The sequence below is a fragment of the Pipistrellus hanaki genome, assembly GCF_964339955.1.
Source record: "Pipistrellus hanaki genome assembly, chromosome: 2".
Taxonomy (NCBI): Eukaryota; Metazoa; Chordata; class Mammalia; order Chiroptera; family Vespertilionidae; genus Pipistrellus; species Pipistrellus hanaki.
Window position 1 is genome coordinate 101,036,418 of NC_140504.1, and position 144,179 is coordinate 101,180,596.

Genomic DNA, 144,179 nt, shown 5'->3' on the forward strand with positions numbered 1-144,179 from the left:
CATATTGAATCACCACTTGTCTCTCCCTTATCCCACATCCTGCTTACTTTGGGAGAAGTTTTAGCAACAGATTTGGCCACACATTTTTTCATGCTTAATAGATAAAGACAGATCTCAATTTATCTCAATTTTTTTTAAGTAATAACTAGCACCCAATTTAGCCAAGATCAGAATTTCCCTGCTAATTTTTTATAATTTTTAAAGAAAACTTTAAGTAATCTCATTGCAGGAGAGCAGATAGCCTTGCCCTCTCCTGCCACCTTTGAATTTCTCCACACCAGAGGCTCTTTCAGGAGTGGAGTTTCATTTCTTATTACAGATTTTAAATTCTAAATACAAACTAAGATTTTAATTTGAACAAGAAACCACATTCTTTAGCATACAAACCAGGAAAAATACCATATAGGGATATTCTTTGTTCGAATCCAATGGCAATTCAAATTCAAACTGTACATTCTCTGCACCTCTCCGAGGAGTAAGTAATGATATTCCTCTAACTTTGGTGCAAGCCAGAAACCTCTATTTAATTTTCACACACAAAGGAGCAACTCCATGGTGTGGTTCCAGGCACAAGGTCCTCATTAGTCTGGCTAGTTTCTCTCTTGGGTCCCTGTTGCAGTTTAATATTTCTAGCAGGAATCCACACAGGTTTGGAAAAATTTTCTGGGAATATACAAGCATATCTTCTTCCAAAGGTTAATAATGGATCAGGTCCCTTCCATAAACCAGATTCGGGATCCTTCCATTTAACTAGACCATTTTCTTTTGTTTTATTCTGATGCCAATGTATTTCCTTCATCATCACAAGTGAAAAAATTTGAAGTAATTAAGGCTTGGTGCAGCCTACCCACAGGTGATTTCTCCATCATCCCACCTTTTTGCTTTTCAAGTTGGGATTTTAGCTGCTGCTGCTGTCGTTCAATAATGGCCTGTCCTTGTGAATTATATGGTATTTCTGTAATATGCTGAATTTCCCACCTTTTACAAAATTCCTGGAATTGACAGCTTGTGTAAGCAGGCCCATTATCAGTTTTAATAATTTTTGGAATTCCCATGACAGCAAAAGCAGCTAGGCAAAGATTAATGACCTGTTTTGCCATTTCTCCTGTAGATGCAGTAGCCCATAGGACTTTTGAAAAGGTATCTACGGAGACATGTAATGCCCCAAAGAGTCCAAAGGAATTATAATGCGTTACATCCATTTGCCAGATATGGTCTTTTAGCAAACCTCTGGGGTTGACTCCTGTGTTAGACCCTTGAGGTAGATGTAACATGCAAGTTGGACATTCCTTAATAATCTGTTTTGCCTGTTGTTGAGTGATTGGGAAAACATGACCAAGGTCTGTTCTTCCCGTGGGCTTGCTAAGAGCAAGTCATCCATGTAATAATAATGTAACATTGGGAATATTTGTCCCTTAAAGGCTGAACAGCTTGAGCCACATATTTTTGACACAAAGTAGGGCTATTGGCCATTTCTTGAGGTAAAATCTTCCATTGATATCTTTTCATAGGCTCTATATTATTAATAGATGGCACTGAAAATGCAAATCTCTTTTTATCTTGAGGTGCCAAGGGAATGGTGAAAAAACAATCCTTAAGATCTACTACTATGAGGAACCAATTTAAAGGGATTTGTGAAAGTGCTGGAAGTCCAGGTTGTAAAGCTCCCATGGTATGCATAGTAGCATTAACTGCTCTAAGATCATGTAACAATCGCCATTTTCCTGTGGTCTTTTTAGGGATTGTAAAATTAGGCGTATTCCAGGGACTATTGGAAGGTTCTATGTGGCCAGCCTCTATTTTCTCTTGTATTAATTCATGAATATGACTTAATTTCTCCTTGGTTAATGGCCACTGATCCACCCATACAGGTTTATCATCTTTCCATTGTATAAGATCAGCATGAAGGTGTGGAGACTGAGCAGTAGCCACTCCTAAGAAAGGTTGATATCCTATCTGAGTTGTTAACTGCTTTCCTTTGCCGGTAACAATAGTGCCTGTAAACCTTCTAAAACATCCCGGCCCCATAAGTTGACTGTAATTCCAGAGATGACATAGGGCTGAAACCATCCTGTCTGTCCTTCCTCATCTTGCCACCTTAACACTGCAGCAGTACGTTGTGTATTATCAGGAACTCCTACCCCTTTAACTGAGCCTATAGCTTCTACCATGGACCAATTTGGAGGCCAGAATTCTTTATTTATAACACTAACATCCACTCCAGTGTCCACTAGACCCCTAAATTGTTTTTTCTCTATTCTTAAATTAATCATGGGATGGGTTTTGCTAATTTCATGTATCCAATAGATGTCTGAGCTTCCAAATCTTTGCATCCTTCTTTTTCTATTTATAGCCTCATCTTGCTGAACATAAGGTAGAAGTAGTATCTGAGCAATTCTTTGTCCTGGAGTAATTTGCATACGGTAATATGATTACATTCTAGTATAACTTTAACTTCTCCTTCATAGTCTGAATCGATGACTCCAGGCAGAACAGTTAATCCTTTTAGAGTGTTTCCACTCCTCCCTAAGATTAATCCTAAAGTTCCTAGTGGCACAGGTCCCCAAATTCCTGTAGGAATAGCTTGCCAAGCCATATCGGGGGTCAAGGTGACTGCTATAGTGCTGTTAAGATTCAGGCCCGCACTTCCTGGAGTTTCTCGGATGAGAGAATCCACTGTGGGCCTTGGAGGGCAGATTTCCCCTATTGATGACGGGGCTGGGGGGTACCCCTTTGGCCGTTTCCGGGCAACTGACCATGCCATCTATCTGGATCTAGCAGCTGCCCATTTCTATGAAATTTTGATTTACAAGAACTGGCCCGGTGGTTCCCTTTCTGATATCTAGGACATCGAGAAATGCTTAAATCTTGAGGCGGAGTGTTCATGCCTCTTCCTAGAGCGTTACCTTGTGTCCTTCTCGGTTGCCTACATTCCTTTTGGAAATGTCCTATTTTTCCACACTTATAACACCTCTTATTTCTACCTGTTACTGCAGCAGTGAGTAAATTTGCTTGAAAAGTCCCTGATCCCACATTTTGACATGCTTGAATCATCTCTGTAATGGTACTATTTCTTCTCAGAGGCGTCAGGCATATTTTACAATCAGCATTGGCATTCTCATAAGCTAATTGCTGAATTAAAATATCTTCTGCTACCTCATGTTGAATCTGTCGTCTCACTGCTCAAGTGAGATGAGCCACAAAATCAGAAAATGACTCTGTAGGTCCCTGCATACATTTACTAAAAGCTCCCTGAGGGTCCCCTTTTGTTGGTAAAGCATACCAGGCTTTCCTTCCACAGTCTTATTTGCTCATATGCCTGTTGCACATATGTAATTGATTTTTTACATCCATATACTGTCCCAGTCCTGCCAGCATTTCATAAGTTATTTGAGCATTTGGCCCTCGGTTTGTGTGGGCTTGCTCTTGACATTTCTCCAAGTATTCTCCTTTCCAAAGTAAATAATCTCCTCCATCCAGAGTTGCATGAGCCAGAGTATACCAATCAGAAGGAGTTAAGAATGCATCAGAAATATTATTCATGATTTCTCCTGTAAAAGGAGCCGTTGGACCATTTTGAAAAACACTTTCTTGTAAAGCTTTTATCATTTTAAAATCAATTTTTTCATGTCTTCTTATTATCTGATTTGGGTTCTGTGGGTCAGCTACTTGTATAATAAGAAAAGCAAGCCTTTCTTCCACCGACATGTCCTTTATTCCTTCTCTGATGACTTTTTGTAGAGAGGATTCTCTTGGTGAATTAAATGTTTCAGGATTAGGACATGGAGATGGAGGGGGCCATAAAGGCCATTCCTTCAATTTTTCTTCCTGCTCCTCTCTGGGAGGAGTGGAGGGAACCAGGGGAGGAAGCTCCTCCTCAGCCTCTTTAAAAGGCTCTAGCAAACTCACTATTATGTTCCCCATGGTGAAACAGTTTTTTTTGTTTTTACCAACTTTTTGCCAAATACTCAAGATCTAAAACCAACGGTTATGTTAAACAAAAATTATAAAAGAATACTTTCTGAAAATTCTAATAATAAAATTTACTTTATATTTATAACCTAATTCTTCCCCATTAGCCTGGCTAAAAAAGACGTTCCCACCCTACTACAGTTCGAGATTTTGCAGCTGGCCATGGGCTTTGAATGCGATCAATTTCTCTCACCTTTTTCCGGTGAATTTCCTTCACCTTTTTCCAGTAAATTTTCCACACCTTTTCTTGGTGTAATTTTTTTTTTCTTCTTTTCTTCGCTCTTAGGCGAAAAATACCTTCTCCTCCAGAAGTCCCAAGTTGAAGGCGCCAGATGTGGGAACCCTTAACACAACCTGCATGATTAGGGCCCACTCAGGGTCCAGTTTCTGGAGGAGGCCACACACTAAAATGAAGAGACTAGGAAAGAGTTAATTTGGGACAAATGGGGGGCCAAGGGGGAATCAACCCCTAGTGGGAAGACTCTCTAGGCTCTGGCCTTGCTATCCCTTTTATTGAGGCTGCTATGGGATACACACATTACCCTTAAGCAGCTTTGGGAAACACCCATAGCCCTTAGGCAGGTAATAAGTGGATTATCATATCAGTAAGAATTTACATGATTACAAGATGGGGAAGTTGCCTCAGTTACTATTGTCTCAATTAAATAGGGTGTGGTTGGCTCTGACCTTTCAGAGCTTCAAGGTTGACCACCCTCTTTCTATTAGTGAGACAGTGATTGGTTTCCGGCAGAGCACCTCTTTTTTTCATCTTTTATTTATTTATTGCATTTTTTTCTTCTACTCTTTTTTTTTTCTCTCCCATTTTTCTCCTTCTTCATTCTCCTTTTTAGTTCTTCTCTTTCCTTTCATTTTTCCCACTTATTAAAAAATTGATTTTCATCATCTATCTACTTTATTGATTTGTTATAATTCTAGTCTCTGTTGGTTTATTCTTATATCTAATTTCCTCTTCCTTGCTTTTACTCAATTATCCATTCTCTTTTCTTTTTCTTCACTACACAATTTTTTTTTCACTTTTATCCTGCTGTTTTCTTTTTCTGATTTTTTAACTTGATTCATTTGGTAAATTTAGGCCTATCTGCTCTCTCCTCTATACTTTTTGAGAAAAAATTTTTGTCTTCTAATTTCTTTTCTTTTCTTTTTTTAATATACTTTATTGATTTTTTTTTTTTTTTTTTTTTTTTTTTTTTTTTTTTTACATAGAGGAAGAGAGAGGGATAGAGAGCTAGAAACACTGATGAGAGAGAAACATTGATCAGCTGCCTCCTGCACATCCCCCAGTGGGGACATGCCCTCAACCAAGGTACATGCCCCTGACCAGAATCAAACCTGGAACCCTTGAGTCTGCAGGCCAACGCTCTATCCACTGAACCAAACTGATTTCGGCATTGTCTTCTGATTTATTTTCTCTGACCTCTATTCTAAATTGTGGCCCTTCCTATTCCTCCAATTCCTTAACCTTATTTTATCTAAGCTCTATATTAACATACTCTGCTACGCCCCCTTTCTAGGTGTTTTTTATTTGTGCTTTTAGGTTCATTTGTTTTTTTGTTATGTTTTCTCCCCATATTTTTTCCTTCTTTTTTTTTTTTTCTATAATTCATAATCTTGTTTCTCTTTCCTAATTCTCTTTCCTCTGGTGGTCACTTTTGTTGGGGTTGTAAGGGTCTTGTGTATATTTGTGTTCTGTTCTTTCTGTGTCAGGTCTTATTGAATTTTGTGCTGTTCTGTCAAGACCTCCACAATAGCTGGCACAACATGGTAGAGAGCAAGCCACATAATCAGAAACCCTGAGAGGAGACTCCATCCACAAATGGGACAATAATATTCAAGACCCAACTACATCAGGAGAATCCAAATATCTCAAGAAGGGGGCTTCCCTATAACACCCAGCCCAGGAGACCTGAGAGACTGAACCTTTTATCTATACCAATAAAAGGGTAATTTACTAATTAGACCAGATAGAACACACATCTTCTGGATGTCCTACCTGACAAAGCTGGTGGTGTGACTGGCCTGAAAACCACATGAAGCTCCTAGTTCAGGCCAACCTCACCCCCCAGAGGAAACCCCAAACACGATCAGAGGTGGGGCCAACCTGCAAACCCCAAGTGGCCCCTTACCCAGGCTGGCCTCCTGTGGGAACCCCCACCATGATCAGGGGCATGGCCAGCCTGCAAACCTTCAGTGGCCCCTCACCCAGGCCAGCCCCACTCCTCTAGCAAGTACCACCACCCAGATGGGGGTATGGCCAACCTGAAAATCCCTGGTGGCCCCTTCCCAGGCTGGACCCACCCCCAACAGGGACCCCCATCTCGATTGGGGGCAGGGATGACCTGAAAACTGCCAGAAGCCCCTCACCCAGGCCAGCCCCATCCCCAACGAGGATCCCCACACTGATCAGGGTGGGGACAGCCTGCAAATCCCATGGCCCCTTGCCCCTGCAGGTCCTTCCCTCCAGTGGGGACCTCTTCCCCAATCCTGGGCCCCCTTTAGGGCAGTCCAATTGGCCCCCACCCATGCACCAGGCCTATATTCTATATAATAAAAGGGTAATATGCAAATTGACCCTAACAGTAGAACAACCACTGGACCCATCACTATGAGGCACAGTGACCACCTTTTTGGTGCCTTTCCTTGGCCAGCAAGCTCCGATCGCCTGATGGCCACCTGCAATGGGGATGGGGCCAGTGAGCGGGCGGGAACAGCCAACCTCTCAGTCCTTTCCCCCAGCCATCAGGCACTGATCACCCGATGGCAAAAAGGGAAACTGGAGGTGGGTGGTGGCAGGAGGCAGGGCCAACTGCGGGCAGCCGGGGAAGATGGCTCTGATTGCAGGCCAGGCCTAGGAACCATACCCATACATGAATTTCATGTGTTGGGCCTCTAGTCCATTACATAAGATCAACCCAAAAAATCTGGGTGGCATAGCAGTTTGATCTGATACACAGAAACAAATGCAAAGAAACAACAAAAATGGTGAGACAAAGAAATAACCCCAAATGAAAGAACAGAAAGAATCACCAGAAAACTAACTAAATGAAATGGAGGAAAGTAATTTGTCAGAGAAAGAATTCAGAATAATGGATATAAGGATGCTCAAATGTCTGGATGACAAATACATGCAATGCAACGAGATTTCTAAGGAGCTAAATGAAAAATACAGCATTAGTAAAAATCAACAGGAAATGAAGAATTACATAAATACAATAAAGAACACAAAGTAAGGTTTCAACAGTACACTAGAAGAAGCTGAGGACCTAATCAGTGAATTAGAAAATAATATAGAAAAAAACACTCAAGCAGAAAAGCAACTTGGGGGAAAAAATTTAAAAAATAGAACAGTCTGAGGGAATATTGGGACAACATGAAATGAAACAACATCCCATAATAAGGGTGCTAGAAAGAGTAGAAGCTGAGCAAGAAATAGAAAACCTGTTTGAAGAAATAATGACAGAAATCTTCCCTAACTTGAGGAAGAAAAAAGTCACACAAGCCCAAGAAGCCAAGAGTCCCAATCAAGATGAACTCAAAAAGACCTACACCAACACACATTATAATTAAATAGGCAAATGTAAAAGACAAAGAATCTTAAAGGCTGCAAAAGAGTGACAGAAAGTTATCTACACGTGATCTCTCATTAGATAATCAACTGATTTCTCAACAGAAACACATCAGGCCAGAAGAGAATGGGATGAAGGATACAAAGTGATGTAAAGCAAGGGACTGAATTCAAGAATACTCTACCCAGCAAGGCTACCATTTAAAATTGAAGGTGAAATCAGGAGCTTTGCAGACAGAAAAAAAAAGGGGGGGGGGGGCTAAAGGAGTTTATTACCACCAAATCAGCAATGCAAGAAATACTAATAGGTCTGTTGTAAAGAAGAAGAAGAAGGAGAAGGAGAAGGAGAAGGAGAAGGAGAAGGAGAAGGAGAAGGAGAAGGAGAAGGAGAAGGAGAAGGAGAAGGAGAAGGAGAAGGAGAAGGAGAAGGAGAAGGAGAAGGAGAAGGAGAAGGAGAAGGAGAAGGAGAAGGAGAAGGAGAAGGAGAAGGAGAAGGAGAAGGAGAAGAAGAAGAAGAAGAAGAAGAAGAAGAAGAAGAAGAAGAAGAAAAGAAAAGAAAAGAAAGAAAAGAAAGAAAGAAAGAAAGAAAGAAAAAAGAAAAGAAAAGAAAAGAAAAGAAAAGAAAAGAAAAGAAAAGAAAAGAAATAGACAGTGAAGAAGGAACACAGATATAAAGAATAAAAATGGCGACAAACAAGTACCTATTGATAATCTCAAACATAAATGGATTAAATGCTCCTAGCAAAAGACATATGGTAGCTGAATGGATAAGAAAACATGACCCATATATATGCTATCCACAAGACAACAACCTCAGAACAAAGAATTCACACAGACCAAAAGTAAAGGGATAGAAAGAAAAATGTTGAAGCAAATGGCAATGAAAAAAAAAAAAAAACTGGGGGAGCAATACTTAAATCTGACAAAATAGACCAGACAAGTGATAAGAAAGGCCACTTCATAATCTAAAGGGATCAATAAAACAAAAAGGTATAACTCTGGTAACATATATGCACCCAATGCAAGTGCACCTAAATACATTTTTTAAAAATTCTGGAAGATATCAAGGGAGAAATAAAAAGCAATACAATCATTGTAGGGGAATTTAATACCTCACTAACATCACTGAATAAATCTTCTAGATAAAAAATCAACAAGGAAAGAGTAATTCTAAATGAAACTCTAGATTAGATTAAAATAATTGACATCTTCAGAACATTTTACCCTAAACCACAGAATATACATTCTACTCCAGTGCACATGGGAATTTTCAAAGATAGACCACATGTTAGGACATTTAGGGAGCGACTATAGTATTACACCTCAAACTGACCTTTTGGGAAAGCCACAAAAAAGTCCCAGCTTAGAGGGTACAGACCTCTTAGCATAATTAAGCTTGAACTTATGACACTTCCTAGATCTTATCTGGGTAACTAATGGGCTGTGGGAGATACAGCAAGTGATGCCAAAACAAGTGAAACTCACAAGAACATTGTAAATATGGTGACCACTGCCTTGTTTACCTCTGGCTACAAAATAAAGGCTTAGCTAGTCATCTGGATTTTTTCTCTGTGGCCTTAGCTCGGGCACAGTAGATCCAACTAGACACAGCTTATTCTATTTGTCTGTCTTTTCATCAGTCTGTTGTTGCCCCCCTCCCTCAGGCTCACCGAACCCTTGGCTGTGCTGGCATGGATTAAGGACAGAAGCTAAGTTTCTATGAATTCATGAAGATTGAAATCATATCAAGCATCTTCTCAGACCACAATGGCATGAAATTAGAAATCAGCTACAATAAAAATGCTTAAAAACACTTAAATATATGGAGGTTAAATAAAATGCTATTAAACAATGAATAGGTTGCCTAAGAGATAAAAGAAGAAATTAAATTAAAAAAAAACATCCTGGAAACAAATGAAAATGAACACACAATAATCCAAAAATCTATGGGACACAGTGAAAGTCCTGAGAGACACATTCATAGCACTGCAGGCCTACCTAAAAAATAAAATAAATAAAAACCAAAAACCTGGTAATAAATTACCCAAAGCTACAAATTAAAGAATTAGAAAGAGAACAACAAGAAAATCCCAGAACAAGTAGAAGGTAGAAAATAATAAAAATGTCAGAGAGGAAAAAATGACATAGAAACCCCCCCAAAATACAAAAGGTTAATAAAACCAAGAGTTGGTTCTTCAAAATTATAATAAAATTGATGAACCTTTAGCCAGACTCATCAGGAAACAAAGAGAGAGGACTCAAATAAACAACATTAGAAACAAAAGAGGTGAAGTAACAACTGACGCCACAGAAAAACAAAGGATCATAAAAAATACTATGAATGACTTCACTCCAACAAACTGGACAATCTGGATGAAATTGATATATTTCTAGACAATACAATCTTCCAATACAATCAAGGGGAATCAGAAAACCTGAGTAGGAAAATAACTGATAAAATAGAAGGGGTACTTAAAAAAAAAAAAAAAAAAAAAAAAAAAAAACTCCCAGCAAACAAGAGCCCTTGTCCAGATGGATTCACGGGGGAGTTTTACTAAATATTCAAAAAAGAACTAAGAGATATTCTCCTCAAACTATTCCAAAAAGATTAAGAGGAATAAAAACTTCCAGACTCTTACTATGAGGCCAGCATTACCACAATTCCAAACCAGATAAAGACACAACAAAGAAAGAGAACTATAGGCCAGGATCCGTGATGAACATAAACACTAAAATATTCAACAAAATTTTAGCAAATCAGATTCAACAATATATTAAAAAGAACATACATCATAACCAAGTGGGATTTATTCCAGGGATGCAAGGATGGTATATTTGCAAATCAATAAATGTGGTACAGCTACGGGCTCAGAGGGAAAATTACTCCGTATTTTAAGGAAAAGTGGATCTTATCTGAGGACTGAAAAATCCACAACTATGGAGACCACCAAACAGCTGTGAGGCCCCAATCAGTGCAAACACACAAATTCAAGGGAGCTCTTCACTCCACCATGGAAAGGTCAGATTTTGCCCGGAATAACGTGAGGTATCTGGGTCCTGGCAGTGGCGGCTGCAGTGGCCGGGGCAGTTGCAGGAGCTGTGGCGGAAGAGAGAAAAGCCCATGCTGCAAGACCCTGAGGACTGGGGAAATCTGTGCCCACAAAAGTTCCCCGCTGTTGGGTCTGGTGTGATTTGTGAATGTAGAAGAGGGTTCTCAAGGTTACTAACAGAGGGGATCTCTAAAACACAGCCCATTCTGATCGGACATGGAAGGAGAGCATAAGAATCTGAAAGGTGTGCAGTCTGCTTGAACTTGCTCACAGATCCATCGTTCACACACTTGGGCTTTTTCCCTTTATTCCCTTGCTTCTGACTGCTAAGGAAAGACCACCCAGTTTGGCATACCCTGGGATATTTCAGGAGGAAATCGCTTTTCTGGAAACGGGATCAGAGCAGAAAGAGACCATCTGGGAGCCAGCTCCGAGGCAGCCCACCTCCACAAACGGATATTGAGTACCATAGAGAAAGAAGGTTAGAGCAGCCAAAAAGATGGGGAAGTCAATCCAAAAACACTGCCACCTAGGGGCTGAATTACAAACTGACTTTTTTATTATTAGTTTTATTTCATCAAAACTAAATGAACACAAGAAATTAAGTAACCGCATACATAAAATAAGGTCTAGCTTACAACACTGAAATGCAGTGGAATGCAGGGAACTGCAATACTGTCTCGACTGAGAAACAGGCATGCCAAACAGAATAACAGAGGAAGTGAATGACCTTCACTACTGCACTTTTTATGCTAATTTTTATTTATTTATTTTATTTTCATTTTTTGCATCTTTTACTGAAGAAACGATTTTTTTCCTTTTTTCCTCACTTGATTTTACCTTTTTAATTATTACATTTTTAGATTCAATCAGCATTATTACTACTGCTATTTTACCTTTTTTGTTTCCTTTTTTCTTTTTTTAAGAGCAAATTTATTTTACATTGGAATTACTGTTCTTCATTCTATTTTCATTTCTTCTTTAGCGTCATTTAACCCTATCTCAACACAATCTTTATGCCATCACTCTCATCCTAACCTTTCCCATTTTGGTGTCCTGTTTATCTTAACCCTTTCCTTCTTTAGATTTTCCATATTCTTTCTGTCTACACATTGCTAAAATTTTCACCCTACTTACATATCTAATTTCCAATCCTCTGCTCCAAGTACACTCTCTTCGCTGTCTTAACTATCAAAAAAAAGTTTTTCCTCTCTGTCCTTTTATTGTTCTTTGCGTGAATGTTGATTATATTGAATTTTTATGCTTTTTAGTGAGATTGTTTTGCTTATTCTTTTCTTGTTGTTGCTTGGTATTTTTTATTTGCTTTGTTTTTATTTGTTTTTTACTTCTGTTTTCCCTTACCAGGATTGATATTAGTGGGTATTGTAGTTTGTATTAATCTCCAAGTACTGTTGCTGGCATTTCTAGGATTAGTGGTTGTTCTACTGCCATTTTCTCCCCATATAAATATATAGTTTGTTCCACTTTTCTCTCTTAATTTCATCCTAGTCTCTCTTACTTTTTTTCCTATTTCCCAATTTCATTTTGACACTCATGTTTTTTCATTTCTTTTTACTCTTCTTTCTCTCCTATCCCCTAATTTGCCTTTCTCTAGTGGTCATCTTTATTGGAGGTTATTAATATCACAAATACATTTTTGTTCAGTTCCTTGTGTGTTCCATCTGGTTGTGTTGTATTTTGTGCCTTTAAATCAATGCAAGAGAGAGATAACTACATAACTAGAAATCCTTAAAAGAAAGACAAAGGGGAGACAAAGAAACAACCCACATATGAAAGAAAAGCAGGCATCAACAGAAAAGGAAGTAAATGAATTAGAAACAGGCAATTTATGAGAGAAATGATCATAATATGGCTACAAAGAAGACAAGTTCAACAATATAAGTAAGAACCAAGAGAAAATGAAGAAGAACCGAGAAAAAAATGAAAAAATGACATCGCTACTGTAAAGGTCTCAATAGAAAGCATCAAGAGTAGACTAGAAGAAGCAAATGACCGCATCAGTGAGCTAGAAGACAAGATGGAAAAAAATACCCAATTAGAGCAGTCTCTAGAAAACCAAAAATTAAAAACCAGGAGTAGAACATAGGGGAACTTTGGGACAATACAAAACAAAACAATATTCCAGAAGGAAAGGAAACTGAGCAAGGAATAGAAAACCTGTTTGAAGAAAGAATGACAGAAAAATTTCCTGATATAGGGAAGAAAAAACCCACACAAATACATGAAGCTCACAGAGTCCAAAGCAAAATAATTCCCAAAAGACCAATGCCAAGGCACATTATAATTAAATTGGCAAACACCAACGACAAAGTAAGAATCTTAAAAGCAGCCAGAGACAGAAAGTTACATATAAAGGAACCCCCATCAGACTAGCAACAGATTTCTCAACAGAAACTCATCAGGCCAGAAGGGAATGGAATGAAATATACAAAGTCATACAAAGGTAGGGTCTGAATCGAAGAATACTATACCCAGAAAGGCTATCAATCAAAATTGAAGGTGAAATTAGATTAAAAAAAGACTAAAGGAATTTATCACCACCAAACCAACAGTGCAGGAAATACTAAAGGGTCTGCTGTAAAAATAAAAAAAGAAATAGGAAGCAAAGAAGGAACACAAGGGTATAGAATAAAAATGGTGACAAGTGAGTACCTATCAATAATAACTTTAAATGTAAATGGATTAAATGCCCTAATCAAAAGACCTAGGGTAACGGATTAGATAAGAAAACAAGACCCATATATCCGCTATCTACAAGAAACCCATTTCAAAAAAAAAAAAAAAATGCACAGAGCCTAAGGGTAGAGGGATGAAAAAGGTTTTCCAGGCAATGAAAAAAAGGTGGCCTATCAATACTTACATCTGACATATTAGATCTCAAAGTAAAGAACATAATGAGATAAGGAAGACCACTTCATAATACTAAAGGGAGCATTCCAAGAAAAATAAATTATTCTGGTAAACATATATACACCCAATACGGGAGCACCCAAATACATTTAAAAAATAATAATAAATAAAATAAAATAAATAAAAATAAACTCCAAAAGAACTTCACTGAAAAAGCTTTTTCACAGCAAAGGAAACTATCACTAAAACAACAAGAAATCCCACTGTATAGGAGAACATATTTGCAAATGTTATCACTGATAAAGGTTTAATCTCCAACATCTACAGGCAGCTTATACAACTTAATAAAAGGAAGATAAAAGATCCAATAATGAAATGGGCAACGGGCCTAAATAGAATCTTTTCAAAAGAAGACAGAAGGAAGGCCAAGAGACACATTAAAACATGCTCAAAGTCACTAATTACCCTAGAGATGCAATCAAAATGACAACGTGGTACCATCTCACACTGGCCAGAATGGCTATCATCAGCAAATCAACAAACAACAAGTGTTGGCGAGGATGCGGTGAAAAAGGAACCCTCATGCACTGCTGGTGGGAATGCAGACTGGTGCAACCACTGTGAAGAACAGTATGGAGTTTCCTCAAAAAACTGAAAATGGAACTGCCATTTGACCCAATGATCCCACTCCTAAAAATATATCCTAAGAAACTAGAAACCCCAATCAAAAAGGAGATATGCACCCCTATGTTTATAGCAGCACAATTTACAACAGCTAGGATTTGGAAACAGCCTAGGTGCCCATCAGCAGATGATTGGATCAAAAAACTATGGTACATCTATACAATGGAATACTATGCTGCCATAAAAAAAAAGGAATTCTCACCATTTGCAGGAACCTGGATGGAATTGGAGAACATTATGCTGAGTGACATAAGCCATCCAATAAAATAGAAACACCACATGATTTCACTCATTTATGGATAATAAAGAATATTATAAACTGATGAACAAAAAGATAAATACAGAGACAATAAAGCAACAAACAGACTGTCAAATTACAGCGGGGAGCATAGGGAGAGTTGTGGGAGATAAGAGATCAATTGAAGGACTTGTATGCATGCATATAAGCATAACAAATGGAAGCAAAACTCTGGGGAGGGAGGGCATGTATGAGAGTGGGGGGGGGGGGCAATGGTAAAATATGTACACATATAATACCTTAATAAAAAAGGGAAAAAATGAAAAAACAATAAATAGATAGATAGATAGATAGATAGATAAAAAAAATGTGGTACAGCACAAAAAGATATTGCAAGACAAAAATATTACATTATCATATTAATTGATGCAGAAAAAGCATTTGACAAAATCCACATCCTTTTTGATAATAACTCTCAGCAAAGTGGGAATAGAGACATCAATACCTCAACATAACTAATGCCATATATATGACAAACCTATAACCAACATCATATTCAATGGCCAAAAATTAAAATCATTTCCCCTAAGAACAGGAACAAGATAGGGATGCCCTCCTTCACCACTCTTGTTCAACATAGTACTGGAAGTCCTGGACATCACTATGAGAGAAGAAGAAATAAAAGGCTCTAATTTGGACAGGAAAAAGTAAAACACTCATTATTCGCAGGTGACATGATACTGTACCTAGAAAACCCTAAAGACTCCATAAAAAGTTACTAGATTTAATAAATTAATTTGGAAATGTAGTAGAATACAAAATTAACACCCAAAACACATAGTATTTTTATATACCAATAGTGAACTCTAGGAAAGATAAACTAAATATATATATATATATATATATATATATATATATATATATATATATATATATATATATAAAACTTACCATTGCAACAAAAAAATTAAGATACCTAGGAACAAACTTTACCAATGAGGTAAAAGACTGATACTCTGAAAACTACAGGATGTTGAAAAAAAAAAGATAGAGGAAAATATACTATGTTCAGGATTGTAGAATCAACATCAATAAAATGTCCTTATTATCCACAGCAATCTACTGATTAAATGCAATCCCTATTAAAATGCCAATGGCATATTTCACAGACCCAGAACAAACACTCCAAAAACTTATATGGAACTGAAAAAGATTCCAAATAGTGACAGCAATCTTGAGAATGTAGAACAAAGTTGGGTGAATCACAATACAAGATTTCAAGTTATACTAAAGCCACTGTGCTCAGAGCAGCCTGGTACCACATGCTGGAAAACAAATCAGTTTCACTAAAAAGAGATGTTAAGAGGAAGCCAGGAAGGCTGGTCAACAACCTTAATTGCTCTAACCACTCACACTTTAGTTGAGAAATTGTTAGCTGAAGCAGCCTCCACCTTGTTTGTCCCGTGTAAGTTTGTTATTTCCTGCCTAGGGGCTACATGTAAATTTCTGTTTATGTTGCCTAAGATGTTTTCCACAAAGCCTCAATAAAAGGGATGGCAGGGCCAGAGCAGGAGTGGTTCTCCCACTAAAGTTGGACTACTGCCTGGCCCCCATATCACCAAGTTGAATTTCTTCAAGTCTTAAGTCTTTTCATTTGTGTGTGGCCCTTCTCCAGAACCCAAACCCTGAACTGGAACTCTTTTCACGTGGTTCGTGAAAGAGATTCCTACATCTGGTGCCCAACGTATATCTGGCGCCTTCAAAGCAGGGCTTCTGGAAGAGAAGGTATTTTTCGCCTAAGAGCGAAGGAAGGAAAAAAAAATTACACCGAGAAAAGGTATGGAAAATTAACTGGAAAAAGGTGAGGGAAATTCACCGCACTCAAAGCCCACAGCTAGGTGCAGAGTCGTGAACTGTAAGTAGGGTGGGAACGTCTTTTTCAGCCAGGTTAATGGGGAAGAATTGGGTTATAATATAAAGTAAACTTTATTATAGAATTTTGGTTTGTATGCTTAAAGAATGTGGTTTCTTGTTCAAATTAAAATCTTAGTTTGTATTTGGAATTTAAAATCTGTAATAAGAAGTGAAACACCACTGCTGAAACCACCTCTGTTGTGGAGAAACTCAAAGGTGGCAGGAAAGGGCAAGGCTATCTGCTCTCCTGCAATGTGATTATTTAAAGTTTTCTTTAAAAATTATAAAAGAATTTGCAGGGAAATGCTGATATTGGCCAAATTGGGTGCTAGTTATTACTTCAGAGAGCAAAAAAGAAAAAAAATGTTTGAGATCTGTCTTTATCTATTAAGCATGAAAAAAATGTGTCGCCAGATCTGTTGCTGAAACTTCCAAAAGTAAGCAGAATGTGGGGAAGGGAGAGACACGTGGCAATCCAATATGAAAGATCACTCTCCCAGTAAGCTAAGGAATGTGGTAATTTGCATTTGAATGGCTACAAACTTCCTCCAAACTCCTGTTTTTTGGAAATTTGCTTAATTATATAAATAAAAAAGTAAAGTTTAAATTTGTCTCAAAAAAAAAAAAAAAAATCCAGAGGACAGAATTGAAGCTCTTAATTGATTAGGTCTTGTATTTTTCTTAGAAATGTAAAGTGTTATTAATCTAGGACCTGCAAAATATATTTGACTTGCCAGTTTTAAAAGTTCAAAGTGCAAATTAAATGGAGATAAATTATATATTAAAATGTATTTTCTCTAATAATTAGGAATTCAAAATAAGTTGTTTATTATTGGTCTAATTAAAAAAGAGGATTAATTCTGTGATCTCAACCAAAATTTTCTATGCAAAAACTAGTCTAAATCTAATTTATATCTTAATAACAAAAGGTATTATAATAAACCATATGTGGATATAGATATTTGTTTGATGGTTTTTTCCATGTTAAAATTTCAAGGCCTTAACTGAGATGATTCTTGGAAAGCTCCAAGGGCCTGGAGTAATACAAGAAATTTATTCTCTCTTCTTAAAAAAAATCTTAAAACAGATCTAATATACTTGAAATTGCATGGAAAGCCTTATCAAATAAAAATTAATAAATATACTTTAAATATTTTAGAAGGTTTACAGTCATGTATTATTACTGACAAAGGAAAACAGTTAATAACTCAAATAGAATATCAACCTTTTTAGGAGTGGCCTGCTCAGTCTCCTCACCCTCATGCTGATTCTATACAATGGAAAGATGATAAACCTATTTGGGTGGATCAGTGTCCATTAACCAAGGAGAAATAAAGTCATATTCATGAATTAATACAAGAGCAAATAGAGGCTGGCCACATAGAACCTTCCCAAACCAGTGTGGATTCCTGCTAGAAATATTAAACTGCAACAGGGATCCAAGAGAGAAACTAGCTAGACTAATGAGGACCTTGCACCTGAAGCCACACCATGCAGCTGCAGACAATCAACTACCTCAGCCAAAGAAGCAGTGACTCCAATGAGTCCATTGAAGATGATAAGCAAGAGGAGGATGAGCCAGACAACAAACAGCCGGGAAGTCTCGTGGCGCATGGTAAAGAAGAAGACAGTACAGACATCTGACACCCAAGAATGTCTTTCTTGACATGCTAACAGTAATCATCTGTACAGTAATATTACCTGGGGAAAATGTGGAAGTATTTCATACATATGCTCCTGACCCTTCATGGGTAAGAACCCTTACATGGGCTGATCCCCCACCTAATGTAGTATCCAGGAGAAACATGGATGGGGCAAAGAAGTAGGGGACTATCATTACTTTCTCTTGGGAGAGGTGCAGAAAATGTAACTAAGACCTTATCTATTTGAAAAGAAATTGACAGCCAGTTTAAAATTGAATTTCCATGGCCTTGAGTAAAGAATATTCTTACATGATATTATTCTAAAATGTCATTATAATTTTGATATTTTATACCAGCATATACTAAACAAACTTACAAACTAATTTTTTGAATGTTTTGCAGAAATTTTAAAAGCACATGAAAGGATTTAATCCCTTCCACTGTGTGGAAGGCCCCTGGGAAGGCACTTGAGCATTCTATATTGGCCCTTCTTGCTCAAGGATATGAAAAAGGACCAACTAGAAAATAAGCATACTCTGACTAAAATAAAGAATAATATACAGAGATCAAACAGCAGACTAGAGGATTTCAAGAATCAAGTCAAAGATTTGAAATACAAAGAAGCAAAAAAACACCCAACTAGAAAAGAAAAAAGAATCCAAAAATATGAAGATAGTATAAGAAGCCTCTGGGACAACTTCAAGTGTACCAACATCAGAATTATGGGGGTGCCAGAAGAAGAGAGAGTGCAAGACACTGAAAACCTATTTGAAGAAATAATGCCTGAAAACTTCCCCCACCTGGTGAAAGAAATAGACTTACAAGTACAGGAAGCACAGAGAACCCCAAACAAGAGGAATCCAAAGAGGAACACACCAAGACACATCATAATTAAAATAACAATAGCAAAAGACAAAGAGAGAATATTAAAAGCAGCAATAGAAAAACAGTTAGTTGGCTACAAGGGAACACCCATACGACTGTCAGCTGATTTCTCAACAGAAACTATTTAGGCCAGAAGGAAGTGGCAAAAAATATTCAAAGTGATGAATAGCAAGAACCTACAACCAAGATTACTCTACCCAGCAAAGCTATCATTCAGAATTGAAGGGCAGGTAAAGAGCTTCACAGATAAGAAAAAGCTAAAGGAGTTCATCACCACCAAACCAGTATTATATGAAATGCCGAAAGATATTCTTTAAGAAGCAGAAGAAGAAAAAGAAGATAAAAATTATGCACAACAAATATATATATATATCAACAAGTGAACCTAAAAATCGAGTGAATAAAAAAAATCTGATGAACACAATAAGCTGGTGAATATAATAGAAGCAAGGGTATAGAAAGGGAATGGACTGACAATTCTTGGGGGCAAAGGGGTGTGGGGATTGCGGGAAGAGAATGGACAAAAATCGTACACCTATGGACAGTGGACAGGGGGTGGGCAATGTAAGGGCATGGGGTGAGGTGGGAACCTGGTGGAGGGAAGCTATGGGGGGAAAAAGAGGAACAATTGCAGCCAAAACCGGTTTGGCTCAGTGGATAAAGTGTTGGCCTGCAGACTGAAAGGTCCCGGGTTCGATTCTGGTCAAGGGCGTGTGCCTTGGTTGCGGGCACATCCCCAATGGAGGTAGTGCAGGAGGCAGCTGATCGATGTCTCTCTCTCATCGATGTTTCCAACTGTCTGTCCCTCTCTCTTCCTCTCTGTGAAAAATCAATGAAATATTTTTTTTTAAAAAAAAAAAAAAAGAGGAACAATTATAATAATCTGAAGAATAAAGATTTGTTAAAGTAAAAAAAAAAATTAGAAAAGAAAAATAAATAAAATGAAAGCAGTTTATGGTGGGTAGTCATGTCCTAGGCCAGCATCTTTCCTGACAATGGTCAATATTTACCATAACTGAACCTGTTTATTGTTTTTGTATCTACAATAATTTATCTTTGGAATGTCAAAGTAATTTCCCTTTTTCCAAACCCCTCAAAGCACAGGTATCACTTTGCAGAGACCACCCCTTATTGCTATTGAATTAATTGTTGATTATTAACTATCCTTGTTAACATTAAACACACACACACACACACACACACACACACACACACACACACATTGAAACAAAGAATTTTTATGAGTTTAATTGAGCCAAACTGTCAATATATGCCGGGAAGCATAACCTCAACAAATTGAGATAATGCTCTGGAGATTGGTGGATTACATCTGTACTTATATATTGCAAGCAAAGGAAAGGACATAGGTGGGTTACCGGAAACCCATTGGTGATAGATTAGAGAGATGGGAAAAAGCAAAGCAGGGAAACCCCTGGGGTTTCTCCTCCACCTTTAATTTTGAATGATAGCCTTATGGGGTATAGTATTCCTGGTTTCAGTCCCTTGTTTTGCATCACTTTGTATATTTCATTCCATTTTTTTTTTGACCTGGTGTGTTTCTGTTGAAAAATAAGTTGATATTCTAATGGAGATCCCTTGTAGGTAACTTTCTGTCTCTCTCTGGCAGCCTTTAAGATTCTTACTTTGTCTCTGATGTTTGCCAATTTAATCATGATGTGTCTGGGTGTTGGTCTTTCTGGGTTCAACTCATTTGGGATTCTATGTGCTTCTTGAACTTGCGTAGTTTTTTAGTGCCAATATCAGGGAAGTTTTCTGCCATTATTTCTTCAAACAGGTTTTCTATTTATTGCTCTGCTTCCTCTTCTTCTGGTACCATATTATGCAGATGTTGTTTCATTTTTGTGTTGTACCAAAACTCCCTTAGGTTCTCCTCCTGCTTTTTAAGTTTTCTTTCCAGTTGCTGCTGTGTTTGCGTATTTTTTCCTGCCTTGTCTTCTAATTAGCCTCTTCTAGTCTTCTGTTTAAGCCTTCCATTGTGTTATTTATTGCAGCTATGTCATTCTTCTTTTCCTCTTGGTTCCTTTTCATATTGGTGACATTCTCATTCAGCTCCTTATAATTCTCATTGAGTTGTGTGCATTTGTCCTCCAGCCGTTTAAACATCCTTATAACCATTACTCTGAATTCTTTCTCTGAGAATGTTACTTGCCTCCATTTCATTTAACTCCTTTTCTGGTGATTCCTCTTTTTCTTTGGGAATTGCTTTTTGTTTTGCTGTAATGTTTTCATTGTCTCTGTGTCCTAGATTCAACTGCTTTGCTACCCAGGTTCTTTTGGGGTGAGGCTACTGGTGTGATCTCTCAGTTCTCCTGGGCTTGGTAATTTAGCAGAGCTCACTATTTGAACTATTTGGGTTCTTTTGATGTAGTTGGGTCTTAAATGTTAGTTTCTTATTTGTGGATGAAGTCTCTTCTCTGGTTAGCAATGTGACTCACTCCAAGCTTTGTGGTGATTGTGGTCCTGCTCTTATGGAAGAGGTTGTCTTAGGTCTCACTGGTACGTGCTCACTGTGAGTTCCCAGAATCCACGGCCTGGGAGGAAGGAGACTTGAGGTCTGAGGCCAGTGTGGTGTGACTCTTGCTGGATTAGCATCACTCTGAAACTCACTATGAGAGGCCAGGAGCCTGTGACAGTGGGTGGTGGGTGTCTTGTAGTCTGTGGTTGAGGCAGTGGGACTCTGGCCAAAGTGATTTCCCTTTCTAAATCACAAAGGGGTTCAGAATCCAGCAACAGGGTGTCCAGAGGTAGGTATCCAGGAGGGAGGTGTCATGGATCCTACTGGGGGAGCCATGAGCCTTTAGTTGGAGAGGCACACGTCCAGTGGCAGCACAAAGTGGGGCCCAGGAAATGTTTGCAAGGAGTACACACAGTGGATCAGAGTGATTGTATTGTGCCACTGGTTCCATGGAGGGAGAAGTCCCAGTTTCTGCTTTGGAGAATGTGCAGCCTTTCATAAATATGGACGTCCAATGGCTGCTTACAGAGGTGCCCAGGAGCCATATCCAATGACGCTACTGGGGGGACTGGATGCCAGTGGTCAGGATTGTACCTTGCAGTGGCTCAGAGAAGCACCCAGGGGCTGCCTGCCGTGGCAGCAGACTCAGGGGGCTTGCACACTGGATCGGTGCAACTGCAGTGACCAGATGTTGGCAGCTGAGGAGAAGGAAGTCCGAGTTTCTGTTGCCAGGGCCTTTAGCCCTTGGTTGGATATGATTGTGCCTTGTGGCAGCTCACAGAGCCGCCTGGGAGTCACCTGCTGGGGTGGTGGCTTCAGGGGGCCTATATGCTGAAGTCACACAACCATGGTGTCTATGGGTAAGCAGCTGGAAAGGGGGAAGTCCAAATTTTTACTGCTGGGGCTGTGTATGTCTAGCAGGGGATCAAGGGGTCTTATTGGGTAGTGGGCTCAATAGGTTTGCATGCTGGAAAGGCACAACTGTGGTGTCCAGAAATCAGCAGCTGAAGAGGGGTATGTCCCAATTTTTACTACCTTGAGCCCTTGATTGAAATCACATGGGTCCAGTGGGGGCTCACAGAGTCACCTAGGAGCTGTCTGTCAGGGTGGTGGGGCTCATGAGGCCTGCGCTCTGGAAAGGCGTGACTGTGGTATCCAGAGCTCTGCAGCTGTGGGTTGGGAAGGCTCAGTTTTTGTTGCTGCTTCCATGGTTGAATACAAGTGCGCCCAGTGGCAGCTCACAGGGGAATCCAAGATGCATTTGCCAATGCAGTGCACTGACACACTCTGAGGGGCCCTGGCACTGAAGCCACGTGACTGAGGTGTCTGTGGGTCAGTATCTAGGAAGAGGAATTCAGAATTCCTACTGCTGGGGCAGTGTGCCTTGTTTGTATAAAAGCATGCCCAGCGTTGGCTCACAGCAACATCTAAGAGTGGCCTGTGGAACGTTGGTCTTGGAGGCCTGGGGGTGTCTGGAGGTCTGCCATTGGAGAGGTGGGAAATCACACTTACTGCTGTGGGAATAGTGGGATAAAAAGTAAAATGATAGACACATACTTAGGTGGGTGCAGGAACAATTAACATAACAATGAAGGAATCTGTGGTATCTGTTATGGTGCCCAGCACATTAGGTTGTGCCCCAAGGGGTCCAGTAAAAGGGAAGTTATTGTAGATGCAAAAAAGACAGATAGGCTCTGTTAAAGTAAAGGTTGACTGTTAGTGAAGATACCAGAGGCTCCTTACACTATCTTCAACTTTCTGAATTTTCTTCTCTTCTAGTCTGCTGTTGGGTCTGTGTATATTATTTTTTATTTCAGTTAGTTTATGTTTAATTTCTACTTGGGTCTCAATAAATTTATCGGCCTTTTCTAGGAAATTCTTAAAACCTTATAACCGTGGTTTTGAACGCTGTATCCAGCCTTTTGTTCTCCTCCATCTCTTTCGTTTGAAATCTATTTCCTTGTCTCTGCATTTTCACTGCTTCCTAGAGTTAGTAGGATGGCTTTGTGTGATTGGTGTCTTATATGGTGGGTCAGCCTCCTCAGTTACCTGAGGTAGACACTCTTGGTGCTCCCCTTTGTGGACTGTGTGTACAGCCTTGTTGTAGTTAAGTCTTGATTGTTGTTGGTATACCTGGGAGGAATTGACCTTCAGGCCAATTGGATGTGAGTATCAGCTGTGTCTACTCTGGGATACCTTCTGTATTGGAGATAGTCGTATAGGATCAGACTTGCAAAATTGCAAAAGCCTCTGTGCTCAGCTTGGATGGGGCGGAGTCTCAGGGTTGAGCTGACAGTCTTGGCTTCCCGTCAGCCCTGCCCTTATGCACTCGCCTGAGTTTCCGTCTGAACTCTGCCTTCTGTGGCTCCCTGAGTTTCTGCCTAACCGACCCAAATTCCCCGTGCAAGAGCGTGGGTGCCCCAGGGGCTTGCCCGGAATTGAGTTGGATCTCTGTAGTCTAAAGCTTCTGCTATGGAGAGGCTGCGGCAACCTCCGCGGTCAGACCTGTACACACTCACTCGCACTCAACTGTAGACCCTGCCCTCTGTGGCTCCCGGCTCCCCTGGTCTCCCAGTCTCTGAGTCTCTGGGTGCCTTTCTCTACAGTCCAGACTCCACCTGTATGAGCCTGGGTTCAAGGGGTTTCGGCTGGGCTTGGGGTTCAGTACAGTCGGAAAGGGTTCAGTGCACTCGGGACTTCCTTTCCCGCCTGCCAGTCAGGCATTCGACTGCACTTCCTCTCTGCATGCGAGCGTCTCCCGACTTCAGCGCTTTTTGGCTCCCAGGAGGGGGAAGTTTTCTGTCATTATTTCTTCAAATACGTTTTCAGTATCTTGCACTCTCTCTTCTTCTGGCACCCCCATAATTCTGATGTTGGTACACTTGAAGTTGTCCCAGAGGCTCCTTACACTATCTTCAACTTTCTGAATTTTCTTCTCTTCTTGCTTCTGCAGAAGAGTGCCCCTTTTCTTTTTGTATTCCAGCTTTTTGACTTGTTTCTTGTGTTCTAGTCTGCTGTTGGGTCTGTGTATAATCCGATCCATGAGCCTCTCTCCTACTTTCTAGTTGTAGATTTTCCACTCCGCCAGCTTTCCTGTGTTTCTGGATGAAGTTAGTTCTGATTTTAGTTGTTTTTGAAATTGTTGTGCGAGGCAGCAGCTTAGGTGCTTACCTAGGCTGCCATCTTGGTTCTCTCTCATTTTATATTTCATTGTTTGACTCTTTTACTGCTTTGAATTTTGTAAAAATTGTTATTTTAAAGATTTTGGTCTTTTTCCTGGTGTACATGTGCACAAATTCTCTAGCCAATATAACCTATGGGTAGAGACATTTTGAAGTTTCCTAAATGATACAAAAACCTGTTTCTAAGGTAGCAATTATTTATGATCCTGAGCAGCAGTGAAGGAGAGTTCCCATCCTCACCAGCAAATTTAGTACTGCTAAATTATTTGTGTGAGCAATTTGGTGGAGTATAGCAACATCTCATTGTGATTTTCAATTGTATCTCCCTAATTATTAATGAGATTGAGCACATTTTTGTAAATTGGCAATTTCAACTTATTCCTTTGTGAAGGGCCCATTCAAATTTTTTTGTTGTTGTTGTTGCAGTTTTCCCTATTAGGTTACCTGTCTTTTTCTTGCCTTTTCCTTACTAATTTGTGGGAGTTTTTTGTGTAATATGGATAGCAGTCATTTGTAACTGACATGTGATGCAATATCTTCTCCCATTCTACGAAATATATTTCCTTTTTATTTGTTATTTTTTATTTTGATGAACAGAAGCTCTTTTTTTGTTTTTTTAAAGATTTTTAGAGAGAGCAGAAAGGAGAGGGAAAGACACACACATATCAATGTGAAAGTGAAACATAGATTGGATGCCTCTTTCACACCACCACCAGGAATATAGCCCTCAAACCAGGCATGTGCCCTGAATGGGAATCAAACCAGCATCCCTCTGTGCACAAGAGGATGCCCAATAAGTTGAGCCACACCAGTCAGGGCAAAATTTTCTTATTTTTAATGTAGTTAAGTACATATATTTTTTTCTTTATCTAGTGCTTTTGTATAAATGTTTAAAAATTTCTTTCCTATTGAGATTATTAAGCTATTCTTATTCTTCTTTATTACTTTCTAAAGTGTTTTATCTTTCACATTCAGGTTTGGAATTTAGTTGGAATTGACGTTTACTAGTATATGTAAACTTGTTACAACTCAGTTTCCATCATGCTTGAGTCTGTGATAGAGCTACTTGACCTCTTCTAATCCATGGTCCATGTTTCTGTTGCTGTACCATTATCACATTGTATTAAACATGAGAATTTTATACCAAGTTTTCGTATCTGCAGGTGTTCCTTCTTGTTCTTTTTGAGGTTCTCTTAGCCCTCTACATTATATATTCACAAACTTTTATAGTTAGTGGGTGTGTTGATCCAAATAACCACGCTTGCCATTATTTGAAGTGTTACCTTCTAAGTAAAGCATTTTTAAGAATTTGGATATATAACAGCAATTGGTACCCTGGAAAAAGTGATACCAGTGTGTACTCTCACAGCAGGTCAAAAGCAAATTTGTAATAGAAGACAACTATACTATATATGTTTTGTGGTTTTAATTTGGTTGATGATATATTATTGACCTCATGACTCTAGTAGCTGCTTAAAAATTATGAGCTTAACTAGAGGCCCAGTACATGAAATTTGTGCATGGGGGTGGGGGGGTCCCTCAGTCCAGTCTGCACCCTCTCTAATCTGGGATCCCTCTCATAATCCAGGACTTCTGGCTCCCAACTTCTCACCTGCCTGCCTTCCTGATTATCTCTAACCACTTTTGCCTATCATCCTGATCACCCCTAACCACTCGCATGCCAGCCTGATTGATGTATAACTGCTCCCCTGCCATCCCGTTTGCCCCCAACTTCTCTCCTCTGCTGGCCTGATCACTCCCTAACTGCCCTCCCCTGCAGGGTTGATCACCCCTAACTGCCCTCCCTTGAGGCCTGGTCCCTCCCAACTGCCTTCCCCTGCTGGCCATCTTGTGGTGGCCATCTTGTGTTCACATGGGGGCAGCCATCTTGATCTTGTGTGTTGTAGTGATGGTCAATAGGCATATTACTCTTTTATTAGATAGGATAGAGGTCAGTTCACTGGTGGGGGCCAGCTGGTTTTCCCTGAAGGGTGTCCCGGATCACAGTGTGGATTCCCTTGGGGTGTGGGCATCCTGGGCAAGGGGCCTGTGGTTGTTTGCAGGACAACTATGCCCCACAATGACCCAAGAGGAGGCCCTGGTATCTGGAATTTATTTACCTTCTACAACTGAAACTTTGTAGCCTGGAGTGGAGTCAAGCCTTCTGCTTGCTTTGTGGCTGCCGCCATTTCTGTTTGGATTCGTTTGCCTTCTATAATTGAAACTTTGTAGCCTTGAGTGGAGGTTTAAGCCAGCTAGGGCAGGCAGAAAGCTTAGCTCTTTGTGGCCAAGGCATCTTGGTTGGGACTAATTTGCATACTCTCTCTGATTGGCTGGTGGGTGTGGCTGGTGAGTATAGCAGAGGTATGGTCAATTTGCATATTACTCTTTTATTACATAAGATATATGAATCTTTGGATAAATAGGAAAGCCAAGTGCAGTGGCAAGCAGAATGTACTTTCCCTTATCTTTGTAACTGCCCTGAAGTTTTAAAATAACTAATTAAATAATACTAGAGGCCCAACGCACGAATATTAGTGCAAAAATGGGCCTTTCTTTCTCTGACTGCTAGCACCACCTTTGCTCTGACCTGACCTGCTTTTACCCTCCGGCCTGGAGCTGCCTTTCTTCCTTCCCATGCTGCCCAGAGGTCCAGAGCGGCTGGGGTGGGGCAAAAGGACTGCATCGTCACCATGGTGATGATGCAAACCTCCCGTCCTGCCCCTGGCTTCTTGGTACCTGTGTATGCAAATTAACCCACCATCTTTGTTGGGTTAATTTGCATACTCACTCCTGATCGGCTGGTGGGCATTGTAAAGGTACAGTCAATTGGCATGTTACTTTTTTAAAAATTTTATTTATTGACAAAGGTATCACATATTTGTCCCCATCCCTCGATTCCCATTCCAAACCACTCCCCATGTATGCCCCCACCTCTCTGTTGTTCATGACCACTGGTTAGGCTTATATGCATGCATACAAGTCCTTCAGTTGATCTCTCCTTGTTTCCCCCACCCTCCCCTATCTTCTCTCTGAGGTTCTACGGTCTGATCAATGCTTCCCTGTCTCCGGGTCTGTTTTTGTTCATCATTTTATGTTGTCCATTATTTCCCCTAGATGAATGAGATCATGTGATATAAGGAATACACTTATAAGAACCAAAAATGAGACAAAGCAATCATAGTTATGCTGGGAGGCAAATGAATCAGTCTGTAGTGAGTTTCATTCTGGGCCAACAGTTCTTTTGAGTCCCAATTTCAATGTCAAACAGTTCCTTATGTGTACATGTCAGCAATGATATTTCAGTTTTGAATGGTGGACAAATGGTGGTGATGCAAGTCCAACCCTCTGTGGTTTGGTCCTCGGTAACCTGCAGTGATGCACAGCTGCTGACTGCTAGTATGGCAAGGCTTTGTCAGCATCTTTCTTTCTTTCTTTTTTTTTTCTTTTTTTTTTCTTTTATTGATTTTTTTTTTTTTTTTTCAGAGAGGAAGGGAGAGGAATAGAGAGCTAGAAACATCAATGAAAGTGAAACATCAACCAGATGCCTCCTGCACACCCCCACTGGGAATGTGCCCACAGCCAATGTACCAATATACATGCCCTTGACCAGAATCAAGCCTGGGATCTTTCAGTCCGCAGGCCGACACTCTATCCACTGAGCCAAACCGGTTTTGGCAGCATCTTTCATCTCTGGACTGTTTCTCTTCTGTCTTCATGGCTGGAACAGTCCTGCCAATTCCTCTCTATTGCAGGAATCCACATGGTCTTGGAGTTGTTTTCTGAAAACATACAAACCTATTCTCAACCAAAAGTTAATAAAGGAATATTGTCTATAAATTTGATTTGGGATCTTTTTTCATTTTTTGCCCAAACAGTTTTCCTTTGGCTTGATTTGACACCATGTGTGTTTTTCATGGGCGTCTTGCTATTAGCATTATAAATGAAAGTTAACTTTCTCAAGTAAAAATTTTCTAGATGTAATTTACTTACAGGATATTTTCCTTAAATGATATTCTTCTATTATCTCCCCTTTTTAATTTAAATATTAAGAAGCTTTTGTAAATTTTACAATGTAGTCTTGATAGCTTTTAAATTTTAATTTTTTGCACTAAAATATGACTGCTTTAGGTTCGTTACATGTTACGCAGTTTTAACATGAGATGAACTACCAATAAAAATTTTAGTTTAGTCCAGTACAATTAATTTTTCAAGAATATTTTCTTATTTCAATTAGCCAATTTAAATTAGTCTAAAAACTTGACTACTATTTTACTGTCAAATTTAATACTCTAACAACAATCTTATTTTACCCTGTAAATATTAGTGGAAAAAATTATTTGCCTTTTTGAGTAGGCCCTGAGCAATCCTGGTACTCAGGATTTAGATATCAAAAAACCACTTCTCCACACCATGGGTTCAAGAAAATCTAAGCTGGATTTAGATATCAAAAAACCACTTCTCCACACCATGGGTTCAAGAAAACTCAAACAAGTCTTGTTGCAGTGAGAGGGCAGCTGCTGTCAGCCAAGTTTCTGTCTGTTACTTTTTTTTATTTTTTTATTTTTTAGCATATTTAAAGATCTTCCTTTCTTTTCTATTTTAAATATATTTCATTGATTTTTTTACAGAGAGGAAGGGAGAGAGAGTTAGAAACATCAATGAAAGAGAAACATCAATTTAGCTGCATCCTGCACACTCCTTACTGGGGTGTGCCTGCCACCAAGGTACATGCCCTTGACCGGAATTGAACCTAGGACCTTTCAGTTCAAAGACCAATGTTCTATGTACTGAGCCAAACTGGTCAGGGCAGATGGCCCAATAACTCTTAATGATCCTAAGTGTTAAGCCTACCCTTGGTCTTGCTGGCTTAGTCTTTTCACTATCAACTATTTAACACATTAAGTGTCATGTCAATCACCGGTGACTGACACTATACTTTCCATCTGAAAGACAAAACCGGTTGGGTGCTTAATGTGTTAAAATGTCCGAATACCTGCACAGTTAAATTTATCTCAAGGGATGCCTTGGATAACACCCCTCCTTTCTCAGACACGTAAGTTTGGGAAATACAATAAGTCATCTCCTACCTGGGAGTACCGGTACCCAGTACAAATTCAAGGTTCTGAGATGGGTTACTGCAAAGAAGCCTGTTTCCAAACTTGATGACACAATTTTTTTTAAGCAGCACCTATTATTACCCTGCAGTGCAGTAAGTAGACAAGCAGTGGGTACTAAAGACAGGAAAGAGTGCTCTGTAGTTGTTTATAATATCCTCAGACATCAGCCTAGGAGCCACAGGGTGCTGTGACCTGATCTGATTAGATGTTTAAGAATGAAGTGAATGTCGAAACTCGTTTGGCTCAGTGGATAGAGGACTGAAAGGTCCCAGATGCTATTCCGGTCAATGGCATGTACCTTGGTTATAGGTACATCCCCAGTGGGGGGTTTGCAGGAGGCAGCTGATCAATGTTTCTCTCTTATCAATGTTTCTAAGTCTCTATAGCTCTCTCTTCCTCCCAGTAAAAAAATCAATAAAATATATTTTTAAAAAGAAAAAGAATTGGGGGGAAGGGAGGAGAAAATGGCGGCAGAATAGACAGACGTGTTCTGAGCCTTGTCCCGGGTAGAGAGAAAGAGCAGCTGAGGGACACATGGGGAGTGTTTGTTGACAAACTAAGGGATAGCAAAACTCTAGGTGAAGGTGTCCCTTAGCTTGCCAACTGCTAGACGAGGTCCTCTGACCGGGCAGCCCACACTTCAGCTGGGTCCTCTCCTACAGCCACAGGCTCAGACAGAAACCTGCACCATCTTGTAAGGGAAAGTGAATCTTATCAGAAGTCTGAAAACCCACAACTGTGGTGACCAGTGAACAGCTGTGAGCCTCAGAACATCAGTCCCCAATCGGCACAAACAATTGGAATCAAGGGAGCTCTCCACAAAACCACAAGAAGGTCAGATTTTGCCAGGAATAAGCTGAGGTATCTGGGTCCTGGCAGTGGGAGAGAGAAACATGTGTGCTGCGGGACCTAGAGGTCCAGGGAAGTCTGTGCCTAGAAAAGTCTGTGGCTGGTGGGTCTGGTATGATCCGTGAATGTGGAAGGGGATCCTGAAAGCTGCTAACAGAAGGGATCTCTAAAAAACAACCCATTCCAATCTGACACGGAAGGAGAGCATAAGAATTTTAAAGGTGTGCAGGCTGCTTAAACTTGCACGCAGACCCATCATTCGCACACTTGGGATTTTTCCTCTTCGTTCCCTTGCTTCTGATTACTAAGCAAGGATCACCCAGTTTGGCATACCTTGGGAGACTGCAGGGGGAAGTTGCTTTTCTGGAAACTGGTTCAGAGTGGGGAGAGACCATCGGAGAGCCAGCTCTGAGGCAGCCCAACTCCACAAACCTATATTGAGTACCACAGAAAAAGAATGCTAGAGCAACCAAAGAGACTGGGAAGTCAATCGAGAAATACTGCCCCCTAGGGGCTGAATCACAAACTGACTTTATTATTATTTTTATTTAAACAAAAATAAAGGAATACAAGAAATTAAGAAACTGCCTACTTAAAATCAGGACTGGCTTACAACACTGAGAAGTAGAAGGCAGGCAACTGCAATATTGCCTGGACTGAGAAACAGGCATGCCAAACAGAAAAACAGAGGAAGTGAATGACCTTCACTACTGCACATTTTTTTATTTTAATTTTTTATTATTTTATTTTATTTTCATTTTTTAATATATTTTATTGATTTTGTACAGAGAGGAAGGGAGAGAGATAGAAACATCGATGAGAGAGTCATGAATCAGCTGCCTCTTGCACACCCCCTACTGGGGATATGCCTGCAACCAAGGTACATGCCCTTGACCGGAATCGAACCTGGGACCTTTCAGTCCCCAAGCTGACGCTCTATCCATTGATCCAAACCAGTTTTGGCTTATTTTCATTTTTTGCATCTTTTACTGAAGAAACGAATTTTTTTCTTTTTTCCTCACTTGATTTTACCTTTTTAATTACTATATTTTTATTTCCAATCAGCATTATTACTATTGCTATTTTACCTTTTTTTTTTCTTTTTGTTTTTAAGTATCATTTTTTCTTTTTATTTTACTTTGGGATTAATGTTCTACATTCTATTTTCATTTTTCCTTTAGTATCATTTTACCCTATCTCAACACGACCTTTATGCTATCACTCTCTTCTTAACCTTTCCCTTTTGGTGCCCTGTTTATCTTAATCCTTTCCTGCTTTAGATTTTCCCTATTCTTTCTGCCTACCCCCTGCTAAAATTTCACCCTACTTATATATCTAATTTCCAATCCCCTGCTTCAAGTGCAAACACACCACTCTTTTCAATCACTTAACTATCAAAAAATTGTTTTTCTCTCTGTCCTTTAGTTGTTGTTTGCTTGAATGTTGATTATATTGAATTTTTATGCTTTTTTGTGAGATTGTTTTGCTTGTCCTTTTTTTGGTATTTTTTATTTGCTTTGTTTTTGTGTTTTACTTGTGTTTTCTCTTGCCTTGCTTGATATTAGTGGGTGTTGTAGTTTGTATTAATCTCCAGGTACTTGTTGCTGGCATTTGCTGGGATTAGTGGTTGTTCTATTGGAATTTTCTCCATATATATATATATCTATATAGTTTGTTCCCCTTTTCTTAGTCTCATTCTAGTCTCTCTTACTTTTTTTTCCCGTTTCCCAATTTCATTTTGACACTCCTTTTTTTCATTTCTTTTTACCCTTCTTCTTTCTTTCCTTTCCCATAATTTGCCTTTCTTTGGTGGTCACCTTTATTGGAGGTTATTAATATCAAGAATACATTTTTGTTCAGTTCCTTGTGTGTTTTACCTGGTTGTGTTGTATTTTGTGCCTTTAAATCAATGCCGGAGAGAGAGAACTACATAACCAGAGGTACTGAGAAGAGAGGCCAGGGGGAGACAAAGAAACAGCCCACATATGAAAGAAAAGCAGGTGTCACCAAAGAAGGAAGTAAACGAATTAGAGGCAAGCAACCTATCAAAGCAATAATTCAGAGAAATGGTTATAAGGTGGCTTAAAAGAATAAAAGAAAAATTCAACAATATGAGTAAGAACCAAGGGAAATGAAGAACCAAGAAGAATTGAAAAATAACATCAATACTGTAAAGAACTCAATAGGAAACATAAATAGTAGACTAGAAAGAGCAGAGGACTGCATCAGTGAACTAGAAGACAAGATAGGAAAAAATAACCAAGTAGAGCAGCTTCTAGGGAAAAAAAAAAAAAAAAATGAAAACAAGGAGAGCCTAAGGGAACTTTGGGACAACACAAAACAAAACAATATTCTCATAATAGGGCTTCCAGAAGGAAAGGAAACTGAGCAAGGAATAGAAAACCTGTTTGAAGAAATAATGACAGAAAACTTTCCTGATATAGAGAAGAAAAACCCCACACAAATAGAACTCCGCAGAGTCCCAAGCCAAATGAACCCCAAAAGACCGACACCAAGGCACATTATAATTAAATTGGCAAACACCAATGACAAAGTAAGAATCTTAAAAGCAGCCAGAGAGACAGAAAGTTACATACAAAGGAACCCCCATCAGACTAGCAACTGATTTCTCCACAGAAACTCATCAGGCCAGATGGTAATGGGATAAAATATACAAAGTCATGCAAAGGAAGGGTATGAATCCAAGAATGCTGTACCAGCAAGGCTATCAATCAAAATTGAAGGTGAAATCAGAAGCTTCACAGACAAAAAAGGACTAAGGGAATTTATCACCACCAAACCAGCAATGCAAGAAATGCTAAAGGGTGGGCTGTAAAAAAAAAAAAAGAAAAAAGAAAAAAGAAAGAAAGAAAGAAAGAAAGAAAGAAAGAAAGAAAGAAAGAAAGAAGAAAGGAAGGAAGGAAGAGGAAGCAAAGAAGGAACACAGGGGTATAGAATAAAAATAGCAACAAATAAGTACCTATCAATAATAACATTAAATGTAAATGGATTAAATGACCCAATCAAAATACATAGGATAACAGATTGGGTAAGAAAACAGGACCTATATATCTGCTGTCTACAAGAAACCTACCTCAGAAAAAAAGATGCACACAGACTGAGGGTGAAGGGATGGAAAAAGGTTTTCCAGGCGGATGGAAATGAAAAAAAAAAAAAAAAGGTGGCCTAGCAATACTTATATCTGACAAATTAGATCTCAAAATTAAGGACATAACAAGAGATGAGGAAGGCCACTTCATAATACCAAAGGGAGCAATTCAACAAGAAGAAATAACTCTGGTAAGCATATCTTTTGGGTAAGCATATGCTGCACCCAATACAGCAACAACAACACCCAAATACACACACACACACACACACACACACACACACACACTCCTGGAAGATATCAAGGGAGAGATTAACAACAATACAATCATAGTAGGAGACTTTAATAACCCGCTATCACCATTGGACAAATCCTCTAAACAAAATATTCAACAAAGAAACATCAATCCTATGTGACTCACTAGACCAGATGGAATTAATTGACATCTTCAGAACATTTCACCCCAAAGCCACAGAATATACATTCTTCTCAAGTGCACATGGGTCATTTTCAAAGATAGACCACATGTTGAGACATAGGCAAAGTCTCTTCAAATTCAAGAAGATAGGAATTATATCAAGCATCTTCTCAGATCATAGTGGCATAAAACTGGAAATCAACTACAATAAAAACAATCCAAAGAAATCAAACATATGGATACTAAACAGCATGCCATGACTTGGTAACCAGAGAGATCAAGGAAGAAATAAAAAAATATCATGGCAACAAATTTCAATGAAAACAAAACAATTCAAAATCTATGGGACACAGTGAAAGCAGTTTGAGAGGGAAGTTCATAGCTCTACAAGTCTACTGCAAAAAACAAAAACAAACAAAAACAAAAACAAAAAACAAGAAACAATGGTAATAAATTACCTAACCCTACACCTCAAGGAGTTAGAAAGAGAGCAACAAGAAAATCCTAGTGTAAGCAGAAGGAATGAAAAAATAAAAATCAGAGCAGAGATAAACGACATAGAGACCAAAGAAACAATACAAAAGATCAACAAAATCAAGAGCTAGTTCTTTGAAAGGATAAATAAAATTGATGAACCTCTATCCAGGCTCACCAAAAATCAAAGAGAGAGGACCCAAATAAACAAAATCAGAAATGAAAGAGGTGAAATAAGAACAGACCCTGCCAAAATACAAAGGATTGTTACAAAATACTACAAAAAACGCTATTCCAACAAACTGAACAACCTTGAGGAAATGGACATATTCCTAGCAAAATATAACCTTCCAAAACTCAATCAGGAAGAATCTAAACAGTTCAATAGGCCAGGAGCTATGGAAGTAATTGTAGCAGTCATCAAAAAGCTTCTGGCAAACAAAAGCCTGAGGCCAGAAGGCTTCACAGGAGAGTTTTACCAAGCATTCAAGGAAGGACTAAAACCTATACTCCTCAGACTATTCCAATAAATTAAAGAGGAAGGAACACTTCACCCTAATACCAAAACCCAACAAAGACAACACAGTGAAAGAGAATTACAGGCCAATATCACTCATAAACATAGATGCCAAAATCCTCAACAAATTTCTAGCAAATCGAATCCAGCACTACATCAGAAAGATCATACACCATGACTAAGTAGAATTTATCCTAGGAATGCAAGGCTGGTACAATATCCACAAATCAATAAATGTGATACATCATATAAACAAATTGAGAGACAAAAATCACAGTCATATCAATTGATGCAGAAAAAGAATTTGACAAAATCCAACACTCTTTCCTGACAATTTGAGAATAGAAGGATCATACTTCAACATAATAAAAACTATATATGATAAACACACAGTAAACATCATACTCAATTGGCAAAAAGTAAAACCATTCCCTCTAAGAACAGGAACAAGATAGGGATGCCCCCTCTCACCACTCCTATTTGACATAGTACTGGAAGTACTAGCCATTGCAATTAGACAAGAAAAAGAATAGAAGGCATCCAAATTGGAAAAGAAGAAGTAAAGCTGTCCTTATTTGCAGATGACATGATATTGTACATAAAAAAAAAAAAAAGACTCAATCAAAAAACCAATAGACATAATAAATGAATTCGGCAATGTAGCAGGATACAAAATTAACGCCAAGAAATATATGGCCTTTTTATACATCAATAATGAACTTAAAGAGAGACTAAAAAATCAATCCCATTTACCATCACACCAAAGAAATTAAAATACCTAGGAATAAACTTTACTAAGGAGGTAAAAGACCTATATGCAGAAAACTACAGGACACTGAAAAAAAAAAAAAAAAGAGATGGAGGAAGACGTTAACAAATGGAAGAACATATCATGTTTGTGGATTGGTAGAATCAACATCATTAAAATGTCCATACTACCCAAAGCAATCTATAGGTTCAATGAACTCCCCTTTAAAATACCAACGGCCTATTTCAAAGACCTAGAAAGAACTCTCCAAAAATTCATCTGGAATTAAAAAAAAAAATCCCAAATGTCCACAGCAATCCTGAGAAAGAAGATGATTGGATCAGAAAAGTATGATACATCTACACAATGGAAATCTATGCTGCCATAAAAAAGAAGGAATTCTTATCATTTGCAGCAACCTGGATGGAACTGGAGAACATTATGCTGAGTGAAATAAGCCAGTCAATGAAAGAAAAACATCACATGATCTCACTTATTTATGGATAATAAAGAACATTATAACCTGATGTACAAAAAGATAGATACAGAGATAGTAAAGCAACAAACAGACTGTCAAATTACTGCTGGAAGGTTAGGGAGATATGGGGGAGATAAGAAATCAACTGAAGGACTTGTATGCATGCATATAAGCATATTCAATGGACTCAAAACTCTGGGGGAGGGGGGGTGAGGGCATGCATAGGAGTGTGGGGGCAATGGTAAGGTTTGTACACATATAATACCTTAATAAAAAAAAGAAAAAGAATGAAGTGAACTTAATCTTTGGATGACTACAAGAGCCATGAAAATGAGAGGAGTAGTTGGATTAGTTATTATGAAGCTGCTATGTGCTTGGGGTAATACCACTTACTTACATGATCCTGTTGACTCTTCACAGCCAACAGTTTCCTTGCTAGTTCCCACTTCTCCTCCTGCCCCTCTCCCATGTTCTTGGCAGCAGCCATGATCTGAAACTGAGTAGGCTAACCCCTATTTTGTAAAACTATTATTTGGAATTCTCTGCTGTTTTTCTTAGATGGCCTTTTATTCTAAATAACAACAACAACAACAACAACAACAACAACTTTGCTTTCTAGCCTGCTTGAATAATGAGGAAGATAAACTTAGCTGTCTGACCTTGTAGGCCAGAGACTAGATATGCCCATAATTTCAATGCCATGACAGGTGCATTTTTTAATTGGATAGAACTGTATTGTTTTCAAGGCTAGCAGCAAGATAACCACTAAGTGCACATAAGGCTGGCTCCTTAATAAAAAGGGAAGTTCTGCTTATAGCCTTGCTTGGAATTTGAATTCATTTTCTCTAAGTCCACTGCGGTGACTCCAAACTCTCCAACATTATTTGAATATTGTGTTTCTCTGTAACAAAAAGACTCCACTTTCCTCGCTTAAAATGTCCAGTTCTACCTAACCTCATGATATGCCACACTTTCCTCACTGACTGCTGTCCATTCCTCCAAACACCAACATTGTCCCCCCTCCTAAAACACTCATACATGCAGCTACCTGGGCCTGCAATACTACAGTCAACTCTACTTCATTACTCAGGTCTCAGCTCAAATGGTACCACTGTGAGGCCCTCTTTGCACTGTCTAAGAGGAAATCTTTACCCATTTTGTCTCACCACTCTTTTCCCTCCCAGTACATTTTACCATCTGAAATATTTGATTTTCTTGTCTGATTTCTCCCATTAATATGCACATTCCATGATCAAGGATAACTAAACTGTCCTACTCTTAATCATACTAGTATATCCCCTGCAGCTACCCTTGGGGTATGTCCGACTGCTGCAGAGGGTGGGAGAGGCTCCAGCCACCTCCACTGCTCTTGCAAGCCATTAGCCCAGCTTCTGAACTTCTGGCTGAGTGATGCTCCCGCTGTGGGAGTGCACTGATCACTAGGGGGCAGCTCCTGCATTGATCGTCTGCCCCCTGGTGGTCAGTGTGCGTCATAGTGACCAGTCGTACCACTGTTTGGTCGATTTGCCTTTTATTATATAGAATAGACAAAAATAAAGACTACATCATTTCATTACAAAGCACATACAAATAAAAAATAATCTGAGTGAAAAAATCTGAGTGGCTTGGACAAGTTCATGTCAGAATAAAAAATAAAAAAAACATTCCCACTTTAAAACTTTTTCTCACATCTGCTTGTTATATAAGTAAAATTAATCATGCTTTTAGGACAATTAGTTCAAAATTAAACCAGTATCTGTTTTACTCATAAAATACTAACATGTTGTTTGGGGAAAATCCTTTTAAATTTCTATAAGGAAATAACAGAAGCTTGGAAAAAAGTGGATTTTAAAAGAGAACTAGGGCACCTGCTAACACATGAACAAGACTTGAGGGCACCATGCTGAGTGAAATTTGCCTGCCACAGGTCAAATACTATGACTCCATGTGCGTGAGGCATTAGGAACAATCAAACTCATGGAAGGTAAAGTGGAGGTTGCCAGGGGGCGTGGGGTGGGGGGAAGAGTATGGAATTGTTTAAGGCAAAGTTTCAAATTTGTAAGATGAAAAGTTGTGGAAACTGGTTGCACAATGGGGGAGAGTGTGGAATTGTTTAAGGCAAAGTTTCAGATTTGTAAGATGAAAAGTTGTGGAAACTGGTTGCACAATGTAAATACACTCAATACTTATAAACTGTATACCTAAAAATGGCAAATTTTGTTGAATATTTCACAATTGATTTTTTTTTTAATTTGAAAGGAAACAATGAATTATTTTTAATGTAGTAATAATACCGTTGTTATGCTTTAAAAATAAAACACTTAAATATACACTAGTAGGTTGATATTTGCGGGTTGATGAGTATTAGTTCTAAAATTGTATGCTTTAAATTTTCCTCAATGAAATAAAACAAAGTAATTCTTCAAAAAAGAAAGAACCAACAATAAAATTTCCTGATCAACAGAATAATCTCTCAAGAAAATGTTTTACTGTAGTTTAAACATGTGAAATGTAGCAACACTTTAGCTACCACTGATAAAGATGGCAGACACATCACTTACTTCTCTTGGAAGAAAGCTGCCAAAAACTAGGTATGTTTTTGGGCTTGCACTAGAAAACTATACAGAGAAATTTACATGAAACAGTCTACAGTTTTCTATGAAAAGAACATATTTTTATTAAAGTAATCAAAAGTAAAAAAACAACAACAGAAGGGGAATTCTACAACCTTTGTCTGTAAATAGATAATCTTTATACAGAAAAACCATAAAGTGACAGTCTGAAGAGCAGTTCCAAAATATACTTAATCCTGACATCAAGAGTGAATAAATCATAGAATCAGTTCACCCAAAAGAAATTCTCACTAGAGAACATTTCAGCTGAGCTGATTCCAATTATACTATTTTCATTTCTGAAAAACTGTATTTCCTGATATTTAAAATCATAAAAGGTAAAATGTATAAGAGCCTATTGAAGTAAAAAGATAAATCACAAATACTCCAAGCATAATTACAAGTGAAATGAGTGAGGTCATTCTCTCCAACTATCCTATCAAATCAAAAGGTAATATGCAAATTGACCATCACTCAAAACACAAGATGACCATCCCCAGAGGTCAAAGATGGATGCCCCATGTGGACACAAGATGGATGGCACAAGAAGGCCAGAAGGGGAGGGCAGGTAGGGATGACCAGGCCTGCAGGGGAGAGCAGTTAGGTGCGACCAGGCTGGCAAGGGAGGGAAGTTAGGGTTGACCAGGCCAGCAGGGGAGGACAGTTAAGGGCAACCAAGGCCAGCAGGGGAGGGCAGTAAGGGGCAATCAAGCCAGCAAGTCAGCAGTTAGGCATCATTCAGGATGGCAGGGGAGTAGTTAGAATGTGATTAGATTGGCAGGCAGAAACGGTTAGGGGCAATCAGGCAGGCGAGCAGTTGAGAACCAGAAGTCCTAGATTGTGAAAGGGATTTCTGACTGTCTGACATCCCTCAAGGGGTCCCAGATTGGAGAGGGTGCAAGCTGGGCTGAGGGTTATCCCCCTCCCACCCCTGTGTACGAATTTTGTGTACTAGGCTTCTAGTAAAATTATGATACCAAATTATGCATGTAACCCATGTACAGGAAGCTTAGGTGGTGGCACTGAGGGAGCACTGCTACATCCTCACCTGGGACAGGGCTCACTTTGAGTAGCAGCAGCGCCCAGTCTTGTCATCATAGCACTTCCCCTGGGATTTGCATTTGTATATTATCTAAGTCCTGGGAAGTTGGTAACAAAAAATAAAGAAAAAGCCACAAATATAATGAATTAAAGACTTTGAACTCTATCCTAAAACATGCATATGAGAAGTGTGAATAAACCAATCTCTGAGTTTTATTTTTTATTTTTTTAAATACATTTTATTGATTTTTTATAGAGAGGAAGAGAGAGAGATAGTTAGAAACATTGATGAGAGAGAATCATCAATCAGTTGTCTCTTGCACACCCCCTACTGGGGATGTGCCTGCCACTAAGGTACATGCACTTGACCGGAATCGAACCTGGGATCTTTCAGTCCGCAGGCTGACGCTCTATCCATTGAGCCAAACCGGTTTCGGCCAATCTCTGAGTTTTAGTCACATGTTCCTTTAAACCTATAATAATGCCTTCATTAGTATCTGTGCTGACATTTCTGTATTAGCTTTCCCATTAAAATACCAGGTGTACCAGTTAATAATTCATTTTTTTGTCAATAGATGGATTTACACGTTGATATATATGCGATTTGATATATTATATATGCTATTTTGTTGCATTGACAGCAAGCTTCAGAACTTCATATGTCGAATTTGCTGAAGGTATTAACATCATAGATATTTTTACACTTAAAAATATCGAATTTTGTGCCAAAAAAAAAGAGCATTTGCGGGAAGTTCTAATTCATTACTTTATTTTGAAGAAAAAGTTATTGTATACTTCAGGAAGCTTATAGTAAACATGCTCCATCTCAAGATACTTGTGAACACTGGTTTAAATACTTTGAAAGTGTAAAAGACACTTTTACTTTCAATGTAAAAGACAAAGAACATCCAGGTCAACCAAAAAAGTTTAAAAACCAACAATTACAAGCATTATTGAATGAAGATGCATGTCATACTCAAAAACAACTTGCAAAAAGATTAAACATTGCTCAGCAAACAATTTCCAATCATTTTCAAGCAAAGGGCAAGATATTAAAAGAAGGAGAATGGGTGCCACATAAACTGAACAGAAGATGAATAGAAATCCAGTCATCAGTAAAACGGCATGAAAGGAAGCCTTTTTTTTTTTTTTTTTTGCATCTAATTGTGACTGGCAATGCAAAGTGGATTTATTTTGAGAATTCCAATGTACACAATCATGAGTTGATCCAGGTCAACCATCAACATCAACTGCAAGGCCAAATCGCTTTGGAAAGAAGACAATGCTTTGCGTTTGGTGGGATCAGGAAGGTGTGGTGTAGAATGAGCTTCTAAAACCAGGTGAAACAGTTAATACTGATCACTACCTACAACAAATAATCAATTTGAACCACGCTTTGATCGTGAAACCACCAGAATGTGCCAGAAGATATGGCAAAATAATTTTGCTTCATGATGACACATCATCATACACTTCAAAACCAGTTAAAGACTCATTAAAAGATCTTGACTGGGAAGTATTAACCCACCTGCTATATTCACCAGATCTTGCTCCTTCAAATTACCACTTGTCCCAATTGATGGCACACACGTTTTCTGAGCAGCACTTCAAAACTCACGAAGTGGAAAATTGGGTCTCTGAATGGTTTGCCTCAAAACAAGAAAAGTTCCATTGGGCTGGTATCCACAAATTACATGAAAGATCGGGAAAATGTGTAGCTAGCAATGGACATTACTTTGAATAAAGCACTTTTGATATTTCTCTTGAAATTATTGTATTTTCTTTGATTACAAAATCCACCATGAACTGGTACACCTAGTATAAGAGGAAAACAACACAGGGGAAAAAAGCTCTTATTTCTTAAATGTAAAGTATTAGGAAAGTGGTACTATTTATTTTCAAAAACAATTTTTTCTGCTAAAAAAATAATACTGGCCCAAGCTGGTTTGGCTCAGTGGATAGAGCATTGGCCTGTGGACTGAAAGGTCCCAGGTTTGATACTGGCCAATGGCACATGCCTGGGTTGCAGCTTTGATAGCCAGTAGGGAGCGTGTAGGATCAGTGATTCTCTATCATTGATGTTTCTATCTTTCCCTCTCCCTTTCTCTCTGAAATCAATACAAATATATATTTTTAAAAATCATACTATGTTGTCATCTGAAAATAGGTTAAGCAACTTTAGTAAGCAGATTAATTTGCTCTTTTTAAAAAAATAAATCTTTATTATTATCACAAATATTCCTCATTTTTCCCCCCTCTATTGCTCCCCTTCACCAGGTTCCCACCCCACCCTCTGCCCTTTTCCCACCACCCATTGTCCTCATCCATAGGTGCAGTTTATGTTCAGTCTCTTCCCGCAACACCTCCTCCCAGAGAATCGTCAGTTCACTCCCCTTCCATACCTCTGATTCTATTATATTCACCAGTTAATATTGTTTATCAGATATTTTAATTCCCTTGGTTTTTAGATTCACTTGTTGATAGTTAAGTATTTGGTGTTCATAATTTTTATATTTATCTTCTTCCTCTTCCTAAAGAACCCCCTTCAGCAACTCATAAAATTCTGGTTTGGCGGTGATGAACTCCTTCAGCTTTTCTTATTATTATTATTTGTGAAGCTCTTTATCTGGCCTTTGATTCTGAGTGATAGTTTTGCTGGGTAGAGTATTTTTGGCTGTAGGTTCTTGCTATTCATCACCTTGAATATTTCTTGCCATTCCCATCTGGCCTGCATGGTTTCTGTGAGAAATCAGCTGACAATTCTATGGGTGCTCTTTTATGGGTGACTACCTGCTTTTTTATTGCTGCTTTTAATATTCTTTCTTTTGCTCTTGGAATTTTAATTATGATGTGTCTTAGTGTGGTCCTCTTTGGATTCCTTTTGTTTGGGGTTCTGTGCAATTCCTGGAGTTGTAAGTCTAATTCTTTCACCAGGTGAGGGAAGTTTTCTATTTTTTCCAATATATTTTCAGTATCTTGCTCTCTCTCTTCTTCTGGGACCTCCATAATTGATGTTGGTTTGCTTGAAGTTTTTCCAGATGTTTCTTACACTATCTTCAACTTTCTGGATTCTCTTGTCTTCTTGCTTCTGTGGAAGAGAGTCTTCTGGCTCTTTATGTTCCAAATCTTTGACTTGATTCTTGCGATCTTCCATTCTGTTTTTAGGACTCTGTATATTTTTTATTTCAGACAATGTATTCTTTATTTCTAGTTGATCCCTTTTTATCTCTAGTTGATCCCTTTTCATATCCTCATAGGTTTCATTTATTTTATTGGCCTTTTCTAGGAAGTTCTTGAAAAACCTTATAACTGTGGTTTTGAACTGTATCCAGTCGCTCGTCCTCCATTTCTTTCATTTGTGATCCGTTTCCTTGTCTCAGCATTTTCACAGCATCCCTGAGTTGGTTGGTTGGCTTTGTGTGCTAAAGTGTCCTATATGGTTCAGTGGGTCAGCCTCCCAGTTACCTGAGGTGGACACTCTTGGTGCACCCCTTTGTGGACTATGTGTACAGCCTTATTGTAGTTAAGTCTTGATTGTTGCTGGTATCACTGAGAGGATCTGACCTCCAGGCCAATTGGCTGTGAAAATCAGCTGTGTCTATGCCAGGAGACAGCCTTATTCGACTAGACTTGGAAAATTGCAAAAGCCTCTATGCTCAGCTTGGATGGGGCGGAGTTTCAGGGTGGCGCCTACAGCTTTGGCTTCTGTCAGCCCCGCCCTATGAGGTTCCTGAGTCTCAGTGGTGTTCCTCAGTGTCTTTCGGTACTCGCTGCAAGCACCTCTGAGAGAAAGGTGCCCTCGAATTTCGCCTGCTACAAGTCTAGTCTCTCCCCCAATGAGCCCGGAACTGGGGTTCCGTGCAGGTGGAAGTAGGGTTTGAAGTGGGGTTCAGTGCAGTCTGGATCTTTTGTCTCCTTCCCGTTAGGGCAATCCAGCAGCACAGTCAATAGTCCGTCTTCTGCATGCAACGTGTGCGCCTCCGGGACTCTGCCTTTCCCTGCTCCCCTGAGTACAGCCTAGATTCCCTTTATATGAGCCTGGGTCCCCAGGGTCTTGCCCAGAACTGGGGTTCAGTGCAGTCGGAACTGGGGTTTAGCACAGTCTGGAGCTTTTATCTTCTTCCTGCTAGGGAACGCCAGTCAGGCACTCAACCGACCTCTCCTCTCCAGCTAAGTCCTCTTCTCACGCGCGCAGCGTGTCTCCTGCACCTTAGGCTTTTACAGCTCCTCTGATTCTCCTTTTGGTTTTCTCTTTCCTTCTAGTTGTATAATTTCTAGTCAGTCAACTTTCCTGTAGTTCTGGATAATGTCCACTTTGCATTTTAGTTGTAATTTTTTGAAATTGTTGTGCGAGGCTGCAGTTAGGCGTTTACTTATGCCGCCATCTTGGTTTCTCTGCTCTCATTTTTAATGATCAAAATGATAAACTATTACCATGACCATATAATTTTTAGAATTTATATCACCATAGAGATAAATGTGTACATAATATTTCTAATAAACCTCAATTAGATCACAACTGGCATTTTTTTTAACACTTGCTTTAAAAAAAAAATTTTTTTATTGATTTAAGAGAGGGAGACACCAATGATGAGAGATAATCATTGATCAGCTGCCTTGTACACGCCCCCACTGGGGACTGGATCTGCAACCCGAGCAGGTGCCTTTAACCAGAATCAAATATGGGACCCTTCAGTCCGCAGGCCAACGCTCTCTCCACCTAGCTAAACTAGCTAGGGTACAATTGGAACTTCTTAAAAGGTATTTTCAAGTGCTCAAGAATACTCAAGTTTAGGGGGCAAATATAAATCTTTCCTCCCTCTGAGATTCCTAAATTAGGATGAAAGTCTCAGGGTAAGCCAACAGGAATGGTCTGCAATAAAGAAAAATTAGGTCAGGGTATAATAACTTTTGCAAATTTTATCTGGAAAGCCAAAAATATCCTGAGACAAATAAGAGCATTCTCTGGGGTCAAGGCTTTTTGTTTAGTTCCTTAATCTCTAAGTACTCAACATGATACAGTTCAGAAATGTCCATACACTAACAGTAATAAGTAAACAGTGTCAAAAAAAATTCACAAACATGATTCAATCATAGGTCTCTCTTTGGTAAGAAATAGACTCCCATTTACTTCCTTTCTCTCACCTGTAGAATAAAGGGAGATTATATGATACTAGAGGCCCAATGCACAAAATTCGTGCAAGAGTAGGCCTTCCTTCACCCAGCTTCCGGCACTGACTTCCCTCTGGCACCAGGGACCCGGGTTTCCCTCACAAGCCCCCACTGCGTCCAGAAGGACAACCAATCTAATTATTATTATAGATTAACCTGGTAAAGAAAACATGTGTATAAATAGGTTAGAGAGTAAAGAGTTTACACCACACCCTTTATAAGAAGGGCAGATAACTATGGCAGAAGATATTAACAACTGTCTATCACAGAGCCAGCAAAACAGAGCATTTTCTGTAATTAGCAGGCCTTGCCTATTAACATTTCAATCAACCTGTAGAAATTTTGCTATTCAATTTAATATCATGCAATATGCTATTATAAAAATATTAGCGGCCTAGTGCACAAATTCTGTGCACTGTGAGAAGGGGTTGTCCCTCAGCCCAACCTGCACCCTATCCAATCTGGGATCCCTTGGGGGATGTCCGACTGTCTATGGGATCAGGCGTAAACAGGCAGTCAGAAATCCCTTTCACAATCCAGGACTGCTGGCTCCCAACTGCTTGCCTGCCTGCCTAATCACCACCTAACCACTTCTGCCTGCCAGCCTGATCACCCCCTAACCACTCTTCTGCCAGCCTGATTGACGCCTAACTGTTCCCCTGCTGGCTTGATAGTCCCCAACTGCCCTCCCCTGATAGCCTGGTCACCCCCAAATGCCCTCCCTTGCATATTCCCTCTTTATTAGATAGGGTTTTTAACATATTGGACAGTGTACCTGCCATGGTCTTGACAACTCAGTAAAAATGTAAACCCAAACTAAAAGTGTCATAAAATAAACTCGTTAAACAGGAATCTCGTGAGACCTTGGAAAGGTGATATCATGTGGTTGTCTCTTCCTTTCTTCCTTCCCTTTCTTTTTCTTGATGTTTCATCATTTGTACTTTTTTTTCTCCTTTTATTCCTTTTCTGTCTCTAATAACTCTGCTGGGGGCAAAGGAAATTCCAAGGCTATTGGTGTTGGGGTGGGGGTGGGGGGGATATCACTCCATGGGGGCACAGACCCTTTGGAGGCTGACACCCCAGCCTGCCCCAGGGAAGGGATAGCTCTTGGCACAGCTGCCTCCCAGTCCTACACTGCCCCCCCCCCTCAGGGCTGTAAATGGGAGCTGATCGCTGGGGGGAGGGGGGGTTGCGGTTGCCCACAGCCCAGGCCGAGGCTAGGAGCAGATTATGCACAGCAGTGGGGGATAGAGGAGTGGAGGGATGGGGGGGGGGGGGGGGGGCGGGGAGGGCACAGCCACTGCCCAGGCCTCAGCTAGGGTTGCTGCTGGGAGCAGATTGTGAAGGGGGTGTGTGCCACCTCCCAGGCCTACGGCTCAGGTCGAAGCTGGGAGCTGATCGTGCTAGGGGTGCGCAGCCACCTCCCAGGCCAAAAGCCAGGACCTCATGCTGCCTTTCTCAGCAGCAGCCCTCCCTGGGCCGGAGAGGACTGGGCACCACCATCCTGTGTCTATGGGCCCGCCCTTTTGTTATAGAATGATGGTTAATTTGCATATTACTCTTTTATTAGATAGGATGGTAGACTAACTCCCCCCTTACTATTCACCAATTTCTGGATCCACTTAAATTTTCATAGAAATACATGGAGAACTAAACAGGCTTACTTTAGATATTTTTTCAGTAAGTAAAATTTATCTAACAATAAATAGTTCAAGACTAAGCAATTCCACCCAAACATCCAAAAGGAAGCCAGTCTACCCACTGTGACATAAACTATGTTCACCGTATCTGGTTCCACATTAAAAGAACTGTTAAATCCCATTGCAATAGAAAAAAATACTACAAATATGCACCCACAACTGAACTAACAACTTCTACTCACTCCTACTTCTCCCAGATATATTTTAAGAGATAAGCATTCCTTGCAACTTGACTGGCAAAACCATTACCTGACTCACTTCTAAGCCTATACTAGATACCAGATAATGATGGAATGCCCAAATCAGCAGAAACTCAACATTATTTTTGCAAAAAAAAAAAAAAAAAAAAAAGTAATCCTATATAATAAAAGCCTAATATGCAAACTGTCCCCTCTGGCAGTCGTTCAATCAGGAGAGCGGGAGTTTGACTGCTTGCTATGATGTGCACTGACCACGACGGGGCTTTGAGGAACATGGTGGGTATAAGTGATGTGGTGCTAGGAGTGGGTGGCAGTGGAGGTGCTGCTGGCCCTGATGGGCCCTAACGAGAATGGGATTGCAACAGGATGTTGGAACAGGTGAGCGGGCGGCACCAGTCCAAGGCAAGCTGAGGCCTGATTGCTCTACAGATGGTGGTGACCAGAAGTGGTAGATGGAGGTGGGGCTACCACCTGGCTCCCAGGCACTGAGGGAGCCAAGTGAGGGGCTGGGCTCTGACCAACTGCCTTGCAGTTGGGATGGTGGAGCAATGAGACGATGGCACCAGGCCAACGCAGGGTGCCAGGCAAAGCTGTGAGATGGTGCAAGCTGGGGCCCCATTTCCGCAGGACACCCTGAGGGACCCCACCCATGCATGAATTCGTGCACCAGGCCGACGGTTGTATAATATTCTCTCAAACAATGAACAAAGAAAAAAATAATTTTTTTAAATGGCTGCATATGTAATTTTTAAAAACCAGCACCAAATGTTCATGCTTATTCTGAGCAACATTTAGAAATTAACAAATATGAACAAAAAAGTAAACAATAAAAGAATAACTTCCAAACAAGACTGCATGTTGATAATAATCACTAAGTAAAATAATATAATTGGCTCATTTCTAAAGCTATTGTGGGTTTGACCAGTTTGGAAATAGCATGTCTCACTGCTCATCTAATATACCTAACTCCCTCCAAAATGTACAACTTATTTGGCGAATAGGCAAGATTAAGTAAAACAATTGAAAATAGATTTTTAAAAAGCAAGTGACTCAAACAACTTTTTATTTGGGATCGTTTTCTACTCTCTCTTTTAAGGGGAAACCACCCTCTCCTCCCACCCCCTCATCAAATCAGTGCCTAAATGTGAAACGGAGATAGATTCAAAAAGAGCAATGTCGGTTCCATTTACAAAACCCTTTATCCCATCACATTTATAACAATACTGTGATCAACATCATACAAGGTTTATTTCTTTCTCAGATGGCAGCAATGTTTCTCCCACTGCATAACAGATTTCAACTCTGCAAATCATTTTAATCAACTTTCTGCACCTTGAATTTACAAACCATTGGGTGTTAAATTTCCTTAAAACTATTTTATTTTTAAACTTTACTTAAAGCTAAATCTTTAAACACACACATACATACATACATACACACACACACACACACACACACACACACACACACATACTTTAACAGAATATTATAGAAATGTATTAACATTAGAAGTTTGAAGATAGCTCTGCAGGCTGGATTCCTGGCCTGTTCGGGGCAAGTGTAGAAGGCAACCAATTGATGTCTCTCTCTCACAGTGATGTTTCTCTCTTCCTTCTACTTTGCTCAGGACATAGTTGAGTGTTCTGAAATCACACTGTTTCTTTGAAAAAATAAAATTTACTCGAGCCAGCAATAGACCATTCTACATTCACCTCATCTTTTGACCTCTGGGAACTAGTATTACCCAAGAGGACCTTATCGAAGAAATTGGCTGGCAAACCTACCAAATAAGAGTCTCAGGTTCCCTAATTTTTATGGTCATTTTAGTAAATATAAAACTTTACCTGTGTGAACAATGGAGCTAGGTATAGTGCGTTAGGTATACAAACACAACAGAAGTGCTAAACTCATTTAGTAGGACTAGGACTTTAAGGGACTTGATGTTACCAATAGGGGAAAAAAACCAAAACATTATGGTTTTCTGTTCAGATTTTATTTGAAATCTAATTCAAATTGCCAAAGCTACAAAATGGAAAAAAAAATCTGTATTAGTTTTGCTAAGTCACAGCATTCTAAAACAAAATACTACTACTGCTAGCAGATCCATTATACACATTTCTGATGAAATTCATTACCACAATAATTTCATCTTGAAAACAGCTACAACGAAAGTAATTTACACAATATAAAACAATGACAGGTCTACATATGCAGTTACTCATGAGTTTATACATGCTTCACAAATAAACAAACAAAAATCCCAGGAATGCTCTTTCATTTGATTTTTTTAAAAACAGACCGTTCAGGCACAAAACAAAATTGCATTTCCAATAAGTGACAGCATCTTAAAAATGTATGTCAATGTTTGTTTTTCTTTGACTTTTTATGAGACCTGTGTGGAGATCGAGACTGGGATCTGGATTTCTTCCCTGATTTTTTAGGGGATCTAGACCGTGATCGCCTAGACCTTTTAGGTGTTCTTGAACCAGATGGTGATCTGAGGAAACAAAAACAATTTATCACAGTACTCTCTGATCATAATTGACTCCTTAAATAAGCTTTAACTGAACACAACAAAAGTCACTAAAATACATAAGATTGTAAATTTCCCAGGTCTACACTCTGCCTACATGCTCATACACAGATTTTATACTACTTGGGCATTGCATCTGTCATCAATAATGCGCTTGCTTAAAAGCCAGATCCTAAGCCTTACCACACTGCTCTACTGAATCAAAATCTCAAAGCAGAACTGCAGATTTGAAGTTTTAAAATTTCCCCAAGTTAGTGATATACTTCTAAGTCTGAACCTTTAAATCTACAAGATAAAGTTCAAAATGACATCTAATTAATAGCATTCACAAAAAAAAAAAAAAAAAAAAAAAGACAGCTTTGCAGCCTATCTCCTTGAGGAAAAAGGCTCGGAGCACGCAGCAGCAGTGCGTGCAGCCTCAGAGGTGGCGGCAACAGATGAGACAGACGTGCGTGTCAGGCGTGTGAGGAGAGGTGCACAGGGGTGGTGGCAGCAAGTACTCCCGCCCTCCTCCCCGCCCCCCACTTTCACTTCCCCCCTGAAGCCCGAGAGGTGAGGGTGGCGGGAGGGAACTCAATCAGGCTTTAAGGGGCCGAGCCTGCGATTGGAGAGTGGGGGAACCTCTTCCCAAGCCTAAAGCCTGGGGCGTAGGCTTTTGGCTTGGGAAGGGGCTGAGCTTGGGATTGGAGGGAAGGGAAAAATATCAATGGAAACATATCCTCAGGTGGGGGGGGGGGGGGGGGGGGGGAAGGGAGGGAGGGAGGGAGGGAGGGAGGAAGGGAGGAAGGGAGGAAGGGAGGAAGGGAGGAAGGAAGGAAGGAAGGAAGGAATGTCATATCCACCCTAACTGGTTTGGCTCATTGGATAGAGTATAGGCCTGCGGGCACATCCCCAGTAAGGAGTGTGCAGGTGGCAGATGATCGATGTTTCTCTCTCATCAATGTTTCTCTCTATTCCTCTCCCTTCCTCTCTGTAAAAAATCAATAAAATATATTTTAAAAAGAAGAAAAAGAAATGTCATATCCTATGAAAGACACATCTTGAAAACGCTTAAAGAAAGTTGTCATTTTTTCATGGTGAAGGGACTGGAGTCTGTGTTGATGAAAATACCTTGGTGGCTGTGGTGACTGGCAGTGGCTGCAGCAGCAGGGTGATGGGGCTAGCGCCTTCCCCTGATCAGCCCGGTCACCTCAAGCAAAGGGAGGCCAGACTGTAGCTTAGGTCCACTCCCAATAGGGGGTGGGCTTATGCCATCTGTAGGACATCTCCTGAGGGCTCCCAGTATGTGAGGGGGCAGGCTGGGCTGAGGGACCCCTCCCCAGTGCACAAATTTTGGCCCCTAGTAAATAAATAATGCATTTATGTATGTGTATGCGTGTGCGTGTGCATGCATGTGAACACACGTACACCAGTAACATCTATTCTATAAAGATTTTACTAAAAATGGTTACAATAATAAAATTTTAGGAGATAAAAGTTTTAGCTCTTAGGAAAATAACACCAGATAAAATATTTTTAAACCACTTTTCTGGAACTACAAGAAAACAAGTATACACTAAATTATACACTGAAGAAATGGTGTTTATTTTCACAAGTCTCTACCCAAAAACTTACTATTAAGATTGCAGGAGAAATATGGGGAGCAAGGAGGATGTATTTTTTCTTTCAGCCTTGACAAAAATAAAAAAATGTTCTATAGAAATTAAAGAACAGAATGAAAAGTAATGCAGCTATCCCTATTCCGTAGGAAACACTGGATATGATGTTAAAGTTATTGGCTGGCTTTACTTCTGGAAGCCTTCTTGTGTTATAGTCATGAGTCTGGTGTTGAGAGATGGGAAGGCATAATCTAAAATGAAAGTATCTCTTTTTGGTTTCCTAAAGTCCTGTAAAACAAGCATGTCAAACTCATGGACACAATAAGTATTTTGAGGCCCAGCCAATATACAGTATGTAAGAAATGTTTTTATTAAAAAAGTTGTAACTTAATTTTTACAGTATCCTATTATATATAATTATTTAACCCTTTGCACTCCGAACCATTCTGGACATTGGCTACCAGCTACTCGACGCTACTTTGCGGCGGAAACGTGCGTTGAAATAACTCAATTCCCCGTAATCACTAATAAACTGCAATGTCCCCTGAGAGGGGACATCCGAGTGATATGCTAGAATTCCGATGTCCCCTGAGAGGGGATAGCGGAGTGCAAAGGGTTAATAACAAACTATAGCATCCGTTAATGACTGATTACTATAATGTTGCGTTCATTTCCTGTATGTGTATTTTTCTCCACTAATAGCAGCGAATATTTTAGCAGGCGATTGCTATGTGATTAGTCTTGGACTGACTTGTTTGGTGTGTGCAACAGGAAATATTTTGCTTTCAGTACACTTATTAATTTGTGTAGTTATTCAGTATCTGGTAAGTTAATGTTCAAGAAAAAATATTAATTTTTATTAAAATGTTCCATTATTTTATGTTAATGACTAGAGGCCTAGTGCACAAAATCCGTGCACAGGGACAAGAAGGTGTCTCCTCAGGCCAGCCTGCACTCTTTCCAATCAGCACCCACCCCGCACCCCCACCATCCTGGTTGCCCCTAACTCCTCCCCATTCCCCCGCCAACATGGTGGCCCCTAACTGCACTCCTCTGCCAACCTGGTAGCCCCACACAGCCTGCTGTTCAGTGTTATTGTACGGGCATCCTGACCAATTTGCATATTACCCTTTTACTAGTATAGATTACTCATTTATTTCAGCCCTTTGTATTTAGCATGTCAGTATTGAAATAAACCTACATTTCTATGAAAATTGAAACTTTTGGTTTTTTGCAGCCCACATAAACTTAAACCTTGCTTATTTGGCCAGTGATAGCCTTTAAGTTTGACATGCTTGCTGTAAAACATAGCTATCCACCAAATCATTATCAAAAAGTGGTAGAATGATAAGGAAATTGGTATTTCAAATATTGCCAAAAATGATTTGCATTTACCTTTTGGCCTTTTTGCTAACATCTCGAGGAGAATCTTTGTGAGATGATCTGGACCGCGAACTCTCTTTATGAGATCTTTCTGATCGCTCTGATCGCTCCGACTTTGGTGATGGGGACTTCACTCGTCTACCACTGCTACTGCGAGATGGGCTAGGGGACATACTGTGTCGCCTTTTCCTATGGGACAAAGCCCAAAAACATTCCATAAGTAAGCAAAGCATCAGGCATTCAAGCTCCTGCTACCAAATTAGCTATTAATTCCTACCGGTTTGTACTAACTTTATTTCACTAACCTCACTGATGTTATTTTCCAAAAACATTCAAAGCCTTTTATACCAAGAGCCAATTAAATCTTAAAGACTGATCAAGACAAAATTTGAAATCAAGGATTTTGGATTTTCTTTTGCTTTAAGAGATTACTGAGACAATGGACAAAATTTTATTAGGTCTCTAATTAAATAGGTTTTTAAATGTTAATTTCACAATCTTGAAACTTTTATTGTGGTTTATGTAAGACTAGAGGCCCATAACTGGTGGGTGTCCCTTGGCCTAGCCTGTGCCCTTTCGCAATCTGAGATGCCTTAGGGGATTTTGGACTGCCAGTTTCAGCCCGATCCTCGCAGGCCAGGCCGAGGGACCCCACTGGTGCACTATTTTGTGCCAGTCCCACGCCCGAATGGGGATCCAGTGGAGAGCGGTCAGTGGCGGGGCCTATTGGGGGCAGGGCCAGCCAGCCCCACCCCCTGGTCAAACTCCCAGTGGAGGGGACAATTTGCATATTGGCCTTTTATTATATAGGAAGGATAGGGCACCAAGTTACTCTGAAATTGTTGGAGGAAGGGGAAAGGAGAAGAAAATATGGCAAAAGTAGAAATATTTAAGATTTGGGGAACATGGATGAAAGACACCTGGAAATTCTTTATACCATTCTTGCAAGTTTTCTGTAAATCTAAAATATCAAAATAATAAAAAAAAAAAAGAAAAGTAGATTTACTATTTAACTAATAACTATGCTATTTGTAACTATTTGTATAGTAACTAAGCCAAAATTTTTAAATTTATATTCACTTGGTTTTTATTAGGAAAAAGTTAACTGTTAATAGAAGCAATTTTCTCTACTAAATCAGATTTGGTGATTATTAACATAGAAAATAAAAATTAAAAGAGAAGCAATTCTTATTGGAATGAAGATAAAGTAAGTAGCAAGTCCTTACAGTCCATGTGCATAATCTCCTTCCCAGGTAGGACTAGAAGAATCAAGTTTACATGTAGCAGACTCAGCACAGAATGCTTATATTAGAGACAACAAGAAAGATCTAGCAAGCTGTTTAGTTATTTAAGCCTAAGCTTGATACCTAGTATGGTAACTAAATTCTTAGTACTGAATTAAGGTTAAGGTAACTTGCGAACCATGTGAAAGGATATAAAGGGATGATGGCTTAGCTAACTAAGCCAAGTGCTAATTAATGGTCCCATTTTTCAGTTAGTTCTGCCTCCAATAGGCAAGAGCCAAACATATTTATCATGAAAAATTATTTTCTAGTTTGTTGGAATCGGTGTTGAAAATATTATAACATGGAACATCATTCTAAATCCTAAAACCAGTATAGTTATTAAATTAGAAATGTTATACCTTTCTTTCCTTGTTGGAGTACACTCATCTTTTTCCTTCTTGTCTTTGGACCGAGATTCCAATTTTTCTTTATCCTTCTTATCTCTTTCTCGTTCTCTTTCTAATTCTTTCTCTTTCTCCTGTGAAAATTTTTTTTTTTAAAGAAAGAATATTTTGTCATGAAAACCAATCTGGGTTAATCTCATTTATATAATGATACGTTCTCTTCTACTTAACTAATTTTTAAATCACAAATAACATTAAAAAAACAAACAAACAAAAAAAACCAACAGCAGCAGCAAAAAAAAAACAAAAAAAAACACCTCCTCTTCCAAAAAAGCTAGCCATTTCTTCTACTCACCATGAATAACAGTAATACCAGTGACAGCAGTCAAACATTTATACTGTGTGCTTACCATAGGCCAGATAATTAGTAAACAATCCTCACACACCATTTCATATATTTCTTCCAAACACCCACAGTAGTACCTTTATCCCGTTTCTAGAGATGAAAGCTGAAACTCAGAAAGTTTAAGTTCCATGCCCCTGGTCACACAGAATAAAGTCAGGATTTGAGCCCAAGCTCTGGAGCTAAGGTTTGCAACTACCACCTGCAGAGTGCTGTCCCTTACAAGATAACAACACAGTGAACGTGCCATTTCAGATGACAATAAAATAGCAGTGATACTATTGCACAGCAAGTTGATTTAATCAAGAGAGCCTTGACAAAGCAATAGGCTGAAAAGGAGAAATAGTTATTCACAAAAACTGTCCATCAGAAAATCTTATTAGTGAGAGACAAGTACCAATTGTATTGCAAATTTTAAATCCTAATTTATGAAAATAAAACTATGTGATTATACAATTATATAAACCTGGAAAACTATATCAGTGTTTTTCAACCTTTTTTGGGCAAAGGCACACTTGTTTCATGAAAAAAATCACGAGGCACACCACCATTAGAAAATGTTAAAAAATTTAACTCTGTGCCTATATTGACTATATATAAAGTAATTCTCTTGAATAGTAATCAAATAAACACAAAGAAAGTATTTTATAATTACTTTATTATGAAATATTAAGTAAACAAAATAGTGAAAAATTATAAAATTCTTGTCTTGTCTGCACCTACGGCACACCAGGAATAGCGGTTGAAAAACGCTGAACTATATCCTTATCCTCAGATACTATAATTGCCACTTCTCACTTGAAATTATAATTTCTATTGATTATTTAATTAAAGGAGTAGCTATAGACAATGAACCCACAAAGCCCACTCAGATCTTCATTAACAGGGAATTTAACTGCTCTAAGATTTCTGTGCATCAAGAAAGCTTTCTGATAGCTATAAAAAGCCTGTACCAGATGTTGGCAAACATTTCCTATAAAGAGCCAGAAAATATAAAATATCTTCTGCTTTGTGGGCCACACAAAGATGGTTAAAAATATTCAACTCTGCTAAAGGAGAATGGCTGTGAGCCATGTTTATTTACAAAATGAGGTGATGGTACAGTCTGCCAACCCTATACATCTTCAAGAAACACACCCTCCTCCCCAAATGCAATCTGGAATGCAGAAGACTAAAACATACATGTCTTACTACCATCAGGACCAGTAAGCATTCCAAAGTAGAGGAGTCTTCCATAAAGATCAAACACCTGCCACCATCTCCAAAGGGATTCATGTGGTACAGATACATAACATCTTTTTTCAAATCTAAATGATCTTTATTCAAAATATATCATATAGAGTAGAAATTTTAAAAGTGAGGCTTATGGTCTGCAAAATACAGTTTCCTCATGCATAATTTATAGAAATCAAACTAGAGTTAAAATATTTTAAATAAAAATATAGCAGTCCCAATAAAACCCCTGGGTTCTCTCAACAATTATCATGTGGGTCTCCTTATCCTAAAATTTTGTGTATCCCTAGATATTTTTTAATGAACAAGAATATCAGGTCCCTCAAAAGTTTAGAGTTCACTGATAAGGTAGTCTACCACTTGCTGTCCCTCCTTGAAAATAATTGAAAAGGAGTCCTACATTAACTTTCTAAAGCCTAACTCCATCTTTTTGTCTCTATGCCACTTCTCATGGTTTCTGGTATCTCATGGTCACAAATACTCTTTCTATAGGGTTTTTTCTCTATTTCAAAACTCTATTCCAGTTTTGAAATCATATTCTTAGCAGAATTTTCTTATTTATAGGTAATATCTACAATAAAATATTATGCTGTGGCCCTAACCCTTTTACAAGTTGAAATAATTGTAAAACATGAAATTTCAAATCTTCCTAGTTGTCTACCAGTATCCAGCATTTATACATCAAAGGATGCAATTTGAATTAATTTTCCTTAATATACCAATACTAGTGGTGTGGTATACAAATTCATGGGGGGGAGGGGGGCGCCTCAGTCCGGCCTGCATCCTCTCCAATCTGGAAACCCTCAGGGGATGTCGACTGCCAGTTTAGGCCTGATCCCACAGGATTGGGCAGTCGAACATCCCTCTTGCAATCTAGGACCACTGGCTCCTAACAGCTTGCCTGCCTGCCAGCTTGCTCACCCCCAACTGCGCCACCCCCCACCCCCCCACTGCCAGGCTTCTCACCCTCAACTGCTTCCCCCCCACTGATCTAATCACCTCCAAATGCCCTTCCCTGCTGGCCTGCTCGCCCCCAACTGCCCACCTGGCTAGCCTGATCTCCCCATCAGCCTGCTTACCCCCAAATTCTACCCCCTCCCCCCCGCACCCCCTACTGTCTTCCCCTCCAGGCCTGATCGTCCCTATCTGCCTCTGCCTCAGCCCCAACACCAAGCAAGGCTTTGTCTGGAAGGTCTCCCAGTCTAATTAGCATATTACCCTTTATTAGTATAGAACAGTGTTTCCCAAAGTGTGGTACATGTACCCCCAGGGGTACAGGAAGAGTTTGGTGGGGGTATGTATTGCACCGGAGTTTGGTGGGGATATGCACTGCATCATGCTTAGCTGCACCTTATACATCCATTTTTTTTTTTTTTTACAAGGGGTACTCAGCGTTATGAAAACTATAGAAGGGGTACACATATTCCAAAAGTTTGGGAAACACTCGTATAGAAGATAGAGGTCTGGTGCATGGATGGGGGCTGGCTGATCTGCCCTAAAGGTGGTCCTCTTAGGGGATGGGGCCGGCCTGGGCGAGGGACAGTTTGTAGGCCAGCCACACCTTCATTGGGGTGGGGTCCCCACTGGGGATGGTGCTAGCCTGCGCAAGGGGCTGGGGCAGTTTGCAGGCTGTCCACGCCCCCATCGGGGTGGGAGATCCTGCTGGGGGGTGTGGCTGACCTGGGCAAGGGGCTGAGGGCCATTTGGAGGTGGTTTGCAGGCCGGCCAAGCCCCCAGCTTTGTCCAGAAGGTCTCCGAAGGGTCTCCGATCTAATTAGCATATCTCTCTTTTATTAGTATAGATACCAATATGCTAGGGAGTCAAACAAATAATTTTCTATTCCTTACTCGTTGAAGTAGTTTATCTCTGTAGTGTTCTACTTGCTCCTGAAAGCTCTGGCCTGGTTTTTTAGGTCTTTTTCCAGATTCCAATTCATCCTGAAACTTCATAACTTTGAGCTGTGAAGACAAAATTTTTTCATCACTATAGTTCCTCAAGTACTGCATGATGAACAAAATAGTAACAGAGGCAGAGATACATGGAACAGACTGACAGCTGTCAAAGGGGGACTGGGGCAGGGAGTCTGGATGAAATAAGGTGATGTGATTAAGTAACCCCCCCCATTTTTACACACACACACACACACACACACACACACACACACATACTATACATATAACACATAGACACAGACAACAGTGTAGTGATGGCCTGAGGGAAAGGGAACTGTGGTAGAAATGGGTAAAGAGGGGAAACAGGAACAGAAAGAGACTTTGCTTGGGGCAATGGGGCACATGAGTCTATGTGTAAATGATCTTTTATTGAGTTGTACACTTGAAACCTGTACCCCAATAAATTCAATTAAAAAAAAAAAAGTATTTTCTTTGAAACAAGCATATTAAAAGGAAACATAAATACAGCAAAGTAGTATGTGTCAGACAAGCCCAACTATGCAGAACTGAAATGATGGAGCATGCACCCACATGATCTCCGTAAAACTGTATAAGATGACTCAAAAATCTGAATGTGGCCGAAACCAGTTTGGCTCAGAGGTAGAGCGTCGGTCTGCGGACTGAAAGGTCCCAGGTTAGATTCCGGTCAGGGGCATGTACCTTGGTTGCGGGCACATCCCCAGTAGGGGGTGTGCAAGAGGCAGCTGGTCGATGTTTCTCTGCCATCGACGTTTCTAGCTCTCTCTCTCTCTTCCTCTCTGTAAAAAAAATCAATAAAATATATTTTTTTAAAAAATCTGAATGTGGTTTAAGAACTTATCTCAACAAAATGATAATGAAGTTGGTATCTGGTTCCCCAAAGAATTACATTTTAAAATTAGAATTTAGTTCACAATGCAAATCCCCAAAGATTAAATTGTGAGAGGCAGGCACTACAAGAGCAAGAGAAACAATCAAGGAGTGTCTAGTAAAAAAAAGGAAAGGTCAGATTATCAGAGAGCACATATATATACAAATACATAGAAATTAACAAAAAAGCTAAATTAGGTTTTTTTCTCTTTAAGCCAATAAGGAAATAGAACATTTAAGAATGATCAGTCTGTTTGGCATTTTTAATTATCAAAATGTCACTTCAATTATCAAGGAAATATATTTTTAATGAACTCAGTCTTTGTTTCTACTCCAATATTCCATCAGGTTAGTAAGACGGAGATCAGCAAGGCTATTAAAATGGGGCACATGCAGCTTGAAAAGGGCATCTGTAAGTGTATTCTTGACATCCATCACCTTGCACCCCTAAAAACTCTAGAGAGAGTGTAACTGAACACATCCCCAAAAAAATGAATCAACCTAACGCTGAAATCTCGCCTCTAAACTTATAACACCACCATATGATTCTGTGTAAAGTAGACAAAATTCTTTCTCTGTTAACTTTTTGGCTTGGTGATATCTGAGAATGAGGTGAACAAGAACTTATAACCAGCACAACAGTGAGTAGGTGGAGAAACAGAAATAAGGTAACGAATTATCAGTAAAAAAGAATAGCACTGACAGATTATGCATTAAAAAATAAATACTGTTAAATAAATGGACCGAGTATTAACATTCACTCATGTACATTTTTTTTTGTGTGTGTTTTTTTTTTTAGAGAAAGAGAGAGGGAGAAACATCAATGTGAGAGTGAAACATTGATTGGTTGCCTCCTGCATGCCCCCTACCAGGGTGTAGCCTGCAACTGGAGTATGTGCCCTGAGCAGGAATCGAACTGGCAACCTTTTAGTGCATGTGATGACGCCCAAACAACTGAGCCACAATGGCCAGGGCCAATCATATACACTTTTGAGATTCTGGACTAACTGCTACACTATTTACCGGGCATGTTTCAAAACCTTGTGGCAAGGAACAGGAAGGAAGGTTCCCATTATAGAATTCTTCCCTGACATATTTGAATACTTGTGATAATAAATAGAGGCATTAAAAAAGGAGAGGGATAAGGGGAGGGGAGATTCTGCTGGAGATGGTTTGGACTCTCATATAAATTTTTCTCCTTATTGTTAAGCTCCACTTAATGTCTACTGTCTCTCCTCTCCATCACTAAAGGATACAGATACTTAAAGTTAGCATCCTATATAACAAAGAGGTAATATGCAAATTGCCCATCACTTCAACATACAAGATGGCCGCCCCCATGTGGACACAAGATTGATGACAAGGGAGGGAAGTTGGCGGAGATTAGGCCAGCAGGAGAGCAGTTAGGAGTGACCAGGCCAGCAAGGGAGGCAAGTTAGGGACAATCGGGCTGGCAGGGGAGTGGTTAAGGGGTGATCAGGCTGGCTGGCAGAGGAGATTAGGGGCAATCAGGAAGTAGGCAGATGAGCAATTGGGAGCCAGCAGTCCTGGATTATGAGAAAAATGTCCGACTACCCTTGAGGGGTCTCCAATTGGAGAGGGTGCAGGCTGGGCTGAGGGACACACACACACACACACACACACACACACACCCCATGCATGAATTTCATGCACTGGGCCTCTAGTAATATAATAAATGTTACCTAACTTGAACATGCCACAAAGTAGCTAACTTTTCTGAGTTATATTCTATGTACACTCAAAACGTAATGACTTTCATAATGTCAGATGTAATCTATTCATTAGAATATCTTCAGAAGATCTCTCCATGGCACTAGAAAGACATGGTCCTTTGCCTCATGGAAATCGGTCTTGGGGAGGAGGAGGGCACGGGGAAACAGACAGAAATTAAGCAAGCAATCAAGAAAAAAAACCCATAAAATATAATCACTAATCAGAACAGAGATATATAGGGGGATGTAAGAAAATCCAGATAAGAAAAAGGATATAGGGGGAGAAGGGATGCTTGAACAAAGAGGCCTGAAGGAAGTGAGCTGAGGCAGAGAGGGAACAGGATGTGCCAAGATGTGATGCCAAGAGGAAGCCTAGTTCAGTAGAAAAACTGAAAGGTCAGTGCAGTTTTAAATTTCAATGCAATACAAACCTCGATTTCACGAAGTTTGGCTCGTTTTTCCTCACTCATTTCAGAGTACTTAGAGAACTTGGACTCAGTCATTTCTTCTTTGATTGGATTGGAATATAAATGATGTTCTTCAGATTTGGAACTTTGAGTATCTTCTTCATCTTCACTGTCTTCTTCTTGACTTTGGAAATAAGCAGAATACATTGTATATCAAGACACCAAACAAAAGTTAAATTTAACAGTTTGTCTTAAACTACGTTAAGAGTTTAACACTAACAAAATATAAGAGGGAAATTCATCACAAAAACATTTTTTACAAAATATTTGATCAAATAATATAGACAATTTTATAAAACTGTTTCCTTGCAGAAAAAGTTGGGGCTTAAATATGACAATATTTTTAAAAATTCTGTTTATGTTAATGTTATGTGTGCCTTTCATTCTGCACCAAACTTTGCCTGCAGCAGTTAAATGAAATCACAGTTCAGAGTGACTTCAACCAGCTTAACGTTTAAAAAGCCAAGGGTTTACCCTTCCTCAGCAGAACCTATAAACAAGAAGTAACGTCAGTTTAAGGCACACAGATTTACTATGAAACAATCAATGCAGCATGTAGAGAAATTATTTGATTAGCATATAACTCTAGGAATAAAGAAAACAATGTGTAAATTTTAAATACTGGCACACACTAATGATACTTAAAGTTGTGCTAGTTCTAGATAAGAAGAAAATGAAAAACTAAGTGACTAGCATGGGTAGGGATACGAACAAGAAATTTCGCCTGTCCATCCCACTGACTACAATCTAGTGGAAACAGAGAGGCAGGCAACCATGTGTATGATTACCACCACATGATTAAAAAAATATCCTTTAAGCACACAAAAAATGAAGGGACTTAAGAAAAAGTTGTGTGTTCTCCGTCTGGGCTTTGTGTGTGTGTGTGTAATGTTAAATCTGGGCAAAGCAAGTCATCCATGTACAAACAATCTCAGAATGTTTTAAAATTCCTTATAAACAATATTGTAAAACAATATTAGCAAATATGCCATATATCTTTAAGGTTTAAAGTCTCAGCTGAGAAGTTCTTATATGTTGGTTTTTGGGTACTAAATACATTCTACCATAAGTAGGAGTCCTTTTAGTACATAGAAAACTATCCAAGATAATGTAAAAACAGTTATAAACAAATTCTTTCCAAATAAGAATTTCATTATTTTAGAGTCTGATAAGATTTGTACACTGAATGAGAAAAATATAAGCAAAGCAGATAAAAATAAAGTACTGGCAATTTAGGAGAAAAAAAAAAGATGTTATACTAAAAGAAAATTGGCATTTTTTTTTTTTTAAAGAAAACTAGTTTTTTAATTTCTAATCAAAATATACCTTCCAGTGTATTACTACTATGCTTTTATAAACTTAAGACTCTTGGAACCCACAAATCATTAGTACTGTATATAGGTACAACTTAACACAATACTTAAGAAGAAAAAAATCAAGGCTAACTATTAAACAAACACTATATTTTTGGAAATAAACTTTTCACTTAATATTTCTCACTAATCTGTCATAAACTTCCTAAACGTATTTTTTAATTTTTTTAAATACAAGAATTTGTTTTATGGTACATAAAACTTTTACCAGTGTTTCAGATGCTTTTAAACAGCCAATTGTGTGTGTACGTGTATATGTGCACAAGCGTACACGCATATAAATGTAGGTGTTTGTAGGAAGCGGTTATAGGGTTAAGCTTCAGACTGACCTGCTGGCAAAGTCGCAAACAAGTCCCAGCTTGGAGGGCACAGTCCTCTAAGCATAATTAAGCTTCATCTTGTAACTGCTCCCTAGATCTTTCCTGGGTAGCTAGTGGGCTGTGGGAGGGGCAGCAAGTGCTGCCAAAATAAGTGAAACTTACAAGAATGTTGTAAATTACCTTGTTTTTCCCTGACTATAAATAAAGCATCAGCTTTGCAGTTTGAATCTGTTCTGTGGCCTTAGCAAGGCACAAAAGATCCACCTAGACCCAGCTTATTCTCTTGTCTTTTTTCTCCATCATTAACCACCCTCCCTCAGGCTCGCAGAACCCTTGGCTGTGCTGGCGCCGCACAGGTGTTTACTGAAGGATTATTCTGGACAGGGTCTATCAATAAGGACGTTACACAGTTAATTAAATTGTGGCATCTGCGTAATGGAAATTACTTAAATTCCAGGCTATTATTTATTTGTTTCTATTTTTTTTTTTTAAAGATTTCAAATATTTCGTGGTAAACTTTCTTGTGCACTTACCCCAATGACTGCTTATAAATACAGATGACTACAGAGTAGCTAAATAAGTTGATTGACATGAAATAATACCCATGACACTAGCGTGATAAGCAAAGGTCATAGAATAGTATGTACAGTATTCTATAATTAATGTTTAAAAATTATATGCATGTTTTTACATATACAGAGAAAGGATCTAGATGGCTGGACACTAAACATTAACTATATTATTAAGCCTATTATTAAATGAGACACACTATACTTCAATAATTTAAGATATATTTTAGAATTCTCATTTTAATTTTTCAAGGCCCAAGCAGTGTGTTTTTAATTGGTTATGACTTTAACTCTTAAATTATCAATTCTAGGTTCAGATCTTATCACAACTTCATCTTGCTCTTTAAAGAAATAGAAACTCAAGACTCTAAACACATACAGAATTCATTACAAATGAAGTTATATTACTATTTAGAACCTTTATCCTAAGCATTTGTGATACTATGTATTTTTTGAATCACATTTCTGCCACAAATACCAATAATTACTAGTTTCAAACACCAGTTCCTTAGTAAGAAGGAATTTTGGAGGCAGCCACTAGAGAGCAGTAGTGAGACATGAAAATTTTAAGACTCAAAGTTGTATGGGGAAAGTTTCCTTGCTTTGTACTTTCATAAAATTATTTTTCTGATGATTTATTTAGAACTCCTATAAAAATAAAAAATATAAATATTTTCAGTAATCCATGCCTTACTGTATGAACATATGATTCTCAATACTAGAATGCATTTATTCCAAACATTAACACAAATACCAAATTTATGCAAAAAAATTAACACCTTTATAAATAAAACCCATTAAACAGTATTTGAACTCTACAATGGCTTTTCTACTCTTTCTTTACTCTAAATTAAATAATCATTCTATCAGTATACAGATTCATTCTACAGCAGTGATTCTACAATGTTGGAAGATGTTATTAATGGGATTATAGATATAAAAACAGTTAAGAAAACCATTGTTCCCAATTCCTATACTCCTACTAAACAGTCTCAGATAGGCATTTCCACAAACCACATCTACATTTTTAAATTCTCTGTGATAACACATTGCTGACTTCTGATCACACTGATATTTATGTAAAGATATTACTGTTGCCATATTTTCCTCATTATATCAAATTGTTTCCACAAGTGGCTCCAGCCGGTTTTGCTCAATGGATAGAGCATCAGCCTGTAGTTTGAAGGGGCCAACGTTTGATTCAGGACAAGGGCACAGGTCTGGGTTGTGGGCTTGATCCCCAATAGGGGGCGTACAGGAGACAGCCAATCAATGATTCTCTCTCATCACTGATGTTTCATTTTCTTTTTAAATATTTTATTGATTTTTTACAGAGAGGGATAGACAGTTAGAAACATCGATGAGAGAGAAACATCGATCAGCTGCCTCTTGCACACCCCCCACTGGGGATGTGCCCGCAACCAAGGTACATGCCTTTGACCGGAATCGAACCTGGGACCTTTCAGTCAGTCCGCAGGCCGACGCTCTATCCACTGAGCCAAACCGGTTTCGGCTCATCACTGATGTTTCTATTTCTCCCTCTCCCTTCCTCTCTGATATCAATAAAAAAATTTTTAAAAATTGCTTCTACAAATGCTAATCAATCATATTTTCTTAACAATCTAAATGCTACTAATACCAATTTATTGAATCCATACAAATGCTCAAATTGTGCTGGAACACAAAGGTCCCTTTGTTCACTGTTCCATTTGATAGCAATAAAAAAAACCCAAAGATTTAAAAATCAGAAATTTCTTGTGTTTTTGAGGCCATACATTTTCCTAATTAAAAAGTTAACTTCCTGTGCAATTATTTTAAAAAGGTGTCAAGTGCTATGGAAAAACTACTAATACTATCTTGCAGAATTTGGGAGCAGGGATTCCTATAGTTACATTTGGTGTCAAATACAAAAACAATTTTGGAGTGATGAGCAATAAGCAAAACTCAAAATTACAATTTATTCATGCACTAAGGAATATTTTTTTCCTTTTAATCTTAGTTCTTTTGAAGTTTTTACATTTAAATAACATAACAGATTGAATATGTATTTTCCCAGAAATGTACAATCCAAAAGAAAAGCATAACCTTCTTATTCACATCTTATCTAATAAAATATTAATATGCAAATTGACCACACCACTGCTACACCCACCAGCCACACCCATAAGCCATGCCCACAAACCAATCAGAGTGAGTATGCAAATAAACCCAACCAAGATGGCTAAGCCACAGAGAGCAGGAGGGAGATTTGGGTTTCCCAGGCAATGGAAGAAACCAAGCTTTCCACCTGCCCTAGCCAGCCTAAGCTTCCACTTAAGGCTACAAAGTTTCAATTATAGAAGGTAAACAAATCCAAACAGAAATGGTGGCAGCCACAAAGCAAGTAGAAGGCTTGGTTCCACTCCAGGCTACAAAGTTTCAATTGTAGAAGGTAAATAAATTCCAGATATGAGGGCCTCCTCCACTTAAGTCGAGGATGGAGGGGGAGGGGGGAGGGTGGCAGCCGCATAGCTGGCCTGCAAACCACCACAGGCCCCTCGCCCATGCACCAGGCCTTTATCCCATCTAATAAAAGAGTAATATGCAGATTGACCATCACTACAGCACACAAGATCAAGATGACTTCCCCCATGTGGTCAAAGATCCCCCATGTGAACAAAGATGGCTGCCACAAGATGGCCTGCAGGGGAGGGCAGTTATGGGTGATCAGGCCAGCAGAGGAGGGAAGTTGGGGACAAACGGGCTAGCAGGGGAGCAGTAGGACATCAATCAGGCTAGCATAGGAGTGGTTAGGGGGTGATCAGGCTGGCAGACAGAAGCAGTTGGGGCAATCAGGAAGGCAGGCATTCGAGCAGTTGGGAGCTAGTAGTCCTGGATTGTGAGAGGGATCCCAGATTGGAGAGGGTGCAGGCTGGGCTGAGGGACACTACCACGTGCACAAATTTCGTGCACCAGGCCTCTAGTTTAAATAATTAATTTTCTGTGAAGTAAAAAAAATGATTTAAAATATATGCGGGTGACCATTTAGTAACTACAAAGTGAGAATGTAATACCTAGCACAGAAAAATAAACTCAACAACAAAGTGAAACCAGATGCAGCAAGACCAGAAATCTAAAGCTCCTGACTCAATGGAAAAACAATGGATAACTAAAACTGATACTCATAAAAAGGTTTTTAAAATGAAAAAAGGGAGCACATATGCAATAAGAAACAGAGTATATTAAAAACTTAGATCTTTAGATTCTTACTTTTGATTTCCTTCTTCTTCTGATTCTTCATGCTGGTCAAATAACTCCCATTTAGAAGTTGTTACAGCTGGATGGAAGGGGAAAAAAAGGTCTAATTCCGTAAGGTAACTTAGCATTTTTGCAGAAGCTTAGTAGAAGCCGTGTAGAAACTGAAATTTTATATTACAGAGGTTATCTACTAGTTTATTTATTATTTGGCCATTTATATGCAAAAACATCTTTCTTTCCTCCTCACACCTACACTATATTTTTATTCAAATTCATGAAATGACAAATAATGTTATCCTTATTTTTGTGCTAGATGGTAAGATTTATTTCATTAGAACCTACAAGTATTAACAAATACAGATTATAAGCAGCAGGATACATGTCCAAGTAAGTATGAAAGGCCGATCTAAGACAAGCACTATGGAAGGACCAAACCTTGGTTTCTTTGAAACTGACTTCTAAGTAGATTTCACACAAGTACAGACTCCTATCTACTTTTTCTATTGAAATGCCTTAACCTGAAAGGGTTTTAGTGATTTCTCTAATTACTCTCAAATCATTAAAATGGAAAGATCTAAGGAAATTATAACAGGTACCACTATGAAAACTTAGCCACTAGGCATAAATTTGGTAACACTGGGTCTTAAAGTTGATTGATTTTTAAGTACTGAATTTTTTAAAATTCATTATTTGATTTTTACTCACCCTGTGCTTCCAATTCAGATTCATCTACAGCTTCCCATTTAGATGGAGCAACTTTAAATATAGGCTCATTCTTCTTTGAGTCTTCAGTGGAATCCACTATGAGGAAACATAAACTATTAAACCTGACTTCTGGGGGATAACCTAAATTAAGGAGTTTATGGGTATTCACTGTATCAGCTATTTTTAAAACACGCCAATACCTGACCTCTTTTTTCTTAGATTGTCAAATTAGAAAACAACAACAAATAAAACAATAGCTGACAATAGCTGACTAGTGTGAATGAATCAAAATTATATCTTTTTTTTTGGTCAGAGTGGCATAAAATGGTATTTTTGGTATGCCTGATGCACAATTTTAGTAATTATAGTTTATGTATATGCCATGAGATGAAAAGGGTGGAAAATCTCTATAATGTATTAAAGATAATAATAATAAAAATAAGGCCACACATGGACTAATAATTCTAGTGTCAAAAACAAAAATTATGCCTTGACTGGTTTGGCTCAGTGGATAGAGCATCAATCAGCTCACGGATTAAAGGGTCTCAGGGTCCCGGGTTTGATTCCAACCATGATCATACATATAATGGTTGCAGGCTTGATCCCAACCCTGTGTATGGCGCATGTGGGGAGGCAACCAAATCAATGTTTTAGTCACTGTTCAATGGTCAGGGCATATGCCTGGATTACAGGCTTGGTCCCCAGAGGGGGTTGTGCAGGACGCAGCCAACCAATGTTTCTCTTTCTCTCTCTACCTTTCTGAAATCAATAAAAATATAATTTTAAAAAAATACAAAAAGAGAAGCTTGTTAATATAATAGGCTAATTGTCCCAACAACAACAAAAAAAGTGACTAGAAAGAATATCTTTTCTTCGCATTGTCAATTGTATTACTTGTATTTGAATTTGGAAAAGGCAGAAATAAAAAAAAAAAAAGTCAATGACTGACATCTTATTCAGAAAGTATAACCTTTTTCTATATCAGCTTGTGTGGACATTCAAGAGTTTTGGAATAAAACTTAGGTATTCACAGATTTAAACTTAATCAGTCTGAAGTCTGTACTTACAAGGCACTCCATCAAGATCATCATCAAAACTTTTTATAGGGACTCCATCAAGATCATCAATGGGAGTAGCATCAATAGGAATTCCATCCACATCTTCCAAAGGTGCACCATCAAGTTCTTCTTCAATAGGAGCACCATCAAGGTCATCTGGTACATCCTATGGAAACACACACAACAGTAATATTTTCAACTTACTGAAGTCATATTGCTAAAGATGAATTCGCAGTATAGAATAAACCAACCAAATGGATACCCATATTCCCAGGTCTAATGTGAGGACAAGAGAGTAGCAAAAGCAGGTTTACAGTTGTTTGTATGGAAAATAATACAATCCCACATAATAAAAACCTAATATGCAAATTGACCGAACAGCAGAATGACCAGTTGCTATGACACACACTGACCACTAGAGGGCAGACGCTCAGTGTAGGAGCTGCCTCCTGGTGGTCAGTGCCCTCCCACAGGGGTAACTGCCACTCAATGAGAAGCTGGGCTCAAAGCTGGTGAGTGCAGTGGCAGTGACGGGAGCAGCGCTAAGGAATTCCAACTGCCAGTTTAGGCCCACTCCCTGGGCTGGCAGTCAAACATCCCCCGAGGGTTCCTGACTGCAAGAGGGTACAGGCTGGGCTAAGGGACCCCCCGAGTGCATGAATTTCATGCATCGGGCCTCTAGTATATATATAGCTGCAACTAGGATGAATGCTAAAACAAGGAGGTACATCATACTATCCGAGTACATAATAAGTAGTTTCACCTAAAGAGATCAGAGAATATTCTGACATTAAGCTTAAACTGAGGCCTGAGGATTTCAGGTAAAATAAAAAAGATGTTCCGGAAAGGGCTATGGTACGAGGAAACATTGTACATTGAAGAAAAAATAAAAAGAAATTGACACAAGGACCAGGTGGTTGGAGTATGGATGCCAATTAGGAGTATCTTGAGCCGAAATCGGTTTGGCTCAGTGGTAGAGCATCGGTCTGCAGACTGAAAGGTCCCAGGTTCGATTCCGGTCAAGGGTATGTACATTAGTTGCGAGCACATCTTCAGTAGGGAGTGTGCAAGAGGCAGCTGATCGATGTTTCTCTCTCATCAACGTTTCTAGCTCGCTATCTCTCTCCCTTCCTCTCTGTAAAAAAATCAAAAATATATATTTTTAAAAAAGGAGTATCTTATAAGGAAGAAAGTAAAAATATGACAGCTGGGTTAGAATTATAAATATGAAGGATTCAAGAACTACTGAGGAGGTAAAAAGCAACAGAATGGTGATGAAAAGAATCCACTATCATTGTGGTACATCTTTTTCATGTACATACATACTTATATAGTTACTAGAGCTTCATGCGGGTTTGATGGGGAAGAGGTCCCTCAGCCTGGCCTGCACCCGCTTGCAATCCGGAACCCCTCGCTCTAGCTCTTACCTGCTCGGTTTGCCGCTATGCTCACCACCCAGGAGCCCAGTTTCTGACTGAGCAGTGCTCCAGCTGTGGGAGTGCACTGACCACCAGGGGGTAGCTTCTGCATAGTGTCTGCCCCCTGGTGGTCAGTGCGCATAGCAACCAGTAGTTCCGCCAGTATTTCTGCTGTCCCATCAATTTACATATTAGGGTTTTATTACATAGGATTCTTTAGTCTAACAAAATAAAATCCTACTACATAGATTGTGAATTACTTGTTTTCTACTGGTATACAGTAAACCTTTTCATAACATCAAATAAAAAACCAGTCACTGATTTTCACATGACACAAAATAGAAAATTTCTGTGACAATCTCAAGTACTGAGTGCTGGTAATTCTAGCAACAAAATCTACTATTTAGTGGTAAAAAGTAAATATTTTCATGAAGAAATGTTCTATCTGTAACATATTACACCTCCATAGCATGCCCAGAAGTAAATTTTAAAATAATGAGACAAGGCTCTGGTGGGATAGCACAGCTGGTTCAGAGTATCACCCCGGTATACCAAGGCTGCAGGTTTGATCCCCAGTCATGGCACATACAAGAATCAACGAATGAATGCATAAATTAGTGGAATAATAAATCAAGATTTCTAATGTTTTCTCTGTCTCTCTTTTCTCTATTTCTCTTTGAAATCAACATATAAAAATCATCCTAACAGCCCTAACCAGTTTGACTCAGTGGATAGAGCGTCGGCCTACAGACTGAAGAGTCCCAGGTTCGATTCCTGTCAAGGGCATGTACCCTGGTTGCGGCCAAATCCCCGCTTGGGGGGGGGAGTGGGGAGTGTGTGCAGGAGGCAGCTGGTCAATGTTTCTCTCTCACCGATGTTTCTGGCTCTCTATCCCTTTCCCTTCCTCTCTGTAAAAATTCAATAAAATATATTAAAGAAAAATAAATAAATAAAAACCATCCTAACATGTAAAAACCCTGGGTCTGTCACATCCGCAATGACTGGGAGGCTTTAGCAACCGGAAGTCAGTCCTGCAGTCAGCGATGGGTTGCCATGGAGACCCAGCACTGGCTGCTGAGGGGGCTGTGAAACAGGCCCGGAGAGAGGCCTGAAGAGAGAAGGAGGGTCTGATCCATAGCCTCTGTTGCAGCTGCTGATCAGCACTTGCTTCTCTCTTTCTTTCTAGGACTGATCAACAGCTGCACCTCCATTTCTTTCCAGGCTGCCACAGGGTCTAGTGATCAGCCCTGTTGATACACACCCAGAGACACTGACTGGCATAGAAACTGACCAATCATAACCAAATTGGCCGACAAAGGAGAGCAGTTAGGGGAGAGATCAGGCCTATAGGGGAGGGAAGTTAGGGGTTATCAGGGAAGCAGAGGCAGTTAGGGGTGATCAGACCAGCAGGGAAGGGCAACTGGGAGCAAGATCAGGCCAGCAGGGGAGAGCAGTTGGGGCGAGATCAAGACCAGCAGGGGAAGGTAATTGTGGGCGATCAGGCTGGAAGGGGAGGGCAATTTGGGGGGGGGGGGGAGATTGGGAAGGGGAGACAAGGCTGGTAGGGGAGGGCAGTTGGGCAACTGGGCTGGCAGGAAGCAGTTAAGAGGTGATTAGGCTGGCAGGCAGAAGCAGTTAGGGGCAATCAGGCATGGAGGTAAGCAAGTGGTTAGGAGCCAACAGTTCCTGGATTGTGAGGTTTAGGCCCAATACCAATAGATCCCAGATTGGAGAGGCTGCAGGCTGGGCTGAGGGACCACCCACCCAATGCATGAATTTTGTTTACCCGGCCTCTAGTAAAATATAATAACCACACAAATACACTGAGTACCTACCTCTGTTTCCTTTTCTTCAATAATATTTACAAGTCCTAAGAAAATATTTTGTAATTTGATCAAAAATGGTTCTGGATAAATTGCCCAATCTTCCCATGCTCTGAAGCAGGTCATTACCCGTTGCTAAACAAATAGGAAAACATAACAAATTATTTATGACAACGTCTCAAACTTCATCTCATGAAAATAAATAACACAACTTGTTGAATTTTTCACTAAGTCAAAATTCTTTTTACAATTTAAAGAAAATAACTATCATTGCCATGTTTTTAAACAAATCAATGTCATTATTTAATTAAAAATAATGAAAAAGCAGCACTATTTGCTCTTGATCACCCAAGATCACTGTCCCATACATATCACTAGTGGTACACATGAGGACACATTCTGGGAAACATTATCTTAGGAACTTATGAAAGCTGGATATCAAGGTATGTAAGATAGGACCCAAATTCCTTTATAACCCAATGAAGTACTTCCTAATTCTGGATAACACTTTTTCCCCCCACCCCTAAACCTCTCTATATAAACTCTGACTTATGGTCATTTAAGATTAAAATATTTTAAGTGCTGTTGGTTTGTTTGAATCCCCAAAATGGTGCTGTCACTGGGCATCTTTCCAAGCTAAAAGATTCCTTACAAAAGTCTTCAATGAAAAAATATCTATTTATTTAATTACTAGAGGCCTGTGTGCACAAAATTCGTGCACGGGGGGGTGTGTCCCTCAGCACAGCCTGCACCCTCTCCAATCTGGGACCCATCTAGGGATGTCCGACTCCTGTTTAGGGCCGATCCCAATCACAATCCAGGACGGCTGGCTTCCAACTGCTTGCTTGCCTGCCTTCCTGATTGTTCCTAACCGCTTCTACCTGCCAGCCTGATCACCCCCTAACCACTCCCATGCCAGCCTGATTGATGCCTAACTGCTCCCCTGCAAGCCTGATTGCCCCTAACTGCCCTCCCCTGCAGGCCTGGTCCCCCCTAACTGCCCTCCCCTGCAGGCCTGGGTCCCCCTCAACTGCCCTCCCTGCAGGCCCGGTTGCCCCCAACTTCCCTCCTTTGCAGTCTTGATTGCTCCCAACTGCCTTCCTTTGCAGGCTTCTTCCCTCCCAACTGCCCTCTCCTGCTGGCCTGATCCCTCCCAACTGCCCTCCCCTGCTGGCCATCTTATGGAGGCCATCGTGTGTTGGAATGATCAATTTGCATATTGCTCTTTTATTATAGAGGATAGAGCCGTGGTCGGCAAACTTTGGGTTGCGAGCCACGTGTGGCTCTTTGGACCCTTGAGTGTGGCTATTCCACAAAATACCACGGCCTGCACAAGTCTATTTTGAAGAAGTGGCATTAGAAGTTTAAGTTTAAAAAATTTGGCTCTCAAAAGAAATTTCAATTGTTGTACTGTTGATATTTGGCTCTGTTGACTAATGAGTTTGCTGACCACTGGTATAGTCTATTGCTCCTGGACTATATACCTGTGTAAGCATGTTACTGTACAAAACGTGAGATTAAATCAAGCACAAGAGAACAATATTCAAGAGATTTATGAGGCTGTTGCCAGGTAACACGACATACTATTTTACAGCAAACATTTTATTTAGCAGAGAGTATACTGTAAAATAACCATAAAAGTGCCCTGGCAGATGTGTCTTGGTGATTAGAGCATCAGCCCACACACGAAAGGGTCATGGGTTCAATGCCCAGTTAAAAGCACATATCTGGGTTACAGGTTTGATCCAGGCCCCAAGTTGGGGCGAGTGTGGAGGGAACCAATTGATATCTCTCTCTCTCTCTCTCTCCCCCGAATCCTTCCTTTCCACTCTCTAAAAATCAATAGGAAAATACCTAGGGTGAGGATTAATGCCCCCCCAAAAATAAAAAAGTTAAGTATATACATAAACCAGTATGTCTTTTATTATCATTCGCAAGTATTATGATTATACATAATAGTATATAACATACTTTTATGTGACTGACAGCACTGTAAGTTTGTTTACGCCAGCATTATTACAAAGATGTGAAAAGATGCTGCACTAGTCGTTATATCACTAGGCTAGGAGTTTTTCAGTTCCATTGTAATCTTGTGGAAGAAACACTGTGTATGTGCGTGCGTGAGTGCGTGCATGTGTATGTGTGTATGTATATTCTCCCTCTCCCCCCCCCCAGGGCCCTTGGGAAGGTCTGGTGCCTGAGAAGGACATCTGGGTTATGAACTGGTGGTCTGTATATGGATGGAGATCTGGTCCCCGATTCAAGACTGCACTCTGTGCCCAAGAACTGGGGAGGCCCTCCCAGCCTGGCCATAAAGTTCTGGGACCCGGATGTAGATCTGGGTCCTGGGAGGGTACCTTGGGCCCCAGGAAGCGGCCTGGCACCTCACCTGGACATCTTGGTTATGGAATGTTGGTCCCCGGCCCCACCATGAAGATGAAGGTCCGGGGAAAAAAACACTCTATGTTATTTATTTATTTATTTATTTGTTTGTTTGTTTGTTTGTTTTTGTTAAACCTCACCTGAGAATATTTTTTCATTGATTTTCTAGAGAATGAAAGGAAGAGAGACAGAGAGAGAGAGAAACACCAATGTGAGGGAGACACATCAATTGGTTGCCTTGGCACATGCTCCAACCAGGACTGGGGCGATTGAGCCTGCAACCCAGGTATATGCCTTTGACCAGAATATTGTAGAACTTAAGACCCTTCAGTCTGTAGGCTGACACTCTTTCCACTAAGCCAAACCAGCCAGGGCCCACCATTATTTTTTACTGAAATGTCTTATAATGCATTATTGTATACCATTGCAAAACAAGTGATCTTCTGGGTATGTTTTTGAAAAGTGCAGACTAATTTTCAGGAAAAAGTACTTAAAACTAAAACAATTGACAAAATAACACTAGATAATACATTTTAAATCTCAGGTATATTTTGAAATGAAGGTAACATCACAGTAAATTTCAGAATAATTTCTGAATCAGGAAAGTTATGTTTTATATCCTATATAATACAAGTCCAATATGCTAAGTGTCCGATTGACCACTCAGCCATTCAATATGCTAAGGCCACTCAACCAGCTGTTATGACATGCATTAACCAGCAGGGGATAGACGCTCCAATAGGTTAGCTCGTTGCTGGGGTCCAGCTGATCGGGTCTGAGCAAGATGAACTGGACATACCCTGGAGTTCTTCCGAGGTCCCTCCCCGGCTGGCCAACCTCCTGCATCCCTCCCCAGCCCCGATCATGCATCAGTGGGGTCCCTTTGCCCGGCCTATGCTCTTTCACAATCCACGACAACTTGAGGGATGTCAGAGAGCTGTTTTCAGCCAGATCACACAGGCCAGACCCAGTTACCCCACCGGTGCACGAATTCTAGTATATCTTATATATATACTTTTCTAGCCCTTCAATGTGCTTCTCAGTTCTCATCCCCCATATTCAACACTAAGACAGCAAAAATAATAAAACAGTAAACATACCTTAAAATTTTCAGACTGTAAATGGCCTTGAATTGTACGATAGGTAGCATTGAGGTCTGAAAATATCTGACATAACTTTGTTTCAAAACTGAAATTGAAATAATATATTCTTAAAACAGAATTTGTTTAAAAATCCTTATCTACTTCAGTGTGCTAGTCAAACCCCTCCCAGACCTAAAAAAACAAACAAACAACAAAACCTACCAATAAATTAAATAATCTTATAAAAATGAAGAATTAGGTGCTTTACCTCTAAAACTATAATTCAAATGCTTTAACACCTAATCCTAAATTTTTCTCCTGCAAAATCCCCAAAAGAGTCATAAGTAGTAGTTCCTTGATTAGCAAGGAACTTTACATCTGACACCTTGAGCCACCTAGTCTGAACTCTTTGTTTTATAAAAAAAAGGAAAGAGTTAAGTGACTTTTCCAAGGCAAAAAAAAAAAAAAAAAAAAAAAAAAAAAAAAGGAGAGCAAAATTAGAACCCAGACCTCCAAATTTCCTCTCAGTTTGTTAAGGGAGAAAAAAAATTCCCCTAATTCATAAAATAAACACCAAAAGGAACTCTGGGGAATTATGAAAGAGTTCTAAATTAATTACATTAAGCAACATAATTTCCTATTGCCGAGGAAAGCATTAGCAATGAACTACAACAACATAATGATGATCAGAAGAAAACACATATTAGATAGTTAATGCTTTGTTTTCTGTCTCTTCCTTTGTTTGCCATTGTTTCAGTTTATTTATTATAAAGTTACTTTTAACTGGTCCTATTTGTCTTGTTACCAAGTTAACCAATAAAACCTTTAAAAAAAACTGCTACTTTAGCTTGAAAGTGGTTTAGTTCAATGAATGCAATCCAATTTTTTAGAATATTTTATGACTACAAAGAAATTCAAATTATTTATTATTGGAGGGTGTTAACAAAACAGTGCTCTCTTCTGAACTCCTTATATCAATTTACATAATTATACTTACAATTTCCTATAATATGAAGCATTGGAAACTTTTGCTGAAGAGTTGTACAAAACATCAGAAACCAAATATAACCTGGCAATCTAGAATACCAAAAGATAACATAAAACCAATTAAAAATAAAAACAATCAGCAAACAACATATCTTAGAAAAAAAATCCATATTGAATTTTTTGGAATCAGTGTAATAAGGCTAATGTTTACAATTTAATAATCATGACTAATTAGAACAGTTATAAGAAATTCCACAATCATGATTTCTGCAGGGATAAAAGTTTAACTCATTTATATTTCAACCTGTTAACTTGTCTGTAAATTAACATAACAAGACTACAATAGAAAAGATTTCCTGGCTCAAGTTCTTCATATAAAAAAGGAAACCAATTTCAATCCAAGAGTCAACTATTATCTCCACTTTTATCTAATCAATCTATTAAGAAAAATCAGATGGCACACAACTCAATAAATGATGTCAAAATGAATGACAAATTGATTCATTAATTACTATATGATGAGGAACCTTGGCAAAGTAAGCATTCATTTTAACTTATAAGCCATCCAAGACTAGTTAGCTAGTGATAAAATCTAGGAATGAAAAGCAGATCTTCTTTTACTTGTTAGAATTTCTAAATTCAGGAGGGATTATAATTTTAAAATTAGATATATAACTCAATAATCTACTCAGTTAGGAATTCAGTAGTATCTTATAAACAGTTAACTAGTTAAGTGGTTTATATAATCCATATGATTACTTTCTTTTCTTAAAAATGTGTATTTTTGAATTTTGTAATTAGACTTAAAAATTAACGATGTAATAATATTAACCAAAGTCCATCAGAATAAACAACTGCTTAAATGGTTTCATAAAAAAACAAAAATCATACCTTTTTGGGAAGGGGTGTCTTTAGAATCGACAATGACTCAGTAATGCAATCCACTATTTCTTCAGCAGCTTCAGCATTATTTAGACAGAAAACCATTGCATCTCCAATATCATTTTTCCTTGGAGTTAACCCCCGCAGGATTTCTTCTAATTTGTCCCTCTGTCTAAATACAAATTTCAAATGTCACTATAGTTACTGCTCATAAACTTAATTTCTTTAAAACCCAATCAGTAAAATAATTCTGACAATTAAAGTGAGTTAAATCTGATTTGTAATAAGTCCCCCAAATATGTTACTTTTTTTTTTTTTTTTTTTTAAGAACTTATATGAGGTAGAATAATTTTCCTGGCCTTAAACTAGCAAACATTCCAGTGACTTTTAATTTACAAATTAAATCACTCCATTGAAAAAGAAACTTCCTGTTCTTTACCCTGCTTTGAAGGGAGTCTGTTACTTTAGCATTTCTACTTAGCATTAGGAAAGGCTAAAACAGGGACTGATAAATTTCTCCTGTAAAGAATCAGAGAGTAAATAGTTTAGGCTTTGCAATCCATATGGTTTCTGTCACATTTACTTGATTGCTAGTACACCACCACAGCAGCCATAGACAGCATGGAAAGGAATGGACATGACCATGTTGCAGTAAAACTTTACAAGAACAGCCGAAACCGGTTTGGCTCAATGGATAGAGCATCGGCCTGCAGACTGAAAGGTCCCAGGTTCAATTCCAGTCAAGAGCATGTACCGTGGTTGCAGGCACATCCCCAGTAGGGGGTGTGCAAAAGGCAGCTGATATATGATTCTCTCTCATCGATGTTTCTAACTCTCTATCCCTCTCTCTGTAAAAAATCAATAAAATATATTAAAAAACAAAACAAAACAAAAAAACACAACAAAAAAAACTTTATAAGAACAGAAGACAGCTGAAACCGGTTTGGCTCAGTGGTAGAGCGTCAGTCTGTGGACTGAAAGGTCCCAGGTTCGATTCTGGTCAAGGGCATGTACCTGGGTTGCGGGCACATCCCCAGTGGGGGGTGTGCAAGAGGCAGCTGGTCGATGTTTCTCTCTCATTGACGTTTCTGGCTTTCTATCTCTCTCTCTTCCTCTCTGTAAAAAATCAATAAAATATATTAAAAATAAATAAATAAATAAATAAAAAAGAACAGAAGATAGCCAGATTAAGCCTGTGGGCTGTTGGTGGACACCTAGTCACAATAATGAACATACATCTTCAGAAGCAAATATACTTCAAATACTATAGTTCTCCATTACCAAATGCTCTCATAAACAATGCATCAATGCAGTTACATTCAGATTTATAGTCTATGCAGTAAAGTATATAATCCTATATGCTAAAAATTCTTTTTCCATGAGGTATACAGAACTTGCACTGAACATTTAGTAGTTACATTTTTTTTCTTTAAAAATAATTTATTCATTTCTGATCACAAGGTACAGGGAGGATGCAAGGGCAATGCCTGTGACTCCCATGCTGTCCAACCCAGTCTAAGCATGTGATAGCTCAGACATCAGGCTCATCCTGACCCAAAGTGTTCACTCACTTCCTAACTGCTACAGAATACACTATCTGACCATGTGGGAAGTTTAAATTGTTTTCCAATTTATTTGTAAATAATGAAACTGAACTAGCTATTCTAACTGCTGATTTCCCAAAGTTCTCAAGAATGAGTAGGTCATAGGCAAACTATGCTTGTACAGCTTAGAGCCATTTAAACCTTTTAGGAGGCGTTTCTTAAACAGTAGTGACTAAGGCCCTTTCTTTGTTCCCAGTCCACTACTGTCCACAGTGCCTGTAGCCTTGGATAACAGCCTCTGGAGGTCCCTCATATCCTAGGGCAGTGTGGCTCTTTGGCCCCTTGAGTGTGGCTCTTCCACAAAATACCACTTGCGGGCGCACACATACAGTGCAATTGAAAAAGAAATTTCAATCGTTGTACTGTTGATGTTTCTGCTTTTTTTTTTTTTTTTTTTTTTTTTTTTTAATATATTTTACTGATTTTTTACAGAGAGGAAGAGAGAGGGATAGAGTTAGAAACATCGGATGAGAGAGAATCATCGATCAGCTGCCTCTTGCACACCCCCTATTGGGGATGTGCCCGCAACCAAGGTACATGCTCTTGCCCGGAATTGAATCTGGGATCTTTCAGTCCGCAGGCCGACGCTCTATCCACTGAGCCAAACCGGTCCCGGCTGTTTCTGTTTCTTAAACCAGGCTAATTTCACTGTCCCAGAGCTGGCAGAGCACTCTTAAGAACATATACACCTATGGTGGCCATATACTGTATACTGTAGAGACGTTTCAACAGTCAACAATCTGACCTTACTAAGCCAGACAACAATTTTTCCTCTTAATGTTGCATTCAGAGAGACAAGAATTTTAAGTCTATTGAGATAATTTCTATAAGAATATGAAGTATTCCACTACTAGAGAATCACTGCTTAAAAAATCATCACAAATTTTATTACCAATTTATCAGTAGGAAGAGGTCAATAAAATACACATTTACTCTTGCTAAGATGTTTAAGCACATTCAAAAACTTTAAGATTAACAACTTACTAAAACTATTAATTAAAGCACCACTAAAGGACTTTCCTGAATATGTAAAAGAAAGGGAATAAAATCTTACTCTTCCTTAAGTGCTCCCTTTTTATTAGGCTCTTCTACAAAAGCTTCTGTTTCTTGCTCTTCTGACATCCCATGCAGGTATGGATTTAATGGTGGTGGCCTCCAAAAAGATCCATTTTTGAACATACGAAAATCTTCTGTCCGCCACTTAGTTGGAGAATCTCCCTAATAAACATCCAGAATGTTATTAGAAAGCTCCAATACCTCAGTCAAAATTAACAAAGTAACTGATTCTACTTGCCTGAAGAATAGAATAAAGCTTCCACCGATAGTAAACATGGGCTGGTGTCTGGTTTTCAAATAAGAATCTAAAATAAAACAAACATCAGATTATTTAAGGTGGAATTGCATTCAAGTAATTATTATCAAATGAAAAATACCTGCCTACTTAGTTCTAAATAAAACCAAAAGCAAAGCTCACTGAAGAGAAACTCCTATTCATGTTATGTGCCATCTATATCCTTCCTCACCCAGCCCCCGACTGCCTTCATGACTGATATTAATACTCACAAGGCATATATGAATCTTGCTAAATCTTACAATTGTATTGTTCAATAAAATGTGCCAGATACTGTGTCTGACAATAAAGATATTTTCCCAAGACATAATTTTAAACAGTGTTTTTTTTAAAAAACTACTTAAGAGTGTTAAATGAAATAGGTATAATTTTGATTCATTCACACAAAAAACCCCCCCACACATGTTAAATGAATGTCTTAGAAGATAAGCAATTTCCTATAAACCTCATTTATCCTACTATATATCACTTATGAAAAACTCATTGAAAAGCATAATGAAATGCATTTTCCTCCTAGAGAATGCTAAAAACAATGCTTTTTTATTAACTAAGGCAAAATCAGATGGAAAACTGACCAAAATACATTCTAGTTCAATTACTAAATCTGCCTTTTCATCTCATTGCAAAAATAACCTGATACTTTTGTAACTTTATTCTTGGAACTATATTAATTCCAAAAATGAGAAGTACTTTAAAATTCATACTGATTATAAATGAAATGTGGTAAAGCATGCAATGGAATATATTTTAGACTTTAAAGTAATGAAATTTTGACAAATACTACAACATGCATAAACCTTGAAGACATTTTATTAAGTGAAATAAACCAGTCACCAAAGTACATCTGATTCCACTTATATGAGGTACCTAGAGTAACCAGATTCAAAGAGAGTGGAATGGTGACTATCAGAAGCTAGGTGAATCAAGGAATGGGGAGTTGTTTAAGTGGCATAAAGTTTCAATTATGGAAGACAAAAAGAGTTTTGGAAAGGAATTACTGGTGATGGTTACATAACAATGTGGACATACTTAATGCCACTGAACTGTACACTTAAAAATGGTAAATTTTGATATATATGTACTAGAGGCCTAGTGCACGAAATTTGTGCACTGAGATGGGGAGGAAGGGGACCCTAAGCCCAGCCTGTGCCCTCTCGCAGTCCGGGAGCCCTCAGAGGATGTCCGACTAAGCCGTCAGTTGGACATCGTTAGCCCTGCCACAGAGGCATTGTGCTCGCCAGCTATGAGCCAGGCTTCTGGCTGAGCAGAGCTCCCACTGTGGGAGAGCACTGACCACCAGGGGTCAGCTCCTGAACTGAGCATCTGCCCCTGGTGGTTAGTGCATGTCATAGCAACCGGTTGCTCTGCCATTTGGTCAATTTGGATATTATCCTTTTATTATATAGGATTTTAACACACACACACAAAAAATGCACACCTGAACATGGGATTGTTGATTTCTCTGTTCATAATCATAGCTTCAAACATTGGCCCTTCACGTACAACAAACTCTATCATTCGATGTATCAGGGCGAGCAAATTCCTACAACAACAACACAGTTAAAGAAAATGGATTCAGACCTAACACTATATAAAACTACACTTGACATGTTACTATATTGTGTAGAATAAAATTATTCTGCTAATACAGAATTTTATACAAAAAAAGTAACCTGGAGCACGTTAATGCCTTGTGCATTAAGAGGGAGTGAGGACAGGGGGATAGGGGAAAGGGTGGGGGAGGAATGGTAAAGGAAGGGTAGAAAATCACAACACAGCTTCATAACAATAAAGATTTAATTTTCTAAATGCAAAACATTAAATTATGAATCACAACTAACTAAAAGCTGCAAATATATAGTGTCACTAGTTTAGACCTTACATGTTATCACAATCATCTAAAATCTTATACACTATCTCAGTTTTAAAATATTCTTAAACTAAGCACTTTCTGTGGTGTTGAAATGTTATGTACATGAGTATCACTTATAAAAATGCCAAACTATTTAACAAATTTAAGGCCTGACTTAATAAAAACTCTAACTCCTGTGCTTTTCTGGTACACATATAGCAGATAGAGTTTTTATTGAATCTAACCTTTAATGAGACATCTCTTTGGACCATACTTTAAACTACTTCACACAATTCATGACATATATAATTCTGCCTGTGTATTATGAATCAATGAAGCAATGGGTTGGGCTCATAGACAGTCTTTATTTTTAAAATCTGTAGCTGGGTTCTAAAATCATACCTTATTAGACTCCAAATAGAATTTTAGACATTGGTTATGATGTCAGACAAAATGACTCAACTTACTATAAGCTACTCTTGATTTCTCATTCACCAGTCCCCAGTATAGAATTGGCAAATAATAATTGGGAAAAGCAAAAAGATATTGGCTCTTGGTACAAGGCATATAAAAATTACAGCTTTAGCATTCCCAGCTCAAATCAAGAAATTAAGTTTATGTAACTGCCAGAATATACATCTAGTTATAGAATAAGACAAATTTTTTTGCTCTAGAATGTCTGATTCAGAGAACATGAATAGTAATATAATTTATCTCATGCTTATTATAATTATTTTCTCTCAGTTTTCAAACAAACCTACTTAAGTGGACACTAAAATCTCTACATAGTGGGTGGGGGAATTTTTTCACCCCCTAAAGGAACCTAAAAAAGGTAAAAAAAAAAAAAAAAAAAAAAAAAAAAAAAAAAAAAAAAAAAATTCTATGAAGGTTTAATCTTTCCAAAGGGGAACTACGTACTTATAAACTATTGATTCAACTTTAAATTGTTAAAACAAAAAGCATTATTTAATTTTAAACCTAAGTTGTTTTTTCTTTCACGGAAATATTAATTGCTCTACAAATCTGCAGTTCCTGATTTCCAAATGAAAATGAACATATTCTCAGATCTATAGTTAGTGCAAAGTTATGATTCAGTTCCAAAACTCCTACTGCTATGTGTCAAATTACAATACAGGGAAATCTTATGTGTCACAATATACAGTATAAAGTCACTTGCTAGGTGGATAAATGCTATACATTCAGAAACTTATATGAATTAAGTAAAAACTAACTTGACTTAAGTATTAAAGATAGATTTAAAAATGGTTTAGCAAGTTTAAAACAAAGGATTCGTTCTAATAGTGTGTCAAGATATTTAGCAAAATGTACTCAAAACTTTGTTTACAAAAAAGCTGAGCCACATGTAAAGCTACTACTTAATATATGCTTTTTGAATGCTACAATATACTTTCCTGTGAATGATTTATCAGTGGAAGAAAAAACCCACTTATAGTTTTAAATAGGCTTGTAACTGATAAAATTTATTTTTAGAAAATTTAAAGTTTAAAAATGTTGCATATAATTATTTAAAATCAGAATCTGACAATTAGTTATTTCTAATTTGAACCCAACATTATTAAATAACTGTAATCACACTCTTTTCCTTAAGATTGTGTTTCTTATTTTAGAAGGGTGACTTTACTATCAGAATGAAACAGTGTAGTACAGAAAGGTGATATATTTTAAGTGTACTATTTTATTTTAAAATGGTAATTATCTTATTCTGGGCAACAACAACAACAACAAAAAAACACACAAAAAAAAATGTTTCTCAGTTATAATAAAACCACATTTATTGCAGTTGATCGTACCAATGTCTGGTCAAAAACTGTATACTTTCCCAATCCATCCCATGATGTTTTCCTGGTCCCCCGCTGCCGCAGACAGTTCAGCTGGTGTTGCTCACCAAGGCCAATGTCAAAGAGAATTTGGTATTCTTTTGTGTTCATTTATTATTCAACCAGTGTTGTGTTCCTGTGTTTGGGAAAAGGCTTAACTTGACTGAGCAAGAGCATACCTACAGCATGAATTCTTCTGCTTCAACATTATGTTGAAAAGAAAAAAGAAAGAAAAATAAAAGAATTCCAAAAAACTTAATCATCATTTTAAAAGTTCCTAATAGGTTTAGTGGTCATGAAACGAATAGGAATTTCTTCTTAAATTCAATCAGAAAAAAAAACACAAAGCTATATCTTCAATAAGGAAACTCAAACTAAGGTTGCATATTAAACACAGAAACAAAGAAAAATAACAGATTAGGTCAAACTAGAAAGTTATCTAAGATTTAAGATACATTTAAAATCCTTACTTTTCCATCATAATAATCTAATGCAATTAAACTAAAAATACCAGATCAAATCTATTAAACACATTCTAACTACCAAGCTATAAAAATCCTTACAATGGTAACAAAAGCAAAACAGATAATGACGTAAAATTACACAGTATACTTGTTAGTTAAATTTCACATATCCCCCAAAAAAGTACTGGGAAGGAACCATTGCTCAGTCAAGATATCACCTTTTCCTCAACACCATTTTTTCTTTTAATTCAGAAGGGGATATTGTCTATATTTAGATCAGTAATAATAAAGAAAAACATGTACCTTTCTGTTGGGATAACCACTTTGACTATGGCTTGCGACAGAGTCTGTATATGAAGTCACATCAGATAATAAACATAGAATATGTGAGTATTGTTAACAAGTAACAAGCAAAAATATACATATGCAATGAAAATACTACACAGCTAATCACAAGTTTTGCAGGCAATCACTGCTTTTGAACTAATTATACACTAAGCAATTACATAAAATCAAATGGATGTGTCCAGTGAACAATAGATGTTCACCAAATGCAAAGAATCAGAACATTCCTGTCAGAATGCACATCAATGCACTGAATTAGGTACTACACTGAGAATTATCAGATAAAGATTTTAATTTGTGAAATAATTAACTTTTGCTTCTGACCATAACAGTTTGCTACTTTGTTCCCAAGCCTTTAAAACCAGCCCTGTCATTTTAAGTTCCCAAGCCTTTAAAACCAGCCAGTTGCAAACTCATAATGCAACCAACAAATTCTTACAACTTGAAATTAAGTTGGTTTTATGTTGAATTAAAAAAAAAAAAATACTCACCCTTTGCTTTTACTAGAGTAGTTAATGTTTTTAAAAATCACAAATGCTCTCAAATATTCTAATACCTCATATCTTGAGAACTATGTTAGCTAGCTGCCATCCAAACAGTTTAGTTATTTAGGTGGTATTTCTAACTGAAAAGTCACTAACTAAATACAAAGTATCACTTTCTCAGAACAAAGTAAATTTATGTATTGTACTTAAGCAAACCAGGATATAAGAATGGACAAATAAGGAAGTGGGGGGAGCTGGACTTAATAAGTGGTCAAAAAGAAATGGTAGCCACAATAAAAAATAAAATAAAAAAAGGACCTAGTATTTCAAACAGGATATCCATGGGCTAAGGCAGGGAACACACATCTACTTAAGAACTGCCAAACAGAACTACACATTTTCTATATAATAGTTGAAAAGAAATACTACCAGATTTAGTATTTACAAATATATGTGCCCTATGTACATTTTTTAAAATTACCTTCTCAAAATCCTCCTTGTTTTTAGGTGGTGGTAACATGGGAGCATTGGGGTTTTTTAACCGCTCTCTAGGCTGCGCATTAAATGGCAGTCCTGATGGAGGTGGGGGAAGCGTATGTTCCATCATAGAAGGCGGAATGTATATTGGATGTGGAGGAATAGGCACAGCTTTTCCCCAACCTAACTTCATTTCAAAAGACATAATCATCTTTCCTACAAGAAAAAAAAAGAAAGATCACCTTGGCAATAACTCACAAAAGAAAATAAAAGATTTCAGGGATTTAAATGAATTTTTTAACCTTTCAATTTCTGGTCCATTTATTTATCCAAAAGCTTTATATCATACTTTCCAAAACCAAAAAAAAGTCTGAATTCTATAAATGAAAAGTAAAAACCTTCTTACCATTTAAATTTTTTAAAGCTCTTTCAGCATCTCTTCTATTCATAAAGGCCACAAAGCCACAATTTCTCTCCCTTGCTCTTTCTTCATCAGTTCTAGGCCACATAATTTTCACACTGGCTAATGGTCCAAATCTTCCAAATTCTTGGCACAGCATTTCTTCATTCATCTATTCAAAGGCATAAGAGTTTTTTGAATGCCAAAAAGGGAAGAAAGAATTCTACACAACAGAGAGCAAAGTAGTTTTTGCAAAATGAAGAGACATATTAATGCTACATTTTTTTCATTCAAGCACTAGGACTGCTATACAAATAAAATCCTCCCCTTATGGGGCATTCCCAAATCTTTTCATATTAGACATTCACTATTTTATGTAAACAAGTAGTCTAGGTAAAGAGGCTGAGTGGCTAGAAAAATCAAAAGCACACCTCTACCTCCCATTTCTCCTTTGGAGATCCCTGCATCTAAAATAAGTCTGTTTGGGCATTGCTGAATGTTTTCTCAGGCAGCAGTAATTACCACATTTAGGTTGAGGATTTTTTATTTATTGGCAATGAAAGAAAGACAAAAAAATCTCATCACCTTTTCTTTTTCCAGCACCCAGCTACCAGTGTAATCAAGAACAGAGAAAATGCTAAATATGTAATAGGTCCCAGAAGATGTATAATTTTTAAGAAAGAATATACTCTTTATATATATATATATATACATATGTATAATTATATTATAAATCCCTCACAATATAATTAACACTGATGTGGGAAAAAGAATTAACATATAAAAGACAGCTGAAACTGGTTTGGCTCAGTGGATAGAGCGTCAGCTTGCGGACTGAAGGGTCCCAGGTTCTATTCCAGGCATGTACCTTGGTTGCGGGCACATCCCCAGTAGGGGGTGTGCAAGAGGCAGCTAGTCAATCATTCTCTCTCATCGATGTTTCTAACTTTCTATCCCTCTCTCTTCCTCTCTGTAAAAAATCAATAAAATATATATTTAAAAAGAATAGCAAGACAATTCAGCCCATACCAGCAAGATAACTTTAAAGACTACTTCTATCAAATTTGCTTACATCATATTCTTCACTTTATTTTTTTTAAAAAATATATTTTATTGATTTTGTACAGAGAGGAAGGGAGAGAGAAAGCTAGAAACATCGATGAGAGAGAGTCATCGATCAGCTGCCTCTTGCACACCCCCTACTGGGGATATGCCCTTGACTGGAATCGAATCCGGGTCCCTTCCGTCCCCAAGCTGACGCTCTATCCATTGAGCCAAACCAGTCTCGGCTTCACTTTATTTTTTTTTACTGATTCACAAAGCAGTTTTCTTCAAAAAAGTATAAAAGCATATAAACCAACATTCATTATACTTTCCTAATATTACCTGTGGATTAATATTCCCAAGGTATAAATTAGTAGTGCTTGGATCTCCCACGTCATGTGACCCAGGTGCATAATCATCGAGAACTAAGCAAAGAGCAAAATTATAAAATAAAAATTATAATTTGAAAAACACAAGTTTAGACAATTTTTATTAATTAAAAGAGCAAAAAACGGTATTACCACCAGATGATCTATTTCTTCTTGAAGGCGCATCCACTTAAAAAAACAACAACAATTATTAGTTTTCAGAATAATCAATCACAAATATAAACATTAAAATAAATGTCACTTACTGGAACGCCGCTGACCATCAGAATCTGACTGAGGAGGCTCAAATCGACTTAACCTGCCTTTTGTTTTATGTCTCTCATCACGCTCTTCTTGAATTCTGTTGAAAATATTTATAATCACCAATAATGAGCCAAAATTTGTTTGTTCACATTTAATAAAAACAGAACTTTTCCAGATATTACCTTCAAATAAGATTAGAGACCCTCAGCTATAACAGAGTTTTGAGAAAATTTCTGATATATAATCAATGAACTACAACGCCCACTTTGAAGGTGAGGAAGAAATTCAACATTAAAACCAAGAATTTGTTCTTTTTTGGCCAAGTCTGACCATTTCTTATCCCCACTCTTCAGTAACTTTTGTTTCCACTGCAAACAGGACTCCGGACATTAATTAATTTAATTGCATCCACATAATGCAAGCAACCCAAATGCTGGATGATACATTTTCAAACATACTCCACAAAATACCACTATAATATCTCAAGAAACCTCATGATAAACCAGTTAGCAGTAGCTAACTGGTATGCTCCATACTTCATACCTGTCCTCTTGTAGGTATCAGCTCAGTATACCTCTGATAGCCATTCTCAGGCCTAGTAAACTTACTGTTTCAATTCTTCTTTGAAGAGTTCCAAATTGCTTTTTTTCTTTTCTTTCTCCCCTTTCTTCAGTGGCTATGAAGGATATGACAAGTTATACTTCAAACAAAAAACGGTTAAACAAAACCAATGGTTCAATAATCATTTTAAATAATTTTTACTTTAGTGCCATTATATTTTAATTGTTTAAATTAGAATGAATGCTTCGATTATCAGTTTCCCTTTCTGATCTCTCAAACTAAGTATTTAACAATTTTAAAAACAAACAGGCTGGTGATTGTGGAGGGAGAAGAGTAAAGGGAGTTGGAAGAGGATATAGAGGTGATAAATGATGATGGGAAAAAATTAAATTAAACCTTAAAAATAAATAAAAACAAAATGATAACTATCAGTCTTAAAGTAAAAGAACCACTAATATTAGCCCTCAAAAGTCTGCAATAATCAAGCCTGAGTATTGTTGGAAGAAGTAAGGCAAAAATTTTTTAGTAAGTTCTTTTATTTTTAATTTACTGACTTGGAGTGGAGGAGAAGAGAGGAGTATGTTGTTCCACTTATTTATGCATTCACATTCATTGGTTGATTTTTTTAATGTGTCCTGACTGGGGGCTTTGTGGGGTGTGTGGAACCCACAACCTTGGGGTATTATTAGAATGAGGCTCTATACAACTGAGCTACGAGGGGAGGAAGAGGAGGTGCAAAAGTTACTGAACTTCCATGAACAAAACTACCAAATATATGCACTCTTCAAAACAATTACCTTGGGAGAATATGAATTACTATCTTTAGACTTTCTTTTGAAAAATTATTTAACAGATGAAACAATTACCTTGGGAGAATATGAATTACTATCTTTAGACTTTCTTTTGAAAAGAAGAAGAAACAAGGTAATTGTTTCTCTTCAAAACAATTACCTTGGGAGAATATGAATTACTATCTTTAGACTTTCTTTTGAAAAATTATTTAACAGACGAAATGATATTGTATATAGAAAACCCTAAGACTCTACCATAAAACTACCAGATTTAATAAATGAATTTAGCAATGTAGCAGGATACAAAATCAACTCCCAAAAATTGATGGCTTTTTTATAGACCAATAATGAATACTCAGAAAGAGAAACTAAAGAAATAATCCGATTTACCATTGCAACAAAATTTTTTTAAATATTTAGAAATAAACTAAACCAAGGAGGCAAAACTATAGAATATTGAAAAAAAGATATAAAACAAGACATAAACAAGTGGACGAATATACTGTGTTCATGGATTGGTAGAACCAACATCATTAAAATGTCCATACTACCCAAGGCAATTTACAGATTCAATGCAATCCCCATTAAAATACCAATAGCATATTTCACAGACCTAGAACAAATACTCCAAAAATTTATATGGAATCAAAAAAGAGCTCGAATAGCTGCAACAATCTTGAGAAAGAAAAAAGTTGAAGAATCACAATACCAGATTTCAAGTTATACTACCCACCATAATCAAAACAGCCTGGCACTGCCACAATTACAGGTATATAGACCAATGGAATAGAACAGAGAACCCAGAAATTGACCCAAGCCACTACACTCAATTAGCATTTGACAAAGGAAGCAAAAACATACAATAGAGTAAAGACAGTCTCTTCAATAAATGGTATTGGGAAAATTGGGCAGATATATGCAAAAATTAAACTAGACCACCAACTTACACCATACACACTAATAAACTCAAATAAATAAAAGACTTAAATCTAAGTCAGGAAACCATAAAAATCCTAGAAGAAATCATAGATAGCAAAATCTCAGACATCTCTCATAGCAATATGTTTACAGATACATTGCTTAAGCTAAAGGAAACAAAGGAGAAAATAAACAAATGGGACTACATCAAACTTAAAAGCTTCTGCAGAACAAAAGAAACCATCAATAAAACGAAAAAAGAGCCCATTGTAAGGAAGAACATATTTGTCAATGACACATCTCATAAGGGGTTAATATCGAAAATATATAAGGAACTTATACAACTTAACAGAAGACAAAAAAAGCCAATAAAAAAAGTGGACAAAGGACCTAAATAGACACTTCTCCAAAGAAGGCATATAGATGGCCAAGAAACATGAAAAAATGCTCAGTCACTAATCATCCAAGAGATGCAACTCACGACGACAATGAGGTATCACCCCACACCTGTCAGAATGGCTATCATCGACAAATCAACAAATGACAAAATGCTGGTGAGGATGTGGAGAAAAGGTAACCCTAGTACACTGCCAGTGGGAATGCAGACTGGTGCAACCATCAGGGAAAACAGTATGGAGTTTCCTCAAAAAATTAAATATGGAACTGCCATTTGACCCCATGATCCTACTTCTAGGAATATATCCTAAGAAACCCAAAGCACCAATCAGAAAGAATGTATGTACCCCTACCTATGTTCATAGCAGCACAATTTATAATAGCTAAGATCTAGAAACAGACCAAGTGCCCATCAGTACATGAGTGGATTAAAAAAGCTGTGGTACATTCTAGGCAGTTGTTAAAAAAAAAAAAAAAAAAAAAAAAAAAAAAGAGTATCTTACTCTTTAAGATAGCAGGGAAGGACCTGGAAAGTATCATGCTAAGTGAAATAAGTCTGTTAGAGAAAGACAAGTATCACTTGATCACAATCACATGTGGAATCTAAGTAACAAAATAAACTGGTGAACAAAGTGGGTCTAGAGACAGAACCATGGAAGAGAGTGGGGAATCTGAGGGAAGATGGGGGAGGGTGGGTAGTTGGATGGTAATCTACTAAAGACCTAATATACACATATGTATAATCCATGGACACTTACAATAGGGTACTGAGGGCCTGGGGCTGGTGGGTTGGAGGGAGTCAATAAGAGGGGAAAGGGGACATATGGAATACTTTCATCAATAAAGAATTATTTAAAAAAATATAGCTGTGTGTGTGTGTGTATGTGTGTGTGTGTGTGTGTGTGTGTGTATAAAGTTGCATGTAATAGAGCTAAAAAAAATTATTTTCAAAAGTGCTTTTAGAATAACCTTTTATAAGAACCAAAATAATTCAAAGGAGGATAGTCTTTTTAACAAATAGTAACAGAACAGCTGAATATGCACCTGCAAAAAAGATGAAGTTGGAATTCTACTGCACACCATGAACAAAAGTAGGTGTATGGTTATAATACAATAAATGAAAATACAAGAATAAGCTGTTTTACATACCACAACTGTAAACCAACTTTTGCCCACCACTGAATAAAAAATTTCATTCAACTGGTTCACACACCTAAAGGTAGGAGCTAAAACTATAAAATTCTTAGAGAAATACACAAGAATGAATCTTCATGACCTTAGGCAACAATTTTTTAGACATGACACCAAAAGCACCAATGGCAAAAGAAAAAAACTGATAAACTGAACTTCAAGTAAATTAAACTTGTATGGCTCAAAGGACAATATCAAGGATGGGCAAAAATAATCCACAGAATGGGAGAAATATTTGCAAATCATATAGCTGATACAAAACTTGACTCCAAAAGTGTAGAATATTCTTATAATCAAACAAAAAAAAGGTAAATAATCAAATTTAAAAATGGGCCAAGAATCCGTAAAGACAGTTCCACAGAAGATTATAAATAAATGATAAATATATAAATGTTCTGCATCTTTAGGAAAATGTAAATAAAATAAAAAATACAATTAGGTACAACTTCACACCCACTAAGATGACTATAATAAATTTAAAGACAAACAATTTCAACAAGTGTTGCTACAGATATAGAAAAATTGGAATCTTCATACATTGTTGATAGAGCTACTTTGGAAAAAGAGTTTGGCAGTTCCTCAAAAAGTTAAATAGTTACCTTATAACCCAGCAAATCCACTTCCAGGTATAGATAAAAGAATTGAAAACACATGTCCACAAAAAAGCCTATATGTGAATGTTTATATTAGCATTATCCTATATAATAAAAGCCTAGGTGGCGTCCCAGGACATCATCACAAGATGGCCGTCATGATGTTATCACACTATGGCTGTTCCCACGTCGTCACAAGATGGCCACCACAAAATGGCCAGCAGGAGAGAGCAGTTGGGGGCAACCAGGCCTGCAGGGGGGAGGGCAGTTGGGTGCAACCAGGTCCGCAGGGAAGGGCAGATGGGGATGACCAGGCCCGTAGGGGAGGGCAGCGGGGAGTGACCAGGCTGGCAAGGGAGAGCAGTTGGGAGCAATTGGGCTGGCAGGGGAGCAGTTAGGGGGTGATCAGGCAGGCAAGCAGGCAGGTAGGCGAACGATCATTAGGAGCCAGCAGTCCCGGATTGTAAGAGGGATATCCAACCGGGATTGGGCCTAAACTGGCAGTCGGACATCCCTCAAGGGATCCCATATTGGAGAGGGTGCAGGCCAAGCTGAGTGACCGCCCTTCCCCATGCACAAATTCCATGCACCAGATCTCTAGTTTTACTATAATAGCCAAAAGTGGAAACAATCCAAATGTCCATCAAGAGATAAATAGAGCCCTAGCTGGTGGATAGAGCAACAGCCCACAGACTGAAAGGTCCCAGGTTCGATTCCAGTTGGGGGCACATGCCTGGGTTGTGGGCTTAGTCCCCAGTGTGGGACGTGCAGGAGGCAGCTGATCAATGATTCTCTCTCGTCATTGATGTTTCTATCTCTCTCTTCCTCTCTGAAATCAATAAAAATATGTTTAAAAAAAAAAAGAGAGAGAGATAAATGGATAAACAATATGTGATATATCCATAATATGGAATATCATCAAACCATAAAAAAGAATGAAGTACTGATATATGCCACAACATAGATGAACCCATTATGTAAGAACCCAGACACAAATGGCTGAGTGTTTGTGTTGTATGATTCCATCTGTGTAAAATGTCCAGAAATGACAGATCCAAAGAGACAGAACATATATTAGTGGTTGCCAGGGATTGGTGAAGACTAAAAATAGGTATAAAGTTTCTTTCTGGAATAATAAAAATATTCTGAAATTAGAGATCAGTGATTGCTATACAACTAAAGATACTAAAAATATAAAATCACTGAATTGTATACTTTATAAGGATGACTTTTAAATTATATCTATCTAAAAAAATAATAAAAAATAAAAAATAAATGATATCTATCTACCTTCCTACATAAAAAGCTTACCCTCAAAAAATAAAAACTTTTATAGCATTGAGGATACTTAGAAGTGTCACTAATTCTGGTAGTAATTCCAAATAAATTCCAAAAATGTACCAAGCACCAGACACACTGTGGGACATGGGACATATTTAGTCTTCCAAGATATACAAATATCTCAGTTCAGAATTGCTTAAAAATACAATCCCATTATTTTATATTTTCAACTAAAATATACTAGTCACCTTTTCACTTGCTTTTCAATGCTATGACTATTGTAATAGCAAATGCTCAGTGCTCAAAGAGCAAGAACTATTATCTACATGTCCTATTCTAAATTATTCTTAAGGTCCAAAACTCAACATCTAGTCACAAAAGAATTAAAAAGAAACCAAAGTCCTGCTTACAGTGGAAGTACTAAAAGTACCACTGACAGTGTCATCTCAACATAAGTGATATCCTATTTAAGAAGGACTTACAGGTTTTTTGGTTTCTATCACAAGAAGAGATGGTGGTCTTTCATTGGATGACTGATTCGGAGGGTTTTTTTGATCTGCAAATCTTGAAGATGGCTTATAGATTTTGCCTCTTTTTTCATCTGTTTCATGTTCTTCTGAAATTTAAAATACTAAGTTTCAATATTAATTCCACATTATTTGAATTTTGTTTACAAAATAAAATGCTTTTAGTGCTAATACATAATAGTCTCAAAAATACTGAGTTTATAATTTTATAGTAAAAATGAATATTAATGTTTTTGCAGAGTGTTTTGCTGTCTTAAAATCTGGAAGGTAGTAAATATTTTTAAAATTTATTTAGTTCCAATTCTCATTAATCCACATTTGGACACTTATTTTAATAATTAATACCACTAGAGGGTGCTGATAGAAAGGAAACATTAAATTCAAAAGCAATCAAACTTCTTTCATAATTCTCTTGGTCATTCAACCATGGCTTTTGAGTTTACACAAGGGCTATAATATTCATGCTTACCTTTAGCTGCATTAACAACACCTCCACGAACAAATGTCTTCACTTTATTACCATCACTTCCTTCAAAAGCAGCAAGAAATTCCTCATAAATCTCAGCAGCAGCCTTTTCATCCTCCTAAATACACATGAATAATTTAATATAGCCTAATACAAAAAATTATTATTGTTTGTAGGCTTAAACTCATCAAGGCATAATGTAAACAAAACTTCTCCCTTTGCTGGGGAAAGTAGGTTAAGCAGTCTTAATAGATAATCTAAGACAAATATTACATATTAATTAACACTGAAACTAAGAGGCTTTGCTCTTCTACTGGTACAGTGGAACCTCAGTTCTCAAACATAATTCATTCCAAAAGATTAAGAAGTGATTTGTTCAGAAATCGAATCATTTTTTCCCATTAGAAATAATGTAAATTGAATTAATCAGTTCCAGACCCTCAAATTATTCCATTTTAACCTTTCTTATACACAGTACATGTCTAATATACTGTATAATCTACAAATAATTCTTTTCTTAAATTTGTCAAACCATCCCCTATTAGCCTTAAACAAAATTTTCATATATGGCTGCTACCTGCTTTTCATTTATCCAATCAACTAGTTTTCTACCTATTCAAAAGCCTGTGATAGTTGTTTTGTGAGCACTTTCACACCTTTAGCAACATTAGCACTCTTGATGGTGTCATCATGTTTTAAAATTGAGCTAATCATATACTGATTTGGCCAGCAACAAAAGCATTCTTCCCTTTGTTGCGAGGAAAGCTTTTTGTTATGATGAGGTATCAGCGTGAAAGGGTTTGTCAGGTGGAAAACTGAAGTTTTAGTCCACATCTTTTCTGTGAACAACTTGATTGAGAACTGAATTTTTCTAGATGGGAGACATTTAAGAAACGAGGTTTGACCATAATTGGTAGAAGTAATAAAGGACCCACTAAGTAAATTTGTTTAGAGGCAATTCTAAGGTCAAACTGACTTCAAACAATTGACTTTAGAAAATATATTATTATATTAATGTTTATATTGGTTCCAAGGCACAATGATTTAGTTCAGTGAACATAAATACAAAAATTTCCTTTCCAAACCACTGAAGACAAAAATATTAGAAATTGGACCCCAAATAGCCAAAGCAATCCTAAGAAGAATAAAGTAGGAGGGATCTCAATACCAGATTTCAAACTGTATTACAAAGCCACTGTTCTCAAAACAGCATTGTACTGGCACAAGAACAGACATATAGATCAATGGAATAGAATCGAGAATCCAGATATGGACCCAAACCACTATGCTCAATTATTCGATAATATTTGACAAAGGAGGCACGATCATACAATGAAGTCAAGACAAATGGTGTTGAGAAAATTGGACAGATACATGCAAAAAAATGAAACTAGATCACCAACTTACACCATACACAAAAATAAATTCAAAATGGATCAAGGACTTAAACATAAGACGGGAAACCATAAAAATGCTAGAGGCATCCACAGGCAGCAAAATCTCAGACATATGCCAAAGCAATTTTTTCACTGATACTGCTTCTAGCACAATGAAAGCTAAAGAGAAAATAAATGCGACTACAGCAAAATAAAAGCTTTTGCATAGCAAAGGAAACCATTAACAAAATAACAAGAAAGCCCACTATATGGGAGAGCATATTTGCAAATGTTATCACTGACAAAGGTTTAATCTCCAACATCTACAGGCAGATGAATGATCCAATAAAAAAAATGGGCAATGGACCTAAATAAAATCTTTGCGAAAGACAGAAGGCCAAGAGTCACATGAAAACATGCTCAATGTCACTAATTATACAAGAAATGCAAATCAAAACAACAATGAGGTACCATCTCACAACTATCAGAATGGCTATCATCAAATCAACAAATGACAAGATGAAAAAAGGTCCCTGGTGCACTGCTGGTGGGAATGCAGACTGGTGCAACCACTGTGGAGAACAGTATGGAGTTTCCTCAAAAAACTGAAAATGGAACTCCCATTTGACCCAGTAATCCCACTCCTAGGAATATATCCTAAGAATCTGGAAACATCAATCAGAAAGGATATATGCACCCTATGTTCATAGCGGCACAATTTACAATAGCTAAGATTTGGAAACAGCGTAGGTGCCCATCAGCAGATGACTGGTACAGAAAACTATGGTACATCTACACAATGGAATACTATGCTGCCATAAGAAAGAAGGAATTCTTATCATTTGCAGCAACCTGGATGGAATTGGAGAACATTATACTAATTGAAATAAGCCAGTCAATGAAAGAAAAATACCACATGATCTCACTCATTCATGAATAATAAAGAACATTATAATCTGATGAACAAAAAGATAGAGGCAGTAAAGCATCAAACAAACTGTCAAATTATAGCAGGAAGGTTAGGGAGAGGTGTGTGAGATAAGAGATCAACTGAATGTCCTGGTGTGCTAGAGTTCTCGGAGAGAATCTGCAGGTCTTGATTCACTGGCTTGGGCAGTAAGTGCCCCTGGTAGTACCCAGATCAGAAACATAGGTGGAAAACAAAACAAAACAAAACAAAACAAAAGAAACAGAGAGAGAGAGAGAGAGAGAGAAAGAGAGAGAGAGAGAGAGAGAGAGAGGGGGGGAGGGAGAAAGATATCAGCTGAAGGACTTGAATAATATAAGAATAATCAAGATGCAAAATATTGGGGGTGAGGGCATTGGGGGTGAGGGCATGTATGGCAGTGGGGTTGAGGGGACAATGGTAAGATATGTATATATATGATACCTTAATAAAAAAAATATTAGAAATTGAAGCAGTATTATATCCAGACAGCATTTAAAAAAAAAAAAAAGCAGCTCAGAAACTTGACAAATTCCATCAAAACTATGCTAAATGTCCTCATAATGTATGGATAGAAAGGCCTCTGGAACAGAATAGAAAGTAGAGAAATAAATCCAACAGCATGTGCAAATTTAGTATTCAATGAAAGTGGCATCTCAAATCAACGAAGAAGAGATGGACTTTTCAATGAATGATGGTGGGGGCTACCTTGATTTTAAAAGAGATAAAAATGGCCGGGACCGGTTTGGCTCAGTGGATAGAGCATTGGCCTGGGGACTGAAAGGTCCCAGGTTCGATTCTGGTCAAAGGCATGTACCTTGGTTGCGGGCACATTCCCATTGGGCGATATGCAAGAGGCAGCTGATCAATGATTCTCTCTCATCGATGTTTCTAACTATCCCTCTCTCTTCTCTGTAAAAAATCAATAAAATATATTTAAAAAAATAAAATAAAAGAGATAAAAATGAACCAATTATTCACATTATACACAGATTTAATTTTTTTAAAAATAAAACCATGTGAGTATTAGGAAAAAGTGAGGAAATTCTTTTATAAGATGGGAATGGGAAAATCTTGACTAAAAAAAAAAGAACCCTAAAGGAAGGACCCATAAGTCTGATTACATAATAAGTACATGATAAAACACTGGAAGCAAAATAAAAAGACAATTGAGGAACTGGGACAAAACACTGCATTGTATATCATAGACCAAGTGTTAATATACATAATATACAAGGTTTCTAAAAATATAGGTAGCCTACTAACTTATAGAATGATTAGTTTAGTTAGGAGCAGACCATCACAGAAACAAAACCAAGAAAAGTTGTTCAACCTTATTTGCTTATACAAAAAATACAAATTTAAAGCTAAATTGAGATACTATTTTCACCTAGCCAGGTTGGCAGAACAACTTTGATAACACCCTTTGTTGATAGGTTATGAAGAAACTCCCAGTAATAGCTGACAGGAACGCAAATTGGCCCTTCCCTGAGAGAGAGCAATTTGACAATATTTAGAGAGCTATATTTACATGTTTAACACCAACCCAGTAGTCTCACTTATAGAATATGTTCCAAGGATACACTAGCAAAGAAAAAACCATATGCACATTAACTATCCATAGCAACAATATCTGAAATGGCAAAAGACCAAAACAAATAGAATTTTCATTGAATAAACAATTGCATTTCTATTCAAATACTTAAAAAAAGAGAGCGGTATCTCAATATTCTTGTTAATCTCTGAGACATAATGTTAAGTGAAAAAATCAAGATGAAAAAGGTAAACTATATGCTACTGTGCACCTAAGAGGATAGGGTACAATATACATGTACACACTTGCTTATAGAAAAGAATAGACCAAAAAGAAAACAGGGATAGAAGACAAGGATAGAAGCCGGACTCCTCTAACCAGACCTTGGGTCATAGACTTGAATTGGAAGCAGCAGCTAAGAATACCCTGGAAGTCAAAAATCTCTGAAAAACATATTTCTACTGCCCATACACTTACTGTCCCTTGGATACATTTATGTATTTCCAAGGATCACTCAAAATACATTTTAAACATTACCTTTTTCTTCAATTCTTCTTGCTCCTTTTTACTTAAAGTTCGCTTAGCTGTACTCATTTTTCCAATACTGAATGCTTTAAGTTTGTTTTCTAGAAGAGGCTATGAAAAAAAATAAAAAAGCATACCTTTACATCAGAGGTTCCCAAACTTGTTTGTGCTGTAGACCCCTTGCCATGTTTTTCGGTTTTGGGTAGACCCCCTACTTACCTGATATTGATTTTTTTGTAAATTTCTAACTGTAGTGAAGTTTGGTGTTAAAATTTAATAAAAAATAATGTACCTACTTTTCTCCGGCATTCTCAAACAAAATAACACTGATTCACTATAATTTGTATGATAAACTACCAGTTTATATTTTTTAAAATATTTTCTCAGCACTTTCCTATTCAAGATTCAGGAAACGAATGAACGTATTTTTCTCACATTCATATTTATAGAGTGACGAATTGAACAAGTCGGTGCAAGTTCGCGAAGCTTTGAGACAAAAATTGGCAAGAATGTTTACTGCGCGTATGCTTGTAACAAGATGATACTGGTATATCATTATGTGCAGGTTTTTATCCTACAACTTACACAATTTTATAAACATATATAATAAATTTTTTACTTCATAGGTACTTTTATAAATAATTTATATGTTTTTATATTATAAGATAATATGATGTAAGTAAATAGGTACTATCAGTGTATGTTGAGATCCACTATCGTGGACCCCCATTTTCATTTCATGGACCCCCAAATTTTTTTTTCGCTGACGTAGACCCCTTGCAGGTTGTCATAGACCCCTGGGGGTCGATATAAACCACTTTGGGAATCACTGCTTTACATAGTCTTAATACTAGCTCTAACTTAATAGACCTAAACTGATAACCAAATCTTCAGGACAACTTAAAAAAAAAAAATCATTGTTAAAAAAAAAAAAAAAAAAGTGACAGTATGCTATGCATCAGGTACCTGCATACCTTAAAGGTTAAATCTGATGTAAATATATGTTATCTTCCGCTAGCAAAGGACAGCTTCATTTATTAGCTGAAGGTTACCAACATACAAAAGGTTTTTTACAAAAGGCTTCAAACTCATTCAACTTGCTTGTTAGCAGCAAGAATAAAAAAGCAACTGAGCAGGGAAAGCACAGATGTTTCCCAGTAAAACAAGCAGTATAGAAAATAGACATTTTGATTAAAGAAAAAGGCATACATTTCCATGGTTAAGCAGAAATCTTATAACCAACAGTTCAGGTACCACAAATTGCATCACTTCCTTGTATAATTCAGTAAATTACCTCATTCTTTTTTCCCCCCCCCTCAATGCTTTTCTATTTTTTTTTTTTTTTTTTCACTTACAGTTTACATTCAATATTATCTTTTACTAGAGACAAGTACACTGGTAGGATCCCTTGGCCTGACCTGCAGGTATTAGGCAGAAACTGGCCCTCCGAAATTGCCTGAGGGGTCCCAGATTGCAAGAGGGCAATCGATTCTTGGGTGATGCACCTGGGAATCAGGCTCCTTCCTCTCTGATTCCAATGCATCACCTGAGAACCACAGCTGTCAAGTCACTGCAGCTTGGCAGCTCCTGTGTTGAGCGTCTGCCCCCTAGTGGTCAGTGTGCGCCATAGCTACTGGAGCATCTGCCCCCTGGTGGTCAGTGAACATCATAGCTACTGGTCAGACAGTTGGATGGTCACTTAGGCTTTTATATATATAGGTTAGTTTCAGGTGTATAGTATAGCAATTAATCACATACTTTACAAAATGTTCACCTCTCCCGATATTGTTAGTACCCACCTGGCACTATACATCATTATTACAGTACTAGAGGCTCAATCCACAAAATTCATTCGCCCAGCTGCCAGGACCCCAGCTTCCCTCAGGCTGCTGGCAGGCACCCAGGACCTGGGATTCTCTTGCAGCCCTGGCTTCGTCTGGAAGAATGTCTGGTCTAATTAGCATATTACATTTTTATTATTATAAATTCTTGACTATATTTCCTATGGTGCACTTTATATTCCCATTATTATATTACTAGAGGCCCAGTGCATGAAATTTGTGCACCAGAAGGGAGGGCTGTGGGGGGAGGGGGGTGTCCCTCAGCCCAACCTGCACCCTCTCACAATCCACGACTGCTGGCTCCCAACCACTTGCCTGTTTGCCTGCCTGATTGGCCCTAACCGCTTCTGCCTGCCAACCTGATCAACCCCCAACCACTTCCCAGCCAGCCCAATCAACACCTAACCGCTCCCCTGCTGGCCTGGTCACCCTAACTGTCCTCCCCTTCAGGATTGGTCGCCACCAAATGCCCTACCCTGCTGACCTGGTCACCCCTAGCTGCCCTTCTTTGCCAGCCTGGTCACCCCTAACTGCCCTCCTCTGTTGGCCAGATCACCCCCAACTATCTTCCCCTGCAGGCCTGTTCCCCCCAACTGCCTTCCCTTGCAGACCTGGTCCCTCCCAACTGCCCTCCCCTGCTGACCTGATCGCCCACAATTGCCCTCCCCTGCTGACCATCATGTGGTGGCCATCTTGTGTGAAAATGGGGGCAGCCACCATTGGACACATGGGTGTGGCCATATCATGTGTTGGAATGATGGTCTATTTGCATATTTCCTCTTTATAATAAAGGGCAGAGCTTGGTACATGAAATTTATGCACTGGGGGTTGCCCTCCTCTGCAAGCCTGGTCACCCCTAACCACTCTGCTGCCAGCCTGATTGTCGCCTAACTACTACCCTGCTGGCTCGGTTGCCTCCAACTGTCCTCCCCTGCCAGCAAGGGTGTGAGGGTCAATTTGCATATTCTTTCTTTATTAGATAAAATTATGTGTATAATCCTATCTAATAAAGAGATAATATACAAATTGACCGTGACTCCAACATATAAGATGGCCACCACAAGATGGCCAGCAGAGGAAGGCAGTTGGTGGTGACCAGGCCGGTAGGGGAGGGTAATTAGGGGTGACCAGGTCAGCAGGGGAGGGCAGTTATGGGTGACCAGGCTGGGAGGGGAGGGCAGTTAGAGGTAACCAGGTTAGCAGTGGAGGGCAATTAGGTGCAATCGGGCCAGCAGGGAAGCAGTTAGGTGTCAATCAAGCTGACAGCAGAGTGGTTAGGGGTAATCAGGCTGGCAGGCAAAAGTGGTTAGGGGCAATGAGAAAGGCAGGCAGGCAGGAAGGAAGGCAGGCAAGCAGTTGGGAGCCAGCACTCCTGGATTGTGAGAAGGATGTCCTGTAGGATCAGACCTAAACGGGTAGACTGACATCCCCTGAGGGGCCTCAGATTAGAGATGGTGCAGGCTAAATCCCTTCACCTTTTCACCTTCCTCCCCTCTGGCAAGCATCAGTCTGTTTTCAGTTCTCTATTTAGTTTTGCTTATTAATTTATTCTGTTCTTTAGATTCCATATAAGTGCATACGGTATTTATCTTTCTCTGACTGACTTATTTAACTTAGTATAATATCCTCTAGGTTCATCCACGCTGTCACAAATTATAAAATTTCATTCTTTTTTATGGCTAAGTAATAGTCCCTTGTTTGTAAGTACTACTAATTTTTCTCTACTTATCTATTGAGGGGCATCTGAAATCACCTCATCAACAATAGTGATGTTTATAAAAATCATTTTCTTTACTGGGAATATATCATAAACAGTATTTCAGGTTTTTGCACAAGTCAGCATTCATCAATTACTTACTTTTGAATGTGAGGAAATAGTATTATCTTCTGAAATATGGTTTGAATAAATTATAGACCTTTAGTTTTTCAGTTATTAATTTGAATGTTAGCTTATGATTCATAACTTAAAATAAATACAACAGAAAATGTTAATCTGCCATTAAATCTGAAGGTTTTGTAGCTCCTACTAAAAGAGAAGTTAACCAACTGCAAAATTAGACTTTATCAATCCCAGTTAAAAAGGCTTGCCCTTGCAATATGCAAAATGAAAGAGTAATATTACTGCAAACTATTTTAAAGTTACATTAAATTCCTTTTGAAAAAAAATTAAGCAGCTTATAACCCAAAAGTCAACATTGGATTTCAGGGACAGATTCAAGATAATTTTTTCACTGAAATAGGATGAAAAATGTTTTGCCATCATTCAGTCAACCTCTTTAGTTTCAACTTAAAAAGTTTAAATAAACTATAAAATCACATATAAATGCAATGGAAGACATAATTTTATAAAACAAAATGTTTGGGCTCAATTTTTAGTTATAGCCTAAGAGCTAAACCCACAATGGAAATGGTTAAGATACTTAAGGTCTATTCATGCAAAGAAATGCAATCATCCTTTATTAAAATTTTTGTTTTGCAAAAGTTAAAAAAAATCAGAACTAAAGTCAGAATATTTTTAAGTATGTTCCTGTAAAATGGATCTCAGGAAAGTAAAACATTTTTATGCTGAGAAATATTCAAGGAAAATTTTTTAAGCGTTATCAATGTTAATAGGCTGGTGCTGATTATCTTCATTATTGTTTTCAAAATTTAGTCACAAGAAAACATTTAAAACAGAAAAAAGAGCACTTTTCAGACACATGCAATAATGAAGCTCCTTCTTTGGGTTCTCGTATTGCCCTGGATAATGCACTAGCCAGTGTGAATAGCACCTGTCTGTCTACTTCCCAAGGCAAGACTATAAGCTGAGAGCAAGAGCCATCTTTTTTTAAACATCTGTGTGTGTGACTGGCATTTGCACATGGTTCAGTAAATGTGTGGTATAAATGGGGGGGTGGGGAGGGAACAATAAATGTGACCATTTAACAATTTTACATCCAAAACACCCGTTGATTTTTAAAAGAAAATTTTAAATAAAACATACCTCACTTATAACTAAAAACCATTTCCTTGGATGAACTTAAGTTTATCGTTAATTCAAATACAACAAAAAAATGCTATTTTCAAATAGTACAAGATGAAACAAGTACAAAACCAAGATATTCAAGCACCAAATTAAAGGACAGATTAAAATCATTAACTAGCCCTAGCTAATTTTGCTCAATGGATAGAGCGTTGGCCTGTGTCCTGAAGGATTCCGGGTTTGATTCCAGGTTGTAGACTCAATCCCTGATGTGGGGTGTGCCAGAGGCAGCCTGTCAATGGTTCTCATCATTGATGTTTCTATCTCTCTCTCCTTCTCCCTTCCTCTCTGAAATCAATTTTAAAAAATTAATTAACTATATTACTTTTATCAACAACTTACTCTTGAAGTATTCTGGTGAGGAGAATCACAAAGGCTTTCACGGGCACTTTCATTCCTATAATTATGTTTTCTTGGGCTCTTAGGTCGTGTCCTACTTGGCATATCACTTTCTGAGGATCCAGATGCATCCATCTTTATAGGAAAAGGAAAATAAGTTTTTTCATATGTTTCAACATACACGTAGTGTTGAAAACTAGAAATAAACCCATTGTCCAAATAGTGACAAATTTAATTATACGCTATCAAAACACTCCTCCCTTAATATCACCACTAATTTCATCAGGAAGGTCCTTAGTTATGGGGAAAGTTTTCAATGAAAGCTCAAATTTTATGGGGAAAGTTTTCAATGAAAGCTCAAATTACACTTTGGTAAATTGAACTGCCTTATAGGTACTCTCCATTTCATCGTATATGACATTAAGAAGACTCATATAAAAGGACAAAATCTAATAATAATTTTACTGCTTCATCAAAAACAGTCTTAAGAGAAACAAGCATATTTTTCTGTGCCTACGAAAAATAATACAATGACTACTGATACATTTTGGAAACACTGCCTTGATCCATGCTCAGATGCCAACATTTTACCCATCAATTGTTTTTTTCACCCTAAGTGCAAATGTCAACACAGTGAAAAAGGCAAATAATGTGTTAGTGTTATAGTTTTGAACTCACTTACCCCCTGAAAGATTCTCGACTCTCAGGGGTATGAAGACCATACTTTGAGTACCGCTGTAATAACATGTAAAGAATGTTCATTGCAATACTATCCAAAATACCAAAACCCTTTCAAGAAAAAGTAAATGCCAATCAACAGAGAAATACCATTATAAATAATTGTACCTCTTCCTGTGGAACATTATGATGCTCAAATTTGAGCCATTTGAAAAACTAGACTAGAGCTATTCCTGTTAACTTACAGGGATTTCAATAGGTATATTGCACAATGAGAAAAGAATGAGAGTGTATAGTGCAATGCCATAGTTAACGTACAAGTATACACCTTTATGTATGCATAAAATTTTATAAGCATAATTTTTTTAAAAAAGGGAAATATACATACTGGGTTTCTAACATGTTCTGTTCCAACTTATCTGAACGGAACAAAAAGAGAAGGGCATCTAACAAATAAGATAAAAACAAATAGGCACATCTACTTAATAAAAGAGTAACATGCTTATTGACCATAACTTTGCGATGCCCATCAGCCAATCAGGAGTGACTATGCAAATTAACCCAACAAAGATGCCAGGTTAATTTGCATACAAAGGAACCAGTGGCCAGGGTGGGACGATTGTGGCGTCTCTGTGGAAACGAAGCAGGCATTCTGCTCCACCCCAGCAGCTCCAGGCCTCTGGGCAACATAGGAAGGCAGAAAGGCAGCTCCTGCCAAAGTGAAGGTGGTGCAGGCAGCCAGGGGAATGAAGGCCCATTCTTGCACAAATCTTCATTCGTGCATCAGGCCACTAATACATTTTAAGTGCACTTATCAAGTGAAATCATAAGGATAGGAATATAAACAAAGAGAAATGACATTTTTTTTAAATACACAAAAATGCCTTTTATACTCACATGTACATCTGAAGATCCAGATGAATGAACATCTGATGATCTTATCTGCAAGTATGAAAAGTAAGTCAATATTAAACAATCAGAAAATGTCTTCCCATACTAACAAAACAAGTGTTTCTCATACTCAACTTTTCAAACTTAATCTTTCCAAATTTGTAGCAATTTCTTCTCAACTAATAAAACCAAAGGCAAATCTCTAATATGAAAAAGTTGTAATCCAAAATAAATGTGCAAGTCCATTCTTTAATATTCAGAATGTGTATTTCCCAAAATATGATACAAATGATACATCACGGCTGTAACACCGACCTAGCAGCAACTTACTACACAGCAAAAAAAACTCCTTTCTCCAACCACCCAAAAGTCATCTAAACAGAGTCTAATAGCAAGAAAATACACATAAAACTCTTGATATATAGCAAAAGGTACAATTCTGCAGAATAACTTTAAAGAAAAACAAAATCCTACTATCAAATCCCCACTAAGCCTCCATTTGCAGCTTTTTAAAATTATTGATTGATTGACTGATGTGAGAGAGAGAGAGAGAGAGAGAGAGAGAGAGAGAGAGAGGGAGATAGAGAGAGGGAGATAGAGGGAGACAGAGAGAGAGATATTTGATATTCCACTCATTTATGCATTCATTAGTTATTTCTTGTATGTGCTCTGAGTGGGGAACGAACCCACAATCTTGGCATATAGGGACAATGCTCTAAGCAACTAAATACCTGGCCAGGGCCCTGCAACTCGTTTTAAGGGGGCCGCTTCAACTTCAAGTCATGGCACTTGCCAACAATGTCAACTCTCAAAATTTTATATATTTTTTCCCATTAATCTACAGTTTATATTCAGCAGATAACATTTTATTGGTTTTGTACTATTAAAGACAAAAAAGCCAAGCTGCAAAACTATTTAAGTAAGATTCATTCGGATCCACACGGTACTACTTTATTTATCTTATCTAAACATAAGGCTAAGAACAGCAGGTCATATTTTCACACTGAACTCTACTGGGTCCTAGTCAAAATCAGCTCAAAACAACCAATCATGGAGATACTTCCTACCTCTGTTCTTTCTATATAATACATTGCTTTTCTTTTTCCAACATTTATTGGATCCTCATTTACTTTCTTCTCCCAGCTAACCTTTCTTAAATGGCAAGATGGTATGGAAGAAGAAATTTTTTACATTTAAATAGAAGCCCAGTGCATGAAACTCGTGCACAGGTAGGTCCCCTCAGCCCAGCCTGCACTCTCTCCAATCTGCCACACACACACACACACCCCACACACACACACACACACACACACACACACACACCCGCCACCAACCTGGCTGCCCCTCAATGCCTGTCTCTGCTGGCATAGTTGCCCCCAACTGCGCCCCTGCTGGCCTGGTCGCCCCATGCAGCCTGTTCAGTCATCTATTTGGTTGTTTCAGTTGCAACAATCGCTTAGGCTTTTATACACACACACAGACACATTATCTCTACGAAACACACTTTCAAAAATAATTTGAAATATGCCCATTTGCAGACAGTGAGAAAATCCAAGAAAATAAATAATTCCTCTTAGAAATGAAAAATGTTCAGTCAAGACTGGATGGTCTGGGGGGGAGGGGAGGGAATCACCTACTTTATTTATTAATCTAAGTAATAAAAATAATATCCTACTCATAATAGTAACAAAAAAAATAATTCTAAAGTTCACCCAGAATATTAAGCATACAAGAGTATCTAAGAATGTGCTAGCATGTCTTTAATTTTCTACCACATCCAAATCATTTCTAAGATTTAAAAATAACAGCCTGGCTTAAGAAGAGACATTAGCTGATTTCAATTACACTAAGATGGCACTGATCATATTTAGTGCAAACCAAATATTTAAGACAAGTTAAATTCAAATAGTAGTTAATAAGATTTTTAAAAGAATAGCCAACTTCTTAAGCTAGTGGTCCAGGTAAACTGTAAATATAATGCTACTTCAAAAGTTGAGCTTCTCCCTCTTCTTAACCTAGAACTGAACCATATTATTTGGGTTTTTATTTTCTCTTGAACATAAAAACAACAAATTAATGCTTAAAGATCTTCTGAAATTACAGAACAATTCCTCATCCAAATGAAAAGACCCAAAAGCAAGGGCAGAATAAGGGTGGTTTGAGGAAATAAAGATTCAGATAAAGAGCAATTTGAACGACAGTACAGATGTAGAGAAGGACAGTAAAAAAATCCCAAAGAAAAAAGGATCATTCTGATGGCTGCTGAGGATACAAGATAAAGGTGAGGCCAACTATACTCATGCCATATGACCCTGTATCTTGGTGACTGAGGGTAAAAACTTTTTTTCTTCCTGGCTGCTCCTATTTTAAGTGAAAGGCCTCCACACCTGGGTTTTCAAATTAGCAAGCTATCCACACTAACATCCCTCCAGTGCTGACATTCTGTCTAGTCAGCTCTCCATTCCTATTGCTATCTTCCAGATGACTTTAGAGTCTAAAGCATCTACTACTTACATCTCCACCAAGTTAACAATCTCTCCCACAGAAAGCAAATCAACACCTTTATTGCACTGAGATGACTGCCAATTCCTGATCTTAACCTCAGTCCTCTCATAGGTTCCAGTCTGTTCTCAAACTGCTTCCTAGAACGTCATTCTCAAAACCAATAGATGTGAACTGACTCACAAACTATTTTATCCTCTGGATCTTACTTCTTACATTAGGTGGTAACTCTAAATAACTCATAATCTGGAAATGTTACTAGCGCATATTCTGGAATCAGATTTACCAGATTTGTAGCCTTGGGACTAGTTCCTTCATGTGTAAAGCTGAATAGCACCTGCCTCCACAATAATGTAAAGGATAAATACAAGTGAAGCACTCAGTGTTTGGTACATAATAATTAATCAATAAGTGTTAGCCAGCAGCAGCATAACAACAGGGTCATCCTGGACTCCTTCCTTAACCCCTATAACCATAAGTAAAATTCTGTTCATCCTGCCTCTAATATAGCTCTTCTATAAAAACACCTTTCCCTTGCTAAAGACACCATTGTGGTTAAAATCTCCCCTTTATTTGACCATTTACTGGGCAACCATCTACTGGTACTAATGCCTTGCATTATAGATATAAAGTAAGGCATAGCTCATGTAATTAGGAGCTAATAAAGACAAGTGAAAACGTGGCTATGCCACAAGAGCAGATGCAAATATTAATGGGAGTGAGGAAGATGTCAGGAAGAGCTTCCCAGAAACAATCTGAGTTGAGGTTTTTGAAGCAATCCTTAATATCAGCACTGCAATAATCTTCAAGTTGATCCTCCTCACTTCCAAATCCTTCCTAAACTCTGCCTCCAGAATTGCTCTTTAATTGTATTCTATAGCATTCAAAAACCCTCCACAATTTAGCTAAAACTTAACCCTACCAGACCTGAGGCCCTGAACCTAACTGTCCCCTATACCTGGACTCCTAAGCATTAAAGAGAAAAAATCAACATGGTATAGAAAAATGTTAGTTACATGCAAAAAAGTGGTTAGAATCAGATGGAACTTGGAGACATTGTAGAAAATAGGTCTCCCTTTCATCTAGCGCCAATATTCCACCTTTGTGTGCCAATCCACCCTGCAGGATGAGTCTTGTTTCACACAGAGGTACTTCTTGCAAAGTGAGCACTAGATGTTGCTCTTCACCTTATTGCATGGATTGTCTTTGTAAGACACTCCAGGATTTTGCTTGTACCTGGAGTGCTTTTCCATGCACACAACACAGATATAATTAGACGATGTCCTGGGGGAATCTCTGGAAAATGATTGCCTGGGGTCATCCATTGAGGGCAGGGTTCCTTTTGTGGGTGGTGGTGGGCTGATGTCCTATATCCACCAATAAGTTTCAGGCACAGTTTCTGAATATATCTGGTGAAATAAGCTGGCTTTTTTGAAGCAGCTTGCTGCTTTGAAGCATACAAGATATAAGAATTATAAGTGGCCCACATAAAAAATTTTATGAAAAGCCACCAGGGCCAGCAGTAATGATAACGAGATCGATGAAGGTGGGTCATCTGATCATTTTTGTCACTGCCACCCATATATTTATTATAGTCCTTCACCAGCTGTGGCATCTGTATTTCTTGCACACTGCCATCTTTATTTCTTCTGTTTATTACTACATTTTGGGCTGGATCATGGTAATTTGAAATAAATGCAATGGGCTTTCTATCCTGCCAAACTAAACATGTTACACTTTCTTGACATAGGTAGCGACTATCACCCCAAGTTTTTACACTTGTCAGTGACTTAGGAAACTGCTTCCTGTTTTGCTGCAGGGTTCCCACAATTCCTGTAATTCTGACAGTGCATATTTAGCAAGGGTTACAAAGTTGTAGAACCAGCCCATGACAAGCACATGAGATTTATTTTCCATTGCACATGAGGTCAGGAGACGAACGACTGTATTTCCTACTGCGCCCAAGTCTTTTATAGGCCTTGGTGCAGCACCAGTGTAGATTTCTGCATTCAAAATGTAGCCAGTCTCACCTTCACAGAGAAGGAAAGACTTGATGCCCTACTTTGTGGGCTTATCCTTGATATACTGCTTGATGACCAAGAGGTTTTTTGTCAGGATCTAGGCTCAAATGTTGTATTGGCAGATAGAAGTGGAGAAACTTGGGGAGCAGACTTTCCAAGAAAGGCCTAACTTTATATATTCTATCTGTCTTATCGATATCTGTGTCTTCCTCATTAATTATGTTTATATAAAAAACTTCAAAGGGCCGAAGCCAGTTTAGCTCAGTGGTAGAGCGTCGGTCTGCAGACTGAAAGGTCCCAGGTTCGATTCCGGTCAAGGGCATGTACACTGGTTGCGGGCACATCCCCGGTAGGGGGTGTGCAAGAGGCAGCTGGTCAATGTTTCTCTTTCATTGACGTTTCTAGCTCTCTAGCTCTCTCCCTTCCTCTCTGTAAAAAAATCAATAAAATATATTTAAGAAAAAAAAAAAAAAAGAAAAAAAACTTCAAAGGGCCAAGAATCTATCTTGAGTCATAACATTTCAAATTCCAGAAGTAAACCCAACAAAGTCAGGGCCCTCATTTGTCCAATAATCCCGAAAGCTGGGCTTTATACATAAGTATTCCATATAGATCCTCAGTCCAAGAAAAGCCTTCATTTCTTCCATTGTGGCATACTTGAAATTTTTGGCATTGTAGGAGTTGGGCTTTGCTATATGTAATTGGTGGGCCCAGAGATTGGTTTTTCCTGTCAAATTTTGCCAGAAAGTATCATCCAAAAACAAAGATAAAATGTCAATTAGTTCACTCTCCTCTATGATAGATCCAGGAATGTTCACTGGGCCTTTTCCAACCTCATTGAAATTCAGATCTGTATTTGGTGATACAAAATTCCTTGTCCAACTTTCATCACCACCTAGATCTCCCCCATCAGCTGTTTGAGGGACACACCCCCCTTCTCTTACTATCGCTCTAGCTCTGTAAGGTTCAAGATTCTCCTCATCACTCGAGCTCTCACTGTCTGTGTCACCTGAACTGGAAACGTATTCTTGATGAAATTCTGACTCCTCAGAGTCTGAATCAACCAAAGTACCGATCACCTGTTGGATTGTGATAAACCTAGACCCACTTCCCTTTCCTATTGAAGTGCTTGGTTCATCAGCCACGCGTTTCATTGTGAATTTTCAGCATTTTTTCATGTCAAACCACACAAAGTCAATTCAAACAAATGGGGGCAGACATTTGCAATGGCTAACCATGAGGTCAGACATGATTGGTTGGTTATTTTTAGTTTGTGACACATTTTTTTCACATACTAGGCAAGGTACTGAAAATTAGGTACAGTGGTATATTGGAAGATTTGGAAATTACCAAAAGATCAGTACAGCGGTCTGGTAGGGTTAACCTTTCCATCTCAGCTCCTTTTATGTCATATTCGTGCACAGGAGGGGGATGGTTGTCCCTCAGCCCAGCCTACGCCCTCTCCAATCTGGGGCCCCTCGAAGGATGTCCGACAGCCCATTCAGGCCCTATACTACTGGGACATCTCACAATCCAGGACTGCTGGCTCCAAACTGCTTGCCTACCTGCCTTTCTGATTGCCCCTAACCACTTCTGCCTGCCAGCCTGATTACTCCCTAACCGCTCCCCTGCCAGCCTGATTGATGCCTAACTGCTCATCTGCCAGCCTGTTGCCCCTAACTGCCCTCCTCTGCAGGCCTGGTCCCCCCCAAATGCTCTCCCCTACAGGCCTGGGTACCCTCCAACTGCCCTTCTCTGCAGGCCAGCCAACTTCCCTCCCCTGCTGGCCTGGTCACCCATAACTGCCCTCCCCTGAAGGCTTGAATGCCCCCAGCTGCCCTCCCTTGCAGGCCTGGTCCCTCCCAACTGTCCTCCCCTGCTGGTCATCTTGTGGTGGCCATCTTGTGTCCACATGGGGGCAGGATCTTTGACCATACAGGGGTAGCCATATTGTGTGTTGGAGTGACAATCAATTTGCATATTACTCTTTTATTAGATAGGATAGAGTAATAAAGCCACCTGGTGCATGGGTGGGGGCCTACTGGTTTGCCCTGAAGGGTGTCCCAGATCAGGGTGGGGGTTCCCCTGGGGCGTGGAATGGCATGGGCGAGGGGCCTGTGGTAGTTTGCAAGCTGGCCATGCCCACCAGCAACCCAAGGGGAAGCCCTGATATCTTAGATTTATTTATCTTCTATAATTGAAATTTTGTAGCCTGGAGCAGAGCCAAGCCTCCTGCTCACTCTGTGACTGCCACCATTTTTGTTGGGATTTATCTTCTATAATTGAAACTTTGTAGCCTTGAGTGAAGGCCTGGGCCCACCAGGGTGTGCAGAAAGCTTGGCTTCCTCCATGGCCGGGGGCAACTCAAGCCTCCTGCTCTCTCCAGCTCGGTGGCTGCCGCCAATTTTGGTGGGATTTATCTATCTTCTGTAATTGAGACTTTGTAGCCTTGAGTGGAGGCCTGGGCTGGCCAGGTGTGCAAGAAGCTTGGCTTCCTCCATTGCCAGAGAAACCCAAGCCCCCTGCTCGCTCCGTGGCCACAGCCATATTGGTTGGGTTAATTTGCATACTTGCTCCTGATTGTGTGGTGGGCATGGCTTGTGTGTGTAGCAAAGTGATGGTTAATTTGTATATTTTATTAGATAGTATGCAAGCACTGTATCTATACAAGACCACTTATCCACTTCCCTGAGATTTCTTTTTCTTCACCTCACCCATCTCTTTTATACAGCCCTTATTTCTATCCTTCAAAACTCTCATTGTTCAAAATGATTCAGTCAAATTCTTCTATGCTCTTAAAAATTCCTCCACCCACCCTCCATTCAACCAGCTGTCACTTCTTTCACCCAACCTATAGGTACATTTGATGTTGACTGGACAGCATGCTCTTTCACTGGACAGCATGCTCCCCTAAAAGTGGCTAGGGTCTTATTTAATGTTTTTTTTTTTCTCAAAACCAAGCACAAGATCTGGCAAGTGACAGGAACTCGATATATTTGTTGGCTTAACCTACCATATTTCCCGGCGTATAAGACGACTTTTGAAACGAAAAAAAGTCAACCGAAAATCGGGGGCAAAAGACCAAAATTGCACAAAAATTACCTGCAGATCTTGAAGGCAAAGTTAGTCCTTTCTTTGAAGTGGGGGGTAGTCTTATACAGCGAATACAGGCCTAAACTGGCAATATACAGTTTATGTACTATACTGTCCACTCACTAACTTGGAACAGCTATCTAGCTTAATACCACTCTCTAAGCCACACCAAAAAAACTCCATGTGATCACTGAGACATGCACTATCCTATATAATAGAGGGAATATGCTAATTAGCCATCACACCCTCACAAAGATGGCAGTGCTCACAGCCAATAAGGAAGGAATATGCTAACTGACTGCCACGCCCTCAAAGATGGCAACACCTAGTCTCCTTGGACCCTCTGAGGTGGCAGGTGCTGCTCAGCTGGGCCTCCCCGTAGGCGGGTCCAGCCACTCCACGTACCTGACTCAGGAGTCCCCCAGTCCCCTCAGTCCCCCAGGGATGGCCTGAGGTGCAGGCAAGCCTCGGATGTCAGCTGCCCAACTGCCAAGGCGCCCAGGACAGGGCCGAGGCACAGGCAAGCTTCAGATGGAGACTGCCCAGCTGCCCAGGGCTGCCCAAGGCTCAGGTAACCAGGGCCGGCCAAGGCTTGCACTGCCGGCAATGGCAGCAGCAGAAGTGTCACCTTCCCCGGATCGCTGGGTTGCCTCCTGCCTCTGAGAGTCCCTGGACTGTGAGATGGGGCATGCCAGGGCAAGGGACCCCCCTCCAGTGCATCAATTTTCATTCGCCGAGCCTCTAATGTATAATAAAGTTAAATAACAAACCTGAAGTAATCTTTAAAATCACATGCAAAACAGTACCAGTAACAGTACATGGAAAGTTGTAACTACATTTTCAGTGTCCTGAAATTTATCTAAACTGAGGAAAAGCCTAGTGAAAAAATTTAAACTTCTCAAAGAGACCTCTAACTACCAAATAGTCTCAAGTGCTCCAGGAAAATATTTCTTGCTTTCAAAAAGGTTATTTCCACAAAATTTCTAGCACATACCTGGTGTATAAAAAATTTTTTTAAGGTATTTAACAAAACACAACCTTCCACACATAAAACTAATCACCTTATATTTTAAGATTATGACCATATTATAATAAAAATTCAGTTTAATTTAAAACTGGAAACTTGCTGAAACCGGTTTTGCTCAATGGATAGAGTGTTGGCTTGGGGACTGAAAGGTTCCAGGTTCAATTCCGGTCAAGGGCATGTACCTTGGTTGCGGCACATCCCCAGTGGGGGGTGTGCAGGAGGCAGCTCATCAATGACTCTCTCTCATCGATGTTTCTAACTCTCTATCCTTCTCCCTTCCTCTCTGTACAAAATCAATAAAATACATTAAAAATAAATAAATAAATAAAACTGGAAACTTTGCAGAGCCTAATTTTCCAGGTTTGTGTTTTGTTTGCAGATTTTTGTATTTAAATCTTACATACCGTATTTTCCGGCGTATGTAATTTTACAGTTAAAACATAGATTTAGGCCTATATTCGCTGTATAAGACTACCCCCACTTCAAAGAAAAGACTTACTTTGCCGTCAAGATCTGCAGGTAATTTTTGTGCAATTTTGGTCTTTTGCCCCCGATTTTCGGTTGACTTTTTTTCGTTTCAAAAGTCGTCTTATATGCCGGAAAATACAGTATTTTCAGGAACAACAAAAAAAGTGTAAATAGGCAGTAATTAATACCTAAGGATCACAAGCCTTGGATGAATGCTCATTTTACTTATTTCTTATAAGTGAAATACTTGGTTAATCAGCAATCAATCAAAATTGTTCCCAAACCAACTTAGTATTTAATGTCAAGAAAGCTAGCAATGTTTTGTTTATTTACCTATGTAACCCAACTTTTGAAATGTGGGGAAAAATAAGCATTGTTAGAGTGCAGTAGCAGGGCACACAATTCAATATTGATATTACAGCACAGGAGATGCAGAAGCCAAGAAAATATCACATTCTCTTCACATCCTCATTTTTGCTGAGTAAGCAAACAAAACAACCCTCTTAATATAATTTGGTAAATTCTAAGAAAATGTTTAACAAGTTTATAAGCAAATAATTATAAACTTGTCTTTGTCTCTCCTCCCAAAATCAAATATAGCGTCAACATCCCTCTCCCCCAAAGTAGTATTTTAGTCCGGTGATAAACAGGAATAATGCATAAGAAAATCTTAGCTCATTCCTAAAACATTTCTGAATTTCTATAGTTGCCAGGCTTTAATTTTAATTAAAATTAAACAGAAGAGCCCCAGCCAGTTTGGCTCAGTGGATAGAACATTGTATTGCCTGTGGACTGAAGGGTCCCGGGTTTGATTCCGGTCAAGGGCACATGCCCAGGCTGAAGACTCCATCCCCAGAAGGGGACAAGCAGGAGGCAGCCAATCAATGGTTCTCTCCCATCAAGGATGTTTATGTTTCTGTCTCTCCCTCTCCCTCCCTCTCTGAAATCAATAATATACTTTCAAAAAATTAAACAGAAGACAAACGGGCACGGGATCTCTTCACTAGGCACAACTACACATAAAGGAAGTCATTTTATGCATACATAAAATGTGATTTTTAAAGCTAGAAGGAACTGTAGAAGTTATCCAACATAACTTCTGTATTTTATAACTAAGACATGTCAAATAATTTTGCCATTATCTATGCAAAAATTAGTATATTGTACATTTCTAAATTAAAAATTTTCTCATTATCTAGAAATATGATTTATAAACATCCCTTCCCATATCAATGAGAATTTAAGCAGCAAAGAAGAAGAATGAACATGAAACAGAATAATCTCGTCTGTATTGTAGAATGTCACTCATCTGCTGTCACAAGAGAAAGGGAAATCAAACCAGAGATCAAAGGCTAGAAACTCCAAAAACTGTAGTATTAGCCAAATGCTCTAATCATTTCTGGACTTGTGTTAAAAAATAAAAAGCAACAACCTGGGCAGTCATTATTATAGTTCATGTCTTAAGATTCTAAATCTCAGGATTAGACATTATCCTGACATTTTGAAAAGTACTTTTAATTTCCTCTAAGCATAAAAAGGAGAATATGAACTAATATTAGGGAAAAGAACTAATCTATTCTATTCATAATCTAGAATATGAACTAATATAAGGGAAAAGAACTAATCTAAAAGAACTAACTAATAAAAGGGCAATATGCAAATTGATGATGACACCCTCACAGTAACAAGCAAACAGCAGGCTGCATGGGGCAACAAGGCTGGCAAGGGGGTTAACAAGGGATAACAAAACGACTCACGAGCAGGTTACATGGGACAACCAGGCCAGCAAGAGGGTTAGCAAGGGAGGACCAAACAACTGACCAGCAGGCTGCATGGGGCGACCAGGCCTGGGGGGGGGGACAGTTGGGGGCAACCAGGCTGAGGGTGGGGAGGAAGTTGTGGGAAAACAGGCTGGCAGGGGGGCACTAAGGGGCAACTAGGCTGGCAGGTCGTTAGGGACAATCAGGCCAGCAGGGGAGGCAGTTGGGGGCAACCAGGCTGGCGGGGGGCGGGGGGAGTCAGTAAGGGGTGAGCAGGCTGGCAGAGGGGGATAGTGAGGGGCAACCAGGTCAGGGGGGGAGGGCAGTTGGGGGTAATCAAGCTGGCAGGGGGGGCAGTTAGGGACAATCAGGCAAGCAGGCAAATGAGCAGTTAGGAGCCAGCGATCCCAAGGATTGGGCCAAAAACCGACAGTCCAATATCCCCCAAGGGGTCCAGGATTGGAGAGGGTGCAGGCTGGGCAGAGGGGACCCCCCTCCCCATGCATAAATTTCGTGCACTGGGCCTCTAGTATTATCTATAATAATAAAAGTATAATATACTAATTAGACCAATGTCCAGACAACAGTCCAGACGACCTTCCAGACGAAGCTGGGGCTACGAGGGAAGCTCTGGTCCCAGGTGCTAGCAGCCCACTCTTGCAATGAGTTTCGTGTTATCAGGCCTCTAGTGTACTTTATAAACATTAGCTCATTTAATCCTTACATCAACCTCGTAAAAAAGCGATGAGTTGTACCCATATTACAAAAGAAACTGAGACTCAATAGCTTATGCAACTGGCCTGGCCAGTTATGGCCATTGGTTGGAGTGTCCTCGAAGGTTGTGGGTTTGATTCCATCAGGGTACATACCTAGATTTCAGATTTAATCCCATCAGGGAGGATTCAGGAGACAACACATTGATGTATCTCTCTCACATTGACATTTCTCTTTCTCTCTCCCTTCTTTCTTAAGGTCAAGTTTAAAAAAAAAGGGGGGGGGGGTAGGGGGGGTTAATAAAATCTGCCTAAAACTGCAAATATAATTAATTACCAACACAGGATCTGAACCAAATCTAGTTTTGTTTTGTTTTTTATCAAAATCCAAGATATTTTACATCATGCAGCCTCTATATTAGTAGAGAAAATCATGTTAACATTATTTGAATCCTGAGATATTAATTCCTTTTACAGTCATCAGAGTATCTCTTAATGGTATCAACTGATGATAATCAAAAACAATATATCTAAAAAGATTTGCCCTAGCTGGTGTGGATAAAGTGTCTGACCCAGAGACTTGAGGGTGGTGGGTTCAATGTCGTTAAAGGGCATGACCCTCGCTTGATCCCCAGCAGGCAGAGGTTGCAAGAGGCAATCAATCCATGTGAGTTCCAAGTTTCGGTCTCTCCCCCTCCCTTCCACTCCCTCTAAAAATCAATGGAAAAATATCCTCGGGTAAGGATTAACAAAACAAAAGAATTTACTGGAAGATCCCACAATTTAATTATAGGTAACAGTCACACACAAGCAGAAGTCCTATTTTAGAAGGAAGATTAAACAGACATTAAATGTATCCAAGGCCTCAAACTAGGAGATACTTAAAATATTATTTGGAGAAACAAAAAATTGTGACATTTATGTGTAAATTATTATAGATTTAACTAGCTTTAACAACAGTTCCATTTAGTAAGCAAGGCAGTTTTTGTCAAGATTCTGTTTCTAGAAAGTGAGTCAAGTATCCAACTTACCCCTTAATCCCCAAGGGGAAATGTACCAGGGAGGGAAGAAAATGACAAAGAGTAAATGCATAATGTAAAGAACCAAAACTGGCCCTCTACCATAGTTTTACAGAACTAAAAAATGTCTGGTAAAGCCACTGTAATTGCAAACTACTTGTTAACATCATTCCTCAAATGACACAAGGTTATGATTTATTATAAACTGAGACAGCAACTACAAAACTGGTTATTAATGTTTGTCACAACAAACTATAAACGCAAGGCACGTCCGCCCGGTCTACCATACACTTAACTTCCTAAATAAGCGGCTTTAAGATGTAACAGAGCGTTAAGTGTTAAAGTTCTTACATCACCATTAAAAATTTAACAGCTACTGCAGGCAATATCTATATCATTCATGTTCGAGATGAGGAACTAAAAAACAAACAAAAAACCGCCCAATGTGGCAACTAAGACTAGATGCTGCTAAACACAACCTAACACCAAACGTCTCCAGCTCAAAGGCTTCCCAACTGGCGCACACAACTCCCTGCAAACTCCAAGGCGACTTTCTAATCCAGGTAGCCTCGAACCCAGGAAGTACCCCTTTCAGTAAAGCGCACGCGGAAGTGCGGCGACCAGACACTCGCTCAGCTCGGCCTCAGGCCGGCAAGGCCACGTGCAGCGCGTGAACCTCGGTAGGCAGCCCCGCTGCGCCCGCCCCGCGCCTCCCGCCCGCGCCCTCGGTGGGTCCTCCGCTCGCAACTGCCCGTCGCACCGGAGGACTTGAAGGAAATGAAAGGAGGCTGGCACCGTGAGACCCAAAACCAAAGAACCGAAAAGCTGGGCAGGGATGTAATCGCTGGGAAGCGATCACCTCTCCCAAGCTGTGATCAACGGCCTCAGCGCGCAAGGTGAGACACCGTGGAGCATTTTCGCCGCTTCAGACCCCAATCTAAACATTTGGCTTCATGCAGTGCCAAGCGTAGGCCGGACTCCTCACGGCAGCCCTAGCCACCCCGGGGCCTACCAGTCTCCAGCCGAGTCGGAGCTGGGACTAGGAGGGACGCCAGGCCTCTCAACCTGCGCACCACGGAGCGTCGGCGCCCGGCCTGCCATTGCAACCGAAATGCAGACTCCCACCCAACCCCTCCCGCCGCCCTGGAGCATCTGCAGGCCCCAGACGACCAGGGGAGACTCGCTGACTTACGCAGTCCTCTGAGAAATTACCTTTGAACTGGCCTTCTGAGAGCCGCCTGGCGTTTTGTCCGCCATCTTGAGCTTTGCCCCTCCTTCAGCCCGCGGCGGCAGCGCGGGCGAGTCGAGCGCCGAAAGAGTGGATCGCAGCGGAGCCCGCCAGAACGTCTGCAAGGCTGGATAGTCAACTGCCGAGATGGTATTCAGTCTCCTGTGCCTAGGACTTCCGGAGTCTCCTTTTCCCGGCCCCTCCCACTATACTGGTTTTCCTGGTTGTCTGGGTTGCTGGGTATGTTATTGGACCCAGGAATTTAAAGAAGCTTCTGGTTCTGGCTTTCAGGGACTGCCAATACTTAACTATTTTTCAAGTGCCAATCCCTGATAGGTGCGAGCGGGTTCTGCTTCCTGGAGAGGAGGAGACAACTCCTTAAAGAAGAAAGGCACTGATCAGCTGGACAGGATTTTAAATTCCGAAAATAGGTCTGGAACGGCAAACTCATTAGTCAACAAAGCCAAATATCAACAGTACAACTACTGAAATTTCTTTTGAGAGCCAAATTTTTTAAACTTCTTCTAATGCCACTTCTTCAAAATAGACTCGCCAGGCTGTGGTAGTATTTTATGGGAGAACCACACTCAAGGGGCCAAAGAGCTGCATGTGGCTCACGAGCCACAATTTGCCAACCGCTGGGCTAGGGCTCCTGTGTGAAGGAAGGGGTTAGAAGAACAAATAATAAACAAATAGAAAAAAATTATAAACAAATAATTAGAAAGTGACAAGTGCTATACGTTGAAATTAAAATGGAGCAATGCTTTGCAACCTCCAGTCCAATTGAATTTATTTTCAATCTCAGATCTTGCTTTTTCAGTTTTGAGCTTCTTCCCCCATCCTCATGCTGGCCTCTAATTGAAGACTACTGTTATTGAAGATTGTACTTCCTCTAGGACTTGACAGAACTTACCCCATCAAGTTTCTGATCCATAGGAACCTACACTTTTCCACTGAAAATGAGTTGGTCTCTATAAAGTAAATATATGATATGCATGCTTTTCATTCAGATTCCTAAAATCCTGCTTCTCATAAAAATAATATTTACTAAATGTGTACCCCAAAAGAGTTAAAGTTATTGCAAACTTCTTCCCTCTCTTTTTCATACAATAAAGTCCTGAAGGAAGTCAGACACATGTGATCTGACTAGAAGTAATACCTAGGCCTTTATTAAGGCCTAATTAAGTATACTTATAAAAACTCAGAGTCACAGCAATGAGCATAATTCCCCTGGAGATATATATATGAAACCTTGTCCCTATTACTCAAACCACAAATTGAGGATGAGAGAGCATGAATATACAAGTGGAATTTTTACAGAATATTAAATTTTTAATTAGACTCAAAACTACTGTTGCCAAGGGACTATACATAAATAGTAAGGACATAATACAATTTACTACAATTAGCATTATTTTTTCACAATTGCACTAAAACCAAGTCACTTGTCTGCCCCACACCTGCCATCTATTTGTTCAGGGTTCTCCCTGCAGCTGTGCTCAACATCAACCACAGAGCAGTGCCAGATGCAGTCCAGAGGTTTTGCTTGGCTCAAGCAGTGAGATTTTGTTTTCTTTGAAATCTGACTTGGCATTTTTAAATTGGGAGAATTTACTTGTTTTAATACTCAGGATTTCCAACTTTTCTTGAAAAATGAAAAAATCAGGCTGAGCACTCCAGTTCACATGTCTGTCACCACACACACGCTGTGAACAAATAAATGCCCCACAACCAGACTGCTGCCACTGCTGGCAGTGCAAGCCTTGGATGGCCCTGATTACCTGAGCCTCAGGCAGCCCTGGGCAACTGGGCAGCTGTCATCCGAGGCTTGCCTGTCCCTCGGGCATCAGCTGGGCAGTCACCATCCAAGGCTTGCTTGCACCTTGGGCTGGCCCTGGATGACTGGGGGACTGAGGGAACCAGGGGACTCCAGAGGCAGGTGTGTGGCAAGGCTGAGCCCATCCTTGCTGCATGCCTGCCACCCCGGTGGGGCTGAAGGAACTGGGTCCCACCATCTTATGGCTGTGGGCACCGCCATCTTTGAAGGTGTGGCAGTAAATTAGCATATTCTTTCCTTACTGGCTATGGGTGCTGCCATCTCTGTGACAGTGTGAGGGTCAATTAGCATATTCCCTATTTATTAGATAGGATTACTATATATTAGTATTGTACCAAGCCATTTCTCTGAATTCTTTTATTGTTTGTATTGTTTTTAGTTTTTTTCCTCTTGGACCTTCAAGTATATAATTATATCATTTGCAAACAAATACAAGCTTACCTCCTCTGTCCCATTTTATCTTTTGTTTTTTCCTTGTGTGATGACATTAGCCAGCACTTCCAGCATGGCTGTAAGAGTGCTGATTATGATACCCTTATCTTGTTTCTGACTTTCATGAGAACACTTTGAGTGTTCTTATAAAGGTGAGGCTGACTCTGGGTTTTAAGTTGAATTATATATTAATGTTTTAGTTAACTTTGTAACTGAATATACAGAATTTTTAATTCTCAGAGAAAACTCAAAGACTCTGGTATATGCCAAAGAATGCCAAAGGACAACCCTGTTAGAGAAGCACAGTTATTGGCTTGTGTTGAGAAAAAGCAGGACAACTCCATTATTTTGGAAAATAGGAACATATTAAAAGTGTCCTGCTCTGTGTACCAGAGAAAGTGGGCAGCAGGAAGGACCTATTTAGGGGAGGACAGGTAAATATTTGTATTAGTGTAATGTTACCGCCATGACAAATTACCACCAAGTTAGTGGCTTATATTTAAACACTAGAGGCCTACTGCACAAAACTCATGTTTTGGGGAGTGTGGGGTCCCTCAGCCCAGCCTGTGACCTCTCAAAGTCCGGGAGCACTTGGGGGGTGTCCAATTGATGGCTTAGGCCTGCTCCCTGGGAAGCTAACCTAAGTTATCAGTCAGACATCCTTAGTGCTGCTGTGGAGGTGGGAGAGGCTCCTAACACCACTGTTGCGCTCGTCAGCTGTGAGCCTGGCTTCTGGCTGAGCAGTGCTCCCACTATAGGTTTGGGTTGAAACCAGCTCTCTGACATCCCCTGAGGGATCACAGATTGTGAGAGGACACAGGCCAGGCCAAGAAACCCCACCGGCACAGGACCTGGGCCAGAGAGAGAGCAGGAGATTGGCCAGCTGGGAAGGAACCGTGGGAGGGTTCCAGGGTGTGTCCCGCCTGTCTCGCCCAATCCCAATCCCAATTGGCCAGATCCCAGCAGCAAGCTAACCTACCAATTGGAGCGTCTGTCCCCTGGTGGTCAGTGCATGTCATAATGAGCAGTTGAGCAGCCTTAGCATATTACACTTTGATTGGTTGAACGATCAACAGGTCAATCGGACACTTAGCATATTAGGCTTTTATTATATAAGATTTATGTGCATTACATTACAAATTGACTTAGTTCTGGAGGTCAGAGATCCAAATGTGCAGGCAGGCCTGTTTATTTTGGAGGCTCTAGAAAAGAATCCATTTCCATGCCTTTCCAGTTTCTAGAGTTCACTGGCTCGTAGTCCCCTTCTTCATCTCAAAGCCAGCAACATAGTATCTCCTTTCTTCTCTGACTCTGCTTCATCCTTTTGTCTGCTCTCTGACTCACTCTACTCCCTCTTCTTAAAAAGGACCCTGTGAGCCGAGACCGGTTTGGCTCAATGGATAGAGCATTGGCTTGGGGACTGAAAGGTTCCCGGGTTCGATTCCGGTCAAGGGCATGTACCTTGGTTGCGGGCATATCCCCAGTAGGGGGTGTGCAAGAGGCAGCTGATCGATGACTCTCTCTCATCAATGTTTCTAACTCTCTATCCCTCTCCCTTCCTCTCTGTACAAAATCAATAAAATATATTAAAAAAAAAAAAAAAAAAAAAAAAAAAAAAGGACCCTGTGATTACTTTTGAGTTCACCAGGGCATTTCTGTATAATCTCCCTATCTCAAGACTCTTAATTTAATCACACTCACATAGTCCCTTTGCCATGTAAATTAACATGTTCAAAGGTTCTGGGCATAAAGATGTGGTCTTCTTTGAAGGACTATTATTTACTGGCCATAGGATCTAAAATGAACTTTCTACTTCTGTATTTTGTTCCTGGCTGACAGGCACAGCTTTGATCCCACAATAAAACTGATATGTGGATGCTCCTAATAAATGCAATCATTTCAAATCAGCTGAGTTCTGAAATTTTTCAGTGGGTAGATGGTGTGGTTCCAGTAAAGGTGGGATGAAACAGGTCTCTTTTGACTTCCAAGATGTAAAGGAAACAGATGTGTCATAATCAGAGAGTAAGCAGTGAAGAGAAATTTTAATCCAGTTTGTTTACTGCTGTATCTACAGAGTCAAGAGCAGAGTAAGCACCATGTAGGCACTCAATAAATATTTGTTGATGAATAAATCCTACATCAGGGGCAGGTTTGGGGAGCACAAAAGATTGGTACTGCTTAGTAAAAGTCATGATGCTGCATAAAGGATGCTGTAGAACCTTTGAGGGGTGTGTTCTGCTCATAAGAGTCTTCCTTTGGGGCTGACTCTAAGAGTCACTAGAACTGCTCAGAGAGCAGGATAGAAACCTTGGCACAGTGTTGTCTAGTTTTAAAAAAATGAAAATTTTGCTAATATTAAACAGATTTAAAGTCTTCCTTCTGTACAAATTTTGAAATAATGTGCATTTCTCAACCCCCCAATAAAAAACTTTTCCCCCAAGAATTGTGTAATTTTGGGAGAGCCCTTTTAGTTGCTAGATGAAATGTAGCCCAATCCATGAATCACTTAAAAAAAAAACTAATAATATCTTCAAATTAAAAAAATAACTAATTGTGGAATTTCTATGCAGGCAGGTTCCAGGGACTGCAAATGTGGTTTATTATTTTGCCACATGGTGGTGCTGCTGCCACTGGTAAGCAAAAAACACCCACCATCCTTTATTGGTGTCCAGTGAATTTATGCAGAGCTTCCATGAATAATCTTAATGCTCTTATCACATTTATTACAATTAAATCTAATATCCTGTCATTGTCAACCAATACATTGATTGTGCTAGTGCTGGTCTGAAAAATGTGCTAAAATAATTTAGAAGGAGAAGTTAAATGTGGAAAAAAAGGAGGTATACTATGATGCGCACTTAGGTAAGAACAAAATATTTGAGATAATAGAAATATTATAGATAACATCAGAGATAATACTTTTGCACCAGGTTTACTCTGCTTTTCCAGGAAGTCAGGAATGGAGCTGAATCTCAGCACATATTAGCATGCTTGACACACAACAGGTGAACAGTAAACATCTTACCTATTAATAGACAAATATGTAAATTGACCATACCTTCACTACTCCTATAGCCAATCAGAGTGACTATGCAAATTAACCCAAAAATATGACGGTTAATTTGCATACAGAGGCACCCAGGGCCTGTATCCCAGGAACATCCTGGCACACAGGTTACTGTGAGGTAAGGCCTGGGCAGCGGATCAGCGGATGCCAGGCTGGGAGCGGCCAGGCCCAGAGCAGCCGGGTCGGGTGCGGCCAGGCCCAGAGCAGTAGCTGCCAGGTTGGGAGTGGCCAGCCCTGGAGCAGCAGCTGCCAGGCTGGGAGTGGCCAGGCCCGGAGCAGCCGGGTCTGGAGAGGCCAGGCCAGGAGCAGCAACTGCCAGGCTGGTAGCGGCCAGGCCTGGAGCAGCAGCTGCCAGGCTGGGAGCGGCCAGGCCCAGAGCAGCAGCTGTGTCTGGTGCAGCCAGGCCCGGAGCAGCAGCTGCCAGGCTGGGAGCGGCCAGGCCCGGAGCGGCCGGGCCCGGAGCAACCGGGCCCAGAGCAGCCGGGTCGGGTGCGGCCAGGCCTGGAGCAGCAACAGCCAAGTCCAGAGCAACTAGGTCGGGAGCAGGAGTGACCAGACCCGGAGCAGCTGGTTGTGGAACGAACCAGAGCAACAGAGGCCAGACCCGGAGCAGCCAGGCCCGGAACAGCTCGCTCCTCGCCTGCCCCTGCCCCACGGCTGCCTCTCAGACATGGCTGGAAACTTTTGCGGGAACTTGAGGGTCTGCTGAATCAAATGATGAAGGCTTAGCCGAAACCGGTTTGGCTCAGTGGTAGAGCGTCGGCCTGCGGACTGAAAGGTCCCAGGTTCGATTCCGGTCAAGGGCATGTACCTTGGTTGCAGGCACATCCCCAGAGGGGGCTGTGCAAGAGGCAGCTGATCGATGTTTCTCTCTCATCAACGTTTCTAGCTCTCTAATTCTCTCCCTTCCTCTCTGTAAAAAATCAATAAAATATATTTTTTAAAAAAATGATGAAGGCTTAGATCTGGATGTGTTGAGTTAGTATAGGGCTGGGGTGTTGATCTGTGAGTGCCTTGGGTGGGGCCTGGATGAGGCTGGTTGACCTATTTGGAAATGTCTTTTGTGTGAAATGTATCATTGGGCATGTGGAGGTATTATTGATATGAGAAAATGCTAAGTAACAGATTTACTATCTGAAAAGGGATTTACTATCGGGGAAAGGGAGGAAGAAACTGAACATAAACTGCACCTATGGATGAGGACAATGGGGGATGGGGAGGGGGCGGAGGGTGGGGTGGGAACCTGGTGGAGGGGGAAAGAAATGAGGAACCTTTGCAATAATATGAACAATAAAGATTGATTTAAAAAAAAAAAAAAAAAAAAAAAAAGGCCTGGGCAGGAGCAGTCTCCCGGTGATCAATTGCAGGGAGCTTGGGGTCTGCTTTCAGCCTGGGAAAAATCGCAGCCAGGTACCCCCTGTGATTGATTGCAGGGAGCTGGGGGTCCACTTTTGCTCAAGAGGCTTTCAGCCTGGGCAGGCCTGGGCAGGGGCTGAGCCGGTGATCAGAGAGAGCTGGAGGGGCCCTGCACAGGCCTAAAGTTTCTGCCAGAGGCGTTAGGCCTGGGCAGGGCCCAGCCCTCTATTGGTGTGAACTATAGAGGAAACGCCTTTTCTGACTGCACATTGGCACATTGGCGAAGCTTCCTGTATGCCACTGGTTATATTCTTTTTTTTTTTTTTTTTTTTAATATATTTTATTGATTTTTTACAGAGAGGAAGAGAGAAGGATAGAGAGTTAGAAACATCGATGAGAGAGAATCATTGATCAGCTGCCTCTTTCACATCCCTGCTGGGGATGTGCCTGCAACCAAGGTACATGCCCTTGACCAGAATTGAACCTGGGACCTTTCAGTCCACAGGCCGATGCTCTATCCACTGAGCCAAACCGGTTTTGGCACCACTGGTAATATTCTTAGTAACTTCGGTAATAAGAATCCAAAAAGGTGATCTAGGGTTTTCCTACCACACTTCTGGAGGAAAAAAAAAAAAAATGAAGGTTCGCTGCTGGAGGGCTAAGAAATGTCATATCCTGCCCTAGCCAGTTTGACTCAGTGGATAATGCCTTGGCCTGCAGACAGCAGGGTCTGGGTTCAAGTCTGATCAAGGGCATGTACCAAGGTTGCAGGGGACCAGATCAGGGCTCATGTAGGAGACAACCAATCAAAGTGTTCCTCTCGCTTTGATGTTTCTCTCTGTCTTTCCCTTTCTCTTCCACATTCTCTAAAAGTCAATGGGAACATATCCTTAGGTGAGGATAAAAAAGAAATGCATATTCTATGAAAGACACATCTTGAAAATGCCTAAAGAAATTTATCATTTTTCTTGGTGAAGGGACTGGAGTCCGTGTTGATGAAAACACATTGGTGGCTGCGCTGACTGGCAGTGGCTGCAGCAGCGGGGTAATGGGCCTGGTGCTTTCCCCTGATCATCCAGGTTGCCTCCCACAAAGGGAGGCCAGACTGTGGCTTAGGCCCACTTCCCGTGGGGTGCGGGCCTATGCCGTCAGTAGGACATCCCCTGAGGGCTCCCAGTATGTGAGAGGGGGCAGGTTGGGCTAAGAGACCCCCCACCCCCAATGCACGAATTTTGTGCATGGGGCCCCTAGTTATGAAATAAAAAATGAATCAACATGGAGATAGCAACCTTGCAGCTCCCACCTATATAAAACACATTCTGTCTCACCCCACACAGAAACTAACAAGAAGTTCCTGAAACCAAATTCCAAAATTGCAGCCATGGATTCTGAATAATTGAGCTCAGGTTAGATGCTTGTTCTTGGTCTAATCATCTGAGCCCAGGGAAGTGGCTCCCAGAGACTTACCAGGATGAATGAATATTTTTGGGACTGGGAATGTGAGGCAAAATTACTCAGTATATGAGAAATGGGTTTCAAATACATATACAATTTAATTTTCCACTTTAATAATATATAAGTGTTCAGTTTAGTGGATTAAGTACACACACATTGTTGTGCATTCATCACCACCATCCATCTCCAGAACTAGTTCATCTTTCCCAACTAAAACTTTATTCCCACTGTTGAATCTCAGAGGAAAGGTCGGGTGAGTGGATTGGTGAAAGAGATTAAGCAAACAATAGGGTGGTAAAGGCCTGGGGTGGAGAGTGGGTACGGGCTAGAAGAGGTCAATGGGGAAAAAAAGGAGGACATATGTAATAATTCAACAATAAAGATTAAACACACACACACACACACACACACACACATGCACACAAAGACTCTGATCCCTCAAACACTAACTCCCCATTTTTATTAATTTTTTAATTAAATAAATCTTTATTGCTCAGATTATTACAATTGTTTCTCCTCCCCCCCTCAGCTCCCTTCCATTGATTCCCACCCCATTGTCCTCATCCATAGATATACGATTTTAGTCCAGTTTCTTCCTGCACCCCCAGCACCCCTTTCCCCCTGATAATTATCAATCCACTCCCTTTCTTTGCCCCTGATTCTATTATATTCACAAGTTTATTCTGTCCCTCAGATTCTTAATTCACTTGATTTTTAGTTTCACTTGTTGATAGATATGTATTTTTTTATCATAATTTTTATCTTTACCTTTTTCTTCTTCCTCTTCTTAAATAATACCTTTCAGTATTTCATATAATACTGGTTTGGTATTGATGAACTCCTTTAGCTTTTTCTTTTTTTTATCTGCCCTTGAATTCTGAATGATAACTTTGCTGGATACAGTAATCTTGGTTGTAGGTTCTTGCTACTCATCACTTAAATATTTCTTGCCACTCCCATCTGGCCTGCATAGTTTCTGTTGAGAAACTGATAATCATATGGGTGCTCCCTTATAGGTAACTAACTGTTTTTCTCTTACTGCTTGTAAGATTCTCTCTTTGTCTTTTGCTCTTGGCATTTTAATTATGATGTGTTTTGGTGTGTTCCTCTTTGGATTCCTTTTGTTTGGGGTTCTGTGCGCTTCCTGGAATTGTAAGTCTATTTCTTTCACCATGTGGGGGAAGTTTTCTGTCATCATTTCTTCAAATAGGTTTTCAGTGTCTTGCTCTCTCTCTTCTTCTGGCACCCCCATAATTCTGATGTTGGTACGCTTGAAGTTGTTCTATAGGTTCCTTACACTATCTTCAACTTTCTGAATTCTCTTCTCTTCTTGCTTTTGTATGCTTTGCATTCCAAATATTTGGCTTGATTCTTGTGTTCCTCTAGACTGATGTTGGGTCTCTGTATAATATGTTTTATTTCCATCAGTGTATGTTTAATTTTTAGTTGGTCCTTTTTCATTTCCTCGAGGGTCTCGTTAAATTTATTGGCCTTTTCTAGGAAATTCTTGAAAAAGCTTCTAACCGTGGTTTTGAACTCTATATCCAGTCTTTTGTTCTCTTCCATTTTTTTTGTTTGAGGTCTCTTTCCTTGTCTCGGCACTTTCACTGCTTCCCTGAGTTGGTAGGGTGTCTGTGTGCTTGGTGTCCTATTTGGCCCAGTGGGTCAGCCTCCCCAGTTACCTAAGGTAGACACTCTTGGTGCTCCTCTTTGTGTATTGCGTGTACAGCCTTGTTGTAGTTAAGTCTTGATTGTTGTTGGTGTCACTGGGAGGAATTGACCTCCAGGCCTATTGGATGTGAGTATCAGCTGTGTCTACACCAGGATACCTTCTGTATGGAGACAGTCTTATAGGATCAGACTTGCAAAATTGTAATAGCCTCGGAGCTCAGCTTGGATGGGGCAGAATCTCAGGTCTGAGCCGCCAGTCTTCTTGTGCATTCGCCTCAGACCTCTGCTTTCCACTGATCCCCTAAGCTTCTGCTTCACAGTCCAGATTCCCCTTGTAAGAGTGTGGGTCCCCCAGGGGCTTGCCCTGAACTGGGTTTCAGTGCTCAGTGCAGTTGGAACTGGGATTCAGTGCAGTTAGGAGCTTCAGACTCCTTCCACTATGGAGAGGCCACAGAAACCTCCTCAGTCAGACCTCTTTGCACACACTCACTTGCATGCTGTGGCTTCTGGCTCCCTAGAAACTCCCAGTCTCTGTGTCTCCGGGTGCTTTTCTCTAAAGTCCAGACTCCACCTGTATGAGCCTGGTTACATGGGGTTTCGGCTGGGGCTACGGTTCAGTGCAGTTGGAACTAGGGTTCAATGTAGTCGGGGGCTTCCTTTTCCCTCCCACCAGATTGGCACTCAGCAACCCTTCCTCTCTGCACAGCATCTCCCTACCTCAGCACTTTGCAGCTCCTGATCTGATCCGTGAGCCTCTATCCTTCTTTCTAGTGTAGTTTTCCTGCTCAGTCAGCTTTCCTGTGGTTTTGGATGATGTCTGTTTTGTCTGTTAGTTGTTATTTTGAAATTGTTGTGGGAGGCAGCAGTTTAGGTGCTTACCTAGGCCGCCATCTTGGTTCTCTCAACTCCCCATTTTTCACCCTCATCCTTACCTACTGCCCCAGGAAACTGAAAGATGAAACAGAGTGGGCAGGAGACTGGGATGCCAGGACACAGGCTTTATTGAAGAGAAGAGTACCACTGCTGGCTGCTTCCAGAGAAAGAGAGCAAGGGCTGGGGTTCATGCACTTTTTAAGGAGAGGAGAGAGGATGGGGCTTAGGGCCCTCAGCACACATTGATTGGAGGTTTCATGTAAGGCCTATGACTAGGGACCTAGGGGCTTAGGGTATTTGGCAGGTGCTGATTGGTGGTTCAGTGCTCAGGAATGTCTGGCTGCAGGTGGAGTTTATGTCTGTCCATCAATTGGAGGAAGGGAAGATCTATCATTCCAGGCTCTGGTAATATTTAAAAAAAAAAAAAAAAAAATTGAGAGTCCGGGCAAGGTCAGGGGGCAAAGGTGAATCTTCCGTAACTGCTTCCAGCTGAGAGGGGGCGTCGTCAAGGGCATCTACCCAAGGTTTCAAAGATTCTGGTGTTCAGTTCTGAATTCAGTGCCAGGTAGATCTCTCCCACCTTCTGGTTGGTGAACGCCTGCATTCTGTTCTGCAAGAAACTAGTGAAACAACGCATGAGACATGGGCCAAAGAGCAAGATAAAGAATATAGATACCAATGGGCCTAATATGGAGGAGCCATGGAGTAAGTGAGCTAAAAACAGGTAGTTTTTCCGTGCTGGTCAAGGGGTGTGCAGCAGCATGATTTCTCCAAGAGACTGGTTGTGAAGTCTTGAGAGCCATCCTGTTGAGTCATTTGGGACATAAAAGCTGGTCCTGAGGCTGTCACAGTGTCACTTGTCTGGTTTTGCTGCTTTTCTGAGCCAAAAGCTAAAATACAACTGAGACCTAGATGTTATTTTTAGGGCGAAAAGAGTAGGGGTCTCAGTTGCCTTATCAGTGATATGAAAGGGGAGAATAGGTTGCCCTGGTGGTGAGGTTCTTGTTTTCCCAGTTTTGCCCCTTGCTGGGAATCCACATGTTTCTTGTAAGTCCTAAGACAGGGTTTCAGAGTAAGTAGAGCAGTGGTTAAGCTCCCTATGGAAGTTCCAACTCCTGCTGTGATGTCAAGGGTTAGAAGTAGAGGGATGATCTGGAATCCTCTTTTGACAGATATGATGGATATGGGGACAGTAAAGAGTGATTATTGAGGCTGTATCTACATTGGATGAGATATAGATGGGAGTACAGGTTCCTGTCAGCTGATGGGGAGAGAGATGTATGTGTTTTTCCCACAGAGAAAGAAAAATCTCTAGCATGGAGACAAGCTGAAAGGTGTAAGAAGAAGAGGTGGGCTAAAGGGTATGAGATTCCTTTTTCTAGTTCCACACTCCTAGCTGAGAGAGTAGTCACCATGGTGTTACCAATAAGAGGTGACAGATGAGTGATTGAGATTACTGAAGTTAAAGTGGTAGGGAAAAAGAAGGAAAGGAGTAGTGAAAGCCAGGGACCTGGATGGTTAGATAAGAAGTTAGAAACTGAAACAGAGTTGGCCCGAGATCAGGATGCCAGGACACAGGCTTTATTAAAGAGAAGAGTACCACTGCTGGCTGCTTCCAGAGAAAGAGTGGGGACGGGGTTTAGGGTACTCAGCTCATGCTAATTGGTGGTTTCATGTAAGGCCTATGATTAGGGACCTAGGGACTTATGAATCAGGGGGCTTAGGGTATTTGGCAGGTGCTGATTGGTGGTTCAGTGCTCAGGAATGTCTGGTTGCAGATGGAGTTTATGTCTGTCCATCAATTGGAGGAAGGATCTATCAGAAACCATTCTAACTTTCTGTCTCTATAAATTTGATAATTCTATATATCTCATATAAGTGTAATCATACAGTATTTGTCCCTTTGTGACTGGCTTATTTCACTTAGAATATTGTCCTCAAGCTTCATCTGTGATGTAGTATGTGTGAGAATTTCTTTCCTTTTTAAGGTAAATAATATTCCACTCTATGCTCATGACACTATTTGTTTATCTGTTTATGCATGGAACATTTGGGTTGCTTCCAGCTCTTCGCTATTGTGAATCGTGCTGCTATGAATATTGTCATAGCATTTTTTTAAATCACAGCAGCTCTTTGTCATGCAAACTCTCAACCAATGGCCCTAAAAGCACATGTCTATCCTGTGGGGATTAGCAGAAAATAAATTCCTGAGAACAAGGAATAACGCAGAGTTAAGTGGGCAGCCTGGGGGAAGGCAGCCTAGAGGAGGCTCTGAGAGGTGTTTCAGAGAACAAAAACTTCCCTGCGCTTGTGCAGGGAAGGGAGCACTGGATGCAGACAAAGAGCAAAGACTTCCCTCATTTCAACTCAATGTACAAAATAACTTTTAACCTCTAAACTGTTTTACAGTGGAACAATCTACCTTCATGAAATCAGTATTTCAGTGAAAATATATAGACAGAAGCTGGCTGATTATTTAAAAGTTTCCAGAGTTGTGAAGGGAGTTGGAGGATAGCTATCCTTAGGCTCTAAAACTGCTTTTACCCCAACACTGTCTTTCTGTTCTATTTGATTTATTGTAACGCACACCTCATGACATCCAGCCCCCTTTCCAGTCCTGGGGTCTGGTTTCCCAAGAACCTGAAGGAAGGTTCACCACATCAGTGGCCCTGCCGCTTCATCAGTTTCTCACGTATTCCTCATGAGATTGGTGAAGAAAATATTTGGCAAAAGTCTTTGTCCATCATTTCACTTTTTACCCTATCCCACAGGTTATCCAGCTTTGCTTTATCCCACCTTCTTAACTATCACCAATGAATTTCATGTAACTCACCTAGGTCCCTTTCCTTTGATTGCAATGTATTAATACAGTTGTAACCCTCCATTCTCTGGAGCATTATCTCAATTCATTGAGGTTCTGCTTCCTGGCATATGTTGACAGTTTGGCTCAAATAAACTCACAAAAATTCTATACAGATTTCAATGATTTTTTTTTTTCATTAATATTACAAGCATTGTTGAAGCAGGAAATGGCAGGACTTCACCAAGACTGTCTTTGTCTTTCTCATGCTTGAAGTATATCAGTAGCAAAGACAAAAATTACCGAAGCTATAGTGTCCAAAGTAAATCAGTATAAACTTTGTTTGACATTTGTGTCATCTCCTCCAGAAGAAGTTGGAATCTGATGAACTGTTCAGAGCTCTTAGAGAACTGCATGCCTCAGAAGGGAAATACTCTCTGAGATAACAGTGATAGTAGCCACAGCAGGTCTCCAGGTACACTGGGGCCTAATCTCATCTGTATATTACACTAGGAAAATACCCTGGTAAATCCAGATCAAATTAGCAAATAATAGGCTCCTGTTCCAATTTGTGCTATTTATTAAACTTCTGTTTTCAGTTTTTCTCCTTCTTTTTCTTTTTCATCCAAACTTGTGAAAACAATGTCTGAAGGTGGTGCGGTGAATTAGACAAAGTTTACACTTTGGGGTTGGAAAATAAGCTGGTGAACCTCCCTTGGAAGGTAATTCAGCCAATTATCAAAATGGAAAGTGCACCTACCCTTAGACTCAGCAACTCTGTATTTAGGGATTTGCCTTCCAGATGCATTCTCACATCAATAAAGAACATGTACAGCAAGTCATTGTAGCAAAAGATAAAAAGTGCCCTAATCGCCGAAACCAGTTTGGCTCAACGGTAGAGTGTCGGTCTGCGGACTGAAAGGTCCCAGGTTCGATTCCGGTCAAGGGCATGTGCATTGGTTGCTGACACATCCCCGATAGGGGGTGTGCAAGAGGCAGCTGGTAGATGTTTCTCTCTCATCGACGTTTCTAGCTCTCTATCTCTCTCCCTTCCTCTCTGTAAAAAATCAATAAAATATATTAAAAAAAAAAAAAAGATAAAGAATGTTCTTAAAAAAAAAAAAAAAAAAAAAAAAAAGGGCCCTAATCGCCCTGGCCAGTTGCAGTGCTTAGAGTGTTAGTCCATGGACTGAAGGGTCTCTGGTTTGTTTCCAGTCAAAGGCACTCAGGCAGGATCCCCAACCCCCATCAGGGCATGTGTGAGAGGCAACCAATCTAATGTCTCTCTCACATTGATGTTCCTCTCTTTTTGTCTCTCCCCCTCCTTTCCAATCTTTCTAAAAATCAATGGAAAAAATATCCTCCAGTGGGGATTAACACACAAAAAAGCCCTAAATGTAGGTTTATCAGAAAGGAGCTATTTCCCGGTGTACGGCCCATCCAAAGAATGTCAGTATGGAAGCAGGGCTGAAAAGCCCTGCCACTGCTGGGGGAATGAGAAAGATCTTTATGTACAGACTTACAAAACATACACTGCTGCATGATAAAAGCAAGGTGTGAATCTTTGAGCTTAAAAATAAAAAGGTACCTCTAGGTAGAAATACAGCATACAGGTGTGTTAGGCAGCTTCTAAGTTGGCCCCTAAAGATCTCTCAGCCCTGGTAACCATGGCCTATGTAATTCCTCCTTGAGTGTGGGCTCAATCTAGTCCATTAAAAGATTGCAGCAAAGGTGAGATGTCACTTCTGAGATTTGGTTATAAAAAAACATTGGCTTCACCGAAACTGGTTTGGCTCAGTGGATTGAGCTTCAGCCTGCGGACTGAAAGGTCCCAGGTTCGATTCCGGTCAAGGGCACATCCCAGGTGGGGAGTGTGCAGGAGGCAGCAAATCGATGTTTCTCTCTTATCGGTGTTTCTGTCTATCCCTCTCCCTTCCTCTCTGTAAAAAAATCAATAAAATATATTAAAAGCAACAACAACAACAAAACCCAAACATTGGCTTCTTTTCTGCCCTTACTTTTTTAGCTCTTCTCGCCTATTTATTCTGATGACATCAGTTACCATACTGTGAGGTGCCCAGTGGAGAGGCACATGTGGCAAGAAACTGAAGGAGGCCTCAGGCCAATAGCCTGTGAGAAACTATATCTCCCAACACCCCTTAAGTGAACCTGAAAGCAGATCCTCCTAAGTGGAGTTGTGAAGTGACTGTAGCCCCAGCCAACAACTGAAAGACCTATGAGAGATCCTGAGCCAGAGGGCTCAGTTAAGCTGCTGGATTTCTGACCACAGAAAATGTGTGACAATAAATATTTGTTGTTTTAAACCACTAAGTTTTGGGGCAATTTGTTGCACAGCAGTAGGTAACTAGTATAAGATTTATGTTTGTTTATGCAATATGTGTCCTTAAAAACTGACCATTGTGCTTGCCACTGGGGAAGGAAATTTAAAATTCTGGGGATCAGAGGTGAGAGGAAACCTACTTTTTACTGTATACTCTTTAGTCTTTTTGAATATAATGCTTATTCAAAAAATTACATTTTTAAATCCCTCCAATAAACCGTAATTTTAAAGGACTATTTCTAACATTCACATATTATTTTTTTTCTATATCTACATGCATTTGTTAATTACTCACAAATAAATTTTGGGGTACATATCACATCACTTCACATGAAAAAAGAAACTCTCTTTTCTTTTACCTTTTTTGGGAAAACAGGAAAAATGCCTTCTTTACAGCCTCATCATCTGCCTCTCCTGGCCTTACAACCCTGTGCTCCACCTCACCGATGTTCCAGTCCCCAACTGGAGCCTATTGTTTTCCAGCTCTGTCCCTTAACTCAAACATCCTGTCAACTTGAATATTTTTCCTCCCAGGTCTCTTCCCTAATTCTTCCTCTGACACAGCCCACTCTTACCCCAACCCCCTCTCATTCCTGCCCCTTGAATCCAGAAATTTTGTTCCTGGATATGCATCTCAGGTAAATTGGTCTCTCACTCCTTTGGACTATGCCTGTATTTTATACTTAGTTCCATATAGATCTTCAACTATTATACTGTCATTTTTCTGTTTAGACAATAAGCTCCCTAGACAGATTTGCCAATTAGATAGAAGAAAGATCTTTAACATAGTGCAATTTGCAAAGGGAACTTGATTCACAACAAATCAATGGGGGGAAAGGGTGAATTGTACAATAGATGATATACTGATTCACTGTGAAGAAAAAGAAAACCTGACCCATATCTAACACCATGTGCCAAAGCAAGACCATGGGATCATGATCACATGGTGGAAAATGCCCTTTTGAGAATGCACTTTCCAAACTATCAAAATGAATGAAAGATCTAATGGTCTAAGAACTCTAAGGAAGATGGAAGAAATTGTAATAAGATGTCTTTGTGACCCTAAGAGTTGGAAAGCATTTCTTAAATAAAACTTTACAAACACAAACCATAAGGCAAAAATCTGATAGGTTTGATTACATAAAAAATTCAAGAGTTTTATTCAACAAAGGCCATCATGAGCAAAGACCATAGATTACAGGGTATTAGAAGATATTTGTTGTACTTAGAATGGAAAGGTATTAACATTTAGAATATATCAAGAAAAAGACAGCAACTTTAAGAAGAGGAAGCCCAAAGTCTACCAACCACATAAAAAAAATACTTAATTTCATTTAAATTTTAAAAAAATCCAACTTAAGATATCATTTACTAGTATACCTAGTATATACCTACCTGTAAGATGAGTAAAAATTAGAAAGCTTGATACTGCCTGCTGATGGGGAGTTTTCACACCTACTGCTGCATAACAGAACACCCAAAACTTAGTAGCTTAATACAATATCCATTTCATGTAGCTCACAATTCTGTGTCTTCAAAATTTGGACTGGGCATGGCTGGGCAGTCTAGTCTTTGGATCTCTTGACTTATCCTACTCTGACCTGAACTTCCAGTCCTATTGGGAAAAAATGCCCTCAGAAGATAATCTCCCAACTCTCCAAGGGCTTCCCAGGCCTCATCAAAGAGACCTTGGTTTACCATGACCAGGCCAAAGGACACCCTGCAAAGGAAGGACCTTGATCATCAAACCCTGTGACAGTTTCTGAAAATTTTGTATAAATTTAGATCATTTAATAAATCAGCCATTTCTTTTATTAACAAATCCCAATGGCTATTTACTTTATGATGCATCCTTTCTTTTAGAGCACATTAAAATCAGTTTAGTTTTCTGCTTTCAATTTAATTAAGTTATCCACACAACTAAATCTAGACTTTGCAGAGTCAAATTTAATCCAGCACCTTAGACTGCTCGGCCACGCTACCTCATGTTGCAGAGTCAAATTTAATCTTTGTATTTGGCTTCAGAAAGGTGAGTAGTAAAGCAAATTAAGTATATATATATATATATATATATATATATATATATATTATCAATTTCTTCTTTAGTTACTATTTGTTTCTGAAATTCTTTTTTTTAAAAAATATTTTATTGATATTTTACAGAGAGGAAGAGAGAAGGATAGAGAGTTAGAAACATCAATGTGAGAGAAACATCGATCAGCTGCCTCTTGCACACCCGCTACTGGGGATGTGCCCGCAACCAAGGTACATGCCCTTGACTGGAATTGAACCTGGGACCTTTCAGTCCGCAGGCAGATGTTCTACCCACTGAGCCAAACCGGTTTCTGCACTATTTGTTTCTGATTTTAGGAGTGTACCTATTCTTATGGGCAGAATGTTTGTGTCCCCACAAAATTTCTACTTTGAAATGTTAAACCTCAATGCATGATATTAGAATGTGGGGCCTTAGAGGCAGAGTCCTTTTGAATGTGATTAGTGCCCTTATAAAAGAGACCCAGAAATCTCATTCCTTCCACCATGCAGGACACAGCAGGGAGGCAGCCACTTATGAACTAGAAAGTGGGTCTTCACCAGATCCCAAATCTGCTAGACTTGGTCTTGAACCAAGCCTCCAGAACTATAAGAAATAAACTTTTGCTTTTTAAGCCACCTACCCCACAGTGTTTTTGTTATAACAGCCCTAAAAGACTATGGTATCTGCTCTGTTTAAACAGAGTTTTCACTCAGATTTTAAAAACACAGAAGTCTTTGATTTTTGAGAAAACGAGGGACTAGTGAAAGAATAGCTTGAGAGTTTTCTTTTATAAACAGAGGTGTTTGATTTTCCCCAATTCTGTATAATTTAAATGTATATTTTAAGAAAATGTCAAATAATAGGAAAACTTTGATTTTTCAATTTTTTTCTTTTAAATATATTTTATTGATTTTTTACAGAGAGGAAGGGAGAGGGATAGAGAGTTAGAAACATCGATGAGAGAGAAGCATCGACCAGCTGCCTCCTGCACACCCCATACCAGGGATGTGCCCGCAATCAATGTACATGCCCTTGACCGGAATCGAACCCAGGACCTTTCAGTCCGCAGACTGACGCTCTATCCACTGAGCCAAACCAGTTTTGGCTGATTTTTCAATTTTTAAAAAACTTTCATTAGCTTAATAAATGGTTTAAGTATGATACAAAGGACAAAATAAAGGGAAAAATAAAAATCCTTAAAACCTAAATTTTAGTAAATTCAGATACTGTACTTTGCAATCAAATAATAAATACCAAAAAAAATAGCTTCAATAAATAAGTGGAAATACAATAATTCTGAGAGTTGCAGGACCAGGGAAGGTATATAATTTGAAGGGTTGGCAAAAGAAGCGCTATAAAGTTGTGATAAGAAGAAACACCCTACTTAAATAGAAGACATTAAATGCTTTATTTAGCTTTATTGGATTGACAATATATGTAAATCATTTAATTTGAAAGGTACAAAATAGTGCACAATGAAAGGTAAAAGCTCCTTCCTCCCATAATACAATTCTCCTTGGAAGCCACCACTACTACTGATTTCTTATATACCCTTCAATAAAATCTATACATTTATAAATATACTAAGGGCCCGATGCATGAAATTCATACACTAGCGGGGAGTGGAGGGGTACCCTCAGCCCAGCCTGCCCCCTCTCACAGTCTGGAAGTCCTCAGGGGATGTCACCATTTGATTCCTGGTCAGGGCATATACCTGGATTGTGGGCTTGCTTCCAGGGTGGGGCCTACAGTAGGCAGCTGATCGATGATTCTCATCATTGATGTTTCTATTTCTCTTTCCCTCTCCCTTCCTCTCTGAAATCAATAAAAATCTTATCTAATAAATGAGTAATATGCAAATTGACCATTCCTCCGCTACATTCACAAGCTACACTCACCAGCCAATCAGAGCACTATCACCCCGCTGCTGCTGCCACTGCCAGCCACTGCAGCCACTAAGGTGTTTTCATTAACATGGACCCTAGTTTCTTCACCACAAAAAATTGTCTGTGTCCATTCAGGGCCTGCTCAAGCATTGCTGCGGCAGCTCAGGCAGGCCCCCCTGTCTGTGTCCCCGCCTACCAGCTTCTGCCTGTGCATGCCTCCATCAGGAGCGGCCTCTACCACCAAGGCAGAATGACATTAGTGTTGGTCAGGTCTGAGCATGCCTTTGCTAGGGGTGGAAGTCCACAGCCCCATCCCCACCCACCAATTCCTGTGCACGTGCAGACTGTTGACTGGTCATGACTGAGACATCAGTAGAACCAATTAGCATATTACCTCTTTATAAATATAAATAAGTGAGCAAATACATTGAGTGTTCCTCCCACAGAAATGGCAGTGTGCTGCATACACTGATCTCACTTTGTTTCTTTTTTAAAGAACTTAATGATGTATCTTAGGGATCTTTCTTTGTACATATAGATCTGACTTATTATTTTAGTGAGTGCCTGCTATTGAAGATATGTTAATATTTTATAATTCTATTGAAATAATACCCAGCATTTATTTCATCACTCTCTATTAATGGACATTTAAGTTATATTCAATTTTTTTTCTTTTATAAACACTACCAGGGGATCAGTACATGAATTTATGCACATTGAAAGGAACTATGGGCCATGAGGCTGCAGTGGGCACATGGTGGTTCTTGGCCATCCTCTGCATCCCCACCATTCCCCTCTCACTGTGGCCCCCAGTTCCCTATCTGCCAGTGGCACCACTTCCACTGCTGCTGCTCCCATTCATTGATGGTGCAGGCCCTGCTCACACCTGCTGATGGCACAGAGTGATTGGGGTTGGCATTGTCATAGGTGCAAGTGGTGGCTGCTGCCCTGATTATCCCTCAGGACCAGGGGAAGGTGGAAAAGCTCTGAGAGGCAATTGGGGCCAGCAGCTGCTGCTCCCACCCACTGACTGCACTGAGCAATCAGGGCCAGTGCCAGGCACCAACAGTGGGTGCAAGCAGGGCTGGCACCTGCAGCAGATGCATGTGCCAGGTGGGACTGTGGCACATGGGAGCAAAGAATTTTCAGTAACCACCTGAGGCTTGCCCTGATAACAATGACCAGTGCCCTGCCTTGGTCTGGCACCCCGACTCACCTGCTCTACCATCCTGCCACAGCCAATGCCTGCCATATTCCATGTTCTGCTGCCTGCTGCCAATGCCTACCATGTTTCACGCATGCCCCCTTGTGATCAGTGCTCATCAAAGCAACCAGTTGTTCAGTTGTTCTGCTGTTTGGTCTATTTGCATATTAGCCTTTAAAAAAAAAAAAAATATATATATATATATATATTTTTTTTTATTGATTTTTGTTTTTACAGAGAGGAAGAGAGAGGGATAGAGAGTTAGAAACATCGATGAGAGAGAATCATTGATCAGCTGCCTCTTGCACACCCCCTACTGGGGATGTGCCCGCAACCAAGGTACATGCCCTTGACTGGAATCAAACCCGGGACCCTTCAGTCCGCAGGCCTACACTCTATCCACTGAGCCAAACCGATTTCGGCGCATATTAGCCTTTTATTATAGAGGACTAGAGACCTGGTTCACAAAGTTTGTGCACTTGGGGGAGGGGTAGATCCCTTAGCCTGGCTTGTGTCCTCTCACAGTCTGGGAGCCCGTGATTAATTGCCCCAAAGATAAGGTGACCAGACATCCCACTTTTGGCGGTCCTGATTTTTAACAATTTGTCCCACGTCCCACGGTGTTTTTGGAAAGAATGCATGACAAGCTAGGGAATGGCTGGAGAATGGGAAGGGAATATATGGTTTTTGGTGGCCATGTGGCTATTTAGCCAGGATATGAGTTTTATATTATTTTTGTTAATTTTATAATGTTAAACTTTAATAATAATAAATAATTGTTGAGAACTGATTATCAAGAACTGCTTATCAAAGTTTGCAATGACGAAAACATTTTGCAACTGTCTCTCAGAGGATACACATCGTACTGCGTGCTAGTAAGCTAGTTAAACAAGTGATGTCATTACAAATCAGCTATTCAGATAATTTAGGTAAGTAATTTATTTATTTATTTATTTATTTATTTATTTATTAAATTTTATTGATTTTTTACAGAGAGGAAGGAAGAGGGATAGAGAGCTAGAAACATCAATGAGAGAGAAACATCGACCAGCTGCCTCCTGCACAGCCCCCACCAGGGATGTGCCTGCAACCAAAGTATATGTCCTTGACCGGAATCGAACCCGGGACCTTCCAGTCCGCAGGCTGACATTCTATCCACTGAGCTAAACTGATTCCGGCTATTTATTTCATAAATACATAAATTTTCTTGAATTTAGCAGACAGTACTCATATTATTTATATTTTATAGTGGTGGCAAAAAGTCTAGTGCTGGCCTTGAAAGTGACACTTATGACTTATGTTACAATTAAGTGTTGAGACTTTGAAAGCCATTTTATGTGTGGAATATAATTTAACAAATTCTTGTGAAAAATTTCATGACCTTTTAAACAACGACAGCAATCTACTAAAAAAAATTCACTCAAATGAGAAATATGCCAAAGAAAAAAATACTATACATAATTTTTAAATTATATTTGTAAATGTACTTACGTTGAAATTTAAAAAATATATATTACAATACTATTTTTGTGTTCTATGAAAATTTTTGTTGCTCCATATAGACCAAATTTTTAATCAAGAACCCCTCACCATCCCCCACCCCCATCAATGGTGTCCCGCTTTACCAATGTTAAAATCTGGCCACCTTACCCAAAGACGTAGGCCCTTCCAACCTGGCAGGGCTCCACAATGGATCTCCCCCACAGAGGGAGCCCCAGGCTACCTGCTGCAGTCCCCCAGCCGGTAGCTTAGGCCTCCCTTTTTGGGGTGATCAATCACACCCCACAGAGGGAGGCCCTGCCTACCCACCACAGCCTGCCAGTCTGTGGCCTGAGCTTCCCTCTTTGAGGCGATCATGGAGCACCCCGATTGATCTATGACCCCGGCTGGTGGCCTCCCTCTACACAAGAATCATGCAGAGGGAGGCCCCACCCATCTGCTGCAGCTCACCAGTCCGTGGTCTGGGCCTCCCTCTTTGGAGCGATCACAGAGCCCCTCGATTTATCAATCGCCCCACTGGCCAGTGGCCTTGGCCTCCCTCTGCAGGGCAATCATGGGATGATGGCCAGGCCCCTGACCAATCACATCGCATCCGCCTTGACTGGCCTGGTGCCAGTGGATGTCATAGCATGGTTTCCTGAAAGGTCTTCCGAATGGTTGTTCTGCTGTTTGTTCATTCAGTTGATTTGCATATTGTAGTTTTATTATTATAGATTGTGATGAATACCCTTTAATATATACCATTTTACATAGTGTTTATCTCTAGGAAAACTAACAGGATTGAGTCAAAGAATACACACAATTAAAGTTCTGATAGATACTGTCATTTGTCTTCCACAAAGTTTGTGCTAACTGAATTCTCACTTTCCCAAACCTTGTCCATCCAGTTTCTGCATATTGTTTTTATCTTGGCCAATCAACTAGGTGAAAAATAGTATCTCCTAGGATTTTTCTTTATGTTTCTCTTATTATGAGCAAGTTGAGCATTTTTTACATGTTTAAGAGAAGGATTGGTCTTTCTTTTTTTTTAATTGATTTTTCACAAAGAGGAAGAGAGAGGGATAGAGAGCTAGAAACATCGATGAGAGAGAATGATCGATCAGCTGCTTCCTGCACACCCCCCACTGGGGATGTGCCCGAAACCAAGGCACATGCCCTTGACCAGAATTGAACCCGCGACCTTCCAGTTCGCAGGCCGACGCTTTATCCACTGAGCCAAACCGGCTTCTGCAAGGATTGGTCTCAATCAGGGTGAACTCTAATATAAAAAGGGGTAGAATGTTAGCCAACGTGAGACCAGAAGAGAATACATTTTCATGGGAAAAAGAGAACCTGGAAAAGTCCCGACCTGTCCCTACAAACAAGGCCCTCAATATCACCTCTCTTTCCACACTACTGCTCACTATGCTGGGCCCAGCTCTCAGCAGATGCTGTAGGAGCCTTACCCATCAAACTGAGATAACACCATCATCACCCATTACCAAAATGTAATCAAAGTGAAGCCATCATTTCCAAAATGCCTCATCCCTTCAATTCTCATCCCTGCTCTGACCTGATTCCCCTCTCTGTTTTTGCCCCTGAACTTTTTGTTTAAATTAACTGTCTGGCCCCTGGCTAGTGTGGCTCAGTTGGTTGGAGTGTAATCATGAATACAAAAAGGTGGCCAGTTGATTCCCAGTCAGGCAACTACCTAGGTTGTGGGCTTGATCCCAGGTGGGGGTGCATACAGGAGGCAACCAATCAATGATTCTTTCTCCTATTGATGTTTCTCTCTTTCTCTTTCTCGAATTAATGAGTTAATTAAATTAATTCCATCAAATAGAAATATAATATGAGCTACATAGGTAATTAAAAATTTTCTAGGAGCTACATTTTTAAAAGTAGAAACAATTTAATTACTTTCAATATTTTAATATATCATAATATACCCAAAATATGATTTCAACATGCAATCAGCATTAAAATTATTAATATTTTACATTCTTTTTCAATTCAGTCTTTGTAATCCAATGTATATTTATACTCATAGCACACCTAAAGCCACATTTTAATGGTCCAATAGTGGCATATGGCTAGACCTGTCTTGTTTAATAAAACTTTCTGCAATGTTAGATCTGTGTTCCCTAAATACCCTCTAACCTACTATACAGTCAGTCTTTCCCTAGAGCACTTTTTCTCCCTCCTCCAGGAAGAGGAAGTCCAGGCCCTCTCCTAAGGTCACTGTACCACCCTCAGGCATTTCCAGTGGAGGCCACTGATTGTTCTATACATCAGAACTTCCATGTGTGAAAGTATGACTGTAGGATGAATTTCCAAAAGGAAAACTGCACAGTGAAACAGTATCTACACTGCTAATTTTGACAGATATTGTCAAATTGTTTTCTGGAGGTGCTACACCAATTCATATTCCCATGGGTGCATGTGTCCATGTTCTTTTATTTTTATTGATGTTTTACAGAGAGGAAGGGAGAGGGATAGAGAGCTAGAATATCGATGAGAGAGAATCATCAACCGGCTGCCTCCTGCACACTCCTCACCGGGGATGTGCCCACAACCAATGTACATGCCCTTGATTGGAATCGAACCTGGGACCTTTCAGTCCGCAGGCCGATGCTCTATCCACTGAGCCAAACCTGTTTCAGCTGCCCATGTTTTTAACTGCTACATAATATTCTGAAATTTAGAGAATGTACATCATAGTGTAGAGGCCCCTTTTGACATAGGCCATTAGGTTGTTTCCAATTGTTGCATTACCAACAATGCTGCAAAATCATCCTTATACGTGCTCCCTTGTGCATCTATTTCTCTAAGACAATTAAATAAAATAAAGCAAAGAGAGCAGCTGTAGCACAAAGGCTCCAAGGTAGAACAGAGCACAGAGTGATGTGAAATGAAGGGAGATCTGATGCTCCTGGAGCACAAGAGAAACTGGAGACCACAGAGCATGCATTGATGTGAGAGTGGGGGAT

The 144,179-nt window shown here is 39.4% G+C and overlaps 1 protein-coding gene across 6 annotated transcripts; it reads right to left on the minus strand.

The window, feature by feature from the left end:
- Window positions 1–48,907: 48,907 nt before the first annotated feature.
- Window positions 48,908–118,949, minus strand: U2SURP (U2 snRNP associated SURP domain containing). Of its 6 annotated transcripts, none has more exons than XM_084875927.1 (28): window positions 118,738–118,949; window positions 104,929–104,973; window positions 103,357–103,488; window positions 98,164–98,262; window positions 93,774–93,888; window positions 93,260–93,393; window positions 87,655–87,722; window positions 87,049–87,143; window positions 86,939–86,971; window positions 86,757–86,839; window positions 85,377–85,542; window positions 84,975–85,186; window positions 83,967–84,010; window positions 80,948–81,052; window positions 79,453–79,519; window positions 79,213–79,376; window positions 76,564–76,726; window positions 75,683–75,762; window positions 74,704–74,791; window positions 71,234–71,356; window positions 67,990–68,146; window positions 66,923–67,018; window positions 66,230–66,296; window positions 60,683–60,842; window positions 57,565–57,675; window positions 54,096–54,214; window positions 52,463–52,639; window positions 48,908–49,433 (listed from the first exon to the last, which is right to left on the minus strand). In XM_084875927.1, exons 1-28 carry the CDS (start codon window positions 118,780–118,782, stop codon window positions 49,295–49,297), a joined length of 3,087 nt encoding a protein of 1,028 aa, XP_084732053.1. In that variant the 5' UTR covers window positions 118,783–118,949; the 3' UTR covers window positions 48,908–49,294. The 6 variants fall into 6 exon arrangements, with proteins under 6 accessions (XP_084732053.1, XP_084732051.1, XP_084732052.1 ...); XM_084875925.1 differs by having other exon boundaries at window positions 86,936–86,971; XM_084875926.1 differs by having other exon boundaries at window positions 79,213–79,372; window positions 79,449–79,519; window positions 86,936–86,971.
- Window positions 118,950–144,179: the final 25,230 nt, after the last annotated feature.

Excerpts from the sequence above, each read along its gene's own strand:
- U2SURP (XM_084875925.1), bottom strand. The coding sequence starts at position 118,782 with ATGGCGGACAAAACGCCAGGCGGCTCTCAGAAGGCCAGTTCAAAG. Across the intron at positions 79,520-80,947 it reads ATCAACAATCCCATGTTCAG|ATTCTTATTTGAAAACCAGA; the intron begins GTGTGCATTTTT and ends GTTTTATTTTAG. Across the intron at positions 71,357-74,703 it reads TACAGTCTGAAAATTTTAAG|CAACGGGTAATGACCTGCTT; the intron begins GTATGTTTACTG and ends CTATTTGTTTAG.